This window comes from Crinia signifera, chromosome 1 (assembly GCF_055691185.1).
Source record: "Crinia signifera chromosome 1, ASM5569118v1, whole genome shotgun sequence".
NCBI lineage: Eukaryota > Metazoa > Chordata > Amphibia > Anura > Myobatrachidae > Crinia > Crinia signifera.
The window spans coordinates 177,236,891-177,381,069 of NC_139217.1; the positions used below are offsets into that span (position 1 = coordinate 177,236,891).

At 45.1% G+C, this 144,179-nt stretch overlaps 1 protein-coding gene across 1 annotated transcript; it reads right to left on the reverse strand.

Annotated features, from left to right (window-relative positions):
* Positions 1-10,845: 10,845 nt before the first annotated feature.
* ENPEP (glutamyl aminopeptidase) lies at positions 10,846-76,933 on the reverse strand. The gene is made up of 20 exons (XM_083178062.1): positions 76,078-76,933; positions 57,922-58,063; positions 57,133-57,264; positions 54,778-54,898; positions 47,934-48,088; positions 46,119-46,232; positions 42,785-42,919; positions 38,774-38,839; positions 33,893-33,958; positions 33,643-33,794; positions 32,160-32,239; positions 30,262-30,404; positions 24,116-24,171; positions 20,902-21,052; positions 15,313-15,386; positions 15,113-15,214; positions 14,366-14,536; positions 14,132-14,275; positions 13,962-14,043; positions 10,846-11,096 (listed from the first exon to the last, which is right to left on the reverse strand). The coding sequence occupies exons 1-20, from the start codon at positions 76,833-76,835 to the stop codon at positions 10,947-10,949; spliced, it is 2,994 nt and encodes a 997-aa protein (XP_083034188.1). The 5' UTR covers positions 76,836-76,933; the 3' UTR covers positions 10,846-10,946.
* Positions 76,934-144,179: the final 67,246 nt, after the last annotated feature.

Consider the following 144,179-nt stretch of genomic DNA (forward strand, 5'->3'; position numbering starts at 1 on the left):
AATAATAAAGGAGAAAGTGGACACCCTTGGCGGGTGCCCCTAGACAGTGGGAACAGTTCGGACAAATAACCATTGACCAAGACTCTGGCTTTAGGAGATTGATATAACCTGAATATCCAGTTTATGTATCTAGGGCCTATCCCGTACGCAGATAGGACCAGCCTCAGATACGGCCATTCCACTGAATCGAACGCTTTGTTAGCGTCGAATGATGCAATAGCAACTGGGGTTCCTAGTATATCTGCCATTTGTAAATACATAAATAATCTACGAAGACTTATTGCCGTAGACTTACCGCACATAAACCCGACCTGATCTGGGTGAATTATCTTACCGATCACGGCATTTAGTCTGGTGACCAGAATTTTAGCAAAAATCTTTGCATCTGTCGTGATCAGGGAGATAGGACGGTACGAATCTACTATTGATGGATCTTTATCATTTTTTGGGATGACACTAATAATTGCCTCTGTCATTGAACTCGCAAAGCCCCCCCCCTGGTCCATTTTACAAAAATAAAGCAGTAATTTGGGGGCAAAAATCTCTTCAAATTTCTTATAAAATTCCGCAGGGATTCCATCTACCCCTGGGGCCTTACCAGTCGGAAGGGATTTAATAGCTGCCACTACCTCCTCGATAGAAATCGGGGCATCAAGCATCTCGCTGTCACCCCTAGAAAGGACTGGAAGATCGATGCCCTGAAGATAGTTTTTAATCTCATCATTACCGTACGTATTTTTTGTAGCATAAACCTCTCTAAAGTGTGCACAGAATGCCGCTGCAATATCCGGTGCGTTGGTGGCCACCATTCCTGTGTCTAATCTTATTTTTGTGACTATACATGATGGTCTATCCAATTTTGACATATATGCCATATATTTACTGGCTTTGTCAGTATTCATATAGAACTTGTGAGAGTCTTTCAACATTTTATGGGTCGTCATAATCTGTAAATGTTCTACCCATGCACGCTGGGCATCCACCCATTCCTTTCTAGTGGCCTCGGTATCTTCTGTTCCTTAACTGTCAACTCATCTTCTAATAGCGTGGCAGCTTCACGATACCTCCGCTTGGCTTGTGCAATCTTTTTTACACAGATCCCACGTATGTAGGCCTTTGAGGCATCCCAAACCGTCGAGGGCTCAGCGGACCCAGCATTTGTCCCGAAAAAGCCGTCGACCATTGAGCGCACCTCCTCTATATCATTGAATTGCGACAGCCAAGAGGGGTGAAGTCTCCAGAGTCTAACACCGGTGCTAACCGCTGTATTAATCTGCAGCAGCACTGGGGAGTGGTCCGAAATTCCCCGGGCCAAATACTCAATCGAGGCTATATTCATGAGAGCATTTCTAGACACAAAAATATTATCAATCCTTGAGAACGCATTGTGTGGAGGAGAATAAAATGAATATTGTTTCACATTAGGATGCGTCTCACGCCATGCATCCCACCAGTCGAATTCAGTTGTAAATTGGGCCAGTTTTGTTTGGCTACCATCACTAGGTCCTCTTCTACTCCATCTATCTAAGTTAACGTCCATCACGGCATTGAAATCTCCCAGGCAGATGACAATACTATCTGGACATGCGGCTGCGGAGTTAACCGCCAGCCGTAATACCTCTAATGAAAATGGAGGGGGTATATAGATGGCTAGGATACAATATCTAATTTCCTCAATTCGCCCATCCAAAAAAACAAATCGGCCCCTTGGGTCAATATTAATCGTTAACAATTCAAAAGCTACATTTTTTTTAATTATAACAGTAACACCCCGAGATGATGAGGAGAATTGCGAGTGAAAGGTTCTACCAATCCAGGGTCGCCTTAGTGCTTGTATTTTATCCCCATAAAGATGGGTTTCCTGAAGGCAGATTATATTAGCAGTGGATATCCGGCATTGGTTAAGAACCAAGGATCGCTTGATCTTCTCATTCATTCCTCTAACATTCCATGTCATAAACCCTACCATATCTAATCATATATACATTTTTCCAGCCAGACACACTGGTCCTGCCAAATCTGACTGTACCTGTCTTTGCTTTTCTGAATTCGTTGATCATAAGTAAACATATACGATTTACCAACAGCCTGCACTACATACATAAACCCCACACTATCCCCCCCAACAAAAATAAGACTTACAACACTAAACATTCTCCCACCCACCCGTACCCTCCCTGTATTACCTCCCCGATCAGGTATACCTTTACTCTTACCCCCCCTAGTAGTAGGACTAATTACTTATTAGCCACCTTTCTAACGCGTGCCTGACCCTCTGGTTTATACTTAACCAAACATTATATCCCTCCCCCACCCCCCATCCCCCCCCCCCCCGATCCGCTGCCCGGTACTCTAGTGTTTTACTTTTGCTCTATATCATATACCCAGATTTTCATAACTTTTGTTTCAAAAACCCAAGGAAAGATACACAAAAAATAAAACAATAAAAATAAGTCAATCAGCATTACTATGTCGGCTAAGATATCTTTTCATTCCAAGGACACACAAAGTTCCCCAGGGATGAAGGTAATTTCCCAAGTAACAGAGCCAGTCTACTACGTATGAGAGAGCTGCCTCCGACTCGGGAAAGTCCTGTCAATCCAGGCGGCCACCTCTTCTGGGGAATAAAAGAATTTAGCTTCGTCATTTTGTATCACCCGGAACTTCACAGGGTACAACATAGCGTATTTAACATTCAATTCCCGCAGCCTTGTTTTAATTTCTCGAAACCCGGCCCTTCCCTTCTGAACATCATATGGAAGATCGGGAAATGCTGCAATTTTTTTCCCATTATATTCTAAATCCCCCATATTGCGGGCGAGTCTTAGAATGTCATCCCTGTCCTTGGACTGAAGCACACGAGCGATTAGAGTCCGATGAGGGCCCCCCGGTATTGGTGGCCTTGTTGGAACACGATGCGCCCTTTCAATCGAGAACATGGGTGATAGGGCCTCACTCCCCAAACATTTACGAAGCCAATCCTCAATAAACTTTTCAGGTGAGGTCCCCTCAACCTCCTCCTCAAACCCCACAAAGCGAATGTTATTCCTGCGCATTCGTCCCTCCATGTCCGAGATTTTTGTGCGCATTTCAGATACTTTTTCTGACAACATCTTGACCTGGGTGGTTAGGGGGTCCACCCTATCCTCAATTTGTGACACCCGAGATTCCACCTCTGATACTCTCTGGCGAACTTTTTGCATATCATCTCGTATAAGCATTACGTCTGATTGGACCTTATTCAATTGCTCAGAAAGCCGTGATTCACTGGTACTTATAGCTTCCAGCACTTGTGACAAGGTAACTTCATTTGCACCTGAATCAGTGCCAGTTTTTGTGGGGGTATTTTGGGGGGTAACATTTCGTGAAGCATTCGCTCCCTGTGCCTGCGTTCGGGCATATTTCTCCAGCCTTGCGGCTGCTGCAGACTGGCCCGTCTTCCCCATCTGAACTTGTGGATTTTTTCACCACACGCACCCTATGAGAGGATATGCACTCTGTATAATCAGACCCTATCAAAGCTTTTACCTATACAGTCCCGTACCAGTCACTGTCAATTTATCAGTGCGTGTGGACTTATTAAACACAGCTCAGAGAAAAAGAGAAAAAAAGACGATTATATCCTGTTTCACTGAATACAGGTGCTTAATACAATTGAAAAGTCCTGAGACACAGCCTGTTCTCTACAGGTCAGTTGCAAAACCCTTGTCACAAAAAAGAGAAAAAATGCCAATGATACTTGCTGTTTGTTCTTTTTGAGTAGGCTTCCACTCATCCACCCAGTATCTTCATGGGTAGGCGATCTGCCCTCACAGCTGCGGTAGTACTCTCTATCTCTCCGGCCTCTCTTGCGAGCTTTCACGTAGGGGGTCCCCTGCTGCTGCAGTATACTGCCCACCTGCTACACCATTTGGTATAGCGTAGCACACCCCGTTTAACAGGCACAGAGGGATGCAACCCACTCACTGCACCGCGCGTCCTTGAGTTCTCCACCAACTGGGCACACGTGGCAATCTGCCCGCCAAACGACTGGAGGGGTGAGCAGGTCTCTGCCGGCGTCTCCGCAGCAACTGTTTCACAGGGTCGCGGTAGAAGGGCTCTTTTTATTTTTATTTTGCCGGTGCCTGTATCTCAGGGACGCCGTTTCCACGCGCCCACCGCTGCACGCTGATCTGTGTCCGCCCCAGACGCCGACCTCTGACGTCACCAGCCCAGTCCTTGCTGTATGGGAGCGCGCGGCAACCCGCCGCCTACCCTTGAAGCTCTCCGTGCCACAGCACACACGCACCGGCTTCCGCAGCTCACACTATCGGGCAACAGGTAGGGGAAGGGTGGGAAGAGAGAGCATGAGATTCCCGACTGGTAGTCAAACACACCAGAGGGTCAGAGCAACCTCCCTCACGTGCACGCCGTCGTGGCTCCGCCCCCCGAAAATCCGGGCCTTTTTATTTTTATGTCACTGTGTGGCCTTCAGCCCGCCAACTAAAGTGCGGGAGGACAATGACAATTCCTGCGGTAACCAATGTCGGGACATGCAGGTGAGATGTAAGGTAATTGTTTTCCTGCTAGACCACGCCCTTATATTAAGCCAAAAAATAAACCACGCCCCGTATTTCGCCGCACGCGCAATTTATTCTGCATATTTGGGGGGGGGGGGGGGGGGGGGCGCATTTTTATTTCTTTGCCCTGGGAGCTAAATTGTCTAGAAACGGCCCTGTATAATACTTTAACTTACCCGGCATATACTGGGTCACCTAAGTGTCCATCTCCGTGCTTTTCTCCGCCACTCTGGAAACCCCCTTCTGAAAATCCTGCGTTTGCCCCTGCACCTCACCCCATGATATAACATATTTCCCCTTATTATAACATATCCCCCCTCATCTCACATTGTAACACATTTCCCCTCACCTCACAGTCTGTCTTGAAATACTGCACAATCGTGTTATCCATAGACACACTGACAAATATTAGCAGAATAATGAACAACAAAATTTGAATATATATGAAAAGTTTAAGTATATGAGCAGAGTAAAGAGGATTAGCATATATTGTACTTTATTGTTGCTGATGTGTATGTAGTGTTGTAAAATATTACTAAGATAAAGTGGCATGAAGGTTTGTAAATGGACGAATGAATGAAACATCAGGATTTTGTGAAAGTAGAAAGTGTGGAAATAAATCACATTTCTCATTCACTCGGAGATGCTATAACACAAGCTTCTATAAATATACTTTCAGTACCTTAATGATGTTCTAGTTAGCATGGGTAATCATTTATCTCACCAAGGATCAATCGATATACAAAGATCCAAGATACCTGTATTTATGCTCTCAAAATAATCCCAAGTACTCTTTTATGAAAGCTCACAGATTTTAACTGTTAAGAAATATGTTATATGCTATTTAAAATTTTAGCACATAATGTCACATAATCAAATGGAATACAGATAATTGATAATTGGATTTGAATATGATATTGTCCAGATGGTGGCCTTCATCCGTAATACAAATTTCTTGTTGATTTCTGAAGTTTTGCATCATTTGGCGGGTCGTTTTCAGCATTATTGTGGCAATTCTTGTTACTGGGTGGAAAACAATCCTCATTATCTTCATAAAAGGTGTCTACACTGCCAACTGGGCCATCTGAAAGCTGAGGCAGACAGAGCTGCATATTTTTCAAAACATTTTGGATGCAAACTCACATTGCACTTTTTACTAATAAATGGATCCTGCTCTGACAAACTTTGCACTGTTTAGGCATATTATCTGGAATTCTACCAATGACTAGGGATGGCCATCATTGTGATCTCCATTAATGGTTGCTATTGATGATGATAGTACAAATGGCCATCGATGGCAGCATATTATGTAACGGATGACCATCAATGGTTTTAACTGTCGATGGACGTCCATTTTCTTTGACTGACTGGCCCTTGGGCCGATCAGAACTTGGAGGCGGAGCTTTTGGGGTGTCAGAGGAGGATCTATGCTCTGTATCCCAGCACCTTCAGGAAAAAAAATAAACACAATTTAGGTTATCCTGTGCCATCAATGGAGGGGAACCATCTAGCTCCCTCCTGCTGATGGCGAAAATATTCTAAATCGGGCTTCCATACCAATCCCTACCAATGACACAATGACATGTGGCACACTTATTCTTGGCCTTTCACCTTTTTTTCAGTCTCCCTATCAACCAGATGATCTGTCAATAAAAGTGTTCAAGTGACTACATCTCTGAATTCCAGCTGTGATAAGAGCTGTTTTTTTTTCCTAAATTTTTTCTGCCAAAACATTTAATTTCCAAACATTTACCATCATGTTTGACACAGTATTGGTGAACAGTGGCCACCACCACTTCTTTGAGCAAATACCAACTCAGTAATTGCCTAAATTGCATTATTGTGAAGGACTACGCCTGCCATGTTGGTATTATAATCCTTGATCAGCAATGGAAAATTGATACTGACATGCTTTTTTTTACCCACAATCATAACGTTATGTTGTGTATACAAGCACCTCCATACAATAAGGTTAGTACAAGTAACCATCTGCAGAACACAGACACCATGCCTTGAATCCAAATCTGATAGGCTTCTCACAATTGAACATTTTATACAAATGATGACCGAAATAAGGGTCCCGTGCATCACCATTACCCACAGGATAAGACAGTCAAAACCCCACTGAGCACAGATTGCTTAGATTGCTTAGTACACATTGCGGGTGCACCACACATGCCGCGATGTGTGCTGAGCAATCTTGCTTAAGCAAAGCGATCAGCACAGGATTCCCCCCCCCCCCCCAGCCTTAGGCTGCAAAAGGGGAGGTTAGGGTTATGCTGTGGGAGGGGAGTTTAAGGTTAGGTTGCGGGAGGGATGGGTAAGGGTGCAGGAGGGGAGCTTAGGCTGTGTGAGGGGAGGTTAAGATTAGGCGGAGGAAGGGATGGGTAAGGCTGCGGGGGTGAGGTTAGGGTTAGGCTGTGTGAGGGGAGGTTAGGCAGAGGGATGGATGGGTAAGGCTGTGGGAGGGGAGGTTAGGCTGTGTGAGGGGAGGTTAGGGTTAGATGGAGGGAGGGATGGGTAAGGCTGCGGGAGAAAAAGTTAGGGTTAGGCTGCGTGAGGGTAGGTTACGGTTAGGCTGAGGGAGGGATGGGTAAGGCTGCTGGAGGGGAGGTTAGGGTTAGGCTGTGTGAGGGGAGGTTAGGGTTAAGCAGATGGAGGGATGGGTAAGGCTGTGGGAAGGAAGGTTAGGGAAAGGCTGTGGGAGGGGTGGGTTAGGCTGTGGGAGAGGAAGTTAAAGTTAGGCTGCGTGAGGGTAGGTTAGGCTGAGGCAGGGATTGGTAAGGCTGCAGGATGGGAGGTTAGGGTTAGGCTGTAGGAGGGGAAGGTTAAAATCACACACCTATACACATGCACATATACTTTCACACACATAGTCATACACCTGCACACACTCATTTCATACACATATTGTTACACAGAAACACACACATTTAGTCATACACATACAGTCACAATATTTAGCAGTTACACACACACACACACACACACACACACACACATATACAGTGCTCTGCCATGAGTCACACTCACCATTTAGGTTGGCTTAGGCTGGTGCTGGAGGTCTCCTCCCCTGATCATGCTGCTGGCATGGCACTGACTGCACACTGTAAATAAACTACAGGTCACTGCAGCAAGGGCTGCTGGGAATTTCAATTTATTTTGTGTTTCTTCACTACTGTGCACCAGGCTCATCAAGGGGAAGCTCCACTGGACATAAAAGCCTGCTGCTGCGGTGGGTCATCCTCCCTGGCCGCTCCTCATTCAAAGAGTGCCTCTCTAATGTTTGGGGGGAATCAGCTGCCCCCTTGCCACCCCATTCCGACGCCACTACCGTTTACACTTATGTCAAGTCACAAGTGTTTCATTATTATTATAAATAATAATGTGATGCAACAATATGGGTACTTATATTATTACAAATAATGGCTGAATAATGTGTGTAATTATTGAAAATATTTATTTCAGTGATTTTCATAATTTGAGGGACTATTAATCACAAGGTGATACTGCAGTTTCAGAGTTTTTTCTAGATAAATGCAAATATTAGACATGTCACACACTGTATAACACTATATATACAAAAATGTGATTCTGACGTCAATTTTCAATGATAAACAAATAAAAGAAATAAGTAAGCAGGGCATTAGCTTTGGCTTACACTCATGGCTTAAAAAGAATATACCATTCCATATTCCTTATACCAAAAGGCGTAAAGCTTAGAAAGTTTAAGTCTCAGGCAAAACATACGAGATTTTAAGGCAAACTGGCAGATTAAGTGGATGTAGTATATTAGGTCAACATTCAGAATGTTGAAATTTGGAATGCCAACACGAACATAATATTGACAGTCGACAATGTGATTTAGCACACAACTTTTATTTACACCTAACCTAACCCAGGGATGGGGAATCTTCGGCCCTACAGCTGTTGTTGAACTACACATCCCAGCATGGCTTGCAACAGTTGTAGCATGGCCACATAGCAAAACTGTAACAAGGCATGCTGGGATGTGCAGTTCCAACAGCTGGAGGGTCGAAGGTTCCCCATCCCTGATTTAACCTGTAAACCGAATCCTCTTTTAACTCACAGCAGTTCGTAATGTGACAATCAGTGCTGTAGACACAGTACAAACTCCAGTGAGTCAAAATATTAATTAATATTGGTTGAAGGAGATTTTTCCTGAATGACAGCAGTCTCAGTTATCAGATTCCCGCTGCTCTTGTGGGCCAGATGTACTAAGCTTGAAAAGTGATAACATGGAAAATGATAAACCATCAACCATTCAGCTGTCAACTGTCATTTGTCAAATGCTTTAGCACTCTCCATTTATCACTTCTCAAGCTTAGTGCATCTGGCCCAATATCTGGAAGTGAGTTAGCTCTAATGGATTTATGCACTAAGAAGGGAGTTCTATTACATAGGAGATATTGCTAAGGGCAACCAATTAGAATCTACTTCTTATTTAGCACCTTTTAGAAGATAATAGAATCTGATTTGTTGCCCATAGCAACATCCCATCTGAAATGGAACTCCCATCTTAGTAAATTTACCCCTATGAATGGACATCTTTAAAAGTTACAAAGTACACACACACACACACACACACACAAACACGGGTAAATGTATGAAGGAGGGAGAAGTGGTATCTATCCCCATAAAAAATGTTATGTGCAAGGTGATAATGCTCAAGCCAATCAGCTCCTAACTGCCAATTAACATATATGAGCTGATTGGCTGGATAATTATCACCTTACACATAATGTTCTTCATGGGGATAGATACCCCTTCTCAAAGCATCATACATTTACCCCACAGTGAGTGTCCATCCAACATTCATTCTATCAATACACAAAGAACTAGTGACATCGCTGGGGGGCATTATTCAGTGACATCACAAGTTACTATTAGACAGATGGCTACATTTTCATGAATTTTTTTTAAAATACAAATGGACGTTCATATATAATGGTGCTACAATCCTAAGGCACATTTTTTTGGATCAAAAACAAACGAAAGCTAATAATCATGATTAATATTGGATAATTAAAATACTCCACCTTCAAGATTAAGAATATATACATCTTAATAAAACACTAAGAAATGCGATCTAGGTTTTTTTTTTCTTAAATAAGATTACAACTGAAAGCACCATTTTAGGTGAGCTCTTATAAAGGCTGGGCTATATTTTATCGAAGCCTCTAGCATAATCATTCTGCTGCCTTAGGTGGCAACCCAAATTGTACATTTTTAATCTCTTACATAATTTACTAAACACATTTGGTTATGAGTGGTATACACTATAAAAGACATATATTTACACTTTTAGAGGATTTTATTTTTTTATCAGTCAGTTACATAATTATTGCTGTTACCTTAGATCTGGGGTAGCCAACTCTAGTCCTCGAGAGCTACCAACAGTTAATGTTTTCCAGATCTCCTCACAGATTCACAAGTGAAGTAATTAGATCCACTTGTGGATCTTATAAAATGTTTCTGCTAGTAATGAGTGCACCTTTGCAGCAGCTAGGTTGTCTGGAAAATGTGAATTGTTGGTAGCTCTCGAGGACTGGAGTTGGCTACCACTGCCTTAGATTATGTCTAATTGAACTCTTTGGGGGAATCCAGTTGTGGGAAAATGGTGCACGTTGACATTGAGGCAGCTTTAAAAATATAATCACTCCCAATGTAAGACTTAGGAAGACCAATTAATATTTTATCTGATGGGCTAACAGCAAAATACTTCTGAGACAATGTGATATAGTTGGTGACTTATTAAGAGTGTTATTTTCAGTAAATTTGTTAACCACTTTCCTGGCTTGGTTGCATCAGATGTGACTGCACCAGACTGGGCTTTCACCGACGTGGTCACATTTGATGTGACCAGTCAGAAACACGTAATAGGCAGCTAATGGAGGATAATTTTCTAGCAGCCACCAAACTCAGAGGGACCTTCCGGCCTTTCTGCATCCCTGGGACTTAGATAAATAGCAACACAACTTTACTTTGCCACAAATGTGATGAACAGGAAGACGAAGTCCCAGACAGATTTGACAACATGCTATAAGATTGGGATATTTGCAGCCACCCATTAAAACCTAAAAACTACACCAAGTGAAAAACTTAATCCAAAAGAATGTTTTAAATGACAAAAAATATACTCTCACATGCACTGTGACAGACAGACAAAGTTCTGTCAGGTAAATGGCAGTAATATCCTGCTGGATTTGGTGCATGGGCATATCTAGTTGTTTTGGGAGATTGGTCTCATTGCCTATTTTCACAAATTTTATTTTTTAAATGAGGAGAGCTAAACATCAGGAGTACCAAGGTTGGATGTTCCCACATAAATAAGCAAAACTGTTGATGTTCGGGATGGTGCTAAAATTAGGGGGCAACATTTGCATCCAACCAAGACTTGATGCCATCTTTGTTATTTTTAACCCAGGCAATGTTGTTTCTGACAGTTTCAAGTGCTTGTTTTCTTGGGGTCGCTCCTGCCCCGGCTTCTGGATATCTCTCAAAGAAATTTTCCATCTAGAAGATAAAAAGAACAAATGATGCAAACATTTTAGAGAAATAAAATATACATTTTAAATGTATTTAAGTGATTCTAGATTCCTGTTTAATCAAATGAAAGTAACATATTACAGTTACAGATTGTTCTTTATATTTAATAATATTCTTTAAACTGCACAATTCCATATTTACATTATGGCCAGACGATGGGCCAGATGTTTAGCCTTGAAAAATGATAAAATGAGAGCGACAAGCCACCAACCAATCAGCCCCTAACTGTCATGTTTCAGTGGGGGAAATTTACCAAGATGTGTATTCTACCTCACATGTGATGTAGCTATCGGCAACCAATCAGAATCTACTTATTTATTTAGCACCCTCTAGAAGATAAAAGACAGGATATGATTGGTTGCCCATAGCAACATCACATGAGAAGTAGAATACACATCTTAGTAAATTTCCCCCAGTATGTAACATGGCAATTAGGAGCTGACTGGCTGGAATATTCTAATCAACTTCAAGGGGTGGATACTCTGCATCTGGAGAGGCACTTCTGGTTAAGTGGTTACTTGGAGAGCCTATTCAGATGTACAAAATATCCTATTTGCACATTCTCAGAGTTACAGTATCACTTATCTGATCCCAGCCATCAGATTAATGATGCTCATTTTGTGCTATATATGCACAATATATGCAAGAAAGTGACTTTATATACTCACAATCAAATTAAACTACAAAATCTAGGCCCCCACAGACTAGAACGATTATTTGGCCGATTGTCCGATTTCCGACCAATTGTCCTATATATCTGCCGATTATTGCCGATTATCGATAAATCGGACGAACGGTCGGAAATCGGACAATCGGCCAAAAAATCATTCTAGTCTGTGGGGGCCTTAAACTACAAGAGCGAAATGGAACCAATGAAGTCAGTGTCCTTAACATTCTTATCTCTTGTGACTTTACCGCATTTTTAGCTTAGAGAATCTCACCCTGTTATCAGGGTTTTTACCGCATTTTGGGATGCACTAACCCCCCCCTCACCTGTGTCCGGGCAGCACAGAGCTTTGCTGCCCGGACCTGTGACCTCCTCCTCCCTGCACTGATCCTCTTCCGGTTGCAGGGAGGAGGAGACCCGCTGACTCACCGTAAAGGACAGCTCTTAACGCAAGAGCTGTCCTTTGCCATAATTATCACATATGTTAGTGCATATGCGATAATTATGAAAGAGGTGGGCGGGGATAGGGGGGCGGTAAGGGGGCGCGGATGTTAGAACATCCCCCTTTAATTACCAAGAGCCTGGTGCAGAAATGGATAGAAAGTGCCTGTATATGTTCGTGCATTGCACATATTTGCCAGTATGGAAAAGTGGTACACGTCTTGCAGTGTGCCTGGACACCCTACACACACACATATACACACAGTTATGATATCTTGCAAAGTATTGTCAGAAAGACCATACACGTCTGTCTCTTTAGATGTAAGCGGAGATGCTACTGAAATGCAACATTTGTTCTTTCCTGTAACATAGTGAAATCTTAAATGAAGTTTTACATAGCATAAGAAAATCTGACCTCTGCTACTCAAAGGAGTGTATGTCAATGAAAGTACTGTGTGCAAAGCAATTTTTTTCAGTTTCTCAGCCACCTCATGATGGCGACATACAACATACTTTACCATTTAATAGGCTGTAAGTCAAAAGCAGAAAAAAGTTCTTTATCACAATATTAAGAACAAGATGAACACTTTGATTTAGAACCCATTAAGTTACCAGTGACATACAGATCTCATATATTGTGTCACATCGAATGTATAACTTGACAATAAATAAAGTAAATAGAGAAAAAAATTATAAACAGTATAGCAATATGAGGATTGCAGTGTATCAAGGTTGACCACGATAGTATACTATATTAATTTCCTAAATGAGGATGCTTTTATTTGTTTGCTATTGTTATCAGTAAATTGGCTTGATGTTTGTCAGACCCAATGCAAGCACACCGCTGACAGATGACCAGTACCTGATCTGCCTGCAGTTGCAGTTATCCAACAAAGGGGTTCATTCAGATGTGGTTGGAGTAGCTATCACTGCAGCAATAGTGCTGTATGGTAATGCAGCAGGAGACTCCTGCTGCAGTGGGTGTGGTATGGCGCTCTGACAGGGGGGATCCCGATGGTCAGTATCCCAATTGCTGGTGCTCCGACAGGGGGGCAAGCGCATAGAAGCCCCTTGCCGGCTTGCTGCGCTCACCACGCTGCGGGCTCGGTGGCTTGCTATGCTCGCCACATGTTCTATTCTCCCTCTATGGGGGTCATGGACCTCCACAAGGGAGAATAGCCCCTGTGAGTCGGTATCCCCCCTGTCGGAGCACTGGCAGTCGGGATACTGACTGTTGGAGCGTCATCCCGGAATTCGCTGTAGTAGTGATCTGACCATCATCTTATATGCAGCATTAGATCACTGCTACACCATCGGGTGGACTACAGCACCCATGGTGCCATTGCAGAGGCCAGGAAATCTCCGTCCTGTGGCAGCCATCTCTGGCCTCTACCCCACTGATAAACGGTGCCGACATGCCTGGGTTTTTTCCAAACAGAGCTCATTGCCACCCCTAAACAGCACCAGACTGTCCATAACCGACAGTCTGATGTCAGCCTGCATCCTATTCGGTAGGACTTATTCATGCACGTACAGAAAGGGTCCTGTGTATCCGCATAGTACCTAAATCACTTTGCAATGATGGGTACTGAGGGCACCTAACTGACTCCTCCAAATGCAAAAAGATGAGTCCAAATTTTTCACAAAGTACCTATGCCATACAACAGGGTGAGCCCATACGAGGCAAGAGAATATAATAATTATTGTCTTAAAAGTTAACCTACCTGCCACAGTTGGGTTTCCGTATTAAATGACCCTGATATTCTTAAAACAATACGGCCAAGGTTTCGGTCATTGATAGTATATCTATGAGAAAAAATAACATCGTTTTCTTTTTATGAAATAAGAAAAATAAACCAAAATGTAAGAAACTCACAAAGAAAGCTCAAAGTACCTGTTGACTAAATATTCCCAGTTAATGCGCACCCAGTCCCAAGCCATTTGTTTTCCAAGCTTGCTGTATACAGATATGTAATAAATGACGTTCAGTGTGTCCTGTGACTTAATAAGATTGGTGTCGTAAAGAGTTTTGAGATACCTTAAGGGAAATAAAGAAAATAACATTGTTGTAGTTGGTGGATAAATGCAATTGGAAAACACAAGGCAGTAGGAAAAGTTCGCAGCTGACCTGTCCAGAATTGGGATGCTGTGCACCGATGCTAGTCCTTGTAGTAGTTTTTCTTTTTCTTGTGCTAATGGAGTGTCTAGATACTGTTGGAACATGAACTGCCAAGATTCTTCGTCATTAGACTGCTGCAGCCCATAGCGGTATACCAGCTGCCGGAGATTCACCGGAATTCTATATGTACAAACAATGCATTGATGAGAATGTTTAGAAGACACACTACTGACTTGTGTTTTAAAGTCTAAAATGTTAATACATTTAGAAAAAGTATATTTTGCTGGACTTTCCATAGCTTCTCTTAAGGCATTATTCATTTTTTATTTAGTTTGGCATAGTTCCAAAGTTTCTGTTTCGATTTCTGTCCTAAAACCATCTCCCAAAATGCTTCTGTAAATGGTATTCATACAGTATATGAAAAGAATATCACATAGCCTTTGCACCTGCCCTAGTGTCAGCATGATATCACCGGAAGCAGGGGCACCGAAAGAGGGTGTTCTGGGTGCACCGTACCAGGATCTGAGTCCAGCAAAGAGGTGCCCCAACTAAATCATGGCAATTTATGATACCTAGCTAGCTGCAATTCCATTTTGCAGAAGACCATGAAAACGTTGGAAAGTAGTTATGCTCCGTAAAGTGCCCTGGAAAGTGTTGCATGATTTTTCAGAGGCCTGACAGATATAAAGAGGACAAAATGTGGCAATATAGGAATAAAAAAGTATCATACTAGCGTTTATGTATCCAATATTTTACCTGTTGCCATTTTTCCACTCATTGAAACGCCTTAACGCATTTTGAAGTGCAACAGGCTCTCTCATCCTGCAAGCAAGTCCCAATACCATAGGTCGGATAATCCTGAAAAATGAATCATAGCAAAACAATGATAGGTATCATCCTAAGATACAGTTTACTACTGTAAATGCTACAATATTATTAGGCTAGCATTTACTTACTTCACCACATCGGTGCCGTTATCATCCCATCCAAGCTCATCCACGATTTGTCCAATTTGTCTGCGTAAATATTCCTGAAATATACCATATATAGTATCATGGCCAGTCAGTCTGTAACTTGTCTAAGGGCCCAATTCAGTCCCCAGCAAGGCTGCAAATTCACTTGACACATGATTATCGATGGACTGCGCAGGCGTACGGTTCGCATTACGCCTGTGATGAAAACCTGCAACTATATCTTTATGTATACTGTTCGCAAGGTGAGTGACAGGAAGCCGGTGTTTGTGGGTGGAAACGCCGTTTAGTGGGAGTGTATGGGAAATCCCTAGGCGTGCCCTCAGGCTGGATATGGCTTTTTCCATCGCATCGGCGAATAAGTCCAGGGCTTCATGGTGCCTGAAATGACTTGTGAGCACATAAATTCTCAAGGCTGTATTTCACTCGAGCGGGGCGGCGCTTAACTAAATGCTGGCCATGCAAATTTGCAGCCGTGCAATCAGGTCTGAATCGTGCTCTAATATCTTGTATACAGAACCATATAGATGTTATACGTAAGAACAAGGCATGAATACAATGCACAACAGAGCATAAACGCAAACATTGTGAGTGACAAGGTGAAGGGGTGGAGCAACTCACTGTAGCTAGAGTATGCAGTTTGTGATGAATCGTAAGGGGCACAACAGCTCGGACTTATCTTATACCCATTGGGCCTTATTCTAGTTCACTCTTTCTGACAAAAACCTTCTTAGGTGGACAAAACCATGTGCACTGCAGGTGGGGCAGATGTAAAATGTGCAGAGCGAATTAGATTTGGGTGAGTTATTTTGTTTCTGTGCAGGGTAAATACTGGCTGCTTTATTTTTACACTGCAATATAGAGCTCACTTTGAAGTAAAACCCCACCCAAATCTAATTCTCTCTGCACAAGTTACATCTGCCCCACCTGCAGTGCACATGGTTTTGTCCATCTAAGAAGCATTCTGTCAGAAAGAGTGAACTAAAATAAGGCCCATTGTGCGGGCGAGCAGCAGATAATGCCAGAAACAGAAGGGAGAAGTAGATGAGAAACAAGGAGTATTAGTGGAGTACTGGTGGTAAAGTGCAAATCAATAACAACAGGGCACTGTCCAAAATATTATATTCTATAAGAAAGTGGTAAACATTTGTATGGTGGGCTGGAAAGGAGACAATGTTGGTAGGAGCAAGAAGTGGAAGAGGCATTAAGAGAACGACTGATAAGCTTTAGTGCCAAGGTGTGTCTGAAGGGGGAAGTTAAACTGGAGAGTCTGGAAGAAATATGGACTTGGTGAAGAAGTCAAACTCCAGAGGGGGTAGGGTGCCGAGGGAGGATCTTGGAGGTGGGTGTGGGAGAAAGTGATCAGAGAAGATGTGATGCGGCGGTCAGAGGAAGAGCAGAGAGGGGGAGAGACAATGAAAACATGAGGATGAAGATGTAGGTGGGAAGGAGTGATTAAGAGCTTTATATTTAAATGTAATAAGTTTAACCTGCATTCTGTAAAGAATAGGTAACCAGTGAAGGAGGTTGCAGAGGGGGACTCAAAAGTCATACAGCAAAAGAAGAAAACAAGATAGAAAAATCTTAAGGATAGACAGAAGTGCGGACAGGCGACATAGTGGGATATCAGAAAATCTACAGTAGTCAAGACGGGAGGTGATGGGTGCATGAATGTGGGAGGAAATCCTAGAATCCTAGAGATCTTGGGGCCAGATGTATCAAGCTTCAAAAGTGATAAAATGGAGAGTGATAAACAGCCAGCCAATCAGCTCCTACCTGCCATGTCACAGGCTGGCTTTGAAAAATAACAGGTAGGAGCTGATAGGCTGGCTGTTTATCACTCTCCATTTTATCACTTTTGAAGCTTGATACATCTGGCCCTTAAGGAGGTGGAAGTAGCAGGACTGAGATTAGTTTGAATGCGGAGGGAGAAGGAGAGAGCAGAAGAGAGGGTAATTAACACACAGAGGAAGAGGAGAAGGTGGAGGGATCCTGAAAGCGAGAAAGCAATGAGTGTTTTGTTCACATTGTTTCAGAAAATGGCAGAAAGGGAGTTATTGGTATGAGAAACAATGGAAAGAAAAAGGTCCGGGGGGAACTAAGGTTGGTTTAGGTGTCATCAGCATATAGATGGTACTAGAGGTTGAAGTAACTGAAGAGATTTTCAAGGGAGGAGTGGCTAAGAGGAAGCATGCATAGTACAATTATGAGGATGCTAAAGATTTAGAGTACAACTGTTTGTCATGAGAAAAGGTCAAGCTGTAGAAGAAAGCATAAATCTTAATGAGATATGAATGTGGTTGGAAATGCGGGGGAAGTTGGTTAAGTCAGAGAGCTGAGATCAGTGTATACAAACAATCCGCCAACAGGGCCAGCGCCACCACTAGGCAAGGTTAGGCATTTGCCTAGGGCGCCGGCCACTGGAGGGCGGTAGTGAGCTGGAGCAGCAGGAAGCTACTACGCACGCTACCGCGCAGTCCGCAGAGGAGAGGAACAACTAGAGGAAGCTGCCTGCACTGCAGACTCTTTTTCTTTTCCTTTAAAAATTGCACTGCAGACTCTACAGCAACAAGTGCAGCTATTATGTGAGTAATTATTCCCCCCCCCCCCCCCCGCCCACCCTGCTGCGCTGACAGCCGCTGACAGACAGTAGTCAGTCAGGTGCCCGGTCATCAGGCCTACAGCAGCCAGAGGGAAACTTCGGCGGCGGGCGGCAGCCCCTGCCCCCCCGCTGGGAAGACAGCGTCAATCCTCCGTCTATGGGGGGGGGCTTGCGTAAGGCTGGCAGCCCCGGCTGCCGCTTGTGGGAGCGAGTGGCAGTGTGGGTGCTGGGCTCCAGCCCCCACCCGCAGGCTGACTCACTGCTGCCTCGATTGGAGCAATCGGCAGCGTGCTTCTGCGCATGCAAAGTCCGGTGGTTAGACTGCCAGAGGAACATGTCCCCGGCTCCCGCAGTGAACCATACTCCAGCCACAGCATCAGCTTCCCTTTACTGGGGCTGGCTCCGCCTACCAGGCTCAGCCTCAGCCCAGCATTTACTTCCAGCTCCTCGTCGTCGTCTGTCTGGCAGGGCTGAAATGAATGTGCTCAGCAAGGCAAGCTGCCTCATCTGAGTCATCTTTCACCACAAACTGGCCTGGCAGGCGGTCTCTGCTCTGCAGAGGAAGAAACACAGATGTCAGGTGGGAATTGTTATTACGTGGGGGTGACATGAGGAGGGGGCTTGTGTATAGTAAAATGTGCACTGGGTGGGGTGACAAATGGGGTAGGGGGCCTGTGCATTTTGCAGTGTATTGGAGGTGACATGGGGGAGGGGGCCTGTGTACTAGGTGGAGTGACAAATGGGGGAGGGGGCCTGTGTATAATGAAGTGTGTACTGCGTGGGTGGCATGGGGAAAGGGTGTCTGTGTATAATGTAGTGTACTGGGGGTGACATGGGGAGGGGGCTCGCTTGTGCATAATGCAGTGTCTTGGAGGTGACATGGGGGAGGGGGCCTGTGTACTGAGTGGTGTGACATGGGGGAGGGGGCCTGTGTATAATGAAGTGTGTTCAGGGGGGGGGTGGTATGGGGGGGGTGTGCATAATGCAGTGTCTTGGAGGTGACATGGGGGAGGGGACTTTTGCATAACACAGTGTGTACTGGGGGCTCCGTATGTACCCAAACCCTCCCTTGCAGCAGCCTATAACTCTTGCACCACCCAGCCTAACCCTGTTCCCCCAATAGGGCCAAAACCTACCCCTTCCCTGGCCACACACTAGCCTGCCCTAACTGATTTATCAGTCAGAATGCCGGTCGTCTGTATTCTGGTGTTGGCATCCTGATCACCCCCACAACCAGCTCTTTTCAAGCAAAGCAGGGAAAGATTAGTAGCGACCACTGTGGGGGCTAAAACCTGCAGGGTCATCAGGACCCCTTCCCCCCAGACACACACACAGCCTATAAACCAACCCACACACCCTATAACCCTAACCACACGCACCCTATAACCCTAACCACAGGGAGCAGGGATCCAGCAGCTGCCGGCATAAAGACCCTTCTCTACAGCATCAGCGTCCTGGGACGGATTTCTGGTGAGAACAATGTTACTGCACCACCTCTCATTTCACCCCCTTTCATCTTATCCCACATTACCTTAGCTCACCATGCCCCCTGTCACCTCACCCCCCTCTCTCTCCCTGTCACCTCGCCCCACATCCTCTCACCCCCCTGTCTTCACACCACCTATCATCTCACTCCCTCTCTCCAAGCCCACTGTCACTAATAATAATGTGAATTTTGGTTAATTCTGTGGGAATTATGCAACATTCCTTGTTTATATTGTGGTACATTACACTTAAGGACACCCAACCGTTTGCATGACCACGCTCATTTTACGTGGCCACGCCCTCTTCTCCAGAGCATACCCCCACATTTCCACTTTGACCACTGTATGTATGTATGTATATATATATATATTACATAAATCTCGCACTCTATATGTATGTATATGCATATATATATATATATATATATATATATTGTTCATTCTAGCACCCTCCAGTTCCTCTTCCCTGCCTGGGTTGTCGCTGTCTGCTGTAGTGCTACTAGCACAGTGTGGTCTGTATATCAGCATTGATATGCAAACCAGACCTGTGTATATATAATTTTCCATATATGCAGTGGAGGTGGGGTGTGGGGAGGGGGGCCCCACAAACATTTTGGCAGGGGGGAGCAAAATTTATAGTTACGCCACTGATGGTGGCAGTTATTTTTTTATAAGGTGGTGCTTCCTCCCTCTATGGGGGGGGGGGGGGGGCGGTATCCTGTAGGTTTGCCTAGGGCGCCTAGATGCCTTGCACCGGCCCTGTCCGCCAAATGACCCATTGTACATTTGGGCCTGATATCATTCAAGTGTATGGCCAGCTTAAAAGGTTGGCCTACTTTTGGGGTAAAAACAAATAATCATTGTGCTTGGTGTTTCTATTTATATGTAATTTGGTAAATCTGTATATAAATTCATTTTTATTGTTGAGTGCTTTAAAGCACATGACATCAACAATCCATTTCTTTATAAATCCACTTCAAGATGATGTAATCTTCATGCACATCATGTTCCTGTCAATAGGATCCTTTTTAGGTATGGCCCGGGTCATTGTGACCAGGATTTTTCCTTCTACACTACAGGAGACATGGGTCGGTCCTGGGTATAACCCGGGTCATTTCTGTACACGCAAAGATAAGAGACTGGAAAAAAGCCTGGGTTATAAGCATTTGTGTGAAAGGGGAAATTTACAGTTGTCAGATGGATAATGATGGTTTTTTAAGTAAGGAATATTAACATATCCCAAATTGTCATTTATCTTTCATCCAACAAAGTGAACATACCCCCCATACTAATGCCTATGTAGGGTGTGCTGACATTCTGTGTGGGCATTGCAGAAGAGTTGAAACTATTGCAGAGATACAATTACAATCAGATTTATGTTAGCAGTTTCTCTTTTGATCTTCTGTTCTTAATTTACATTCCAATATATATAACAGCATAGCCCATGGCAAATATTTCTGCTTGGACTATTTAAAGCTGAACATGTACCTGGAACTTCGGATAGATAGTATCATCGTCTTCTAGCATATCATTTATGTAGGCGAGAACGGAGTTCACTCTATTCCAGGGAGCATAATCTTTCTCTTTATGAAGATATTTTGTTACATCAAAAGATTTGTTGTAATCTAATAATTCAGCACTGAGGGTAAGAAAATCACAAACAGGAATTATTATAATGTCAGGATCATAAATACACAATTTGCTTCACCAAGCAGCAGGCCTACATAGGTAACTGTAAAGAACCAGAATGATAGAATCTAACAGCAAAAGACAATAATTGGGCACATGGCAAAGAAGAATTTTGCACGATCATACATTTATTCACGAAGAACAATACAAATATATTACATAGGGCGGGATGTAATAAGCCAAAAATGCGGAAAAACCCCTGTTGTACCGCATTTTCATATGTACTAATACCCTGCCGCCTCGTTACCGCATAGTAGGGTATCGCCACCTATGGGCTTCTTTTGCACTGCCTGCCGCCTCCGCCGCCTCGCCCACCCCCCTATTCTCCCAGCTTACCTTCCTGCAGGTCCTCCAGGACCCCGGAAGATAAACCCTTCCTCCCCCTAGCAACGCAGCCAGACGTCCTTCCAGCTGCAGGGGGGAGGAGGAGGCGCCGGGGACAGCCACGCTGAGCTGTCCCGGCATGAAGGGAGCAGGAGGCGGCTGGGAGGTGACAGAGACCCCCTGCACACCACAGTACAGGTATCGTGGGGGGTCTCCATCACCGCACCGCGATGCCTGCAGCATATGTTAGTACATATGTGCTGGCATTGCGGCGGCCGGGCGGCGAAGTATATTAATACATCCCGCCCCTAGAGTCATACAATCAGAGAATGCCCCATTGGAGCTCAGAATTTAATTCCTCTACCATGCACATATAAACACAAACCAGAGTAAATTCATGCCCCTTTCCCACTGCAGGCTTTACACGGTAAAATGCCGTTTTTTTAGCCTTTTTAAACGGCTAGAGCTGCAGTGGGAAAGCTCCAGGTTCCTTTACACGGGTAACAAATACCGGTATTTGTTAACCGGGTAAAAAGCAGTGTTTTTACCGTGTAAGAGCCGTTTTTTTGGCAATGGGAAAGGGTTTTAAACGGTATTTAGAAATAATAATAAAGGTTAAGAACATGATTGGTGCATGTGATGTTTTTAATGACAGGCAAGGTTTACTAGAGAGTTTAAACGTGTTGCTTTGTGGTTTACACGGGTAAGTGTGAATGGGACAAAAACTGCTTTTAAACGTTATTTTAACGTTTAAAAGCTGCAGTGGGAAAGGGTCTTTGTGGCTATTACCCGGGTAAAGACACGTTTAAAAAAAACGGGACTTTACCCGGGTAGGCAGTGGGAAAGCAGCATTAGAAGCCATTTAAAATACCAGTATAATTTGGACCAAGCTGAAGCAAATCTACATTACCATGGAGCAAACATACAAATAATGCAGAGATGGTACACTGCATTTAACTATAACTGGGTATACAGCTCAATGGGCCAGATTCACAGTTGTGCACTACTGCATTTGCAGCTGCGATCCAGGTAATGCAGGAAAACCTGCTAATGCTGCATGGAAATTAATCTAGATGCCCACTAGTGGCTTTACTAATCTCAGCATCTGTGTTCACATAAGCGGTTTTGGTCAGAGTAACTTTATGGCTACACAGATCGTGGTTGTATGCTGAGATGTGAGAAAGTTTGCTGGCACTCCCTGTTACTTCCAAAAAACAGTACCTATCAATAACATTTTAAATATCATTAAAGTATCTTGACTGGTGTTCAGTGCAGTTTTAAGGCATTTACTGCGTAAATATTGGCATTGTGTACAACTAAGAATCAGGGCCAATTTGCATAGCATATGCACTGAGACAGGACACACACCTCAATATGCATAGTGTATGCTAATACAGGACTCACTCAGAGGATACAGCTCAGTCTGGCTGCACAGTGGTTAATTACTGATATGGTGCAAGCATAGAGCAATTTGCTACAGTCAGTCTTATGAAAGGTAGACAACTACAACAGATATGTGATTACTTCAAGTATCAGATTGCTCATATTCGCCTGGGTTTCAGTGTACCTCTTATCTCATACAATGTAACCTTTGTAGTGCGCCTAGCTTGGCTGCCTTTCCTGGAGCACTTGTGGATTGGATGAAAAATATATGGTTCTGGTGGTATGTTAGTACCCAACTCCTAGAATTAGGTCTTTGTGACAACCCCATTTTGTGTCATCTCTTCTAGGTGCAGCCTATTCCAAGATGGCTGCCTTACCTGGTACCTTTCAATGGTGGAATATATAAGCCATAGAATGTATTACCCAAAATGATGTATGTTATGTTTACTGAACATTCTAGGAATTGTGTTTTTATGTCTTTGTGGTTTGTGGTTTATTTCTATGTTTCTGACTTTGAGTTCTACTGGAGAAAATAATTGTATAAATTAAATTGTTTTTATTAAGCACTCTTGGCACTAACCATGAAGCCACATACCCACAAGCCCAGGCACATGATATTGCGCATACACAGTGAACAATATTGGTAAATATTGTCAGTGACATGTGACATGCAGCATAGATGATGGGGGAGGGGGGGGGGTCTTTACCCCCCCCCCCCCCTCGTCCTGTTATGCCGGACTGACTAACCATCTCTTGGGTGACTGAAATGCTAATCCTTGACAATAGGGATCTAAATATAATCTGTTACAGGGAGCCTGCTTCCTTATTTGTGTCAATAATTATCAAAAGTCTAGAAAGAAATTCCAGGCCACACTCTGTACTTCGTAATGTGTGACATGTCTTTGTAAGGGTAATCTGTCATTCTCTGTCCCTGGGGCCCTTATCCAAATGTTGTATTTGGCAGACAGAAATGGTTTTGCATCAGCCTGTGGTTTGAGACATCACAGAAATGCCTTCTTCTCTTATTTGTTGATTGTCCTTAGAATCTGCCCGGCATCTTAAACATTTATGAAAATACTTGCATAAATAATGTAATTATGTACAACTTGCTTATTTGGTTGTTTCGGTTTAACATAAAAAAGTTTTTATGAATTAAATTTGGGAAAAAAAATAATAAATCGACCACTTTACTCTGAATGTGTATTATAGATGATTCTCTATTTATAATGTGCAAATTTTTTGGCTGGGATCTACAATACAAAAAGCAAACAATAACAGAAATACAACAATGCAACATAATTCTTACTTAGCTAAGGCAAAAACATCATCAATTAATCCAGCTCGATCTGCTGCAGTTAAAGCCTATATATAAAATATAAATAAAGAGTTAGTGGGTTAAAGGGAAAACAAAAGTACAGATAAAAATATATTATTCCAAAGGTTTGGTACTCGTGAATCCGTAATACCTATTGTATTGCAAATTAACCTTGTAAAGTATTGCTGCTTTCAAAATGTGGGCATTCTTATATGGGTATCAAAAGCAGAACTTACAGCGCCATTTTGAGGAGGAATTAAAATACCATGGGATATGGAAAAAAAATATTTATTAAGTGGTTAATACTAATAGAATGTATTACAAAACATAAAATCAATAATATGAATACATATTAAAATCACATATTAGAAAGGTGCAGTCTCTTGCAATGATGTTAAAGATGGAATAATATCCTGTTCCTATGTATGACCTCTGGAACCTTGTAATATTGCCGTCAAAAGCCGTGGTAAATTGTTTTTTCCATATCCCATGTATTTTAATTCCTCCTCAAAATAGCACTGCAAGTTCTGCTTCTGTTTTTATACTTTCTTTAGTGGGACTGACTCCCCCACATAGTACAGCAGCTTGGAAATTTGTCCCATCTCAGTGCCTGTATTCCCCTAGGGGAAATCTGTGTGTTTGTATGGTTTCTTCTATTCACATTATTTTAGGATCACCAAAATGCATTTTTTTGAGAATAACTGCTTCAAACTGCAAAGTAACCAAATCACATTTCCTATATTCATAATGGGAAATGCGATATGGGCAATTTAAAAAAAAACCTGTAGTGAGGCCTATGATAATAAGGCCAGCTTCTGAAAGCTGTGTGGGGACCCGGTCCGTGTGATCAGATGTATGGCTGATGGAAACACAGGCTGATCACCGTATAAAAAATAAATATAAAAATAAAACATACTCGGCTACCCAGCGCCCATTGATTGGTTCTCCTTTAAGGGCTGCCAGTCATCAGGGCTCAATGCAGCTCCGTTAAACCCCAATGCAGTAACATAATGCTGCAAAGTGGCAGCTCACCTTAGAGCACCGGAGGTCACAGCAGCAGGGAGCCCCCAATGACAAGCAGCCCTCCATGAGCTCCAATCACTGCTACTGTAGGTGCATCATCTCATCACATTCAATTTCAGAGTGGAGCAAGGAATCATCAGTCTATGATGGATGGATCCTTCTCTACATAAGAGACTCGATCCTCCTCTATGTAAGAGACTCCCTCCAGTGACAATACACCCAAGTCTGCACTATGGTTGTGTTTTTTTTTAAGTTTTTAGGAAGGACTCCTCAAGTGTTGGACAAGCTGAAATATTGCGTTGCTTTGTAAGGACTTTTTCAGTCTTTTCCCATTGTGGTGTATATATGTATCACCTATATATGGGCGGGATTCTCTTATATTCGAGGCGAATTTGTTTATTTACCGCGGGTTTTTCGGCACATTTACGTGCCGTTAGACTTCCTCACTTCTCCATATTCTCTAACTTTTCAGCTACCGCAATCTGTTTGCGGTAACTGACCCCTCTGCGATCCCCGGCTTCGGTGTCATGCGCCCGCTGTGTGCTGAGCGGACATGCGCACTAGCACCTTCCGGATGCTGAGTAGCACAGTGATTTAAGTGTGCGCGTCTGTCTGCCAGGGCGGGTAGACAGTATATATATATATGTAAGGAGAAGACCGGCAACAAGCACTATAATATGTGTAGATATCTACGCTGGGTGCCCCCACTAGAATAGCATAAACATGTTTTGGAGGAGGTGCGGCACTCTCAGCAATAAATAAGAGACCGTAAAAGCAGGTATTTTAGGCTACATGTATATCTATATATATTTATTCATAAAATAAAAATATACCTCTCACACCTCATGAGACACATCGTTCCCCAAAGATTCAAAAAAAGACCTGAGCAAACAATTAGTACAACACTTAAAAATAAAGAAATAAAACTTTAATAAACCTATATAAGAAATGCCTCATAGAGGATAACAAATAAAAGAAATTACACAGTTCCAGGATTGCACAAAATTCAGCAGCCCTAAAGTAACTCTTCGCCAGTGTGAGGAGGCGAATAAATAAGCAGTGGGGAATACCGCAGCGGGGCACAGAGAATATGATGTGCGCGTCTGCCCTATGCTAATGAATGGGGAGGCGCGCGCACAGAGAAACACTTCAGGATGCATAAATGCAGAGAGCGCTCCCCCACGACGGAGCACACAGAATATGCGGTGCAGTGTTCGGGGAGGAAAAGGACCTCGGACCGCTGCGGTAAGCTTTAGAGAATCTCCCCCTATGTGTGTAGTGTCCGTGAGTCGCTGAAACACTACCATCTGCTGGCAGAGAGTGAAACTACATCTCTTTCTCACACAGAAGGTAGCAAACTAGCTTTTAAAGTTTTTGCTTTGAGCGGGCTTACTAATATATATATATATATATATATATATATATATATATATAAGCGAAGAAACAGGAGACAAGCGCACAATGAGCGGTAAAATTCAATTCACTTTTATAAAATATATCAGCTCACGTACATGTAAGTTTAAAAACTTGAAAGAAGTGATTTACTAAGGACTAGCGCAGCCTGCTTGTTTTCCTATATATATATATATATATATATATATATATATATATATATATATATATATATATATATATTTATATATATATATTCCGTATGAAATCTTGATGGTGGACTGAAATGTTGATTAACCTCTGCCATGCTGACTGATTCAAAAACTTTTCTACATTCAAGACTGACTCCGTTCAATGCACTTTATATTAATACTGGACTGTAAGGCCCCTTTCACACGCTCCGGCTCCTGCCGGGCGGCGAAACCCCGCACAGCCAAAAGCTGTGCCGTACACAGAATTTAATAATGGACATGATTGTGTACATTCACACTGGACCGCCATGGCCCGGGCACAGCCGGATGTCACCACTGGAAGGGACGGCTGCCGGGCTGTGGCCATTCCCACCATTCTAAGCTTCTACGTGCGGCATGGCTTCTTGGCCATGCGGGGTTTCGCCGCCCGGCAGGAGCCGGAGTGTGTGAAAGGGGCCTAAGACTGGTGAGTGACTCCGTTCAATGCACTTTTTTTTGTAATTAGAACAAATAAATACTTGCAGCCATAACAACCAAAAATGGCTTTACTGCAAAACACTATGTACACATTGTTGATGGAAATTGTGACTTTAACTAAGATAGATAAACTGTTCCTCTCTATTTCTTTTTGGTAGGGCAAACCTGGTTGATTTTATAATCAATGTGCATGCTATCATCATGTGCTGATTTCTCATTTGCTAACACTGCTGCACTATCCCCCAGTCCTTTCCTGCCAGGAATTGTCTCAGCTGATAACCTCCCTCCCTGTATTTACCAGGATATGGTGCATTCTTTGGTTTCAGAATGCAAAAGTAAATCTTTGGTTCAAAATTAGCAGGATGGTTTTATTCTAATAATAATTTTTTGGCAGAAAGCCTTCCTAAAAAAAAAAAAAATTATATATATATATACACACACACACACACACACACACACACACATATATATATATATCGATATATATATATATATATATTTTTTTTTAATGCAAATACAACATTATGAGCAAAAGCCACCCCAACTAGAAATAAGTCCTAATATTTCTGAAGGTTTTTTTTTTTTTAATATAAAGGATGTTGGTATCTTTAATTTTCAAACAAAACACCTAGAAGAAGCAATTCTGTATATGATAATAAATACCATATAATTCAAACAAGAAAAAGAGAAGAATGTCTTCTATGTGGTGCACCTAATATGCAAAATTATAGACATAAAATTTAACCTTTATTTGATTTATTAATTAAAAGACAAAGCGGCGAAATATTGACAAACAGTGAAACATATAACACAGACAGTGTTTTTAAAAGAGGATAAAGAATCTATCCTCATTCAGTGTGGCCCAATTCCCTTGGAATCCCCTCAGTAAAGTAAACAGGCAAAGAACAATGCGGTATATGTAGTGTTAATGTTTCACTTTATTGCCTGTTGGTAGTTTGAGATGTGTACACTTGGCTTATGTAGCCTACAATCTAAGGCTCTTTTATATTATGCCCTTAACACAGTGTGGTATATTCCCCACTGAGTAAGCGGCTCTACAGATCTGCCACTATCTGTGTCGCTACCTCTGCCTGGGGAAGAGAAGGCTAGACTGCTGTAGCCCAGGTTGATGGTTAATCAAGGGTTAATAACACCCGTGAGTGTGGTGAATTAGGTGTATATTCTTACAGTCACAATTTAACTGAGGGCTTGTGCCTATACAGTAGGTGGCAACTAGTGAGAACTGCCACTTCTCCTCTAGCTCCACGCTGCTGTCAAAGGCAGAATTGGTCGCGGCTGGATAGTGAAAGGCTAGATGGGTTGCGGCATGTGAATATTTAGTGCTGCTTGTCCCCTATCTGCCTAGGAATATCACACGCTAACTAGACTTGTAATTAGGCTGTGCAGAGTCAGACGAGCGGCGGCGAGTCTCATACAACGCCGTCCGTCTCACCGTCTGCTCTAAATGTAAGTGCACTGTCAGTGACAGTCAAGTCGGGCAGAGCTGGACGGACTGCGGCGTGTTCGATACAGCGCCGTTCGTCCCCTGTCTGCTGAGGAGTTTAGTCCGCTACGGTGTAGACTTCACACACCGTGCGGCTAAGGAGCGTGAGAGCAAGCCCAGTGGAAACTGGCGTTCGCTCTATCCTAACCGCAGCACTGGTACACATTCAAAATACAATAATCATGGGGAAGGGAAGAGGGAGTCACACACTGACATTCGGTCAGTGTACACTTCGCAGAGTCCTGATGAAGCTCACTCTGCGAAGTGTACACTGACCGAATGTCAGTGTGTGACTCCCTCTTCCCTTCCCCATGATTATTGTATTTTGAATGTGTACCAGTGCTGCGGTTAGGATAGAGCGAACGCCAGTTTCCACTGGGCTTGCTCTCACGCTCCTTAGCCGCACGGTGTGTGACGTCTACACCGTAGCGGACTAAACTCCTCAGCAGACAGGGGACGAACGGCGCTGTATCGAACACGCCGCAGTCCGTCCAGCTCTGCCCGACTTGACTGTCACTGACAGTGCGCTTACATTTAGAGCAGACGGTGAGACGGACGGCGTTGTATGAGACTCGCCGCTGCTCGTCTGACTCTGCACAGCCTAATTACAAGTCTAGTTAGCGTGTGATATTCCTAGGCAGATAGGGGACAAGCGGCACTAAATATTCACATGCCGCAACCCATCTAGCCTTTCACTATCCAGCCGCGACCAATTCTGCCTTTGACAGCAGCGTGGAGCTAGAGGAGAAGTGGCAGTTCTCACTAGTTGCCACCTACTGTATAGGCACAAGCCCTCAGTTAAATTGTGACTGTAAGAATATACACCTAATTCACCACACTCACGGGTGTTATTAACCCTTGATTAACCATCAACCTGGGCTACAGCAGTCTAGCCTTCTCTTCCCCAGGCAGAGGTAGCGACACAGATAGTGGCAGATCTGTAGAGTCGCTTACTCAGTGGGGAATATACCACACTGTGTTAAGGGCATAATATAAAAGAGCCTTAGATTGTAGGCTACATAAGCCAAGTGTACACATCTCAAACTACCAACAGGCAATAAAGTGAAACATTAACACTACATATACCGCATTGTTCTTTGCCTGTTTACTTTACTGAGGGGATTCCAAGGGAATTGGGCCACACTGAATGAGGATAGATTCTTTATCCTCTTTTAAAAACACTGTCTGTGTTATATGTTTGACTGTTTGTCAATATTTCGCCGCTTTGTCTTTTAATTAATAAATCAAATAAAGGTTAAATTTTATGTCTATAATTTTGCCTATTAGGTGCACCACATAGAAGACATTTTTCTCTTTTTCTTGTTTGAATTCTCCGCCGTGTCCAGTGGTAGCACACCCTCCCGAAATTATTATTGGAAATCAATAATACCATACTGAGGGTCCTATTAACATTAAAATCTTATTTTCCTGTGCGACTGACTCCTCCCTCCCCCCGTTCCCTGGTATTAAATACCATATAATGTAATAACATAGTGGAGAACCCCACTCTGGTACAGAACGTGCCCTGCTATAGCTGCGTTACTACATACCTCATGATCGTCCTCTAACAATTGGGATAGCTGATCCCAAGCTGACATTTCATAATTTACTCGAAAAAATCCAAACTGTTTGTAGTTGATTTTAAAGAAATCCACAGCAGAGTTATTATATGGAGTCAAAGTCAGCGATGTATCTAAAAGATAGAAATACATTTAGAACTATTTTTGTAGGAATATACATACAGAGAAGTGTCCTCATTGATTCATTAGAAATATAAAATATAGGGTAAAACGGTACTTATATGTTAGTTGGGCGCCCACTATAGTTAGTACGCTCATACCCCCACTATCCATGTCGGCACAGAGTTGATTGTAGTGTGGCAAGCGCAGCGAGCCACCGAGCCCGAAGCGTGGCGAGTTGAGCGAGCCCCGCGAGGGGACGCGGAAAACTAAGCAAATAGCTTAGTGGGCGCCCGACTAACATATAAGTACCCGTAAAACTCACTGTACTCTTCTATAGACTGAAATTGCTACCACTTAAAGTAAATCATAATTTAATCTAAACAATAGTCTGAATTATATTCTTCCAAGTAACAAACAAACAGAGTAATGTATATGGATTCCTGCAGTCCTGGCATGTATGCTAAAGGACAATCAATACTGAATCCCTTTCCTCCTCTTGTAATGACTTACGTGCAGCTCTGAATTAGGTCCACTGCTACTACATGAGGAAGAACAGTCACTTCTGTGTCTAGTTATTTATGAGTAGTGGAGTGAAAGAAGCTGAGGTAAAAGGAGGAGGGATATTTTTTGCATGGCGGATGATTATTGATAGACTGCGCATGCATATTGCCTGTAGTACGCATGCGCGAGGTCATACTGTATTGAAATCCTGCTACTTTTTCTATTCACATGCCACACGCAAGGTGATTGACAGGAAGTAGGCGCAGGGGGTGGAAACCGTCCGTTTAGTGGGAGTGCTAAGAAAAACGCAGGCGTGCCTATGAAATTGCTGGGAGTGCCCAGGAAAACACTCTGCCGTGCCTGAGTGTTTTATGGAAGGGGTGTGACGTCAGCTCCAGGCTGGATATGCCTTTTTCCATCCCACTGCCAAGTAATTCTCTGGCTTCTCTGAGCCTGCTTTGATTTGGGCCCAGTGTAAAAATCATTTTATGATGAGCCTGCTACGGTGGGCTGTGGACATGTTCACATGGCTGCGAATAGATTTGTAGCTGTACACATCCATTTGCAAAGCGAGTACATCGATTCACAAGACGGGTTTTTACTCTAGCCGCGGGACAGTGGCTTAAATAATGGTGGCCATTGTGAATTAGCTCTGAATTGCCCCCGATGTGTCACTATGATACTCTTCATGTGACTGCATGAGCAGTATGGTGACTGAGGTAAACGCTCTACTGCACCTTGCAGTGATCCTTTTTTTCTCTTTTGAAGTATATGATATCACTTATTCGGTTCAGGTAATGTTATATACCCTTTACAGTTATATGACTTTTGTGCAGTCATGTGTATCTTTGTGGTGCTTAATAAATAAACATAAATATTTAAGCTTATAAAAACATAAATATAGAATATATGAATACATACATCTTGTTCCTCTTTCCCACAATAATGAATAGGATAGATTATGGGACTAATTCAGGGATAGATGCAGTACACACACGCAGCGGTCTATACTGTGTGCAAATATGCTAATGCTGCCAGAGGCATCTTGTGTACGCTCCCCATCACTGCCCCCACTCTGCCTCCTAAACTGCAGCAGCATGTCAATAATGCTGTGGGGACAACTGAGGACACATGCAGAAGGGTCCTACACATGCACAGTCCACTCGCCATCAGAGTAGTATGCAAATCATTGGGTTTGAATACTACTATGAATCAGGCTCTAAATGTACTACAGCCACATTACCATGCCCTCGCTTACATTTTACCTGATTTATTGTAGAAAGCAGTATGTATGGTATCGGAACTGGAAGTTGCATAATAAGTTACTGGGATGTTCCATGTGTAACTAAAATGATACAGAGATACCATCTTGTCATCTTCAGAGGAAAATGCAAATACATAAATATGAGATTTTAAACAAATGTAGTGTTTCTACCTATCCCCAGTTCTGCCCAAACATGTGGGTAACAGTCTTGTTATTACTCACCCATCTCACTGCTTCTTATTATTCACTCATCTCAGTGCTTACTATTTCACTCATCTCAGTGCTTACAGTATCTCAGCTACTTTCATATTAAGCATGTCCCTATGCTATATAAACAAGCAGATACCCTGTCTCAGTCACACTAGCCTCTTGTATGGGATGCGGTCATTAGGTCGACAAACACTGGGTCAACATGCATTGGGTCGACACCCTTAGGTCGACATGCAGAAATGTCGACATGGGGTTTTTCACAGTTTTTTAACCGAATGTCGACACAGTCAACATGTATGCTGAAACGTAGCACCATGGCTTGCTGTGCTCGCAATGCTTCGGGCGTGGTGCCTCTCTACACTCGGCACACTATTTTATTCTCCCACCATGCCCTAGTCAATGGTAGGGCATGAAATACCACCCGTCGGCACATGTCGGCTCAAAAAACAGTGAAAATCCCCATGTCGCCCCTTTGACTGTCGACCTTGCCCATGTCGAACTAATGCTTGCATCAACCTAATGACATGTCGATCTACACCCATGTCGACCCAGACCAATGTCAACCTTTCTGCATTTCAACCTAATGGTGTCGACCCAGTGCATGTTGACCCAGTGTTTGTCGACCTAATGCCCATATTCCATACAATGCATGTCGACTTAACTGGTGGAGACCTAATGATCCATACCCTCTTGTATATAACAACAGGTATACTACTATATGTGATATATATGTGACTGTAATATTAATGATAACTATAATTCACAGTCAAAACTGGGGTCATATATGGCAGCTAGGTACAAAGGTTGCAGTCTAGTATCCACAATGAATCCATGGCAAAACAAATGTACCTTTACCAGCCAAAAGTGGTATTTATATACATATTTGGAGACAGTCGCTGTATCAGTATCTATCCAAGCGAATAGAACATACAAGGCACAACGCAAACACAATATGGCAGCTCTGCATCACTGTTTTTTAATAAAACTAAAGGGAAAGGTGACCAGGCAAACTTGGAAGTGTTCCGTTTCCCCATCAGTCTAGGCTACACTCTTAAGGGCCTCATTAGGGCAATATATCGCATGCGATCCCAGCCAAGCATGCCCAGCTCACAAGTAAGCCAAGAGATTGCGCGAGCAGTCAGTGCGACTCGCAGGCTCCGTACTAGTCCTAAACTGCCTTGAACTGTAAGTCATTGTTAACTGGTTTTGCTCGTTTATGTATATGTAGGCGCTGCGGAACCCCTTTCAAATGATATTAACATATTAAAACTTACTTAAATGGAGATGAAAGTCCTGTTAAATTTGCTGCCGAATCCAAAAGAAACCGATGCTGCATAACATTATTCCCTGATTCCACATTAAGTACCGGGTAACCCATCTGTCTAGTCCAGGTATCCATAACGTCCTTGACTGGTTTGCCGCTTGCCTAAAGGAAGATAGAAATAGTCATTTATGTCACAAAATATTAAAGCATTATTTAATCTCAGTGGCACAGAGAAAACAAATGAGTCATATGGCCCTTACCTGTGCCAGCGAACCCCAAAAGTCATCTGTTTTGGCATTCTTGAAGTGGAAGTCCTTTAGGTAATTCTAATGTATAGAAAGAACACGGTTATGCTTTATATTACATTAAAAGCGAGTAGAGATGATACAATACTAGTAAGCCCGCTCGAAGCAAATGCTACCTTGTGATTGCCTCTGTGTTTGTTCATGTGCGAGAGAGAAAGAGATGTAGTTTCACTCGTTGTCAACAGATGGCAGTGTTTCGGAGACACACAAAGGGCCTTATTCTGATCGGAGCGGCCAAACGTGCGTACGTTCGCTATTAACGTACGCTATCCGCACGCGGCCGTTGGGGTTAAGTCCACCCACAACTCAGCCGCATACGTACGGCCAGAAACAACGTCGAAGGGGAGTGGCGTACAAATGTGCGTACGCCAACGTACACGGACGGGCCAGCCCTTACACTCCGACAACTGGCGTACAATTGAGCGTACACCACCGTTTACGGACGTCTCTCGGCCGTCTTCCCACCGACTTCTTGCGGCTATCTGAGCGTACGCCAGCTTGCACGGACGGGTCCCTATTGTTTTCAATAGAAAAGTCAGCTTATGTGAGAGTGAGCGTACGTCCGTGTACGCTGACATACCCTTCACATATATGGACCAGCATATCTTCCCTTTCCACTATAATTATGAAAATTAATTAATTAATTGAATTAATTAATGTGCAAAATAGTGGCCATGGGATTAAAACATTGCTGAAACATCCTTTGTAGGTGTTAGATGTGGTTTATGTTATTGTATCATAAATACAAAACCTATGTTTGTATTAGAGTGAACACGTTGACACATGTCGACTTGTGTCGATTGAGTGTGCTACTGTGTAAAGTCTATGAAAGCACGTAGTGAATGTGTATAACTGTTTAACAAATACCTACCTTAGCATATATAAGCAGGTCTTACAAAGATTCTTACCTTAAATTAAACAAACCTTTAAATGTAGAGAAGTATAGAAAGATAAGCTTCCAATGTGTTAGAGTGCTGTGTGTGGCTTGCAGGTAGTGAAATCATGGTTTGGACTTAATAGACTGCAGCATTGGTTATTACATTCAGGTGTATGTGTTTGGTAGTAATCCGCGTAAATTAGCTAACCCAGGCGCACGCTGGCATGCGGTATCTGTAGGGGTGGTTTGAGATGGCGGTTGGCGGCCGCCTGTTTTGTGTCCGAAATGAACGGTGCTTTAGTCGATCGTGCGGTAGTAGCACCGCTCATTTTTGGTGCACACCCCCGTGTACGCCCATATTTACGCCCATTTTCCCTCATTATTTCGGCCGCTCCCCTCATCACGCCCCTATGCCGCCCCCAATGCCCGTACACTCGCGTACAGGTTTTTTCGCACGTAGAGACCCGTCCGTGAGCGTTGTGGAGTGTTCGCGCCTGCGCATTAGCGAATGTACGCATGCGCAGATCATTAAAAACCCCGGGACGTGCGCGTACGGCCCGGCCGCTCCAACCAGAATAAGGCCCAAACTGACACTAGACATATGTATAGATGATTTACATGCAAAATCAAGCTTAATGTGGAAAGTTCATCTTAGATTTTAGCATGAAAGTAAATGCTTGTACTAAGCATAGCAACCAGTGATTTATCTTATTGTTTGCCATTGTTCAGTACATATTTGTACAAAAATACAATATTAGTACATAACTCTGGGCTGATGGCTGACAGACAGTGTTTACAATGCTGACAGTCATAAGTTCTCCTCAGCTTGCAGAGAATACAGCTTACAGTCAACTGACAGTGAGCAGGCAAAAGGTAGATTTATCAGACTGGGGACGGGATGCTCTAATGCGAAAATGCGGTAACAAAACCCTGTTATCAGGGGTTTTACCGCATTTTCATATGTTCTAAAGTCCCTCCATCGAGGCAGCACTGCGGATGGAATCACCAGCAACCCTATAGAAGCCTATGTGAGGGATTTGTCACAGATCCCTCTCAGCATGCCCCGCAGCTGGGCCGTCACTCTGCATATGCACAGAGGGAATACCGGGTCTCAGACCCGGAAGCCCAGGAACGGCCCAGCATTGCAAAGGACAGCTCTTTTCGCAAGAGCTGTCCTTTGTGTTACTAATCACATATGTTAGTGCATATGTGATTAGTAGAGACAGGATTATATGCAACATAAAAAGCTTGAAATATGCATGCAAATATGCATAAAAAATACTTAAAATATGCATGAAAAGTGTTAAAATATGCTACATTACATAATAATAAAAAGTAATTTTGAACTTATTTATTTAAAAATCAGCATAAAATTAGTTGCAAATAAACCACAAAAATAGGCCCACATCATCTGCAGATGTCTAGCGCTATACACAGGTATTTTTTCTTCCTGGCTGCTACAGCAGACTGCAGCGTCCAAAGCTCTTCTTGCATCAACTACACGGACCCTCATCTCCAGCGCCAATGGATCAAATGTCAGCATAGCATGCGTGGGCAGCACAGTGGAAGACTTCCTCTCTGCGCCGTATACTCACTGTGACACGGCATTTCCTCCGTGCCGCGTGATGCCACAACCCTTCTGCCCGCCTCCTCTGCTGCAGAAGTCTGTCTCTTGGTGTAAAGTCCCAGGCCAGGGCAGGCAAAGGTTCAAGAGCTTCGTAATGGCATCCACCCCGACTGACTTTTATCAACATGGATTGGCAGCCTAGAGCAGTGTCAGACATAGCATACATCCAAGGTTCCCCACACTGTGCACATATTGCCCCAGCCTGCACACTCTACCACTACCTGGCTAGCAGCAGCAGGGCAAAACAGTGCTATGACTCGCGGGTGGAAAGGGGGCAGGGCCTAAAATATGCACCATCACTAGATTTGAGGTAAAATATGCAATAACCAGTGAGAATGGGCAAAATATGCAAATGCATATGCAAATATGCAAATGCATATAATCCTGTCTCTAGTGATTAGCATGAATGCAGTAGCAGGCAGAGAGGGGTGGTGGATGTTAGAACATCCCGCCCATAGAGAGAGATAAAGTACCAATCAAACAGCTGCTGACTTATTTTACAGACTGTTAGAAAAAATGGCAGCTAGAAGCTGATTGGTTGGAACTTTGGGCCTTATTCTAGTTCACTCTTTCTGACAAAATCCTTCTTAGATGGACAAAACCATGTGCACTGCAGGTGGGGCAGATGTTACTTGTGCAGAGAGAATTAGATTTGGGTGGGGTTTTACTTCAAAGTGAGATCTATATTGCAGTGTAAAAATAAAGCAGTCAGTATTTACCCTGCACAGAAACAAAATAACCCAAATCTAATTCTCTCTGCACATTTTACATCTGCCCCCCCTGCAGTGCACATGGGCCCTTATTCTGATCGGTGCGGCCAGATCCGATTATGCGGCCAGGACCGTGCGTGCGAAACCCCGCCTTCCATATGGATCGCCAACTCCGTCCGTACGCGGTAAGAAGCTGGCCGAACGGACCGCACGTGTATTTTTCACGTAATACGCCTCCTCCATCTCAGGGAACCTCCCCCATCATTCGATGGTCACAGGACCGAGTGCTCCACCAGCTCCCGCAACCTCAGACCACACGGACATTTTTCCGTGCAAAAGCAGGGATCTGGGCGGGCAGCTGACATCCGGGGATGTCATATGTCCGCCCCCTACACGTGCGTCACGGCCGCATTACCATGCGTACGCCCAGCGTTTGCATGGGAACGCCCATGAAACGCGGGGCGTATGCATATGGTAATGAGCCCAAATAGCCCTTCACGCCCCTCTCCACCCCCTGTTCGGAGTGTTCACATATCATGCGGGATTTGGCCGTACGCCCCGCTCGCACATACGCAGAGACGCCTCTGCACATGCGCAGACACAAAACATCGGCGGCCCGAACACACGCGGATATATCCGCACCGACCAGAATAAGGGCCATGGTTTTGTCCACCTAAGAAGGATTTTGTCAGAAAGAGTGAACTAGAATAAGGCCCTTTATCTCCAAAATGTGATAGATACCTCCTCCCCCACAATTATGGATTGCAGATGGGGTGTTTCGGTCACAGAAATGTAACAACTTTATATGTGTTTAAAATTAGTTGGTGTGGATTATACTCCCATTTTTTTATATTTAATTAGTAGTTACTGCCATCTTATTTTGCACAGCACCCTCCCATGTCTCTATAGGTGGCTTTGATCAGAGCAACATGGCTACTAACAATTTAATTTACAGTATGGTAAGACCCACATTAAAATTGTAAAGTTTTAGTGTAGCTTCCCTCCTGAACGAGGTCACATTACTGTAGTAAATGGGAATCACAGTTTAATAAATATGTGCAGTAAGAACCTAATGCTTATTCTAAAAGTATTTTTGCAGAGTTCAACAGTTAATCCTATATAATGAAAGGTTAACACCTCCGCACTTCTAGGGGAATTCAAGTGCTGAGCACCCCGGCGGCCATTAGGTTACACCTGACGGTGCAATTCAAGTGTTGCTAAATTCGGGCACATACAGCTGCCGGTTCTGACATTACTGTTATGTTCTTCCATCTTTTTGAGGGGCTGGTAACTAGTTACTATATGATTGTCTTGGTGGCAAAAGTGTGCACCTGAATTTTGCATAATGTCCATCGTCCAGCATGTTTCTGGGCACAGTTGCAGTTGTAGCTATCTCAGACAAAATAAAACCTATTGTCCAGACCAGAGATTTCTTGTGGATACAATTACTTTATGCTTAACATGTTTACTACAGGATAAATATGTTGACGAATAATTCCATTGTACTATGTAGGCTGCACTATATTCAGTTTTATAGTCCGTATAAATAAATGAAGATAGATTTCATTCATTTGCATGTAGAAATATCACAGCATCTATGTCTTTTTTTTTTTTTTTTTTACCTGACATCCTTCTTGGAATTTCTGTGGAGTAATCCAATCTTCCAGCATTCTCAGAATGGAGGCCCCCTAGACAACATAAATCATTTACATTTACAATATGAACTGTTACTTTTCTTGTCGGCACCTACAATTACAGTATCTAGGATAGAATTTATTGCATTCTAGTATATATATATTATACTTTGAGGAATATTCAATTGGCAAAATAAATCATAAACATCATAATCAAATAAAAATCAAAGCAAATTATAAAAAAAAATCTTGCACAGGGTTTGGGTATGTGTTTGGTTATTTTTCATGCAGTTCTCAATTTTTCGACCACCTCCAGAGCATGTTAAATTTTTGTTAAAATCCATGTTAAAGAAAATTGTTAGGACCCCATTAACATTAATGGAGCACTCAACTATACTCCCCTAACCCTGCTACCCCTCCCCACACACAGTATTACTGCATGCTTAATTTAAAGAACAAATCTCCCCTCCTGTGGGATTTTGCCGTGGGTATCAGGAGCGTGCAATCCGTCAACATTTACCACGTGTTTGGAATGTCACAAGTTTTCATTTTGATATACGTCACCAAGTCTAATGTGCCACTTTTTCTGTGAACAAAACTTTTTCTGTGAACAAAACTTTTCCTGCTTAGAACTTTCTCCATGATACATTGCTTTATTCTCTTTTGAGTAGACCTTGTAGAGATCTTAACCAATCCAGAACCCTTTCCAATTGAGGATATTATTGTGGCTACACTGGACTATTATAAAGCGTGTGGAAGGTATTGACTCTATTATATGACTCAAATCTAAGCAACGTTTCTTTTACATTACATTTTTGAGTAGCTTGAGTATTGTTTACAGTTGGATGGTTTTTCAGATGGTCATGTGAAAGTTGGAGCTAAAACCTGTGGTTATGCTGGGCAGGGTAGCCGAAAGGCAATTAGGCCCCGGTAACATTTTGGGGGCGTGGCCTAGTTGCGGGAGGCATGGTCCACTTCCCACGATTAGGCCATGCCCCCAAAACGTTTAGGGGGGGGGGGGTGAAAACACACGAGGGGAAAGTGTTATTGTTGCCCCCCCCCCCCCCTCAGCAGCAGCACATACCTATAGCATGTGCTGTGCTGACAGAAGGCTCTCTGAAAGCATGAGCTCTCACGCTGTCAGTTAGACTCTCATGCTGAGCCTGCTTGTGTACTTGTACTTGTGTGCTGCTGCCTGGGAGAGACAGAGGGGGAAGGGGGGGGGGTCAGACCAGGGCCCTCGTCTGGCCCATCCAGAAAGCCTGAAATCGCTAGAAGTGCTGCCTAGAGTCCTGCTCTACTGCTCTTCCTATGTAGGAAATATGCTTTACACCACACTTTCTCAAACTCGGTCCTCAGGACCCCACACAGCGCATGTTTTGCAGGTCTCCTCACAGAATCCCTAGTGAAATAATTAGCGTTACCTGTGGGTTTTTTTTAAATGCGGCAATGAGTAATGAGTGCACCTGCCGGGTGACCTTGAAAACATGAACTGTGTGGGAACCTGAGGACCGAATTTGAGAACCCCTGCTCCACACGAATGCAGAATTTACTTCCTCCAGCTGCAGCAGTCCCCTGAGAGTAACACAGCAGTCTACAGTATCTCTACATGCTATATTTGTGTGGGTAGAGATCAGTGACGTGCGGTGAGGTTAGTGACAGGTGAGGCAGGTGCTTTTGCACAATGGGAATGCGTACCGCCAGTGCCCTAACTAGACATTTTGGTACCCTGCACCGGAAAGGGAATTGGTGCCCCCCCATAGTGAAAACAATTTAAGTGTGTGGCTTCATGGGGAAGGGATGTAGCCACATAATTGTAATGTAATGCCCCTAACACATTATGCCGCACCCTGTAATGCCCATATCACATTATGCCACACACCATAATGCCCCTATCACATTATGCCACACACCCTAATGCCCCTATCACATTATGCCACACACCGTAATGCCCATATCACATTATGCCACACACCGTAATGCCCGTATCACATTATGATTTACCATTTTTAGGCTTGAATGTGGCTGGACCTGTTCCTCCAGATGTGTGGTTTCCTGGCATCAGCACTCCTCACAAGGTGATGTGTAGAGGTAGGTTAGGTAGTCAGCCGGGGACAGCAATGCAGTATCGCCGGGTCAGCTCCTCACCTGCCTACAACAGCCATGACAGAAGCTGCAGGTGCACTGAGCCCCATCACCCTGGCTTCCAGTGCTTTTGAGTGAGCCAGAGCTTGGTAAGAGTCCCTAAAGCAGGGACCAAAGGAGAAATTGGAAGGACGGGCACTGCAGGGTTACCCAGCGGGGAGGGAGGGGAAGGACGGGCACTGCAGGGTTCTCCAGTGGGGCTAGAGGGGAAGGACAGCAGGGTTCCCCAGCGAGGAGGGAGGGGGAGGATGGCCTCTGCAGGTTTCCTCAGCGCGGAGGGAGTTGAAGGACGGGGACTGCAGGGTTCCCCAGCGGGGGAGGGAGGGGAAGGACGGCCGCTGTCTAGTTCCCCAGCGCCGCTGTCTGTCATAGCTTGACAGAAGCAGCGGCAAGCACCAGCACAGAAACAGGGACAAGCGGGGGAGGGAGGGGAAGGACGGCCGCTGTATAGTTACCCAGCGCCGCTGTCTAGTTCCCCAGCGCCGCTGTCTGTCATAGCTTGACAGAAGCAGCGGCAAGCACCAGCACAGAAACAGGGACAAGCGGGGGAGGGAGGGGAAGGACGGCCGCTGTATAGTTACCCAGCACCGCTGTCTAGTTCCCCAGCGCCGCTGTCTGTCATAGCTTGACAGAAGCAGCGGCAAGCACCAGCACAGAAACAGGGACAAGCGGGGGAGGGAGGGGAAGGACGGCCGCTGTATAGTTACCCAGCGCCGCTGTCTAGTTCCCCAGCGCCGCTGTCTGTCATAGCTTGACAGAAGCAGCGGCAAGCACCAGCACAGAAACAGGGACAAGCGAGGGAGGGGAGTGGCGGCGCTGCAGGGTTCCCATCGCTGCCACCACCAGCATTACATTTATTAAGCAGGGATAACCGTAGAGGGAGGGAGGGCAAGGGCAGGCACTGCAGGGTTCTGCCAGCACCACACGTTCCCACTCAGTGACAGCGGATACAGGCTGTCAGTGTGTGACAGCCTAATCCGCTGTCCTATCACATCTGCCTCAGTGACTTCCCTGTCACTGAGGCAGATGTGTAGATGCCGCTTCCCCATTGATTTTCAATGGGCTTTGTAGCTACTTTTTCTCCCCATGGCTTAGCCTTGCCCCCTGCTGCTGACAGTTTTTAATGGTCAGCGTGAGGCACAGCTCCCGCTGCCTTACAGCCTCCCCACACAGTGTCTCACCTCATAATTTATTGCGAAAAATACAAATAAGATATTTATTACACAGTATATGTGTTATAAATATCTTTTTATGTTTTTTTTATCAATTATTACAGGGGAGGCACTGCCTCCCCTGACTGCACGTCCCTGGTAGAGATCAGCTGCAGCAGGGGAGAGTGAAGATCAGTCCCCACTGTCACCCACACTCAGCTCTGCAAATAGGTGATGGCCTACCACAAAGGGGTTATAATGGGGGGGGGGGGGGGGTGATGCACACAGTTTGTTTGGCTGGTGGGATGAGGGAGATATCAAATATGTGTGTGTGTGTGTGTGTGTGTGTGTGTATGTGTGTAACACGAGGGGGGGGGGGGGGCTAAATAGTGAGAGCTCAATGACGTTGGAAGTAAGGTTAGGAGCTGTGCCCCAGGTATATTTTACAAGTAGGGGGTGGGGATGATGGATACAGGGGTGGGGTGTGGGTTTCAAAACCCTAAGAATGTATTTTTTAATATATATTTTTAAAAACACATTTTAGACTTTTTCAAATAAAAAAACAGCAACAATTTCTTGTCCGCTTTAGAATGTTTGCTATCTCCTCCCCACGCTATAATACAGATCTCTAGGAATGTAGCTTTTATTGGTAACATTTGTTTGTAAAGATAAAGAAAAATAAATGAGATTAATTAAATCCAACCTTATTGTACGAAATGGCATCAAAAACAGATGTGATCTCTGCTGGAGTTGAGACACTGACAATGATTGGGTGGGAGGACAATAACGCATCATCTTTCATTACAGGTAACAGGTCATCAGTTATAATCCGGTCAATCTGCAAAATAAAGTGCTCTCATGATTACAGTTTCCTTTTGTCTGGATATTAATAAATTAGACAATTATAGTAATTGAGTAACATAGTTTATTATAGTCTAAAGGAGAATAAAAGTAGCCATGAGACGAGAGTAAAATACTTTCATGTGACCTAAAAGTGAACTAAATGAGACACAGTGCAGTAAGGGGGTTATTCTGGTTGATTCGCAAGGCTGCGAATCCGCAGTCTTGCGAGTACCCCAAACCCTGACCTTACAAAGGAACCCAAGGTAACCTCAGCAAGGCCTTTCTCACATTAGCTTATGTTAATGTTCATGAGTCCACCATCAGGACGACACTGAACAACAATGGTGTGCATGGCAGGATCGCAAGGAGCAAGTCGCTGCTCTCCATAAATAACATTGCTGCCCATCTGCAGTTTGCTAAAGATCACCTGGACAAGCCAGACGGCTATTGAAACAATGTTTTATGGCATTTCATGGAAGGGTACTTGTTTCCTATCTGGGCGCCCACTAAGTTAATTGCGCACCATGCTATTCTCCGTAGTGAAATCTGATCGCATCGCATCGTACACATACACGATATTGAACGATGCGATGCGATGCGATCCGATTCGATTTCCCATAGGAAACAATGTTAAATGGATCAATTTACCCAAATCAGCATAGGGAAGAATGGTAAATGGGCCAGAAACCCCCAAAAAACCCACAGAGCAGTGGAATGTCCCCCCAAAAGCAGTTTACTCCACCCCGCCATCAACGTGAACCCGAAGCGTGGCGAGCGCAGCGAGCCTGCGAGGGGCGGCGGTACGCGTCCTCCGACCTTTTCATGCCCTACTATCCACTAGGGCGTGGAGTGAGAATAGAATAGTGTGGCGAGCGCAGCGAGCCACCGAGCCCGAAGCGTGGCGAGCGCAGCGAGCCCCGCGAGGGGACGCGGATACCTTCACAGGTAAACGCGTCCCTTCGCGGGCTTCCCAGGTGTCCGCGTCGCCATGGACACCTGTGAAGCCCGCGAGGGGACGCGTATAACTGTGAAGGTATCCGCGTCCCCTCGCGGGGCTCGCTGCGCTCGCCACGCTTCGGGCTCGGTGGCTCGCTGCGCTCGCCACACTATTCTATTCTCACTCCACGCCCTAGTGGATAGTAGGGCATGAAAAGGTCGGAGGACGCGTACCGCCGCCCCTCGCGGGCTCGCTGCGCTCGCCACGCTTCGGGTTCACGTTGATGGCGGGGTGGCGTCAACTACTTTTGGGGGGACATTTCAATGTTCAGGGGTGTTTTTGGCCCATTTACTATTGTTCCTATTATAATTTGGCTAAATTGAGCCATTTCACATTGTTTCCTATGGGAAATCGGATCGCATCGCATCGTTCAATATCGTGTATGTGTACGATGCGATGCGATCCGATTTCAGTACGGTGCCGTACGTAGAAAACCTAGGCGCCCAGATAGGAAACAAGTACCCATGGAAGGAAACCCAATAACATAACAGAGTTGTAAATTCCTCCAAACCGATCACCAATTACCCAGGGGAAAACGCAGGATTTGCAAGGGGGGTTTCCAAAGAGGGGTGGTGAGATGCATGGGGTTGAGAATCAGTATATACCTGGTCCATTAAACAAGTGTAACTAGATACAAAAATTATATACATAATATCTGGGTGTGGTATGACTGGCCGGCAGTCGTGATCTCGGTGGTCAGTAAAATGATATCGGAATCCCGGCCGATGGTACTCCAACAGAAGGGCAATCACAAAAAAGCCACTTGCAGGCTCTGTGGCTCACTGCGCTCGCCACAAGTTCTATTCTGCCTTTAGGGGGTCAGTGTGACAGACACTAGAGGTGCAAGAGTACCTGTAGTGTGTCCTCTCTGTGATTTTATCGGTGTTCTAGTGTTGCAACGTTGATGTGATATTAGCAAATTATTCTGTCCAGCATATATATATATATATATATATATATATATATATAGAAGTACCAACTCACACGACATTCCTATGAATGGGGTGCAAACAGCACCCACTTCCCATGTTGGGGTGCAGTGGCCTGTGACCACACACTCTAGTAAATACAAACACAGGGGGCCCATATAAATATATACATATATATATATAGGATCCGTCGGGACCGGCATTACCCGTTGCTAGATGGGAACAATTGGGCCCTGGTGCCTTCCCAGTTGCATGGGAGCGTACACATCAATCACAAAGAAGGCGGCACTCAGAGACGGTATAAAGGTGAAACCTAAACAGGTTTATTTGTAGTGCGGCAACGTTTCGGGGCTGACCCCCTTTCTCAAGCCAAAAAACAACAAGTCTTGTTGTTTTTTGGCTTGAGAAAGGGGGTCAGCCCCGAAACGTTGTCGCACTACAAATAAACCTGTTTAGGTTTCACCTTTATACCGTCTCTGAGTGCCGCCTTCTTTGTGATTGACATATATATATATATATATATATATATACACACACACACAGACAGACACTGTATTTACATATATACATGAATTAAATAAAGCTCTTACAAGTGCCTCTAGACTGGGCAGCAGCAGCAGTGTCAACTACTTGGAGTGAGGACTGGACAGAGCCATGCAGCCATGTTCTTTTGGCAGGTTATTTGTTTTCTTCAAAAGCCGAGATTTGTGGGTGTTTAAAAAGGGGGTGGGGCTAATCCCATGGGGCAGGGCTTAATTGTGGGTCATGGCAGTGGGTTAAGAACCATTTAAAACATTTTTTCGTCTGTCGGGGGGGGGGGTGGTGTTCTGGGTATTTAGAATCCCCCCCCCCCCCCCCCCTGCGTGCGCCACTGTTACCGGAAATGTTTATATGCTGCACAAGGGGTTCAAACCAGATACTGAAAGCAAGAGGTTGCCAAACATTTGCCACTCCCACATATGTTATACTGGATCATTTTCCTCAATTAAAAAAAAAAAAGAAGCTTGTCTTATTTTATTTTTTTTGGGGGGGGGGGGGGGGGGGGGGGGCTTTCTTTATCTACTCTTAAGACTTCTGTGAAACTAGTTAGTTTTAGGCCAGATTTCAACAGTAATAAAGAATATAAGATTTTTCCTCCTAATCATGTGCAACTGGCATCTGACAGTTGAGTAAATACAGTGAACCAAAAGAAAAAACAAAAACACATAAATATATTATGTTGTGTTTTTATTTTATTCTATATGGTCTACTTCCTAAAACCAACTTACCATTCCCCAACTGGGTTCCGCAGAATTCACTCCAGAAAATTCAAAGAAGCTGGCAAAGCCTTCATTTAGCCACAAGTCATCCCACCAATCCATTGTCACTATGTTTCCAAACCACTGAAATCAACATAACAGAGAACTCCTTAAACTCTTAATTTAAATTAGATGTAGGTGATAAGTACAAACAGAACAAACTTAGGTACTTGATTAGTTTCACGGCGGCAGCGGCCGTGCGTCTGAGTCCCCTTGCGGGGCTCGCTTTGCTCGCCCACGCTGCGGGCTCGGTAGCTCGCTGCGCTCGCCACGCTATCTAAAATTATCTCTATGCCAACGTGGATAGTAAGGGTATGAACTATCTTCATTGGCATAGAGTTCATTTACCTTATTTTTGATAGTTTAGTGAGCGCAGCAGCCGGAAGTTCACGGCGGCCATACTGCCACCGTGAAACTTAACAAGTACCTAAGCTTAATATTGCGTACCTACTCAAGGAAAGTTTTAAAGAAGGATGGTTAGAAAAGGGAAGAGGGAGTATTATAAGGAGGAGATTGTAGAACAATCAAAAATTGTGTAGAACATCTAAGAAGGATGATGAATAGGTTAGGTACCAGGATATAATTAATTGGAAAAACTGAGGTCCAGCATATGCTGGTTTAAGAAATTATATCTGGCCTGTTATTCAGATGTGAATTTCCCTATGCATTCAGTGTGCTAGGTGCAGTTCTTAACTGCTGACGGGGATAGGGATCTATTTGCTTCCCATGATTTGCAATGTTTGACTTAACAGCTGCCAGTATAAGTAAAATCAGTTTTGTAGAGTGCATGGGTAAGGATTAGGGAAGATATGATAAACATGAGTCTTAAGAAGTAGACCTTTCCCTGATGGAATTATGAACACTATGATTCCTATAAAGTACAAGGATATCTTGAGACAATGAGACCCTGGACCAAATGTAATAGGATGTGGGAAACAGAAAGTGAGAGATTTTGGGAGAGTTTTCCCATTTTTTTAAAGCAGCAATCATTTACTCTAAAAAAACAGGTTGATTTTGCCATGTAATGTATTACTGCTTTAAAAAAAAAAAGGGAAAACTCTTCCAAAATCTCTCACTTTCAGATTCTCACACCCTATTACATTTGGGTGACATCTGTGGTAGAAATACATTTGTGTGTGAGAGTCGAACCACTTGGTGATCTGACAACACATGTAATGATTGGTAAGGTTTATGCACAAATGGTCTTGTGTATACACACTTACCAAATGATCTGCACAATATGTTTTGACAGAAGAGCCATTTGGATATTCAATGGAGTCTGTGGCCAATCTATCACATGGCTGGCTGGACACAAAGGCAGATATACCAATATGATATATTTATAATATACAGTATCAGCATTTGCTGTGCTGCAGGGTTGACTTGATATGTCTGTCAACAACGTCGTTCACAGATATTTGTTCACACAAGCCGATGGTCCAGGAAACCGATTGATCGACAGTTGTACGAACGATATATCAGCAAGTGTATACCCAGCCTTAGATACAAGTCTACATAATGTCCTATGTGTGTAGTAGCACAAATGAGGCCTACCCTAGTGTATGGGGAATGCATGTGACAAGACTAACATCATGGTGTGAGAAGCAGAATAGATGTGAGAAAAAAAACAAATGGAAGTGGAAAGCCATTGACTCAAAGTTACATAGTTCTCAGGCTGCTCTCAAACCTATGCAGAAAGCTATATCAAACAAATGGTTCAATATGGAAATATGGAACAAAAGTTACATATCCAATTTGTTTTACATGTTATGCAGTTTTACATACCTGATGTACAAGCTCATGTGCAATTACAGATGCCACTCTCTGCTTATTGGATGTTGCAGATTCATTAATGTCGTAAAGTAGATTAGTCTCTCTGTATGTGATTAATCCCCAGTTCTCCATTGCTCCAGTGCCAAAATCAGGTATTGCTATTTGATCTACATCACAAAAGTAACATAAAATAAATCCAGAGCAAAGAACATACAATGACAAAATAAACAACAAATACAAAAACCAGAAACACAGAAAAAATAGAATGTTCCCCGGGCACTGATAATGGGTGTTCTATAGGATCGTCTCCTTCTTAGGTCCCCCTCTCAACAGTGGATTGACCCCAAAAAGGGGTCAATTTTTTCTGTGTTAATGACAAAATAAAGGCTATACAACACAAAACCAGAGTTATATTATTGGGCAGACTTCCACTGCAGGTAATATCAGAAGAGGAACAAGAAAGAATGTATCCTAACACTAATGTAAATCCAATGCCATAATGTGGGGATCAATATACACACAGCTGCTGCTCACATAAAGCTGAGGTGCTGATTTCCAAAACTTATGAAAACCGAACAAATAAAAAACAAATCAAGCACTGATGTATAAAAATAAGGATTTAATGTAAAACCAAATGCACGTATTAAAATATAATATACAATATATTGCAATCAACAACATAAAACCAGTAAGACTACGGCCCTTATCCTAGTCAAAAAGCCATGCTGCGAATTTTACAGCGCTGCGTGTGGATTAAACGTTGCCTACTGCAAACAGCCATTTGAAACAAATCCGGTGAGGTCAGCTGCCCGCCCCTGGGCAGCCACGTCACTGCCAATTTCCATGGGAACACCCCATCGCCACCACCACACGCCCACCACCCGCACTGGTAGGTGCCCAGCCGCTCGCTCGCACCAAGTGTATACACATGCACAGAAATGCGCATGTGCAGTAGCAAAACATAACTCCCCGTGTGAAAATAAGGCCCTACATCCAATGTCAGAAAAACACAATGGCCCTCATTTTGGTTTGATAACTCCCCTGCTCATTTGCACTGGGGAGCGACGTTTATCTACTGTGCAGGCATATACACTTTTATTCGCATGTGCAGCCGCTTTGTGCGAGCGGGCAAGGTGAATTGATTATCCGCTGGCCCCTTCACATGTAGCAGTGCGGGCGAGGGGCGTGGGGTGGCGGCCACGGGTAGAGTCCATGGAAACGCCTAGCGTTTCATGCCCATTCCCATGGAAATACGGCGGTGATGCGGGTGCCACGGGCGGTGAGCTGACATCAAAGGAAGTCAGCTGCCCGTCCTTTTCCCTTACAGAGGGGCCACAGATCTAAGACACAGAGTTTCTTAGTTCTGCAAGCGCTAGATAAATCATTCGATGGTCGGCGACCATTGTATGAGTTCTGCCCCACAAGCAATCTGCGAATGGATGTTTATGCAAAACATCCATTTGCATGAGTTTAGGGAGATTTGCGGTGTGTGTGGCAGGTAGACCTACGTGCGGGCGGAGTTTAGATGGCCCGCAAAGCTGCAAATTTGCCTATTGTCAGATCCAGGGGTTCTTGTGTTCCTGGCTGAGACTGTAGTGGGCCAGTGGTAGAAGTGGAGAACTGGAACCTAGGAGGTTTAATGTAACGTGGATGCATATACTGGAGAGATAGAGTTTGATTGAGAGAGCATGAACACAGAGGGCACAGCTAGTACAGAGGCGGCTGGCAGATACCCAGAACAGAGATGCGGAGTATAACCTACTGTCATGGCAGTCCTCTCCAGGGAAACCTGGAAATTGTTTGAAGAAAAAATTGTAAAAAAAAAAAAAAAGACAAAATAGCTAAAAACATTTGACCACGTCCACCTGCTTCTGCCAACACATTTCAATCCACTAGGGATCTATCTTAAGGAGTCTTAAGAAAGATCCCTAGTTTTACAAATCTTCAAACAATTGCCATCATCGTGGAGATTGTGCACACAGCATAAAGGGAAGGCAGAGTCTCTGCTAAAAACCGGGACCACAGTATTAGCTGGGAGACAAAGCACTCAATGTGAGTTCAGACAACTGACAGCATGGCTGACACAAATTCAGAAGCATGGCTGGACACAGGAGGTCCCTCCTGATCTTGCGGAGTATTCAGGACAGCAATTGAATTGGAGGGAATAAGTATATCTGCTGGTATGACCAAGGCGTCGACCGTGCGTCCACCTCTGATGCCTGAGGGTCCCTGGTCCTGGTACAGTAAAGCTGCAGCTTCTTTTTGAGCCAGGACACCATCAGATCTATGTCCGGAGAATCCCACCAGTCCATGATCAGCTGGAACACCTGTGGGTGGAGACCCCAATCTCCCAGGTGTAGGTTGTGGCAACTGAGAGAGTCTGCCTCCCAGTTTTCCACGCCTGGAATGAAAATGGGCACTATAGACCTTGTGTGCTTTTCTGCCCAGTGGAGGATCGTGGAGACCTCCTGCATGCAGGCCCTGCTTCTTATCCCTCCTTGACGAATGACGAATGACATACGCTACAGCCGTAGCATTGCCAGACTCCACCTGAATCTACTGATTTAGGAGCAGATGGGAGGCCTGAATCAGAGCCTTTTAAATCGCCTGAAGTTCCAGGAAGTTGATTGGAAGGAGAGACTCGTAGCGTGACCACCTGCCCTGAAACTGTACACCTTGGATTACAGCTCCCCAGTCTCTTAGGCTCGCATCCGTCATTAAAAGGACCCAATTTTGGATCCCAAACTGTCATCCCTCCAACAGGTGAGATGACTGAAGCCACCATGCCAGAGAAACTCTGGTTTGAGGGGATAGCTGTATCAGCCAATGCATGTGCAGGTGGGAGCTTAACCATTTGCACAGGAGATCCAATTGAAAACTCCTGGCATGGAAACACCTGTATTGGATGGCCTCGGAGGATGTCCCCAACTTTCCCAACAGGCAAATACAGAGATGTACTGAGACTTGGTTCGAAGTCTCTAGGTAGGCAGCAGGTGAGACTTCTGATCATTTAGAAGCCACCCGTGTTGGGAGAACAGCTGAGTGGTCCAAGAAATGCTTGCTGACAGCTGTTCCCTAGAGCCCCACCTTTATGAGGAGATTGTCCAGGTAAGGGATTACTTTGATCCCCTGCAGCCATAGCATCAGCATCATCCATTACCTTTGGGAACACCCTTGGTGCTGTGGACAGCCCGAAAGGCAGGGCATAGAACTGGTAATGATCCTCCAGCAGGGCATACCGCAGGTATGCCTGATGGGGCGGCCAGATCGGGATGTGCAGGTACGCATCCCTGATAGCCAGAGAAGCCAGAAACTCCCCCTTTTCCAGGCCAGAGATTATCGCACTCAAGGACTCCATTCTGAACTTGAACACTTTTAGGGCGGGATGTATTAAAATACATCGCCGCCCTTCGCGGCCCCCCCGCCACGATGCCGCCGCATATGTACTAACATATGCGGCTGGCATCGCGATGCGGGGACGGAGGCCCCCCGCGATACCTGGGATGTGGTGTGCGGGGGGTCTCCGTCACCTCTCTGCCCCCTCCTGCATCCCTCACGCCGGGGACAGCTAAGCAAGCTGTCCCCGGCGCCTCCTCCTCCCCCCTGCAGCCGGAAGGACGTCCGGCTGCGTCACTAGGGGGAGGAAGGACCTGGACCAGGTAAGAGAGGGAGGGGGAGAGGGGGGTCGGCGGGTTTTTCGGCGGAGGCGTCGGGCGGCGAATAGAAGCCCATAGGCTTCTATAGGGTATCGCCACCCAAAGGTGGCGATACCCTACACTGCGGTGACGTGGCGGCCGGGTAATAGTACATAGGAAAATGCGGTAAAACAGGGGTTTTACCGCATTTTCCCTTTAGTACATCTCGCCCTTAGATACGGATTCAGTGATTTGGGGTCAGAATTGGGCGTACCGAGCCGTCAGGCTTCGGTACTACGAATAGGTTTGAGTAATAATCCAGACCTCTTTGGAGAGCAGGAAACAGGACAACGACCCTGGTCCAAAGCAAGCTTTGTAACGCCACTAGTACCGTATCCAGAGTAACCTGGGAAACCGGCAGACCTGACATGAAAAATCTGCGAGGCGGGCAAGTGCTTAACTCCAGTTTGTATCCCTGGGAAATGACATACCGTACCCAGGAATCCTGGCAGGAAAGATGCCAGACATCATCGAAGAACAGCAACTGTGCCCCCACCTCTAGTTCCCCCAGGGACTGAGTTATGGCATCAGGCTGAAGATTTGGAGAAGGCAGAGCAAGTACTCTGCTCCTGGAAGTTGGCTGCGGTGGGTCTACGCTGTTTTACCCTACCGCCCCTGGCGGTATTGGAGGCACCCCTGGGCTTGCTCCGAAACCTGCCCCCATAAAAGGACTGCAAGAGGGGTTCGGATTGGCATCCCTAGTACAGATAATGCAGCAGTAACAGCAGCAACTATGAAATGGGGAGAACCCCAGCTACAACCACATGCCTGTCTTTCTCTGGTGGGAGAGCTTTTTTTCAGTGTTACAGTATATTTACCACACAGAATAACTAGGAAAATGACCAGGGCAGCACTATCCAGCTGTTTGTCTGTAATTCCCAACCACTTAATATTTTCAGTAACAATTGGGGGTAAGTTTAATAGAAGCATGAAGCGTACAAGAGGCGAGATTCATCATAAAGCAAAAAGCAACCAAACCTCCAAAAATGCAGTTTTCTAAGGTTTTGCCATGCTCTGCATATGCACCAAGCCCAGAATACAATAGGTTCCAGGGGCTGGATGATGCCATAGTCGAAGGGTAACCAAGGCTGCCCACTGTTCCTGATTAGAATCTCTGCAACTTTACTATTAATAAGTACGAATGTACTGTCAATTTCCAGTGCAATTTGATTAATAAAGTTCTGGATCGCTTCAATCGAATTGGATTTGCAAATATTCTTATTATCCAATAAGATAGCGATGACAAGTAGGGTGTGCAAACATATATATGTATGTATGTATGTATCTTTGTGTATTGTTCCCTGAGGACGAGGGAGACTCCGAAAGCTATTGGCGTGAATACAGAATCTGTTCGATTAGTTTTTACAATAGGAATTTTTTTTAGTGGAGTGGGAATATTTAAATTGGTATCTTATGATCTGGGGATGCATTTCATTTGGACACATCAGGCGCGGACACCTGTGAAGCCTGCGAGGGGACGCGGATACCTGTGAAGGTATCCGCGTCCGCTCGCCACGCTTCGGGCTCGGTGGCTCGCTGCGCTCGCCACACTTTCTATTCTCAACTCCACGCCGACGTGGATAGTGGGGGTATGATAGGGTATGTTAGGGCATTGATGGGTGAAAGTTTAGTGTTCCGGACGGGCAAAGTTACATTGCAGGATAGAGTTAAATGGGGGGGGGGGGGGTTCAGGCTGCAGTAGATTTATGTTTAGGCAGTGGGGGGGGGGGGATAGATAGATAGATCTATGTAAACATTTGTGTAACTAAGGATCATAAAAAGGCCAGATTGCTAACAGGCAATCAAATATTTTTTTAGGGGGTGTAGATGTGAAAGCATCGTGGGCATCGCAAGGTAAAAAATTGCGTCGGTCGCATCGCATGTGACCAAAAAATCGCATGCGATGCGACCAACGCGATTACCGCGATTTCACATAGGGAACAATGTTAAATGGCCCAATTGACCCGATTTTACATAGGGAACAATGTTAAATGGCCCACAGAGGCCAAATAGCCACCCTCAAGTGTGAAATGGCCCCCCCAATTGTTAACGCCAGCCCACGATCAACGTCAACCCGAAGCGTGGCGAGCGCAGCGAGCCCGCGAGGGGCGGCGGCACGCGTCCTACGACCTTTTCATACCCCCACTATCCACGTCGGCGTGGAGTTGAGAATAGAAAGTGTGGCGAGCCCAAAGCGTGGCGAGCGCAGCGAGCCCTGCGAGGGGACGCGGACACCTGTGAAGGTATCCGCGTCCGCTCGCCACGCTTCGGGCTCGGTGGCTCGCTGCGCTCGCCACACTTTCTATTCTCAACTCCACGCCGACAAGGATAGTGGGGGTATGAAAAGGTCGTAGGACGCGTACCGCCGCCGCTCGCCATGCTTCGGGTTGACGTTGATCGTGGGGTGGCGTTAACAATTGGGGGGGCCATTTCACACTTGAGGGTGGCTATTTGGCCTCTGTGGGCCATTTAACATTGTTCCCTATGTAAAATCGGGTCAATTGCGCCATTTAACATTGTACCCTATGTGAAATCGCGGTAATCGCGTCGGTCGCATCGCATTCGATTTTTGGTCGCATGCGATGCGACCGACGCGATTTACATTTTAACATGTATTTCTATGTAAAATCGCGTTCATCGCATCGCATGCCATTATAATGGATTGCGATGTACATGCGATGCCCACAATGGGCGCCCTTCTAGGTAAAGAGTACCCATTTTTTTTTACTGCCAAAGAAAATGTAGGAAAGACAAAAAAAATTGGGACCTGTTACATATTGGGAGAAAATGATCAATAATGAGCACTGCAGCCAAGTTTACTAAATGCATCTGGTGTTTGGTTGCCAAAAGTTGTGCGCTTACAGATCAGGGACAGAACCTCATCCTAAGTGGTATCATCCAATTGACAATGCTCAGACCTCAAGGGGAAGTCCACATCTGCTACACACTCTAGTTATACAGCACTGTGTATGCAGTTAATTATCTAATTGTACATATTATTGCACTATTTGATTATATCATTTCACATTATTTTAAAGATTAATTTAAAATCTGCTGTTTAAAGAAAAAAAAATGGCTACTAATACTCTGATGCTCAATTAAAATAATGTTATACACAATACAGCAGGATGCACTTTGATATTCCTGTATAATATACATACCAAGCTTTGGAAGAGAATAGTTCATATCAAAATACTCTTCAAAAAAGTCAAAAACGACGTTTGTGATATTTGCGGCATACTCTGCTGTATCTCGCTGCAGTGGTTGCACATAAATCCTCAGCTGCAATCAGGAAAAGGGGATTTGTTTGCAAATGCAATGTTTGAGAATTGCTGAGCAATAATGTTAACATTTTACAGAGAAGTATGATTAATAAATCAGCCTTATGACTGAAATGAAGAAAGGAAAGAGTGGTTCGGTGTGCCTGTGTTGCGTTCCAAATTAAACTTTCTCTACTGTCTGTCCAATTTCGAACTGTTTTAATATTGCACAACGTCATATTCACCTTATTGGTGAGTTTTTGCACTAACTTTTTTCTGGAATCCTCCTTTCCATGAGTCTCCTTACCACATTTGGTGACATTATTTACATATTTACATTTTTTTGGGTGGCAGATTTATAACTGAGAAAAAGATTATACATTTGGACACTTTGGAGGTGATGTAATAGTCTGCAAGAAGCAGGAAGAGCGAGACTTTCTGCAAGTTCTGATATGTAATAGTGTCCTAATTCCCCAGAGGTGCGGGGTGTTAGCCAAACCTGGACTTTTTTTTAAAGTCGCAATTATTTACAAGCCAAAACCATGCATTGTAAACGACTGGCGCTCTTAAAAAATGTCTTGTTTTTTTAAAGCGGCAATCATATTCAAGGTAAAACTAGGTTGGCTTTGCATGTAAATGATTGCCACTTTAACAAAAAACCTTGAGAATGCACAATAAGTCTTGCACTTCCTGCTTCTTGCAAGCTACAAAGAGACTATCTACAGCTGCCAATTTACACAATTTAACTACATTTAAAGATAACTCTAGCAACACAATGTGCCCACCAGATACTTTAAACACTATATACAGTACTATTTTAAATGCTATAGAAATTCTATTGTTAAGAGGGGGGGGGGGGGGGCGTATAGCAATTGCAAACTTACAATTGTGCTGTGACCTACAGCAATCAATCATCAATTAACTTTAGTTAGAAGACAGTGAAAACAAAGTTCTTGTTAGTAGTTGTGGGTTATGGTATATTTGTTCCAAACCAATGTGCAACCAGTCCCACTAAGGATTGAATGCTCAAAAGGCAGCACAGCTGATGCCCTGGCAGCATATATGCCCAGCTTGTGGAATGCATTGAGAAGGGCCAGGAACACAAAAGGTGCACACACACTGTACAATTTTTTTGACCAATTTCGTTAATTGTGGTCCTTCTGAACGATATTGGTCAAAATATCTTTTAGTGTTTATGCGCCGAACGACGATGCCCATACCCGCCAGTTGTTCATCAAGATTGTTCGTCAAGTGTGCATGCAGCTCAATTTGGATATCTTTAAAAAAAAACTATAAACTGTAGCTAGATTGTTCGTCTTTCGTCAACATCTTTCTTCCAGGACACTGGTACTAGGTAAATTGGTCATCAATGTCTTTCAATAAAATTGGTCAAAAAGATTGTACAGTGTGACTTAAGGATACACCTGGAGCCCAGATTCCTTCCCCAAGCTTACTCTTGTTTGCAGTGCACGATGTCATGACAACAGAACCATGCTGAAGGTGAAAAGTCAAAAGTATAGTACTGCTAGTAAATAAGTCTCAATATCATAAAGTATTTTTACTTTGTTTTTAACAGTGGGATAGCGACAAAACACAGCAAATTTTTTTTTACAGCAATGGTAATCAGGATGTGACCAATTAACTACACATTCTCTCCGCATAATATGATTGTGATGAGCAATAATAACCAAAAAAAAAAAAAGTGCCAAGACTTCCAATCTTTCTGATCATACCATTTGGGGAAAGGAGCTAGCAACAAATCAACCTCCCTTCCACCCCTTCCTCTCGCTCAAGAGATCCATAGATCAGTACCCTCGGAAACTTTGAATACATACAATGAGCAACACAATTGCATCCAGCGTGTTAATTGTAGAGCAAAGCTTCTGGCTGCGTGATCTTTGTATTCAAACATATGTAATTTGCATTTTTATTTAAAAGCTAGTTACAAGTAGAATCTTGTGTTTTGTTTTGTAACATTTCCTGACACAGATGACACAAACATTTCTTATTTTATGCATAACTGACATACGATATTATAAGCTGTTTTCCTGTAATGACTAAAGAAGTTCACGGAATAGATGCCCATGATTTTTCTGATTATGTTCAAACTTTTTTCCCAAACTAACAGCATGTGACTGAATGACTAATGTCATAACAGAGTTCATCCCAGTACAAGATGGAACAATATAACCAGAGAAAATGCTCTATTCATTTATAATTATATGTAATGAATAATCCATACAGTTTAATACTTACAGGAATCCCCCGTTTTGAAGTTCGTTCTATGTATGTAAATTGATGGACAGCAAAGGCAACCAAATACGTGCTCATGGGAACTGACTTCTGGAATACAGTTTTGGTCCACCCATTTCCTAAGTCAATAGAGTGCTGAGGAGAATGCAAACATTATATTATATGAACTTGAACTAAAATGAGTTCACTGCAAAATATAGAACAGTATATAGAATTTACAGAGTGGCCAAAATAGTATGAACACCAGGTAATTTGACACAAAGGGGGAAATTTACTAAAGGAAATTTGTAAAAAATAGGTGTATTTGTATCCAGAAATACACTTATTTTTGACATTTACTATCCCGAAAATACGGCAATTCGTAGTCGTATTGATGTGCTATCAATACGAATACGAATTTCAGTATTTTCGGGATAGTAAATGTCAAAAATAAGTGTATTTGTAGATACAAATACACCTATTTTTTACAAATTTCCTTTAGTAAATTTCCCCCAAAGTAACTACTGTGCAAAATAATGTTGATAAAGGTTGTCTGAATCTGGCAAAGATATGCAGACAAATAAAGTGTATCGCTCAGGAAAAATCTGATTGACTACATCTCTTCATGTACCCGTCCATTGCTCACATACGGCAGTTGCCTGCAGCATTCCTGATCTCCCTATTGGTTTAATCTCCTGGACTACTGTTGTGCAGCCATGTTGGACGCAGTCATGTGACTGATGTGCAGTGGAAAACCAATTATTTTAATAGTACATAAAAATGAAGACTACACTTTGATTTCAAAATACATACCTCCACTGGCATGTTTGACAGTGCATTAAAAGTGTTCAGGTGGATAATGGTTATTGAATAAGTTGCCTTTTTGTTCGGTTCATCAAAACATGGAAAAGATTTACGTGCATCTGTTGGCTCGTGATCTGTGGCTGCAATACTCCTGGTGTACAGAAAGATAAAACAAACAGTTCAGTTTACCTACACAGATTTATCATAGTTAATATTTATTCAATGATTATTACCCTTTGAGTGCCAACATTATGAAAGAAATTCATGATACAGTATCTGTTAAAAATGCCAGCTTCGCTCATATTTGTTATATAAATGCAAATAAAAAATGTGTAAAAAATAAATAAAATTATATTTCCTATATTATGTAAACATTACAGGTCATTATGATGAATAAAAAAATTTTTGGGCAATTTTCACACTTATTTTGTCAAATGCATTTGGCACTTAAAGAGTTAAGCATTGCATTAAAATAATAGGAATTTGTCCTAAAATATTTTTAAATCATTATCTTGAATTTTTTTTTAGAACTTGTCAATAAAAGCAGTTGCAAAAAAATAGACTTGACCATTCTGTTTGTATGTATATATATATATATATATATATATATATATATATATATATATATATATATATATATATATATATATATATATATATATATATACCGGTATATATATAAAAAATCATACACCCAAATAGAAAGAAATCTGTATGTTTGTCACTCCACACTAAACCAAGAGGTTCATGCAGCGTTGAATATATCCATGCTCAAAAAGTATATATAAACATATAAAAGAATGGCACGCAGAGACTGAAAGTAGGCAGAAAAGGGGGGTATTTAATCCTTGATTTGGTCTGTCGGAACTTTCCGACAGTTGGGATCCTGCCCCTTTGTCACCCAGCTCAACAGTTTATAGGCGGAATTCAATATTCCATGGCCGTTTCCGACAAAATAAATCCACCTTCAATGATGTCAGAAACCACAGCATTGAATAGGTGACCGCCGCTATTTCCGGGGATTGAATACCCCCAAAAACTGGGTGCACACTTACAGATTTCTGTCCAATCTGTCTGGTGGGAGCAAAAAGATGGTAATATATGGGAGCAAATGACAATCAACTATTTGCACCCAAAAACTGGAAAATGGATACACAGTAAACCATTGTTCCGGTACATTTGATAAATCACATGGCTTTAACAAAATTGTCTGAATTACTTTTGTTTGCTTTCTGGCATTTGGGAGTAAATGGTTGATTGTCATTTGCTCCCATATATTGCCAGATTTTTGCTTCCACCAGAGGGATTGGATAGATAAATCTGTAGGTGTGTACCCAGCTTTGCATTGCATTGATAGGTACATAGACCCCATCCTCAGGATCATTGTGTAACTCCATATAAGTAACATACAGGTTGAGTATCTCTTATCCGAAATGCTCGGGACCATCAGCATTCCGGATAAGGTATTTTTCCGGTTTATGGAATACATTTTTTTTAAATATACTTTCCTGTCCCCTGGTGGCGCCCTGATGGTCCCTCTGCGTCCATGGAAGGCCTTCAGCATCATCTCCGGCATCTCCAGTGGTCCCAGGAGTACATTGCGCAAATTCCCAGGCGCACCGGTGACAACGCAATCCTGGGGCCGCTGGGGAAGCCGGAGAGAATGCTGAAGGCCTACAGTGGATGCCGGGGGACTTGGTAAGTATAAAAAAAGGGTCAGGCGGGGGAAAAACAACAACATTTTTTTCGAATTATTCCCAAAAAAAACACGGTTTTTGGAATAATTCGGATAATAGATCTCTGGATATGGGATACTCAACCTGTAGTAGTTGAGGTTGAAAAAAGACAAATGCCCTATCAAATTCAACCTTTTTTGCAGATCTAACTAAGTTTTAGCTGTGATACCCCCTCTAATATAATCTACCTATTGTAGCTTTGGGCTAAATACTGATTATGGGTTGTATCCTTGGATGTTTTTTTTTTCCAGTAAATGTTTGCCCAACCTTATCTCCTATATATTTGGCTACATCTGTCACTCAAAGTGTGTGAGTGTGTGTATAACGCTGGGTGGAGCCTCTGACTCACATGACTGACTCACATGACAGAGAACCAGCCCAGTGAGCCCACAAACAGTGCCAGACACCCTCTGCCTCCCCATGTTGACCAGCACTGCTACTCCACAGCCACCAGGTGAGCGCCCCCCGCCGCACCCCCCCTCCCGCGATTTGCGGCAAAACACCCCCCCCCAGCGACTCGCGGCAAAAACACCCCCCTCCCCCGCGACCCCCCCCCCGCGCGATTCACGGCAAAAACACCCCCCCGCGACCCCACCTCCCGCGATTCGCAGCAAAAAGACCCCCCCCCCGCCGTGACCCCCCCTCCCGCGATTCATGGCAAACACCCCCCCTCGCGATTCACGGCAAAAACACCCCCCTCCCACGATTCGTGGCAAAAACACCCCCGCGACCCCCCCCCCACGATTCACAGCAAAAACAACCCCCCCCGCGACCCCCCCTTGCGCGATTCGCGGCCCCCCCGACCCCCCCTCCCGCGATTCGCGACAATGAAAAAGGTTGACATGAGTTTTTGAAGATTTATTGTTCATTTTTTCATGTTCATTTTCAATCTTTTCATATTCATTGTCATGTGTCGACATGGACACCAATGAAGTGCCACACTTATGTCAACATTTACATGTGTTGACCTTTATGTGTTGATTTTTTCTTGTGGCGATTCGCGTCACACCCCCCCCCCGCAACCCCCACTCCTGCGATTCACGGCGCGCACACACACACACACCCCGCGACCCCCTCCCGCGATTCTCGGCACCCCACCCCGTGACCCCCCCTCCCACGATTCGCCGCAACCCCCGGTCCCACAACCCCCCCTCCTGCGATTTGCGGCAACCCACCCCCCGCCACCCCCCTCCCGCGATTTTCTGCAACCCCTCCCGCGATTCGCAACCACCCCCCGCAACCCCCCTCCCACAATTCGCTGCACCCCCGCGACCCCCCCTCCCGCAATTCGCGGACACCCAAGTTGCAATACAGGGCATCTTTCATACAATTCTAACCATATTTCTCATATACAAACGTTCACAAATTAAGGGGGCGCAGCCCCTTACGACGGTGTGAAGAGCGCCCGTAGGGCGCGATGAATCACCTAGTTTTAAATAATTAATGTGCCTGTCCATACTACCTCCTATGAAAGGGAGTTCTATACCCTTACAGCCCTAACAGTAAAGAAGCCTTTCCTCCTAATAGTACAGGACCTATTTTCCTCCAGTCTACGAGCATGCCCACGTGTCCTAGTCTGTGCCCTCAAAGCAAAGAGGGTACCTGATAGGTCATTATATTGCCCCCCCTGATATATTTGTACATGTTGAGCATGTCTCTTCTTAAACACCTCTTTTTTAGTGTAAACATTCCTACTATGATTCATCTTTCATCTCAGGTTAACAACTCCATTCCTTTATCGGTTTTGTCGCCCTTCTCTGGACTTTTTCGAGCTATATAATATCCTTTCTGTATTGTGGGGCCCAGAATTGCACACAGAGAGAGTCCTCTTGATAAGATTTAGTCCTTGATGCACACTGCACCGTGATCTTCAATGGTTTCTCAACACAGCCGAACTCGTTTTGTCTTTGTAGACTTCATCAGGGGTTATCAATTTCTCTGATTATAGTAGTTACAACATGATTGAGAGGACCAAGCAAGTAAAAAGGGTCCCTGGAACAAACCAATTTGTGTAATAGGTTAAAAACAACCGTCGATGGAGGTACCTCCCAATATAGGACTAATAAATCAGTACAATATACAATATGAAGGTAAACAGAGCTTTATAGAATCAAAAGCTTACCTAAGCTTGAGATGAAATAAGCACCCTGTTTTTGTAGTAAGAATTAGTAGAGCAGTTGTCATTGGTGGTTTAGTGCTAGGTGCTGGTTGGTTGCAGGTCAGGTGGGTTTAGCCAGTAGTGACAGAGTAGGGGGAGGAGTTTGAAAGGTTATATAAGTGTTGGCTGAGGTAAATTATCCCTCTTGCCATTTTTGGATTCCCTGGAGATTGCGGTCCCTCTGGAGTCTGGATAGGCTAAGTATCGCTTTAATTACTATTTTTCTATATTCTATTCGCTCTAAGCTTTCTATTTCTTATTCTGTCTATCTCCGTGTATAAATTCTTCTTTTCGTTTTTGAGTGTTTTATTTTTCTGTCATTCTCCCCTTTTTCAGTGTCTGGCTGCTGGCTGCAGTCATTTGCTGCACCTGCTGGCTTTCAGCGCATAGTGTGGTAAAAGTTTTCTGTAGGTAGTGGGATGTCTCGCCCTCGCCGCAATGCGCCCCCTCCCCGGCGGCTGGTGGAAGCGGCTAGGCCGTTACAGGCCGCCGCGTCCTCCCAGGTCTCCAGGGGAGCAAGCTTGTCAGCGGCGGCGGCGGTGGGGGGTTCGCGCCTGGCCCCTGCTCCCCCAGTTAACATGGCGGGAGTAAGAGGGAGGGCGCGCGGACACAGTGGGTCGGCAGGGCGGGCGGCTGCTCGCTCTGCCGGGGGACAGGACTCTGTAATGGCGGCCGCGGTAGTAGGCACGCCGCGCCCGGCCCCCTCGCCTTCCGGCCTGCAGGCTTGGTTGGCTAGGGGGGCGCAGGGCAGGGGGTCACCCTCGGTGGTCAGCAATGCGCAGAGGGGGGGGCCCAGGTCGGACAGTGGGGGTACAGAGGTGGCGACTAGCCCCGCCCCCTTATCTCAGGCGGACATTTTGTCCACTGAATATTATCATGCAAGGGGCAGTCCTACAGCTTTAGGAGCTGGGGACATGCAGCAGCGGGGGCAGTCAAGTAACTTGTCCCCTGTCAGCAGGCAGCAGGATTTTAGGATAAATGATTGGCAGTCACCTCAGTCAGTGAGAGGTGCGTTTTCACCTATTGTTAGGGTTAGATCCTCTCCTTTGCCAAGCTTCGCCCAGCCCCCACCTGCACCAGTGTTAGTGCAGGGGCCGGTGCCGGTAGTGCAGCCTGCAGGGCTGCAGGCAGTGGGTGGGGTAGTGAACAATGTAGCAGCGGTCCAGGCAGCTCAGTTCAGGAGTTGGTCCCCCTATTTTAACACTGCAGCCCAGCAGCAAGGGATGCAGGGGCAGTGGCCAGTGGGGCCGCAGTGGGGGAGCATGCAGCAGCCATTTTATCAACCACAGGGTCAGGCTTGGCTGAGCATGGTGCCTGGTAACCAGGGCCAGCAGTTTTGGGCAATAAATCAGGGATTTGGGCAAGCTCCAGGTGGGTTTTATGGGGTTAGTGGACAGCAGGGCGTAATCACCTCAGCGCAGCAAAGCAATTTTCAATTGCCACCCCCACCACCACCCCCGCCCCCGCCCATGCCAGAGGCCGCACCCCCCATGGTAACTGCAGCGCTTCAGCAGGTTGGGCAGGGAGGGGGGCCTGTCAGGGAGCATGGTGGCAGTGAAGAGGTTATTACATTAGATGCTGATGAAGAGAAGGTTATGAGCTCTGTTCCTGTTAGTATTCCTTTGCAGGCGGTTTTGGAAGGCGTAGGGCCTGGAAGCGTATCTGAAGTCCTGGAGTCATCGAGTCAAGTCGCGGTGGGCGCACTGCACGGCGTGGGACAGTCGGTTAGAGCTGAAGAGCAGGCGGGGCCGTCAACATCGGGAGCAGGTGAGATCTCGCACACAGCGCAGCAGCAAGCGGAAGGGTCGCATTCAGACAGTTCATCTGATTCATCCAGCTCAGATGGTAGGCCGCGCAAGCTGATGAAGTACTTTGCGCAGAAAATTAGGGGAAAGAAAAAGGGAGCAGGGGGTTCGAGGAGCGTAGCTAGCAGCGCAGCCAGGGTAGGTCCGGATGCATCGGGTGACGCGGTGCATTGTTCTAACACGGCCATATTGAGGGGTGTGAGGTCAAAAATAAGAGACAAAATAAAGAAGGGACGTTTCGTGGACATGTTTGCTATAACACATGAAGCAAAGAAAGAATTGGATGCGGCCAAGGCAAAAGGCCCGGCAGCAGAGGAGGCTAGGAGGTCTTATACCAACTGGCTGGCAGGGGCTTATGTGTTTGCAGCATGATACACGGAAACCAGGCCATCGGAGCATATGAATATGTTTAAGTATTTTCATCTAATACATAACATGTATTCAACAGGCAGGGTTAATGCATGGAGGCAGTACGATGAGCTTTTTAGGAAAAAGCAGGATGGGCAAAAAGTTTTTAGTTTAGGGTTTAAGGACGTGGAAGTGTGGTTGGAAGTTACCCAACAAATGAGGGGGTCAAGTGAAGCAGGGGGGGGGCGAAGGCAGCTTTTTCTTAACAAGCCCGGGTACAGTGTGCCCGGGAGGGGAAAATGCTATGCGTTTAACAACGGGCAGTGCTCAAAAGGAGCAGGGTGTAGGTACAGGCACGTGTGCTTGCAATGCAGCGGGGCCCACCCAGCAAAGGAGTGTGCAAGACCAAGGGGGCAAGCAGCTGGGAGAGGAGAGGCTGGGCCTGGCAATAGGCAAGGCGGAGTCGCCAGTTAGGATTGAGGAGTTAAAGAGGTGGTTAAGGCTCTATCCTCTTAGGGAGGAAGCAGCCTTTTTATTGCAGGGTTTTTCAGAGGGTTTTCGTTTACCGGTTATAGATAGGGTAATTGCATCGGCAAATAGGAACCTGAAGTCGGCTAGGGATTTCCCAGAGGTGGTTCGGAAAAAAGTGCAGAGCGAAGTAAACTTAGGCAGAATGGTAGGACCATACAAGGAGCCCCCAATCGCGGATCTATGTATCTCTCCGCTGGGGGTGGTGCCTAAGAGAGAGCCTGGGAAATATAGGTTGATTCAGCATTTATCTTATCCAGAGGGGGGCTCAGTGAATGAGGCATTGGATCAGGAGGTTTGTAGCGTCAGCTATGAATTGTTTGAGCATGCATTAAGTTTGGTGCAGGGGTATGGTAAGGGAGCCCTGATGGCTAAGGTAGATGTGGAGTCAGCTTTTAGGATTTTGCCTTTGCACCCGGAATCGTTCAAGTATATGGGTTTTAAGTTAGGAGGGGAGTTTTATATAGACAGATGTTTACCGATGGGTTGTTCGGTTTCATGCTCATTCTTTGAGCGTTTTAGCAGCTTCCTGCAGTGGTGTATTAAGGCAGGTTGCAAGCAGCAAGGGGTTACCCACTACCTGGATGACTTTTTGTTAATAGGTCCGGCGGATAGTGAGGTGTGTAGTGAGTTACTTTTTTCAACCAGTGCATTGTTTTGGGTACTGGGGGTGCCAATTGCAAAGGAAAAGACGGAGGGGCCTGTTAGTAGGCTATCTTACTTAGGTATTGAGATAGACACAGGATTGGGTATTTGCAGGCTTCCAGAGGAAAAGGTGTCGAGGTTGAAAGGGCAGTTGGAAGAGTTCTTAGAGGTGAAAAGAGTCACGTTGAAGCAGTTGCAGTCATTGCTGGGGTTGTTAAATTTTGCCTGTAGGGTGATCCCAATGGGCAGAGTTTTTCGTAGAAGGTTGGAGAGAGCTACGGCGGGGGTTAGGAAGCCTCATCATCAAGTAAGAATCTCCGCGGAGTTGAAAGAAGATCTGAAAGTTTGGTTAGTTTTTGTGCAGGATTTTAATGGAGTTAGGATTTGGCAGGAGGCGGTGGCAAATGACGAACTGCAATTATTCACGGATGCATCTGAGGCAGTAGGTTTTGGAGCGTATTTTAAGGGGCAATGGTGTGCAGAGGCGTGGCCGGAGAATTGGAGGGTGAAAGGATTTACTGCTAGTATGTTGCTGTTAGAGCTTTTTCCAATAATCGTGGCAGTGGAACTATGGGCTAGGCAGATTGCTAACAAGAACATTGTTTTTTGGTGTGATAATTTGGGAGTAGTTCATTCAGTTAACAATCAGAGGTCGGATTGTCCAAGGGTAATGCGTTTACTTAGGCATCTCATTCTGCGATGTTTGCAGGAGAATATTTCTTTCTCAGCAAGGCATGTTCCAGGGGTAAAGAATGAAATAGCGGATGCATTATCGAGGTTCCAATGGGATAGGTTCAGGAGGCTGGCGCCAAGAGCAGATATTGACGGTGTGACATGTCCTTCTCAATTATGGCAGATCATCGAGCCGGCATCGAGAGTCTAGCCATGAAGGCTTTGGCCCCAGGTACGCTGAGAAGTTACTCGGCGGCTTGGAATGAATGGTCGGTTTTTTCAGCAAGGTGGGGTGAGGGTAAGTGCCAAGAGGAAGTCATGTTGGAATTCGTGTGGGCTTGCCATCAGGAAGGTAGATCTAGGGCAGCAATGTCCGGGGCTTTGGCGGGAATCGCTTATTTCGCTAAATTGAATGGTCAAAAAGATCCTACCAAGTCATTCCTGTTGTCTAAGGCATTGAAGGGGTGGGCCAGAGAACAGAGGGTGGAAGGAGATTCGAGAAGGCCAATAGATCAGGGTTTGCTGCAGGATTTAGTCACGGCAGTTTCGGGGGTGGCAGTGGATGAGTATGAATCAGCCCTTTTTGGTTTGGCATTTGTGCTTGCGTTTTTTGGGGCGTTTAGGATTGGGGAGCTAGTGGCAAGAAACAAATTGTGTGTGGTCTCTGGGGTTTTGAAAGAGAATGTGGTGATTAAAAAAGATTTAGCGTTGATAAAGATTCAGAGATCAAAAACGGATCAGCTGGGTAAGGGGCGCTGGATTTCTTTGAAGGCAGAGGAGAATAAGGGGATCTGTCCGGTGGAATTAGCAAACAAATTCAATTTGGTTAGGCCAAAGGGGGGGGTTCAGTGGTTAGTGCATAGGGATGGTACGCCGTTAACTAAATTTCAATTTTCTAGTGTGTTTGGTAAATGTTTGGTGGCCTTGGGCATCCCGGAGGAAGAATATGGTACTCATTCCTTTAGAATAGGAGCAGCAACTTGCGCAGCGGTAGCAGGCAGTTCAGAGGAGGCAATAAAGAGGCTGGGTAGGTGGAGATCGTCAGCTTTTAAGGTGTATATAAGAGGGGATAAGTTATAGAGAGCGCGCTCCTGGCGAGTTTGTTTTTTAGGTAACCCAGGGCCATAAGCCGCCTGCCTTTTATGAAGGGGGATTGGATGGCGTTTCACTTTTTTCCTCTTAAAATCTGAGGTTTTGTGTTGTTCACATCCATCTGGGTAGCCTAAACAACTCAGTTTACCTTACCTTGGCTAGTTGCTTTAGATATGTTAAGTAATTTAATTTTCTAATGGTTATTTTGTATAGTTTTATTTTAGGTTCGGCTGATGTGGTGGGTAGGGTGTGGATTGTAGGACACTCATATGTTTATTGGGCAGGAAAGCACGAGAACAGGACCAAAGGGGCTGGTAGGGTAAAGTGGATTGGTGTGAGAGGTCTTTGCTGGTTCAGATTATGGGACTTATTATTGATCTCAGAGAAGAAGTGGGGTGCTCCAGATGTGCTGATCATTCACGCAGGTGGTAACGACTTAGGGTCGTGCAAAGGCGTTGAATTGATTATAGCAATTAAGATTGATCTTCAGGGCATAAAAGAGAGATGGCCCGAAGTGAGGTTGTATTGGTCGGAGATGATTCCGAGGAGGGTATGGAGAGGGACACAAGGAGGAGCTGCATTGGATAAGGTGAGGAGAAAGCTCAATGCAGCAGTGTCCAAGTTTATCTGGAGCATTGGAGGTTTTGTAATTAAGCACCCGGGGATCAGATATGAGCAGGCGGAGCTTTATAGAGCAGATGGAGTGCATCTTAATAGGGAAGGGATGAAGTTATTTGTCACAGCCTTGTTGGGAGCGCTGGGTATGTGAGGATTTCTAGCTGGGTGGCGGACTCTGGCCTGCGGTGGCGGCCTTCGTTTTGGCGGAGAGCATGGCTCCTCGGTTGAAAGAGATTAGCGTGACAGAAATTGGCTAGCATTTTCCCTGGGAGAGAGGCGAGTCGGTCACTACCTTAGGGGAGGACCAGGTCACCATCTTAGGGAGGGACCAGTGCTCTGCCAGTTAAGGGAAAATTGAGCTACTCAGTTAGGTTACGCAGGGCGTGGCTATGGCCACGCCCATTTTTGCATTGATACTTAGGCGATTGCCGAGGACCATGCTTCTTGGGCCACTTTTGATTAATCCTTGATTTTCCAGCCATTCGTTTAAATAAATTTTGGCTGTGACCTTAATTTTCCAATTTACACAGTTGTCTGAGTCATTATTTATTGTCTACGAGTCAAATTATTTGTGTCCGAGTCTTTATTTCATTAGCGTAGAATTCTGAATGAATAAAACATATGGGTGACTTAATAGAATCAAAAGCTTACCTAAGCTTGAGATGAAATAAGCACCCTGTTTTTGTAGTAAGAATTAGTAGAGCAGTTGTCATTGGTGGTTTAGTGCTAGGTGCTGGTTGGTTGCAGGTCAGGTGGGTTTAGCCAGTAGTGACAGAGTAGGGGGAGGAGTTTGAAAGGTTATATAAGTGTTGGCTGAGGTAAATTATCCCTCTTGCCATTTTTGGATTCCCACCCACCCACCCGAAGTAAAAAATTTGGTTGTGTAAGTGCAAAGGTTTAGGACCTTGCAGGAGGAGGAAAAGGAGAAGTTGCAAAGGTTGAGGGCCTTGCAAATTGAAGGGCGAAGGAAAAGTGCAAAGGTTTAGGACCTTGCAAGAGTGATGGAGGGCGGAGAGCATGGCTCCTCGGTTGAAAGAGATTAGCGTGACAGAAATTGGCTAGCATTTTCCCTGGGAGAGAGGCGAGTCGGTCACTACCTTAGGGGAGGACCAGGTCACCATCTTAGGGAGGGACCAGTGCTCTGCCAGTTAAGGGAAAATTGAGCTACTCAGTTAGGTTACGCAGGGCGTGGCTATGGCCACGCCCATTTTTGCATTGATACTTAGGCGATTGCCGAGGACCATGCTTCTTGGGCCACTTTTGATTAATCCTTGATTTTCCAGCCATTCGTTTAAATAAATTTTGGCTGTGACCTTAATTTTCCAATTTACACAGTTGTCTGAGTCATTATTTATTGTCTACGAGTCAAATTATTTGTGTCCGAGTCTTTATTTCATTAGCGTAGAATTCTGAATGAATAAAACATATGGGTGACTTAAGTGTTTTCTGAAGTGCTTAATGTAAATTTGACAACCCACTCAGGTTTTATTCACTGTGTAATTTGAACTATGTTAGCTGATAACTATGTTAGCTGATTTTTGCTGACAATGACAAGACTTGTGTCCTAATTTAACATTGTATCAAGCAAAACACAATAAATCAGAACTAAAGTCTTCTCAAACAACTGGCTTCTATAATAGTGCCATAAAATAGTGCGAAAAATTATGCGAATATAAATTACATTTGTGCTTTTTCATGCAGCTACAGTAATACATATTTCTCTGTCTTCAACTAAATCATGGTTTGCTAGGACTACAGACAAATTGGTAAAATTATATTAAATTAACATGATATTGCAATTGTGTGGTGTTACATAATTTATTTATTTACAGTTTCTAATATAGTGCAGCAGATTTAGTTGCGCTTTACAATAGTAGACTACCCCTTTTCGACTAGCAGAAATAACCTGGTAATTTCCACGGGGACGAGCATCAACCCGGGTTTTCTGCTAGTGGAAATGCTCTCTTGTCAAATAAGCCGGTTTGGATTCCCCGGCAATCATATCCAGGTAATTACCAGGGTTGGACCCAGGACGCTTTCAGGTCGAGGGGTAGTGGAAACACTCCGAACCTGGTATATTTGAAAAACAGAGCTGATTGGAGATTCTGGGGCATTTTTATGTGCATTGTATATGTGCACTTTTTACATGTCTAGGTACCCCAATGGCTCAGGTATACTGCAAACAATTTTTAAACAAAAGGTTTACATATCATGGGGGAGATTCTCTAAGCTAAAAATGCGTTAAAAACCCCGTTATCGGGGTTTTTACCGCATTTTGGGATGCTGTAAGCATCCCCCGCCGGGTTACCGCGGCAGGGGGCATCGCCAGAAAAATCTGGTGATGCCCCATAGAAGCCAATGGGCTTCTATAGCAACCCTCCGCCGCCCCGCGCCGACCCCCCGCCGCCCCGCATCGCCCCCTCCCCCCTCACCTGTGTCCGGGCAGCACAGCGCAGTGCTGCCCGGACCTGTGACCTCCTCCCTGCACTGATCCTCTTCCGGGTGCAGGGAGGAGGAGAGCCCGGCGCAGCAGCAGCAGCGCCGGGTGTGGGAGGGAGGGGAGAGCCGCCGGGACCTGCTGGGACCCGGTAACTCTCACCGCAAAGGACAGCTCTTAACGCAAGAGCTGTCCTTTGCCTTAATTATCGCATATGTTACAGCATATGCGATAATTAAATATGCGATGGGCGGCGAAGGGGGGCGGAGATTCTTAGAGAATCTCCCCCCTTATGTGAAGACACTTTTTGAAAAGGTTTAATATTGAATATTTGTGACTAAAACAAAAGTACAAACTTTTTCAAATACATATTTGAGGTCTCCTGTAATCAGGAATTGTTTCTTTAATGGTGGCTCTTTTGGACAATGCTGGCCCTGTTTTGTGACCTCCCCCTTGGTTAAGCCCTTTAAAAAGGCCTTTTCCTATGTAATCTATAGGGGAAAAAAGGCCTTACCTGTGCTAAGTTTAAACAGGGCTGATTTGGCAATTTACTGGGTGGCAGTAGCACACGCAGGGGGGGTTTCTGAGTACCCAGGAGTCTAAGGGCCCTAGGCTGAAAGCTAAGGGTCCCCTCTTTCTATGGGTATAAGAATTTTAAAAATCGGCCCTTGGAAACCGGAGATATCTGACTTCAAAGCAGTGGTCCCCATCCAAGCCTGTTAATTGCTCTTCCCAGTCAGATGTTTCAGGTACTGTCTGACTTAGAGTTTTTCTGAGGGTATATTCCAAAAGCTGGGACTCTCCCCCTTTGAGTGACACTAGTCGTTTGTCTCTACTGTTCCCAGAACCAGAGATATCAGCCTTCCAGCAGCTGGTTACTGCTCCAGCTCCACACACCTGGTATGTAGTTTTATATTCTCATTGGCATATTGCTCTGCCTCCTGAACTCTGATCCCCTAGTCCCCAATACCATTTGGTAGGTGGAATTCTCTAGTTTTTAATTCCATTAAAATCTAAGAAAGAAGTGGAGATATCTGCAGTCAAGCAAGCTGTCCTCCCACCAGAAAATTATGAATAATAAGCCCAATCCACTATACACTTCTCCACTGCGTATTAAACATACTCTACCACCCTGGAAGTTATGTATCAGGGCCCCTTCATTCAGCCCAATGCCCCCTTCTCCCACCCCATCTCCCACCATCTGTGCAGTAAAGGAGTAATTAGTGGAAATTACTGATCCAGGCCCTACATGCTGAGCTGTTGATATAATACCCCCTACCACCCGCGGGACATCAAAGCTTCCCCCACCCCTACTGCTGGAGGATCAGTAGGGGCCCCAATACATTGCTATGCCCAGGGGTCTACACTGCTGTTGACGCCCCTGTATGTGTATATATATAAATATATATATATATTATTGTTATTACTTATATACATTTGGTCAATCTATAATACTTTAACTGACCCGGCATATACTGGGTCACCTAAGTGTCCATCTCTTTGCTTTGCTCCGCCCCTCTGGAAACCCCCTTCTGAAAATCCTGCATTTGCCCCTGTGTGGCACTGCAGTGGAAATGTGTCATAAACCCACGTCCAACCCGGCATTGGCCTGGGAACAAATTACCGGGTCTGACCCAGGTTGCTAGTGGAAAAGGGGTAGTACTCTACTGGCAGTTAGAATTCTGAAGTTGGCATCCTGGCAATATTTCTAAGGAAAGTGATATGACTGGGAGAATAGACAGATTAGTCCAATATTTTACATCAACCCAATATATTGGGCGAGATTCAGCAATAATACCCGGTGCACATCGCCGGCATTCGCATAGTTAATAATCGCATATGCACTAACTATGCGATTATTAACGCAAAAGCGATGCCTGGCGATGTGCACCGGGTCCCCCCTCCCTGCTGGAACCTTTACACGGCTGTAAGGGCTCCGGTTCCTCCTCCCTGCACTCAGAAGTGGTGCAGGCAGGAGGAAATCACTGGTGCGGGCAGCACAGCAGGAGGCTGCCCGGACACAGGTAAGGGGGGGGGGGGGGGTGCGGCACGGATCGGCGGGGGGGCGCGCGAGGCGGCGGGGGACGCGAAGGGGAGCCCATAGGCTTCCATGGGGTTAAGCCAAATAGAAACTGGTATAACCCCCTGCACCGAAGCCCCAGCAATAGGGCTTTGCTGCATATGAAAATGCGGTAAAAACCCCGAAAACGGGGTTTTTACCGCATTTTCAGCTTGCAGAATCTCGCCCATAGTATTAGGTATTTTGCTGGACATACTGTACTCTGCCACTCCAAATTCTACCTGTAACTTCATATGCATGTTACTCTGGAATATATGGCTGCCACTTTCAAGTGGATGGATCATAGGGTTCTAGATCACAGTCTATAGGTCAAAGCTGGATAAAGGTCTACATGGCCAAAAGATCGACATGGAAAAGTCAACTGTCATTCAAGGCAATACACACTAAGACCCTCATTTAGATCTACTGCCCCCCCCCCCCCGGGCCGATGTTTGTATATGCGCATGTGCAGGGTTGTTGTGCCAACACCTTCGGCGCCTTGCATAGTAGCTGAAGTATTCCCACATGGGGGGGGGGAGGTTGGTTCAAGGCGGGCAGTGGTAGTTCCCATGGAGTAGCCCAGCGTTTCCTGGTGTACCCATTAAAATGCTTAGTATGCCCAGGAAAATGCCGGACGTCCCCATGTAAACACAGGCGGGCAGCTGCTTGCCGAGGACAGACGACTGGCCTCACAGAGCTCACAACTGCCTGCCCTGTTCTCGGTGCACATATAGGTCAGCCAAGACTGACTTATGTTTGCGAACAGGGGTGAAATCATTTGATGGTCGGCGACATTCCTTCACAAAGTGGTGGGGATGTGAGGACCGCGGTGGGGGACAGGCATTTGCTCACCCAGCGAACGGCGTTATATGGCTCGCTAAGTAGCAAATTTTCCCTGCTTAGTGAGTCAACCGGAATCACCCCTTAACTGTAGATATGTACTGTACACAAGGGGATGCAGTCAAAATCCCGACGGTCAAAATCCCGACAGGGTCAAAATCCCGAATGGGTCATAATACTGACAAGGACAAAATCCCGACAGGGTCAAAATACCGACATATAGAATGTACAGGTGAAACAGTCAACTTGACTTTCCGTCGACAGGTCGCATGGTCGACATGGGTTTTTTCACTCTTTTTTGACCCGACATGTGCCGACAGGCGGTATTTCATGCCCTACTATCCACTAGGGCATGGTGGGAGAATAAAATAGTGTGCCGAGCGCAGCGAGGCACCGTGCCCGAAGCATTGCGAGCGAAGCGAGCTATGCGAGGGGCAGCGGTTCACCTCCAACTGTGTCCATGTCGACTGTGTCAGCATTTGGGTAAAAAAACAGTGAAAAAACCCATGTCGACCTCGCGACTTTTCAACGGAAAGTCATGTTGACTGTTTCACCGGTATTTGGACCCTGCCGGGATTTTAAATGTCGGGATTTTGTCTTTGTCGGGATTTTACATTTCGGGATTTTGTCCTTGTCGGGATTTTGTCCTTGTTGGTATTATGACCCATTCGGGATTTCGACCCTCTCGGGATATTAACCGTTGGGATTTCATACCGAATCCATACACAAGAAAACATGAATTGAATTTAGGACTGCAGTGGCATACTGTAGATGTCAGTTATCAGACCTTACCCTAGAAAAAAGGAAAGCACTGAAGTTAACAACAGAAAAAAGTAAATCATTTCAGGAGCCTGTTTATTAAATATTTATTGGGAGAGGATCCGGCTGATTGCACATGTGTGATCTGACAAAGGTTGCACAGTGCGGAGGTGGCAGGGGGAACTCTCTTTGCAACTCCAGACCTCCTTCCCGTAAGAAGGAGTGAGTGGGGATCCAGGGCCCAACGCTATCTGAAGATTGCTTTGATTCTTGCAAGCAAAGATTTTGCATAACACCAGCCAGTCCCTGATAAAGAATGGGCCCATAAGTGTTGATGAATAGATCCCTTAATACCATACTTTATCAATATGGCACTTTAAATGGGTAGATATAAAGAGTGATATTTAGATATCACTCATGGATAATAAATGGTAGTCCAGCCAGTCACCTGCCACATATCATGTGTTTGAAAAGTGACAAGAAGCGGAGTACCATTTCTCATTAGTAACTAGTCATAACATTGATATTATTCATTGAAACATTTGCCCGTAGGACAAAATGATCAAGTCCCATTTTCAGAAAATGCCATCACAGTGACCAATCCCTCGACAGTGTCAGAATATTAGGGGAAGACAGAGAGGTCACAATACCTACAGCAGGAACCCGGCTGCCGGAATGCCAGCAGGTGGGGAGTGAAATGAGGCCCCTTAGGGGATTGTGTGCTCGCCACACTGTGGGCATGGTGGCTTGCTTCACCTGCCACAAGGTTTAATTTCCCCTCTACGGACCGCATAAGGGAAAACAGACCCTGTGTGTCGGGATTGAAGCTGGCGGTAATGTCAGTAGTGGGGATTTTAGCATCTTCACCCTGACCGCCGGGATCCGGACTGTTGGCATATTAACTACATCACTGGGAAATATAGGTTCGATGTTACACGTCATGATATGGACAGAATACAATTGTGATATTTCTGTAATTTTTAATGCATAAGGCTGCTCATTCTTTGAGGTTGATCCAATCAACTACAGGGGAGGCACCACACAGAGGTATTAAACAGCCTTTTCCCTGCGCTGTAAGGAACATCTTAACATGGGCTAATCCACTGATTCAGTGTCATATATGTAATCAATGGATTTCCCTGTCCGTTCATCCCCAGAAGGTGCTTTTTATTGTGGACCTTTGTGTTTTAACACCTTGGGTAAACCCTGCTAACTTGGTCAGCACAGAAAATTAGGCTCTGGGTTTGAATTTTTAAGCAAATCTATAACTGCTCGGTAATACCGCTCTACACTATAAATGCTCGGTAATACCGCTCTACACTATAACTGCTCGGTAATACCGCTCTACACTATAACTGCTCGGTAATACCGCTCTACACCAAACTCATTATTTCACTTCAAATATAATTGGCTTAATGCAGCACAATGGACCTTATTCTGGTTGACTCGCAAGGCTGTGAAGTTCGCAGCCTTGTTAGTCCCCCAGATGTTACCCGCTGCCTGCACATTCTCCCCTGCTCGCACGCCGCAATCCACTGCGCAGCCTTGGATGCGGGTGAGAAACCATTCGATGGTCGGCGACCATCAAATGATTTCTCCAGCGCTCACAGATCTGAGACACCTCTGTGTTGTCTCCGATCTCCGAGCGTCCTGTGCGGGAAGCAGGGGGGCAGCTGACATCAGCTTACTCCCCCCCCCCCCGCATCACCTATCCATTACCATGGGAACGTCCAGCGTTTTCATGGAAAAACGCTGGGTGTTCCCATGAGCTGTGCCCCCTGCTGTGGCCCCCCGCCCACACTGCTACGTGCAAGCAGGATGGCGAACATAAAACAGGGTGCCATGCCCGATCGCACCAAGCGTCTGCGCATGTGCATATGTTATAAATCGGTCCCCCGTGTGATCAAGGGGGGGGGGGGGACGGACGACTGTTTAAATCAGAATTACCCCCAATGTGTGGGGGGATGATCATGTACCACAGGATGTTAGTTCATCCAATTCCACCCTATGGGACACATTAAACAATATTTGTGGCCACATACCTAAAAACTCTGGTTGCAATGTAAGGAGGGATTGCAGCAGGTAACTCCAATACCTGCTGGGATTCCTCCAGTGCTGCGGGCTGGCACATCCCCCATAGGTTTCTATGTTGGTGTGATGATGCCCGATTTAACAATATCGGGTTGCGATAACAGCACATGTGCAATCAGCACATCACAGGGACAGGTCCCTGGTGATACAACATTTACCTGATATCATGGCATTATGCAACGCAATCTGGGTGCGATGTTAGGATTGCTTTCCAAATGCAATCATTTATCTTTAATTTTATTAATAATAATAATAATAATAGTGATATTTATATAGAGCTTTTCTCCCAATAGGACTCAAAGTCAAACTCAAATCTTTAGTAGATTCAGTTCAGACACAACCTGAAAACAGAAGACAGACAGCTGAGTAATACATACTTGGTCACTCCATTTTCCTGGTACGTGGTCCTGTAGAACCCCACCAGAGAGCCATTCAGAAATCCACTAAACTTCAAAGTCAGGCGGTAAGTATCGCTTAAATCATTATCGTTCGCATTTGGCTGTAATTGCTGATGAAACGCCAACACTAGATACTCATGTTCTCTGTACTCGAAGCATTGGTGGAGGGCGATGTGGTCTCCGGCGCTGTTTCTCAGCTCGGGGGAATGTGTGATCTTAGCTTCCCTGATGTGCAGCCACAAGTGCTGTAACCCTGAGCGGGTCACCTTCAGCCATATAGTCACCGTGCCATTATATGTGTCTTCCTCCAGCAAAGGCTGCACCTCCAGGTCGTAGTGCAGGGGGGTGATGTAATTTGGGAGTCGGAACTGATTCCACTCTCCGTTGCTGTCATCTTTAACAGGGCAAGTTTCCCCGGGCGGCTGTGCAGGGGTAGTAGTGCTGGTAGTAGTAGTAGATGTTCCCCTAGTAGTGGTAGTAGTAGTGGTAGATGTTCCCCTAGTAGTAGTAGATCTCTTGCTAGTAGTGGCTGCAGATGCGCTGGAGGAGGATGAAGTCGGTTTCGTGTCTCCATTAGCATTTTTACAAGGCTCTGGGTATGTAAGTCCTACACCCAGCCCCACAGCTAGCCCCACTACCACCACCGCCCCTACAATCATGGCCACATGTTTCCCACTGATGCAGACCTTTTTGGAACCCTCATCATACATGTTCATGGTTTCCATATCCTTTGCCATGGTTTATATAGTCCGATGGAGTAGCGCTGTAGCTACTAGCTAGCACTGCTCCTCTCCCCTCCCTCTGCCGCCCTGGGGAGTGAGTGAGCGAGTGTGTGTGTGTGTACAAGGACAAGTAACGCTTTTCTCTGCCAGCTACTTTTAACTTTTCTCCTCCTCCTCTCCTCACGTGTCCTAGTTGGAAATACTGTTAATCAGCAATAGAGGATAGCAGGAGCCTTATCTCCACAGGGAATTATAGTGATGTGCATGTCAAGAAAGTGGCAGCAGAACCATCCTAATTGGAGACATGCGCATACTGTATCAGTGGACCTTGTCCACATAGATGCAATTAAACTTTTATTAAGCTTGAATGATCTTTTCTAGGATATGTGGATTAGATTATGGGGCAGCAGTCTCTCTCCATTATTCTCAGAGAAAACTGTGGTCTGTCTGTATGGGGCCGATTCAGACCTTTTGCAGCCCTGGGATGAGTTAGCCGCCTCACCACCTGAGATGAGGGCCACCCAAGTGAATTCCACTCATCATCGAATGGATTCTCCCCTCCCCCCCCCCCCCCCCATCAGTTTTCAGTCTGTTCAAGAGAAAGTGAATTTCAGGACACTCTCTAAATGGGGACCTCCTCATCCAACATTCAGTCATTTCATTTCTGAATGTTGGATGAGGAGGTCGCCATTTAGAGAGTGTCCTGAAATTCACTTACTCTTGAACGGACCGAAAACTGATAATTTACCCCAAAAGTTTACCTTCAGTAAACAACCAGAATCATCCTAAACTGGTCGATTATATCCATAATACCATATTGATGTGTTTTTATAATGTGGAATAAAAAACCACAATGATCAGCAAAGATTCTAGGACCGCTGTTCATATAATCTTTTGATTGTTTTACCCCTGATGAAGTCTTAGTGACGAAACGCTTCGGGTTTTTTCTTGCAATAAAAAGACTATTCATCTTGAAATGTACTGTGCATAATTATTGCGAATATATCCAAAATTGAACACAAGGAAACGATCACCAGAATGTATTTCTGATTTTAATGTAACACTAATTGGGAGGTACATTGTACGTATTAGGTTGCGCACCCCAATCATGCTTTTTTGTTGTATTTGTTTACTGTTCCTCACTAACAGGAGGAATTTTGGTGGTGCTGCATATAATATCAAGCGCAATTCAGAGTCAAACCCCCTATTTTGTATATATATATATATATATATATATATATATATATATATATATATATATATATAATAGCATAGTCCAATGGCGAGCACCCACAGATTCTTCAATGGAATAACTTACACCATGAAGATTACAAGCTTTCAGGCTTTATTATGCCCTTCATCAGGCAGCAATTGACAAACAAACAAATACAGTGCTCACCTTTATACACATGCAACTACAAAGACAATGGCCCTTATTCTGATCGGTGCGGATATATCCGCGTGCGTTCGGCCCGCCGATGTTTTGTGTCTGCGCATGTGCAGAGGCGTCTCTGCGCATGTGCGAGCGGGGCGTACGGCCAAATCCCGCATGATATGTGAACACTCCGAACAGGGGGTGGAGAGGGGCGTGAAGGGCTATTTGGGCTCATTACCATATGCATACGCCCCGCGTTTCATGGGAGTTCCCATGAAAACGCTGGGCGTACGTATGGTAATGCGGCCGTGACGCACGTGTAGGGGGCGGACATATGACATCGCCGGATGTCAGCTGCCCGCCCAGATCCCTGCTTTTGCACGGAAAAATGTCCATGTGGTCTGAGGTTGCGGGTGCTGGTGGAGCACACGGTCCTGCATTCGATGGTCTGCGACCATCGAATGATGGGGGAGGTTCCCTTAGATGGAGGAGGCGTATTCCGTGAAAAATACACGTGCGGTCCGTTCGGACAGCTTCTTACCGCATACGGACGGAGTTGGCGATCCGTATGGAAGGCGGGGTTTCGCACGCACGGTCCTGGCCGCATAATCGGCTCCGGCCGCACCGATCAGAATAAGGGCCAATGTGAGGACAGGTGCCGCACGGCGGGAGCTCAGGCGTGCATTCCAGCAAGGACTTCCGGGTATTACCTTCCCAGCATCCTATGTTGCTTAGAGCGCGTCAGCGGCAACACACCAATATACATAAATCAAAAATAAGAAGTACAATGTTGCAGTAAATATCCACAATATCCAATTAAATGCAATACATTATACATTGTATACAATTACATGCATTATCAGGAACAGGAAACATTATGTAGCGGGACAGAACAAATCTATTAGAATCAACATGAGGAGGCAGCATACAGCAAATCTTTCAATTCAAAAATACGTTTAGATTTAAATGATCGTTTAACCCTTTGGGTCTCACCGTATCTAAAATATGGATCCACTTAGACTCCAATCTTAATAAACTTTTATGCCGGTCACCTCTTCTTGGATTCTCAGGGATATGATCTATAATAGTATGTTTAAAGTTTGCTAAGCTATGGTTTTTTTCAGCAAAATGTCTTGCCAGGGGTTGATCTGACTGTTTACCAGCTAATGTCGCACGGATGGACGTGCGGTGCATCGCCATTCGCTCCTTGAAGGGGCGAATGGTTTTGCCAATATAACAGAGCCCGCAAGGGCACTTGACCATGTAGACAACGTAAGGGGTGCTGCATGTAACTGCATGTCTTATTACATATTTCTTTCCAGAGGATGGAAGAATACCTTGGTTGCTAGCATGTGTCGACACGTCTCACACCCGACACATTTAAAGCAACCTGGTTCTCTCTTACATATGCGTGAGTCTACACTAGTGTGTTCACTAATGTCAGTGTGAACAAGCCAGTCATGAATACTCTTACCTCTTTTGAAGCTAGGCATGATTTTTGTATGTTTAAAACATTTGAAGTCCCTGTCATTCTGTACCACAGGTCATAATTTCCTAGAGTAATTTTGGACCCAATGGATGCATTCATTAGACTTGACTCCACTATTTTTAGATGATCTAACAAGTGATTCTTGTCTAGTAACCTTAGAGAGTTTATCCCGTGCTGTATTAAGGGTTACATCAGAGTATCCTCTTTGTTTAAATTTAACTGTCATCTCATCCAAAGTAGAGTCTAACAAATTGGGATTGCTGGTGATGCGTTTGGCACGCAGATACTGCGAATATGGTAAGCCATTGAGGTTGATAAATAAAATGGTGGACCTGGGACTAGGTGCAAATATCTGTAGATGGGTAGGGAACTGGCTGTGTAATAAAGAACAAAGAGTGGTTGTGAAACCTTCAAAACCAGCCAAAGATGGTTGATAACAAGAACATTCTTGACCAATTGGCTTCCTTGTTGAAGACTATTGCATGATGGTCCCATCAAACGTAGTAAAATAGAAAACTGTTGACTGACAGTACATAAACCAACCTAAAAGGATTGTTTTGAATGAGTATTAATGATCGCCATTGTGGGCTTTGCCATCAATGTTGTTACATATCAGTGGTCATTCACTACAGTGCAGTATCAACTATTATACCAGTACTAAGTGGAGTGCCACAGGGTTCGGTACTGGGGCCCATCTTGTTTAACATTTATATTAACGATATCGGGATGGGGATTCTAAGCGATGTATCCATCTTTGCTGATGACACAAAACTGAGTAGAGTTATTGAATCAACAGAGGATGTGAACATACTTCAAAATGATCTTAACAAACTAGATGAGTGGGCTAAAAAGTGGAAGATGAGGTTCAATGTGGATAAATGCAAGGTTATGCATCTCGGGAGACGTAACCAGTGTGCAAGTTACAACCTAAGCGGGGAGGCATTAGGTACTTCAGCACTTGAAAAGGATCTAGGAGTCCATATAGATAATAAGCTGGGGTGCAGTGTTCAATGTCACATTGCAACAAAAAAGGCCAACAGAATTCTAGCATGTATTAAAAGGGGCATGGAAACTAGGGACTCAAAAGTAATTATGCCACTGTACAAGGCATTGGTTAGACCACACCTTGAATATGGAGTACAGTTCTGGGCCCCACACTATAAAAAGGTTATCATGGAATTGGAAAAAACCCAAAGAAGAGCAACAAAGCTTATTAGGGGAAAGGAGAATTTAAGCTATGAGGAGAAATTAAGCAAGCTAGGACTATTTACACTAGAGAAGAGACGTTTAAGGGGGGACATGCTCAACATGTACAAATATATCAGGGGCAAATATAAGGAACTCTCAAGCACTCTTTTTACTGCAAGAAAGGAAACTAGGACACAAGGGCACGAATTTAGATTAAAGGAAAGAAAATTTCGTTCCCTCAAAAGAAAAAATTTCTTTACGGTCAGAGCAGTCAAACTTTGGAACTCTCTTCCTGGAGAGTTGGCAGATACAATAAATACGTTCAAAATAAGGTTGGACAAGCATTTATTGGATAAAAATATCCAGGGGTACTAAAAAGAACCATATTCTGTCTTTTACAAGGGATAAGCTATTAAAACGTAGGTTGAACTAGATGGACGCAAGTCTTTATTCAGCCTTATCTACTATGTAACTATGTAACTATGTGGCAGGAGGGTGGTAGCTTTCAGCACGGAGGACACTATTCCTATCTGTGCTCTTAACAAATAGCCTAGTTTCAATGCGATTCTCATTTAAAGAGATATTCACATCCAGATAAGCAATTTGTTCTAAACTCATTTGAAACGTGAATTTGATAGGGCAATCCTGCTGGTTGACAAAATTCATCAATTCCACAAAGACATCAGCACGTCCATGCCAAAATAGCAGGACGTCATTGATGTATCTCCGATAAAATAACACATTCTCTCTCACCTCCCGGTTGAAGAAAAATTTGCGTTCAATGTCGACCATATAACTGTTGGCGTAAGCGGGGGCCACAGGAGACCCCATGGCACACCCGCTTACCTGTAAATAATATTTCTTTCTACCAGCCAGTGAAGGAGCCTTTGAAAATTGCGACATTGTGGAGATTTTTTGCGAAATCAAGTATTTCCATATATCTGATTTCCCACTGGTGGTGAAATATTAATTCTACGTTGACACGATTGAGTTTTTATCCCTGACAATCGCTGTATTTTATTCATATAAGGCTGGTGGAGCCTGTACCCATCATATCCACCGAATTGGTATGGAGTAATCCCACCATTAAAGGCCATATTTACCGATAATCGACCGAAAAGAATTCTGCACGTTAATGCACCTTATATCGGAACGACCTCCAAACCCATAAAATTCTAAACCATCTACTAAATATATCTTGTATATATATATAGCAGTCACCTACTACGGGTTCACCTCTGGTGCCTTTAGTAACTACAGATTTAATTTATACCGACCTTACGGAATTTTTCCCCTGATCAACCATAATAAGGATCTAACCATCCTTTATTGTTTTTGGATCTACATCCATATCTTGAATATTAAGCCCGTTTCGGCCAAAACCCCACATACGGATTATACCTTGTACGAGTACAAAAAGTGGATCTAACCACTTACTTGAGAATCATTTTGTTTTTTACCCCTGATGAAGTCATTCTGACGAAACGCGTTGGGTTTCGGATTTCAATAAAGAACTTTTATACCTTGAACAGACTGACACGTCTCATTCGGGAAAGGGACAAATATCAACTGTCACTACCAAAAAAATTGTATCAGTGTTGTTTATTGCATTGAAATAACTAAGTGGTACTTCATTCAGCGCTCTCCGATAAAACCCCCCCCTTTTTTTCAAATCTTCTGTCTGACTCCCACTAACAGGGGAGTCTTATCGGAGCAGCAGCAGACTACTGTCAGCGCAATACGAGGTCCATACTGTATTTCTGTGTAAATAATATTTCTTGTTAAAATAGAAATAATTCCGCGTCAACACCGAACGCAAAAGTGTTAAGAAAAATTCCAAATCAGGACCAGTATATAACGGGTTTGCATGCAACAATTTCTTAACTGCAAACAGCCCCCCATCGTGGGGTATGTCTGTGTACAGACTGGTGATGACCATCGTGCACAGCCAAGTGCCGGATGGAACATAACCTAGTCTGTCCAATTCAACAAGCAGATCAGTAGTGTCCTTGAGGTAGGTATCCCCATCCTGTACACACGGCTGTAAAAATGAATCCAAGTATTCAGCAATGTTACTAAATAAAGACCCCCTGGCAGATATGATGGGCCGGCCAGGGGGATCAACCAATCGTTTGTGAATCTTGGGCAGTGTGTACAGGATGGGCACCCTAGGTTGCTGTATTTTCAAGAACTCTCCAACTTCCTTGGTAATCACACTATTACATACAGCTTGATCAATAATACCAAACACTTCCTTTTTGTACATGTCAGTAGGATCATACATAAGCCGCAAGTATATAATAAGATCTGCAAGTTGCATGTCAATCTCCTAAATATATCTATATCTATATATAGATATATATAGATATATATACAGAGGTATAGGAGACGGCACTCCAAAGATTTAGCAATAAGTATATGGTAGCAATATTATATGCCAAAACACAAAGATTGTACCAATGTTTTGGGCAAGACAAGATGTCTTGATAAAGGGTATTGCGCCGAAACGTTGGCACAATCTTTGTGTTTTGGCATTTATTATTGCTACCATATACTTATTGCTAAATCTTTGGTGTGCCGTCTCCTATACCTCTGTATATATATCTATATATATCTATATATAGATATATTTAGGAGATTGACATGCAACTTGCAGATCTTAATATATACTTGCGGCTTATGTATGATCCTACTGACATGTACAAAAAGGAAGTGTTTGGTATTATTGATCAAGCTGTATGTAATAGTGTGATTACCAAGGAAGTTGTTGCACTTTGAAATATCTTCTGGTCCTGATGAAGGGTTAATACCCGAAACGGCGTAGACCGTTAAGAAGAAATAAACTTCACTTTTCTTGCTTCACAAGCCCCGGAGTGACGCCCGTTATTTGGAGGTTATATATATATATATATATATATATATATATATATGCATATATATGTATATATATATATATATATATATATATGTCTAGTGTCCATGAGCCTCAGAGACACTGCCATCTGCTGGTAGAAAGACTGAAGACTTTCTCACACATGCACAAAGACTGAAGGTAGCTGACTAGCTTTCAAAGCTTTTGCTTCGAGCGTGCTTACTAGTACTAAATATAATCTCAGTGTATTAAATCTTCTCTGCTAAATCAGGTAATAAAAAGCACTTTACTTTCTCCGACTTTAAACATTTAAAAAACAATGGAGAAATTTACTAAGCTAAATACAGCTAAAATATTTGTATTCATATTAGTAAATACGAATATTTTAGGCATATTCATATTTTTGGCATTTACTATGACAAAATATATAAATTCTTATTCATGGCACATTTACTAAAACGAATGCATACACCATCGACAGAATATGAATAGGAATCACCATTCAAAAGAATGGTGATTCCTAATTTACTAAGTGGCCGTATTGAAAAGCAGTCAGCCTGGGCAGGGTTAATAAGGAAGTGGGGACCCTCCCACTGAAGGGGGACCCACTCCAGAATTTACCTGCCCAGGCTGAAGCCTGGGGCTGTCCCCGGTACCCCTGGGCTGTGGGTACCGGGCTAATAAATGTGTAAAAATAGAAATACTATTGGGTTCTACTGTGGAACTTTGAGTCCCAGCAAGCCTGGGCCGCATACTGGGACTTGAAGAACCACAAGTCCCAGCATTCGGCCCATTAATGGGTTTGCTGGGACTCTTAATTCCACAGCAGAACCAGTAAATACACACTGACACCAGAAAAATAAAACTTTATCACATTCAGAGCCTAGTCATACAGATACATAGATAGGTCTCCCTCCATCCGTCCGATGGTCCTTAAGACATCCAATTAGGGTAGCTGTGGAAGGAAACCATACTCTCTCGCGTCCTCTTCCTTCCATGTAGCATCCCTGAACTTGGCAAAAAAATAAACAGACACACGCGACACCAGACCGGACTAAATTAGTGAGCCGCAAGATATCTTTCTTTACAAAATACCGCTATTGGCCACCTAGTGGCCTAGTGACTCCTGATCGGCTGCTAGGAGCTGCTAGGTGGCCACTAGCGGTATTCGGGCGGATGAGCCGCCAGATATAAACACACATCCCATGTGTCCACCGGACAGTTCGGTCTGGTGTCGCGTGTGACTTTTTTTTTGTTTTGCCAAGACCTGTGGATGCCTACTGGGAATGAAGAGGACATGATCTATGCTGGAGGACCCCCGTGAGTATGGAATGCTTCCACAGGTATCCATATGGATTACTTCAGGAGCATCGGATGGATGGATGGAGACCTATCTATGGTGTCAAGGCAGGTAAGAATCTGTATGAAAGGGCTCTGATTGTAATAAGTTTTATTTTCTGGTGTCAGTGTGTATTTTTTTTAACTATTGCTTCTGCTGTGGAACTAATGGGCCACATGCTGGGACTTGTGGTTCTCCAAGTCCCTGCATGCCATGCAGGTTTGCTGGGATTCATAGTTCCACAGCAGAACCCAATAGTTTCTTTCTATTTTTACACATTTATCAACCCGGTACCCACAGCCCAGGGGTACCAGGGAAAGCCCCAGGCTTCAGCCTGGGCATATAAATTCTGGAGGGGAGGGGACCCAATTATTGGGGGGTCCCCACTTCCCCAGGAACCCTGCCCAGGCTGACTGGTTTGGGGGTAATGCTTTGGCCCTGGAACCTTATATAATAAGTGTTCCCTGGCTGTGGCATTACCCTGATGGCTGGTTGGCCTGGTGCTTGTTCTTAAAATATAATGCAGATTTTCTTTTAAAGAATTAACTCTTTTTGGTCTATGAATTTCATTTATTTCTACTAAGAGAAAACAATTGGCATTAATCTGATACCCCTTTTACACTGCCGCAAAAACCCGGGTCAGCGGCAGGTCAGACCCGGGTCAGTGGCGGTGTTAATGGGTCAAGCCTTGTCCATTTACCCAGGACTTCTACCCAGGTCCTGACCTGTGTTGAACATGGGCAGGACCTGGGTAGAGGGCAGTGTAAACGGGTATGCCTGGTCATCCGACCCGGCTTCCGTTTACATCAATGGGGGAAGCCCAACCTCCGGACCGCAGCATCTGCAGGTTGGATGGGGGTGCAGACAGCCTCCGCTGCTGTCTGCTGTACTCTGCAGACAGCAGTGGAGGCAGGAAGGAGGTGCCTGTGTGCGGCATCCATTCACCTTGCGGATCGGGGCTGGGGGTTGCAAGGGGGCTGGGGGCAGCCCAGCAGCTTACCTTGGTGCTGGGCTTGCCCCCAGCCGGGCGGTCCAGGGCACGGCAATCGGCGGTCCCGATGCTTGGAGATGATGTCCTCTCCAAGCACCAGCTCCAGAACCACACTGCAGTGTAAAAGGTAAGAAACGATGGGTGGCACCCGGGTTGATGCTGGGTCAAGAAACCCGGGTGCGACCCAGCGTTTTGGTGTAAAAGGGGTATTAATTGTGTTTCTGTTTAGAATGCATTGTACAGTTGTATAGATTCCTATTTATCATCTCCCATGAGTTGTGTTGTTCACGAAAAGGGTGAGTGTTTACAAAAACAACGCAAGAGGACAAGGTAGAGCAGCTAGTGAGAATCACCACAATTAAACAATTAATTGTGAAAATCTGAAATGTATAGGGTTTGTGAAGCCACACAGCGCTACCCTTTCATGTTTACAAAGACATAAGTAAGAAGTAAGATTAAGATGCATTTCGGACTAGATGTCCTTCCTCAGAAGTGTGTTACACACTTCTGAGGAAGGACATCTAGTCTGAAATGCATTAAGGCCCTTATTCTAGTTCACTCGTAGAGGTATATTCCTTCTCAAATGGACAAAGCCATGTGCACTGCAGGGGGGCAGATGTAACTTGTGCAGAGAGAGTTAGATTGGGGTGGGGTTTTACTTCAAAGTGAGATCTATATTGCAGTGTAGAAATAAAGCAGTCAGTATTTCCCCTGCAAAGAAACAAAATAACTCACCAAAATCTAACTCTCTCTGCACAAGGTACATCTGCCCCACCTGCAGTGCAGATAGATGGTTTTGTCCATTTGAGAAGGAAATTGCACTCCCACACCTTCCCTGGACCTGGAGAACGTTTAATACCGGCACTTAGAGTCTCTACTTTAAAACAGAGTCTGGGGTTGTTTGGATGCTGTGGTAGCAGTCTTTGCCGTGGACATGTGATTATATGCTTGTTTATATTTACCATTGTGAGTTTCTTGTATATATAAAATTTCCATTATTACATACCTCCCAACATGACCCTCTCCAGGAGGGACACACTGCTCTGTTCCTGGACTTTTCCTCTGTATGATTGCTATTACCTGTGTTAAAAAACCTTTCTGATCTATTAACCTGTTCAACACAGGTGCTGCCAATCATACATTAAGAGGGAAGTCCAGAAACAGAACATTGTGTCCCTCCTGGAGAGGGTCATGTTGGGAGGTATGTTACTACCAAAATACTTCACACTGATTTTTTTTCTGTTGATACACCCCTTACCATTAATCCCAACATTTGGGAAAGGAGATGTCATTTATATAATTTTAGGTGTATTACCTATCCTTTGAAAACCATCGGACAGTCACTTCATTGAAAGTTATGTATAATCTTACTTATGTCTTTGTAAACATGCAAGTGCATTTCACATGAGTTGTGTTGTGTCAAAATCATTCAAGCATTTTCTATTATATTAAGATTTGGCTGTTTTCTATACAATAGTAACTAAATATTAACTGTTACACTTTTCCTGGTTACTTGGGAACTGTATACTACATGTGTGAACTTGACCTTTAACCTCTATATAATATTGCCATGTTATTGGCTTAGTGTTCATTAATAAATCAGGTAAAACATCAACACAATTATATGACTTTTTATGATTCATTGGTTTTAGTACCTTTGTTGTAAATGGTGGCTATGTCCTAACAACTTTATTTATGTTGCCCTTGAACAATTGAGCAAGACTGAGAACAAACTGAGAAACAAGTGAACCTCACTGACCTACTGTAACTAACTAAGCTCATACATTTTTATAACAGTTCACTGCATATGTATTGAGAGGAGAAATTCTAGATAACAAAGGGCTCTATTCATAAAGAAGTGAAAAGCCTTATTTCACTGATAACAGGGCTTTTCGGGTAAGGTTGACATGCATTCGGTCAACCACTGAAGGTCAACAGGGGCAAATGTCGACACCTGAAAAGGTTGACATGGGCTTAGGTCGACACAAGCATTAGGTCGATATGGACAAGGGCGACAGTCAAAAGGTTGACATGGGGTTTTTCACAGTTTTTTTTTTTGAGCATATGTGCTGACCGGTGATATTTTCTGCCCTACCATCGACAATTGTGTGGTGGAAGAATAAAATAATGCCCGAAGCATGGCGAGTGCACCGGTGCAATGTCCATGTTGACTGTACAATAATATGGAGAGCAATTTAGAGAAGGACAGAAATGTCATGTATCACTTTATCTTTGCCAACTGTATATGGATACGTTTACTGAAATGTAGCTTGCTTGGGGAAGGGAACAGTAAAAATCACTGCTCCTGCTTCTTCTCCATCGCTTTGGCCCTTGTGTACAGCATCCGCGCTGTGAAGTCAGTTAATGTTGGCTCTCAATGCACTGCCAGTACATACTCTGGGGGAAATTTACTAAGAATACGACTATGATATATCGTATGACGCTGATGTTTCATGTTCAGCGCCTGTCCTCCGAATGATTCTATTGGCCGCCTAGCAGCCAATCAGGAACCAAGAATGCCGGCTCCTGATTGGACGCTAGGAAAGAAGAGGATGTGATCTTTGCCGGAGGACCTTGGTGAGTAGGATTTTCTTCCACAGGTACCCCTATGGATTTCTTCGGATCCTGGACACCGGACCATGGAGCCCCAGACCCAGGAGCCCCAGACCCAGGGACCTACCTATGGGCTCAAGATAGGTAAGTATCTGTATGAAAGGGCTTTGATGTATTAAAGTTTTATTTTTCATGTGTCAGTTTGTGTGTTTATTTTACTATTTTTAATACTGTGGAACTACAAGTGCCAGCAGACCCTTTAATGCCACACATGCTGGGACTTGTGGTTCTCCAAGTCCCAGCATGTGGGGAGGCTTGCTGGGACTCATAGTTCCACAGTATTAAACAATAGCTTATTCTATTTTTAACACTTTAATCAGCCCGGTGACCACAGCCCAGGGTCAACGGGGACAGCACCAGGCTTCAGCCTGGTCAGGCAGAGCCGGCCTTAGGCATAGGCAAACCAGGCAATTGCCTAGGGCATTTGGAATGCCTAGGGGCATCAGCAGCTTCTGCTGATTAAAATTATATGCAGCATGCCTATATTCTGTGTGTGAGTGAGGCTGTATCTGCATATGAAATAATGTATTCATGGAAATCACTGTAACATAGCATTCCGTATGCAGGTACAGCCACAGTCGCACACAGAATATAGGCATGCCGCATATCATTTTAATCATTGGAAGCTCCATGTGTGTGCTGGTCATAAAAATGCAAATAAGATGAATTTTCATCAAAAAAGGCACCCATGTTAGCAGAACTGGCCAGGAGCTGCATGGCTTATTGAGTCAAGATATATGAGGAAACATCTGTATCCAAGCAGAGGCAGAGGTCACAGTGTTTAGCGGCTGTGCGAGTGCTATCTGCGGGTGGGTTGCTTGTGCAACAGTGTTCGGCATATGTGTAAGGGGCATTATGTGTGTCATGTATAATAATGTGAGACATATGTGTAACAGGCATTATGTGTATAAGTGCATTAATAATGTGCAACATATGTGTAATGGGCATTATGTGTGTCATGTGTATAAGGGCATTAATAATGCGCAACTTATGTGTAAGGGGCATTATGTGTGTCATTATGTGTATGAAGGGCATTAATAAAGGTTGGCATAATGTGTAAGGGGCATTATGGTTATAAGGACATTAATAATGTGTGTCATGTGTAAGGGGCATTACTGTGTGGTATTATCAGGGGTACAGAGAGAAAGGGGTAGGGGGTACAAATTACCCAGGCCAAAGTCTGATGAAAGGGCCCAGTGTGGAGCCCTGGGCTCCCTCCCCTTAAGTGACAGCCGAAGCTGCAGCTCTTCTCCTCTGCCCAGCACACACTGCTTTGTGCTGGGTTGCAATGTGGCCATGGAGGTGCTTAAAATACAATATTTTCTCAGGATTTTTTTCTAAGGGTATAATGTGAATAATGTGATGAGTAATGTAGATAAGTGGAACTACTGTGTGATGTAACGTGAATAAGGGACACCATCGCAAGATATAATGTGAATAAAGTTGCACTAATGTGTGGCATAATTTGAATTGGGGGTACTATTGTGTGGCCATGCCCCTTCCCAGCAAGAACACACACCTATTTGGGCCACGCACCGAATGTGTGCACTGTTTCTATTTAAAATATTGCGGGTAGGAGCACCAAAATGATGACTGCTATGATGAGGGTTGATGGTGCTGGAAAAGGGGAGCAGGGTCAGAGGTGGAACTAGTGGCGGTGCTAGGGGGCACCAGCCAAAGGGCGGTATTCAATGAGGCTGATTCGACAGGTTTTTATGGCGATTTTGTGCTGTAAGGCGAATTTTTGACAAAAACGGTGAATCACCCTATTCAATGACCAGATGGCGAATACATTTCAAGGTTTTTTTCGCCATGATTCACCGAGTAGCAATCGCTATCTTTTTATGGTGAAGTGGAATGTGAACTTTAAAAAAAAAGTGTTTTGTTTTTTACAATTGGTGTCACAAAATCAGGAATTTTATTCTGAGGAGGGGCATGCTATTTTTATTCATGTGCTGTAAGCACATGAATATATATTTAATTCAAAAAAAAAAAATATTTTTTTACACAGATCAGCCAGCAGGGGGCGCCGGAGCCGAGTCGCTCATTAGATATTCATATATCACTGCACCCGATCATTACATATGCATGATCGGGTGTAGTGAATATACCCGGTCCCCTGCTGGCACCCCCGGGGGGCAGCCTGTGCTGCCTGGCACCCGGGGAGCCCACCTCCCCCCCACAAATGTTCTGGGGCAGGCAGGGAGACTTCCATCTCCCTGCCTGCCACCGTCCTCAGGCTCCCTGCGGCATGCGCCGCAGGGGCTCAAATTCGCTGGTCAGGGGCAGCGAGCCCCTGACTCGTTGAATACCGGAGCCGGCGAGGCTCCGGAACGCAGCGAGCAGTGGCGTATGTGTAGCAAATCCTAAACAGGATTCGCTGCACGTCGCCGGTATTCACATTGAATACCGCCCAAAATCTTGCCTAGGGCATCATTTAGGCTAGGGCCGGCTCTGTGGTCAGGTAAGTCCTGGAGGGGGGGGACCCCTTTATTGGGGGGGGGTCCCCACTCCCCCAGGACCCCTGGTCAGGCTGACTGGTCCATAAATTGAATGTTTTGGCTGCGGGACCTTATTTTCCTGCATGGCTACAAAGTATTACTATACATTGCATTGATATGATGATATCATCAAGTAACAGTGCAGTCTATCAAGGATGTAAATTTGTTGACACATTGGGGGAAATTTACTAAGAATACGAATGGGATATTTCAGTCAGATCCATGCAGGCTGCAATGTGTAACAAAAAATAGAAAAATAAGTAAATTAAAAAAACTTGCGTGGGGTCCCCCCCACAGCCGTGGCCAGCACAAGGCTAAAAGAGCTGGGGCTGGTAATAAAAAATCAGGAAACCAACCAAATAGGGGTTCCCCGATTTTTTAAAACCAGGGCCAGGGCTGGTTCCCAAAATATGGGGGACAAAATGAGTAGGGGTCCCCCGTATTTTAAGAACCAGGCCCAACCAGCTAGCAGGGTAATGCCACAGCCGGGGGAAACTTATTATATAAGGTCCCGCGGCCAAAGCATTAACCCTACCAACCAGTCAGCCTGGCCCGGGGTCCTGGGGGAGTGGGGACCACCCCAATAAAGGGTTCCCCCCCTCCAGATTTGACCTGACCAGGCTGAAGCCTGGTGCTGTCCTCGGTGACCCTGGGCTGTGGTCACCGGGCTTATTAAGTGTAAAAATATAGATGAAATCATTGGGTTTTGCTGTGGAACTATGAGTCCCAGCAAGCCTTGAACACATACTGGGATTGGAGAACCACAAGTCCCAGCATGCGGCCCATTAATGGGCTTGCTGTGACTTTTAGTTCCACAGCAAAATCAATAGTTAAATAAAATCACACTGACACATAAGAAAAATAAAACTTTAATACATACTTAGCCCATACATACTTATCTTGAGCCCGTAGGTAGCCCTCGGTCTTGGTCCGGGGGTCCTGTGTCCTGGTCCTGGGGTCCGGTGTCCGACAAAATCCATAGGGGAACCTGTGGATGGAAATTATACTTACAAGTGTCCTATGGTGAAGATCTGTCCTCTTCAATCCTAAAGTAGTACAGGGCTCTTAGCAAAAAAATAAACCCACAGATCCCGAACCAAAACGGACTGAGCAGGAGCTGCACGTGTCTTTGTTTACATCGCATGGCTCCGCCCCCGAATACCGCTCTTGGCCGGCTTGCGGCGCCTAGCGGCCAATCAGGAGCCGCTGGGCCTCAAGCCGGCCAATAGTGGTATTCGAGGGCAAAAAAAATTTAAATATGCAAAATCTGATTACAGCTTCTAATTGCACACACCAGGGGCACACTGACGCACACATTGTATAGGGACCATGGGCACACTGACACACACATACACATTGTAAAGGGATCAGGGGCACACTGACAAGCACATATTGTATAGATACCAGGTGCACACAGTAACAGTTACCGTCTCTCTCTCTCTCTCTCTCTCTCTCTCTCTCTCTCGCAGCACCTTCCTGGACCAGGGAACTGTATTCAAAGGTTTGAGCACAGCGTTCTGAGTTTCTGGCCCAGGGAGCAGTAATATATAGGGATTCGACAATAGAGTCCAGAAGGTCTTTCATTGGTCAAGGGCTCAGCTTTCACCTCTTCTGATTGGTACAGTAAAGATGCACAGCTGGGTCTTTGTTCTAGGCTCGTCATCATGTCCAGGGGGGCCCCGCTGTGCAAATGAGAGAGCCAGAGCGCTGCGAGTAAGATGCTAATCATACAGATACCAAACATGAAGGGAAAAGAATGTGTTTTATCATTTAAACTATGTGAGGTTCAGTTTTAAGCTAAAATACTATATTTTATTATTTATGAATGTTAGTATAAATCTATGTGTATTATTATGGCTGCAATTAACTTTCGCATATTCTCCTGCTCTCCCCCATACGCCCTTTACATAAATTTGCAAAGGCAAATGGCGGCCATAATACGTTAACATTGTGAAGATGCAATCTGACTTCGACAATAGGGACCAGGGGCGCACTGACACACACACATTGTATAGGGACCAGGGGCACATTGACACATATACATTATATAGGGACCGGGGGCACACCGATACCCCCACACATTGTATAGGGACCAGGGGCACACTGACACACACCTACATATTGTATAGGGACCAGGGGCACATTGACACATACACATTATATAGGGACCAGGGCACACCGATACCCCCACACATTGTATAGGGACCAAGCGCACACTGACACACACACACACACATATTGTATAGGGACCAGGGGCACCTTGAGACATACACATTATATAGGGACCGTGGGCACACTGACACCCCCACACATTGTGTAGGTACCAGGGGCACACTGACACACACACATATTGTATAGGGACCAGGGGCACATTGAGACATGCCCATTATATAGGGACCAGGGGCACATTGAGACATACACATTATATAGGGACCAGGGCACACTGACACCTCCACACATTGTATAGGGACCAGGCGCACACTGACACACACACATTGTTTAGGGACCAGGGACACATTGAGACATAAACATTGTATAGGGACCAGGGGCACACTGACACCCCCCACACATTGTATAGGGACCAGGGCACACTGACACACACACACACACATATATATAATTCCCTCAACAATGGGAGGTAAGTGTTAGTATATATAATATAGGGATCAGTGCAGGGGCACATGACACACACTGTACACATATACTTTAATACAGCATACAAAGATCAGTGGTATGCAATCCCTCCTCCACAATGAATATCTCTGTGCTCTGCTGCCAGGCCTGTGTCTCCTGATGAGGAGCGGAAGTGAGGAGCTGGCAGTGATGGGGGCCCAGGAGCGCTGAATTTAATCCCATCCGATAGCAGGACTTGGAAATATCGTCCTTGGAGTGGGTGGGATACAGCGCAGGGGCTGGGCAGGAGGGGGTCGCTAGTCAGCAAGTGGGAGCTGCGGCTGCTTTCTCCGTGGCACTGACAGCCACAGGAGTTAAGGGGTCTGGAATCAGCTTCAGCAGGTTTTGGGAGCACTGTCTGTGCTACAATACAATCGGATGCTGCAGCTCTGCCTCCCTGAGCTTCTTCCTCACAGCAGCCTTCTCTTCCGCAGTGGTGCGGCCAGTCAGCCACATGTCCTGCTGCTACCTGTATCTATGATGATCTCTTTTCTGTTTTTCACAATGAACTTTCCATTAGTGAAGACTTTGTGGTCTCTCTGTCCTGGGGACCTTATTCTAATTGATTCGGTCCTCCGTGCGTTCGCATGGAGGACTGATGGTGTGCGTCTTTGCATGTGCAGATGCAATTCTGTGCATGTGCAAACACACACATGTGCAGAACATTCTGTTCACTGGTTGCACGCACCCTACACAGTGGGCGGTGGGGTGCCGGGCAGCCCCATCAGCATATAGGAATGCCCAGTGTTTCATGGGTGTTCCCATGAGAACACTGGGCGTTCTCATGCTAATAAGGCCATGACGCGGGGGGGGGGGGGCAACTGACCACCAGATGTCAGCTGCCCGCGATGTCCTCGCTCAGGGCACCCGCAGTTTTCTCCAGCGAGCGCTGGAGAGATCATTTCATGGTCGACGACCATAGAATGATTTTACACCGCCTGTGAATGGATGATTATGTAAATTATCCATTCACAGGCGTGCAGGGGGGGTCATGAGTGCGAGGTGGGCGGCCACTGGATACTGATTGAGATAAGCTTGGTATCCATCTCTGGTATGTAAAGCACATCTTAGATATATGTGACTTTTTGATCTTGCTCCAATTTTTAATAAAGCTTTCATTTCTGTGACTGCTATAGCTGTAAGCATTTGGATGCTGATCCCTTTGATTGTAATTGTGACACAATTGGTTTATATGGTGAACCACTCCTAATTGAAGCTAAAAAGTCTTGTTGTGCTTAAATCAATATACCAACAATCTTTTATGCAGCTATTTCAAGGACTATGGGCCTTATTCTGGTTGATGCGTAAATTTCCGAATACTTTCGGATGGCGTTTTTTAGCCGTCTGCGCATGCGTGGGGAACGCTATGCGCATGTGCCATGCATGGTCTCCGTACTTGTTCTCACTAATACTGTACAGAAATGTGCACCGCAATCACTCGGGAGATGTGGGCGTATTATGGGCGTCATTCGGAAATACACAGGGGCGTAGTTTCAAAGTGGGCTAAACTGGGCGTAAACATGGGCGGACACGAGGGAGTACACCAGGGGTGTCAAACTCAAATTCATCGGGGGGCGCATCAGCAGTTTGGTCACCCTCAATGGGCCGGTTGTATCTGTAGGTCCCCCTGTATAATTATAATGCCATGACACCACAGGCTGCTCCCCCTGTATAATATAAAATGAATGCCATGACACCACAGGCTGCTCCCCCTGTATAATAATAATGCCATGACACCACAGACTGCTCCCCCTGTATAATGTAATAAAAGTAATGCCATGACACATAAATGATTATACAGGAGGAGCAGCCTGTGGTGTCATGGCATTATTATTATTATACACGGGGACACCTCAGGAAACAGCAGATATATATTTTTTTTTATTGTGAGTGTGATCCTCATCCTCACTTACTGTTTCTCCGTCTGTCCTGCAGCTGCTGCGGCTTCCAGCTTTTCTTCACTGCTTGCTGCGGCCACACTGTCCCTGACTCCCGGTCCAGCTTCCCTGCCTGCTCCTACTTCTCTACAGACACATGGGTGGGCGGCGTCATCGTCATGACGTCCCCACCCTGTGTCTGTCACTGCCAGGCATCAAAGGGAACAGGCGGCCGGGCCCTCCTCCACGTAGCCGTGGAGGCCGGCGGCCATGTTTCTGTAGCCGCATACATATGTGCCTACAGGAACATGGCCGTCGACAGTGGAGGAACAGGTAAGGTGGCCGCGGACGTGGACGCATCCCGCAGCACTCCTGTTTTAGACACACGTGGAGTACACTCATTCTGGTAGGCGTGCATTCGGACAGCACACCAAATGCTCGCGAACCAAAAGGCTAGAAATATGCGATGTTCATAAGCAAGTATTGCTTTGCGGACACCACTCGGTCATGCGCTAGGCAATCGGAACGCCTAATCAGTACGGGCGCACCTCAACCAATTAGTTAGAGTATATTAGTTCTCATTGCATACGGCTGTGGCCGGATAGGCTGTGGCCCTGTATTGAAGTGGACCGTTTTAAAGTGGGAAAACAGAGTCATAACTACGAGCGTTATACCTGCGTTGATTCATCTGACCCCTCCTCTATCCTTGTCTCCAACAGGTAAATTCAACTTTGTCACAGGCATACGTGCAGACTATCTCTCTCTGCTGTAACATCCACATGCTTTTGAACTCTATTGGGTACATTTGCAAGCAAGTGTCTTCACTGCAGAACATTGCATCCCTTATGTGTGGGATTGTCTTATAGGTAAATTCAACTTTGTCACAGGCATACGTGCAGACTATCTCTCTCTGCTGTAACATCCACATGCTTTTGAACTCTATTGGGTACATTTGCAAGCAAGTGTCTTCACTGCAGAACATTGCATCCCTTATGTGTGGGATTGTCTTATAGGTAAATTCAACTTTGTCACAGGCATACGTGCAGACTATCTCTCTCTGCTGTAACATCCACATGCTTTTGAACTCTATTGGGTACATTTGCAAGCAAGTGTCTTCACTGCAGAACATTGCATCCCTTATGTGTGGGATTGTCTTATAGGTAAATTCAACTTTGTCACAGGCATACGTGCAGACTATCTCTCTCTGCTGTAACATCCACATGCTTTTGAACTCTATTGGGTACATTTGCAAGCAAGTGTCTTCACTGCAGAACATTGCATCCCTTATGTGTGGGATTGTCTTATAGGTAAATTCAACTTTGTCACAGGCATACGTGCAGACTATCTCTCTCTGCTGTAACATCCACATGCTTTTGAACTCTATTGGGTACATTTGCAAGCAAGTGTCTTCACTGCAGAACATTGCATCCCTTATGTGTGGGATTGTCTTATAGGTAAATTCAACTTTGTCACAGGCATACGTGCAGACTATCTCTCTCTGCTGTAACATCCACATGCTTTTGAACTCTATTGGGTACATTTGCAAGCAAGTGTCTTCACTGCAGAACATTGCATCCCTTATGTGTGGGATTGTCTTATAGGTAAATTCAACTTTGTCACAGGCATACGTGCAGACTATCTCTCTCTGCTGTAACATCCACATGCTTTTGAACTCTATTGGGTACATTTGCAAGCAAGTGTCTTCACTGAAGAACATTGCATCCCTTATGTGTGGGATTGTCTTATAGGTAAATTCAACTTTGTCACAGGCATACGTGCAGACTATCTCTCTCTGCTGTAACATCCACATGCTTTTGAACTCTATTGGGTACATTTGCAAGCAAGTGTCTTCACTGCAGAACATTGCATCCCTTATGTGTGGGATTGTCTTATAGGTAAATTCAACTTTGTCACAGGCATACGTGCAGACTATCTCTCTCTGCTGTAACATCCACATGCTTTTGAACTCTATTGGGTACATTTGCAAGCAAGTGTCTTCACTGCAGAACATTGCATCCCTTATGTGTGGGATTGTCTTATAGGTAAATTCAACTTTGTCACAGGCATACGTGCAGACTATCTCTCTCTGCTGTAACATCCACATGCTTTTGAACTCTATTGGGTACATTTGCAAGCAAGTGTCTTCACTGCAGAACATTGCATCCCTTATGTGTGGGATTGTCTTATAGGTAAATTCAACTTTGTCACAGGCATACGTGCAGACTATCTCTCTCTGCTGTAACATCCACATGCTTTTGAACTCTATTGGGTACATTTGCAAGCAAGTGTCTTCACTGCAGAACATTGCATCCCTTATGTGTGGGATTGTCTTATAGGTAAATTCAACTTTGTCACAGGCATACGTGCAGACTATCTCTCTCTGCTGTAACATCCACATGCTTTTGAACTCTATTGGGTACATTTGCAAGCAAGTGTCTTCACTGCAGAACATTGCATCCCTTATGTGTGGGATTGTCTTATAGGTAAATTCAACTTTGTCACAGGCATACGTGCAGACTATCTCTCTCTGCTGTAACATCCACATGCTTTTGAACTCTATTGGGTACATTTGCAAGCAAGTGTCTTCACTGCAGAACATTGCATCCCTTATGTGTGGGATTGTCTTATAGGTAAATTCAACTTTGTCACAGGCATACGTGCAGACTATCTCTCTCTGCTGTAACATCCACATGCTTTTGAACTCTATTGGGTACATTTGCAAGCAAGTGTCTTCACTGCAGAACATTGCATCCCTTATGTGTGGGATTGTCTTATAGGTAAATTCAACTTTGTCACAGGCATACGTGCAGACTATCTCTCTCTGCTGTAACATCCACATGCTTTTGAACTCTATTGGGTACATTTGCAAGCAAGTGTCTTCACTGCAGAACATTGCATCCCTTATGTGTGGGATTGTCTTATAGGTAAATTCAACTTTGTCACAGGCATACGTGCAGACTATCTCTCTCTGCTGTAACATCCACATGCTTTTGAACTCTATTGGGTACATTTGCAAGCAAGTGTCTTCACTGCAGAACATTGCATCCCTTATGTGTGGGATTGTCTTATAGGTAAATTCAACTTTGTCACAGGCATACGTGCAGACTATCTCTCTCTGCTGTAACATCCACATGCTTTTGAACTCTATTGGGTACATTTGCAAGCAAGTGTCTTCACTGCAGAACATTGCATCCCTTATGTGTGGGATTGTCTTATAGGTAAATTCAACTTTGTCACAGGCATACGTGCAGACTATCTCTCTCTGCTGTAACATCCACATGCTTTTGAACTCTATTGGGTACATTTGCAAGCAAGTGTCTTCACTGCAGAACATTGCATCCCTTATGTGTGGGATTGTCTTATAGGTAAATTCAACTTTGTCACAGGCATACGTGCAGACTATCTCTCTCTGCTGTAACATCCACATGCTTTTGAACTCTATTGGGTACATTTGCAAGCAAGTGTCTTCACTGCAGAACATTGCATCCCTTATGTGTGGGATTGTCTTATAGGTAAATTCAACTTTGTCACAGGCATACGTGCAGACTATCTCTCTCTGCTGTAACATCCACATGCTTTTGAACTCTATTGGGTACATTTGCAAGCAAGTGTCTTCACTGCAGAACATTGCATCCCTTATGTGTGGGATTGTCTTATAGGTAAATTCAACTTTGTCACAGGCATACGTGCAGACTATCTCTCTCTGCTGTAACATCCACATGCTTTTGAACTCTATTGGGTACATTTGCAAGCAAGTGTCTTCACTGCAGAACATTGCATCCCTTATGTGTGGGATTGTCTTATAGGTAAATTCAACCAAATATCTGATCTGTGTAAATAACAACAGTACCTTGCCTGTGTGTAGTGAGGCATGTATTTTTTATTCTAAAAGAGATATAGTATCCTGGAATGCCAGAACTGTTTTTGTAAGCCACTTTTATTGCTCTGTATAGCAGGGGGTGGGGACTGAGGGTGTAGATTCTTCCAATTATTGGAAATTGGGAAGAAGGCATTGTTAGAGTATATTAGTTCTCATTGCATACGGCTGTGGCCCTGTATTGAAGTGGACCGTTTTAAAGTGGGAAAACAGAGTCATAACTACGAGCGTTATACCTGCGTTACACCGAAGGAAAACTGAAGGCAAACTACTCCAAATCAACAAAAACACACATGGACTGCATTGATACCTCAAGAGTATGTAATTCATCTCCAATATGCTCTCTTTATTTCTGTGTTATGCAAACTCTTGTATGATTTGAAAAGTTCTGATTTAATGAATTGTTTGTAATTGTTATTACTTGTTTGGTGAAGTTGTTCAGTGAAGTATAGTTTAGTGTTGCATTCTGCCTGATGTCTACTCAAACACAGTGCAAATTATCTCCTTCACAGTGCAAATTATCTCCTTTGACCATTTGGCCATTAGTGTTCAGGTGTAGCCTGACCTGAACAGACTCACTATATTCTTAGAATTAGTGACCTGCAGCTTTTCTGAACAGTAAAAAAATAAAAACAGACATTGAACAACATCATCAAACAGGTAATTTCAACTTTAGATTTTGATTTTGTACTGTATGAACATGGCTAGGAATAACAGAGGCACAGGCAAAATTTTTAAAACTATGTGTGCAAACGCTAGAAGCCTAGGAGACAAAATTCCTGATCTAATCGCAATAATGACAAGGGATGACCTAGACATTGTGGCTATCACAGAGACATGGTGGAATGAGAACCATGGCTGGGACGTAGCTATACCAGGATACAATTTATTTAGGAAGGACAGAATGGGAAGAATCGGAGGAGGGGTAGCAATGTATGTAAAGAAAAGCATAAATGCTACTTTAATACAAAACATTGAAGAAAAAACTGAGGCCCTTTGGGTGACCATAGAAATGGGGGATAAGGACATTATTCGTACTGGGGTCATCTATAGGCCACCAGGCCAGGGGCAGGATTTGGACAGGAGCCTATTGCTTGATGTCACTAAAATGGCTTTAAAGGGAGAAGTCATAATCATGGGAGACTTTAATCTACCTGATGTGAATTGGGAGGAGTCTTTTGCAAGATCATCTACAAGTGGCAAATTTCTAAATTCCCTACAGGGAGCCTCTCTCAAGCAATTGGTGAGGGAGCCTACTCGCAAAGACTCAATATTAGATTTAATACTCACAAATGGTGACAGGATATCAGACATATATGTGGGTGAGAACCTGGGATCCAGTGATCATCAAGCAGTATGGTTTAGTATCAAGGCAGGGTCCAACTCCAGTCACACAAAAACTAAGGTGTTGGATTTTAGGAAGGCTGACTTTGCAAAAATGGGGAGATGTTTAAGCGACTCATTAGCGGATTGGACGAACTTGAAAGGAGTGCAGGAGAGGTGGAGAAAATTAAAAAGTGCAATACTAAAGGCAACGGACCTTTGTATCAAAAGGGTTAAGAAAAGTACCAGGAAAAGGAAGCCAGTGTGGTTTACAAAAGAGGTATCAACTAGTGTAAAAGCAAAAAAGATGGCCTTTAGGACATACAAGCAGACTCAAAATAATAATGACAAAGAAGTGTATCTTGCAGACGCAAAGAGGCTAAGAAAGTGATCAGGCGTGCCAAGGCACAAGCTGAGGAGAAAATGGCTCAGTCGGTAGATAAAGGAAACAAAACTTTTTTTAAGTATATAAATGAAAGGAGAAAATCAAATGGAGGAATAATAAGACTGCGGACAGACACTGAGAATTTGGTGGAGGGAGACAAGGCAATTGCAGATCATCTAAATAATTACTTTTGCTCTGTATTCACTATAGAAGGAGAAGGGAAGGGACCACAGTTAAGTTGCAAGGACATTCATAAAAATAAGGTAGATGGAGGTACATTTACTAGGGAGAAAGTCCTAACAGAACTTTCAAGACTGAAAGTGGATAAATCAATGGGGCCAGACGGAGTGCATCCAAGGATACTAAAAGAACTAAAAGATGTGTTGGTAGCGCCATTAACAGATTTATTCAATCAGTCACTAGATACAGGTGCAGTTCCAGAGGACTGGAGAAAAGCAAATGTAGTTCCACTGCACAAAAGCGGAAGCAAAGAAGAAGCAAGTAACTACAGACCAGTGAGCCTTACATCAGTAGTAGGGAAAATAATGGAAACACTATTAAAAGAAAGAATAGTGGAATATCTTAAATTAAACAACTTACAGGATCCAAAACAGCATGGTTTTACTGCAGGGAGATCATGCCAAACAAGTCTCATTGACTTTTTTGACTCCGTGACCAAAATACTAGATGAAGGGGGGGCTGTAGATGTGGCATATCTAGACTTTAGTAAGGCATTTGACACTGTCCCACATCGCAGGCTGCTAAATAAACTTGAAAGTGTGGGATTGGATTATAAAACAATTAAATGGATAAGAACCTGGTTGCAGGATAGGAAACAGACAGTTGTCGTAAATGGAGTGCATTCTATGGAGGGACATGTTACCAGTGGAGTACCCCAGGGATCTGTACTTGGACCAGTGCTCTTTAATATCTTTGTTAGTGACATTGCAAATGGTATTGAAGGGAAAGTATGCCTTTTTGCAGATGATACAAAGATATGCAACAGAGTAGACACACCAGGAGGGGTAAATCAAATGACTGATGATCTAAGTAAACTTGAGAATTGGTCAAGAGAATGGCAACTACAGTTTAATGCTAAAAAATGCAAAATTATGCACTTGGGACTCAAAAACCCAAAGGCTCAATATAGTATCAAGGGTACTATAATGGAAACTACTGAGGAGGAAAGAGATCTAGGAGTCACTATTTCAAGTGACTTAAAGGCAGGGAGGCAATGTAACAAAGCAATGAGGAAGGCTAGTCAGATGCTTGGTTGCATAGGGAGAGGAATCAGTAGCAGAAAAAAAGACGTAATAATGCCACTTTATAGGTCATTGGTACGACCTCATCTGGAATACTGTGTCCAGTTCTGGAGGCCATATCTTCAGAAGGATATAAATACATTGGAGAGTGTACAAAGAAGGGCAACTAAAATGGTTCATGGCCTACATCACAAAACTTACCTGGATAGACTAAAAGATCTTAACATGTATAGTTTGGAGCAGAGAAGGGAAAGGGGGGACATGATAGAAATCTTCAAATATATCAAGGGTTTTAACATAGTACAGGTGGGAAATTTTCTTCAAAGGAAAACAAGTAATAAAACACGAGGACATGCACTGAAACTGGAGGGAGGTAGGTTCAGGGGAAATGTTAGAAAGAATTACTTCACAGAAAGGGTAGTGGATAAGTGGAATAGCCTCCCATCAGAGGTGGTAGAGGCTAAGACAGTAGAACAATTTAAACATGCTTGGGATAGGCATATGAATATCCTTACAAAGAAATAAGGATTAAAAAGGGTTGAGTTTACCTGAAGGGTAAAAAAGGGGCAGACTAGATGGGCCAAATGGTTCTTATCTGCCGTCAAATTCTATGTTTCTATGTTTCTAATGTCAGCTGAACACAATACAATCCACTCCTTTACTCATTACTCATTAATTACACGCTTGTCAGTGCTTCAATTGGAACCATTGCAGCTTAAATGGACCATTACTAAACACACAAATATATGCTGCACTTTGGACACACATTTACACTGCACCCAATGGACAGAACTTACTATCACTAATAGAAATAGACATGTCACTTCTACATATTAAACCACACATTTGGGGATCAAAATATACATTTATTACAATAACTTCAAAAATAAAATGGGAAGCATGTTATTTCTCACATGCAACAAATTAAAAGGTACCATGGCAGGAATGTGCAAAAATAAATTACAAAAATAAAAAGAATTTCTGACATACATAGCCACAGCAGAATCATTAGGAACACATCAGGTGGCTTCACAACAAAAGTATAGCACCAACACTTCAAGTACAGCAGACAGTAATGGTAGCTGAAAGAGGCCAACAGGGGAACCAAACAAGACATTCGAAACGAGGGCAAATGTGGGTACCCTCTGCACGGGATTGGACACAGGAAGCTGACACACACAGCTCAATGAAAGATTTGGGAAGACATAAGGGTGGAGATTAATGCGGACACAAGTTCATTTGCGGGCACGTTTGGCCCTGGTAGGCTTCATGCCACGTGCAGCAGCTCTTTAGCCACGGCCACGTTGGGATGGTGGCCCAGGTGGAGCAGATGCTGGTGTGGGGGGGGATGGTGTTCACCCTCTGCAAGCAGGGAGTGCTGCTGGTGGGAATGCACCAGAAACGGATGACAATAGGGCCCTATTGCTGGAAACTAGCTCCACCATAAGCTCATTATGGTGGAGGAGGAGGTCATTTTGGCGCAGGGCTTGATCTGCCAGCACCTGCAGGCTTGCAGCTATTGTCTGCTGGCTGGCAGCCATGGCCTGCTGGGCCTCACCCATAGCCTGCAGGCTCCCAGCTATTGTGTGCTGGGTGCTGACCAAACCCTGCATGACCTCCTCGGTCCTACGCATCCGCTCTGAGTCTCCCTGCTGGTGAATCTGCCCAAGCACCTGCACCCACCTGTCGTAATCCGGGTCGGCCGGTGGCTGCTGCTGCTGCACATGCCTGACACTGGTGGCAGGTGGCACAGACTCCGCCACCTCCTCAAGAGATTCTTGACCAAGCGGTGGGGATGCTGGTGAAAGACAAAATTACAATTACAACACATTCTAAGCAAATTAGGACCAACTACTTATGGCATGCCAAATAATTACCTTCAACAAAAGCAGCAAAGACTTCCGCTGGGGCCTCGCTATCCATGTTGCTCACCCCCCGGACCTCCTCTACTGCAATGCAGCACTCGGCCATCTCCTCCAGGGGGGTGAGCTTCAGGCGGCCTGGCATGGGGCCAGCCCCAGAGGTGTGGCTGTGTTCCCACCGTTTGGTCAATTTCTTCTTGAGGTTGGTTTTGAAGTCGTGCCACCTGCAATCAAAGTTTACATATTACTACATGTCACTACTGATGTTTGCTGTAGCAACCATTGTAATCTGCAACAGATTACAACATGTGCTTCATTACACACAACTTACATTCTATAAAAATATAAAAACAACCCTTAGAAGATACATTCACACACACCCTACACTAACTATCCATTAAATGACATGGCAATCATGTCTGTGGCTCCAAGCAACGTGACCGGCCATTTACCAACTCCATCTAACATCTATTTTAAACATTACTGGTCTTGTACTGGTCAAATGTAACACACATGAACTTGCCTCTTCTTAACGTGCTCCGCCTCACGAACTTGTGGAGCTACCGCATTAATCTCCGCAGTTATGTCCTCCCAAATCTTCCATCTCCTTGTGTGTGTCAACCTGTCCTGTGGACACTCGATCCAATCCTGTGCGCGGGGTACCAGTATGGCAAGCTCCTGCGCTTCGTATGCCATGTTCCTGCAGCTTGGTTCCTCCGTTGGCCTATTTCGGCCACGGCCACCTGTCGCTGTACTTGAAGTGCTGGCCAGGCTACTCTGTTGGGAAGCCACCTGTTGTGTTCCCAATGATTCTGCTGAGGCAGAAGATGGGCCAGCTGCAGATTGGGCTGATGTGGATGGCCCAGCAGACTGCTCTTCTCCCACTGGCTGGTCTGTGCTGAGGGGCACATAGGAGGTGCTGGAGTCCATGTGTTGAAAAAGTTCCTGGCACTCCTGGTCTCCATCAGATTGAGATCCAGCCATGTTTGCAGCAACATTTTGGTTTTCTAGCACACCTTTATATACTATTTCTGTAATTGGCGTACATCAGCGACACCCTGCGTTCCATGCGGCAGCGTTCCGTACGGCAGCGTAGACCGTTTGCGGCGCATAGGCCACGCACATATCAGCGAAAAAAAAAAAAAAGACCAGGCATACTTGCTAAGTCTGATTTAGTAGTTAATGGCAGATTTGAACACCAATAAACACCCCAAACTGTGGCCAGACATGAAATGTATATGTGAAAGTACATTTGTACTGTGCACTTGTTTGGTATGTACTACAAATGACACTAACCCATTCCATATGTAAATCCAGTCCACCACTCAGGCAATAGTAATCAGTGCATGCATCCAAATCACATGTGAAAGGTGTCCAAATACTGGCTTGATGCTAGGTACATTTCATTCCATATCTCTAGTGTGGACCGGTAGAAGGTACCATGGCCTAATATTGGGAAATGGGCTTGCACTATTTGCTATGTTTCTGGTGTATAGCTTTCACTATAATAAAGCTGTCTAGTTTAGTACCTTGTATAGTTAGGTGTAACTGGCTAGTGATGCACACTATTTCACCTGTTGTTTTCACCCATGTTTGGTGAATGTAATAGATTATATATAATGGGTTGCAAACTTCTTTCACCCTGTCTGTTTTGGAGATACTAAGTAATGGCATGGTCTGCTCAACTATGCAAAGGTACAGCAAGTGTTGTTTTGCGATGCAATGGTTTAGCCGTCTGTTGTGGCGCATACACGCTGTTAATGACAAAATGAACAATAAAGTTAATACCAAATATCACTCTGAACAACCAATTACAGGACATGATTGCTTGAATTGTGCCATTGCTAAGATGGCGGCCTATGGGAGAGCAGCCCCATTCTCTGCTGCGGAGCTGAGGGCACTGGTCTCCGTTATGGAGACCAGGCTGGGCCATGCGGGCCCTTTCATCACCAACCGGCAGAAGCGCCATGCGTATGCCGCGGCCCGCAGGCGCATATTCGTGCGCACCCAGGTGCGCAGGACCATCGCACAGCTGGAGCGGCGATGGTCTGATCTGAGGCGCCGCCAGCCCGAATTGCTCCAGCAAATAAGGGCCAGCATTGCACGATGTGAGTGTTTACACATTAAATGGCCAATTGTATATCAATGCTTCCATGACCTTTTTTAGCCAATAAGGTAACATGGCTGATCACGAGTTAAACATGGCATACACTATATGTGTGGTACTTCATGTTTGACATGCTGTAATGTGGGTCTAATATGTCATTGTTTTTGCTGCATGATGAATGAACAAATCATGAGCCTTATTTAACACTCTGCATTTTGAATTTTCTTACAGCACGTGACCGTGCAAGACAGGCCCGTGAGCAGGGCCAGGAGGAGGTGGGCTCGGAGGAGGCGGCCCAGGAGGAGGTGGCCCAGGAGGAGGTGGGCTCGGTGGAGGCGGCCCAGGAGGAGGTGGCCCAGGAGGAGGTGGGCTCGGAGGAGGCGGCCCAGGAGGAGGTGGCCCAGGAGGAGGTGGGCTCGGAGGAGGCGGCCCAGGAGGAGGTGGGCTCGGAGGTGATGGGCCAGGAGGAGGTGGCCTCCGAGGTGATGGGCCAGGAGGAGGTGGCCGAGGAGGTCGTGGACGAGGAGGAGGCGTGTGAGGTGTTGGAGGTTGAAGGAAGTGGTAGGTAAACATAAGGCATCATTAATAATTGGTGGTACTACTATTTGTTAGGTACCACTGTTGAATCTAGTGTGTTTTACTCTATTATTAATTAATAAACAAAAGTGGGTTACAACAGACACACTTAGGGGTTATAGGCCCAAGCTGAAAACGTGGAATCTGGAGGCTCACGTAGGTGATGAGTGTTTATTTATGGAGGGCCTTTCTATACAAGCACAAATAAAACATCAATGGAGTATGGTCAGGCGTGATTTATAATGGAGTCACAAGTGGGCAGTTCCCCTGGGCCCCCCTCTAGCCAGTTGGCCCGTGTTGTTGCTATGTATTTTGCTAAGCTATTTTGTATAATGGATTGCCTTTAGAAATTGTTTGGTGTATGGAAGCGGATTAGTGCTGCACTTTCAACTATCTGGCAATGTGACAATGAATCAGGAAGTAAGGGGTAGAGGGACTAGGCTAGCCTTTAAATGTGGTATCCATCCATCCATCCATGTATCTATGTATCTATCTATCATGCAGTTTAGCTATTAAGCAGTGACATGCAGGTATATATGTATGGCAAAATGTGGCATGTTCTATTGGATGTAGCTTTCTAGTAGATTGGTGAGTGTTAAGGCAGGAGAAGTGTGAGTGAGGCTTAAGTGTTGTTATGATTTTGATACATACATTGGCAATTTTATCACTCACATATTGTGTAGTGTAAGCCACTGTGTGTGTGTGTGGGCCCATCTTTTTTTTTCCATTACAAACAGTATTGCCTATGTAATTGTTTGTATGTATGAATTCTCATGCTGTAGGTACTTAGGATTGACTGTACAAGGTCGACCTGAATAGCATAATTAATGTTGATCCCCCTTTAACATGCCCACAGATGACCAGAGGCAAGAAGGCGAGGGGTTGAGAGGGGCCCTCCTCAGGCTGCGCCAGTACCTTCTGCACATGGCTGAAGAGGTCCAGAATGTGTGCGACCTCCTAGTCTGAAGCCTTTAGTTAATTTATTTTGTTATATGTTAATAAATGTTTGTCTTAAAAGTTAGAAGTGGTCTGTGTGTTATTGTATAATTTTACAGTATAAGTATAAATATAAGTATATAAGTATAAATAGTGGTGTTTATTTATGTAAGGTGCAAAAGGGATATACAGTATATATAGATGGGTTTAGTGCATAAAAGTGGTTGAAAGTGAAGGGTAATGTAAAGATGTACATAGTGTGTTGATGTGTATGTGTGTGTTTGCAGGTGAAGAATAATTGATGATGTTATATGCATACATAACACATGGGCGTAAAGGGGCAAGAAAGAATGTGGTGAACTTAGCATGATGTAAGGGTTAATCTAAAGTGGTATTAAAGTGTTTAATTATCAATTAGATAAATAATAGATGACCATTAAAAACAATCCCTTTTGAATGAGGTAGCCTAATTGCATAAGTGGGTCATGTTACAGATTTGGGTGTTCTGATAATAGTGGTGATTTGTGCGTAAATACAACTCATCGGTGCGTACGGCCAGGTTCCCGTCCGTTCTGACGCGGTAAGACCGTGCCGAATCTGTGCGTGTCCACCGCACACGCAAGGTTTGTATGTCGTCCGTACACACGCCCTCTTCTTAAAGAGTGAGTCTGTCCGAATGCGGAGGCTCGGTGGGCGTTTCTACGGACGATGTCCGCACAGCGTGGCGTGCGGCCCGCTACGTAAGAATTCGGGAAAGTACGCACCGATCAGAATAAGGGCCTATGTCATGGCATTTCTTCTTTTGCATCTTAACTGAATTCTACTCATGAGATCCTTTGATAAAGCTGCCTGGAGCGGCGAAACCAGTCAGGATTCCTGTCTCACCTTTGCCAACCAATATTTACAGAAGAAAAACTCTGTGACTACAGACCAACCCAAACATCACCCGGAACCCCCCCCCCCCTTCTCTGAATGAATGACAGTTCAAGAGTGAAAAGGGTGACAGCCAATGAGTCACTACCATATGAACAAAAGGTTGCCATGTTCAAATGACAATGGGAAACTCAGCAACACAAGTTTTTGGGATTCTTTGCATCTTTTTAAACTTTTTAATACTTCATTACTACACATGGAATACGATTGTGAACAATGATCTGTCCCAAGCTCAGCAAGGCACCTTGCATGAAACATGGCAAAAGAAGCAAGCCACACCATATGCAGGGCTGGCGCTTCCATTAGGCAGCTTTAGGCAGCTTGTGTAACAACGAAAGGAACTAAGTGATCAGGTGCGCATGACACACAAGCAGCTTATAAACAGTTTAAGGTGACATTCAATGATCACCTGGTATAGACAATATGCAAGAAAAGGTTAAACTGTTCAATTAGCGCTGGTGTTGTTCCCATAGAATAGTCTCTGTGTTTTAAAAAACACACCAAAAAGTCACAGAATTGTCACCAATAAGGTTCCACAATAGGTAGGATTTCACAAAGTTTCAGATCCTCCAATAACAACGTCCTCCCAGTTAGGATATGAAATGACACAAAGAAAAATAATAGTGCATAACTTTTTAAAACATGTAGTTTAATAGGGATGTGCACTTACAATTTGGTAGGGGTAATAAAAGCATCAATATAAAATCGCTCAAGGCAAGACTAGGTGCCAGGAAGACAATCCAAGAAGCAGCATACCACCAGGTCCGGAAGCTGGGGTGAGCTGGAATCACGGATGTCAGCACAAAAGTCCGTAAGTACTTAAATAGATTAGGCAACACACGCCAAATGCATTTCGGACACTAGGTCCTTCCTCAGTAGCTTTAGGCAGCTGCCTATGGGCTCTGGAGCCTGAGGAGCGGTCCGCTGCCACTGCCTGATAGAGAAAAAGACAGTGGCAGTTGCCCCAATGCCCGCAACAGGTGCACTCGGCTCCAGCTGCCTGCTTGAGGCTGCTGCATCCGGAGGCGTGGCAGTGGATGGGCGTGGGTACATGGCGGACAGCATTAGGAAGAAACGGGTGCGATTTTTATGGGCAGACATCGAGCAAGCCTGGGAGGAGGACAAGGTGAACATGGTGTATCAGAAGCGGCTGTCCAGCCTGGGAGCTGCCCTGGAGGAGGGTGGGAGCCTTATTAAGAAAGTGGCGGATGAAGTGCTGCTAGTGCTTGGTGGCTGATGGGGACAGGTGGTGGGAGCACATGCAGAGGCCTGTGCTGCTGTTTGACCTGCAGTGTGCATTGCTGCCAGTAAAAGAAAGCCGCATCTTGTGCTGCTGTGTCCTGCGCACACCTGCATCTTTGTATGGTCTGGTTGCCTTCAAGCCTCTCTCTGCACATCACCCGCCCAGCCGCTGCCCTCCCTCTGGCCGCCCTCCTAGCAGCATCTTGTGGATCCATACAGTCGGCCAGACGTATCTGCTGCTCGGATAACCAGAGACTGCCACTGGAAATCTAATCCCCCAATTGCTCTTTTCTGAGTGGAAGGGGGGGGGGGGGTGCCAGGTAAGAGGAGCAGAGCTCAGACTTTGATAAAAAAAAAATTAGAAAGTCATACCCTCTGCTAATTATAAAATTGCAGGTGTATCTATAATACTAATGCTCTCTAGGACAGGACTTAATACATGTAGCACAATGTGAATTTTGGCTTAATCCGTGTCGCAAAATGTGAATTTTGTCACATTTTGTCACCCTCTCTCTTCTCCCCTCCAACATCTCCACTCCCCTCCTTCCCACCCCTGTCCTCATTTTACCCCACCACTGCTGCTGAAGTCCATTCTATCCTTCAATCCGCTTCTCCCTCCACCTGCCCACTCGATCCTATCCCCTCCAATATTATCCGTTGTCTCAGTCCGTCGGTCTGCTCTCACCTGGCTCACCTCTTTAATCTTTCCCTATCCTCTGGGATCTTCCCCTCCTCTTTCAAACATGCTCTTGTCTCTCCAATTCTCAAAAAAAAAACAAATCTGGACCCCAACTCTCCATCCAACTACAGGCCCATCTCCCTCCTCCCTTTTGCCTCCAAGCTTCTAGAACGTCTGGCCTATAATCGTCTCCTAAGCCACCTTACTGCTAACTCCATTCTAGACCCCCTTCAATCCGGATTCCTCCCTTTACATTCCACTGAAACTGCCCTGACCAAAGTCGCTAACGATCTACTATCGGATAAATCCAAAGGCCTCTTCTCTATCCTCATCCAGCTTGATCTGTCCGCTGCCTTTTACACTGTTGACCACCCTCTCCTGCTCAACACCCTCAGCTCCTTTGCCATCACTGGCACGGTCTTCTCCTGGTTCACCTCATACCTCTCTGATCTCTCCTTCTCCGTCTCCACTCAAAGCTCCTCCTCTCCTACTACCCCGCTGCCAGTCGGTGTTCCACAATGGTCAGTCCTTGGCCCTCTCCTCTTCTCCCTCTACACCACCTCTCTGGGCACCCTCATCAGCTCCTACAGCTTCCATTACCACATTTATGCTGATGATACCCAAATCTTAATTCCCTGTTATACATTGCTGCTCCGGTGTGCGCCAAAAGGATTACCTTTGTCTTGTTCTACTATCTCTCCTCCCCCGACCTATCCCCATCACTCCTGTCCAAGGTCTCTGAATGCCTCACGGCCATCTCAGCCTGGATGACCCAACGCTTCCTGAAACTAAACATGGCTAAAACTGAACTTCTAATCTTCCATCCCCCGAACATCCCCTCTTCTCCCACTATCTCCATCAGCATCGGTGAAACCAAGATCACCTCCACCGACCAAACGCGTTGCCTCGGTGTCATCATTGACAGTCTTGCCGCTTTCACCTCCGCAACATCAGACCATTCCTCTCCACTGATGTGACCAAAATTCTCATTCACTCTCTTGTAATCTCCCGCCTTGACTACTGCAACATCCTTCTCTCCGGGCTACCTCTCGCCCGCCTTGCCCCTCTCCAATCCATTCTTAATTCCGCAGCTAGGCTCATCTTCCTCTCCCGCCGCTCTACCTCCGCCTCCCCTCTCTGTCTATCTCTTCACTGGCTCCCCATTCCTTTCAGAGTTCTCTTTAAACTCCTCACCACCACCTACAAGGCTCTCTCCTGACCTCTCACCTAATCACCTCCTCCCACTCCGGTGTCCAAGACTTCTCTCGCGCTGCCCCCCTGCACTGGAACAACCTCCCGCCACCCATCAGGCTTTCTGATTCCCTTACCTCCTTCAAGCGCTCCCTCAAAACTCACTTCTTCCGACTAGCCTATCCCTCCTCCTCCTAACCTCTTTCGCTCCTCCTATCCTGCCTACCCCTCCATCCATTCCCATACTTTCCTACTTATCCTATTATTATTTATTTTTTATTAACAGTTTCTTTTATAGCGCATACATATTACGCAGCGCTTTACAGAGAATATTTGAACATTCACATCCTATTGTTATTCGCTCGTCCACCCACCTCCTTTTAGTCTGTTAACTTTTATGAGTAGGGCCCTCCTTCCTCACGTACTCACCCAACCTCTTTCTCTCACCAGCGCTCCTGCCCTGTTCTTCCCTTCCTCTACTTCATCTTCAGTCTCCTCGACAATTTTGACACCTACTTCAGAACTGATGCTGATTTTAGTTCTACCAGCTATACCCCTATTTATGCTGTATTTTATCAACACACCCTGTACGTTACCTTGTAATTTGTTTTTTGTCTGCTATGTACGGCGCTGCAGACACTTTGTGGCGCTTTTTAAATAAACAAACTACTACTACTACATTCTGTGTGGCGTTATGTGAATTTTGACTCATACCGTGTGAATTTTGACTTAATCCATCTGGCACAATATGAATTTTGGCTCAAACTGTGAGGCATACTGTGAATGTTTGCTCATTCCGTGTGGCATATTGTGAATTTTGGCTCGTTCCGTGTGGCATAATATGGGAAGGTATAAGGTGGTCTAGTATTGTGTTGCATAATGTGTATAAGGGGTATATGGTGGGGTTCACTATACACCCTTTTCTTATTTTACATCCTTAATTTTTTCATACCTCCACTTCAAAATGTCTGCTTTGACCACTGTACACACATATCTGACATACATAGCCCGCACAGTAAGGGGGAAATTTACTAAGCCAAATACGGCTAAAAAAATTGTATTTGTATAGTAAAATACGATTTTTTTAGGCGTATTTGTATTTATTCCATTTACTATGCCATAAATACACCAATTCGTCTTCATATTTATGGCACATTCGTATTTGTATTTACAAATACAAATGTATACGCCGTCGGAAAATACGAATAGGAATCACCATTCAAAAGAATGATTATTCCTAATTTACTAAGTGTCCGTATTAAAAATACGGCCACTAATTAGCGGTAAACAGCCGCTAATTGCTGGCCAAATATGCCAGGACAATACACTTCATTTAACTGGCATATTTGGTAGAAGCCTGCACAGATCAGTCAGATCTGTGCAGGCTTCAGTGTGTAAAAAAGAGATAAATATTTTTTTTAAAAACAGCGTAGGGTCCCCCCCCCCCCCATAGGCATAACCAGCCCAGGCTCACAGAGCCAGTCCTGGTTGTAAAAAATCAAGGAAAATTTTGCATAGGGGTTCCCTGTATTTCTTACAACTAGCACCAGGCCCAAAGGCCGGTCCTGGTTCCCAAAAAATGGGGGACAAAAGGACTAGGGGTTCCCCGTATGTTAAGAACCAGCACCAGGCCAACCAGCCAGATGGCCTGGGGACACTTATTATATAAGGTCCCACGGCCAAAACATTACCCTCTGACCGGTCAGCCTGGGCAGGGGTCCTGGGGGAGTGGGGACTCCCCCAATAAAGGCCCCCCCCCCCTCCAGAATTACCCTACCCAGGTTGAAGCATGGGGCTGTCCCCGGTGGCCCTGGAGCGATGGCCACCGGGCTGATAAAGTGGTCAGGAAAATTCTGGAGGGGGGACCCCTTCATTGGGGGGGGGGGCACTCCCCCAGGACCCCTGCCCAGGCTGACTGGTCAGTAGGGATGAATGCTTTGGCTGGGGGACTTGTATAAAAAGTCTCCCCCCGGCTGTGGCATTACCCTGCTGAGTGGTTGGGCATTTTGTCCCCCGTATTTTGGGAACCAGGACCGGCCCTTGGGCAGACAATTTCCCTAGGGCGGTAAGGAACCTTGCATTGGCTCTGGCCATATGTGGTATATTATTAGTGGTATTTTGTTATGAAACCTAAAAAGCACCCAAAAAGCATAAAAAAACTTCTGACTGCATGTGTCAACCATTTCCACGTCAAACTTTTCATTGCATCAACTTTTTCCACATGTCAGTTTTGTCCATGTCAACTGTTTTTCTGTTGATTTATTTATCTATAACCAATCTGTTCCAGGAACTATTGTAACCTTATATACAATCTTTCACTCTACAACTGCATTTCAAAGCAAACTTCCAGGTTGTATCATTCTCTGTACCTTTTTGCTGTATCATACCTCCCAACTTCTGTGCTGATGAAATAGGGACACTAAAGGAGGCGGGGCGTATGCAAATGAGGACGCGGCTTATGCTAATTAGCCGCAACCTCATTTTCATACGAGAATAGAGGCTGTGCGCATGCACACAGCCTCTATTCTATTAGATTGGGGGGTCTCCCAACTGCCACCCCCCGCAGCGGGACAATGCCTGCCGCGGGTGGGACAGCGGGACAGGACCCGAAAATCGGGACTGTCCCGCTGTAATCGTGACAGTTGGGAGGTATGCTGTATTGATCATATTATGGCTTTAGCTCCTGTATTCATGTTTCTTACAAATATAGTTATGCAGCTTCTGTAAACTAAACAGTCTCTGTATTGACACTCTGTGCTGCAAATATTGTGTGCTGTCTTCACTTTTACAGGCAAACAGAGCTTGAAAGAACACAGGAGCCGACGCCATCGCGGGAAGACACTGGCGGCGCGTTCTGCCCACAGATCTCCCGCTCAGCACCAGCAGAGCCCGCAGAGACCACCCTACACACGGTGAGTGCTTGCAGAGGCCAGGAGGGTGACATCCCCCAGACGCTCCCCCGCCAGACTGTGAAGCCCAGCCGCCATCTTACTACCTGGGATCTGTGGTAGCCTACATATAATTACAAAGCAGCTCCCCCACGAGACTCTTCACACTAAAGACCCCCCCAAAAAAAGCTCCAGGTGAACACCAGACCCCGTGCCATAGCGCACCTGGAACACACAGCAGCGTCCAGCTCACCCTCCTCACTCTATATCCCCCAGGTCACCAGCAGCCACAGAGGTGCACCTGCCCTTCCCTGCATTGAACCTTCCCCTGTTCTAAATTATACTGTATTGCAGAGACTTCAACCCTGCTTGGGAACAGATAGGGGCCACTGATATCCAAGGCCAGCTCTTGTCCCTCATTTACCATCTCAATAGGCTGGACTTTAAGCTGCCTATACTGAACACAAGACCTTATCCACAACCACTGAAGCCTTATCCCTGCAAAACTTGCCAGCCTGCTGCCCTACAGATTATAATCAGTTGAGAAGCATCATACCCCTACACGCTGCTCCCATGTGATTAAGGAGCTCCAACCGCCACAGAGATGGCCGCCTAGCCTCCCACTTATCGGGGGAATGGAGAAAACAACTGCCTCATTACGCATAACACACTCAAGCTGCTCGTGAGCCCAATTAGCTGAGGAGGAATTCTTCTCTCACACCAGGCCTTCCGTCTACTCACACCATAGCATGGGTAGGACCAAAAAGGCAAGCGCTGACAAAGATATGGCTACACCTTCGTCTACACCGTCCAAAACAGATATGAGGCATTTTCTCAAACCTACGGAAACCATGCTTCAGAACGAGGATTCCAACCCCCAAGGCCTCCTTTCCCAGGAACCCGCCCCATCGCATCTACCTCCCCCTCCTACCCATCATACTCAAGGTCATGAGGGAGGTGACCTCTCACAAGTCCTTCACCTCTTAAGATCGATGCCTACCCGTCAAGACTTTGACTCACTTGATCGCAGCCTGAGAGATACCATACGCTCGGAGATAGCGGAAATTAGAACCGACATCTCTCAGTTAGGTGACAGACTGTCCAAATGTGAAGACCAGCAAGACACCATGGCACAGGCCTACAATGACCTCCGAGATACAGCGGCTTACCAGATGGATATGATTAATGCCCTTACACAAAGAGTGGAAGATCTGGATAATCGCGGGAGACGTAATAATCTTAGAATCAGAGGGGTCTCAGAAGACATCCCCGGGAATGGGCTGGTGGACTACCTCACTAGGATTTTCAATGAAATCCTAGGGAATGAGCCTAACTCTACAATCATCTTCGATAGAGCCCACAGGGCCCTCCGGCCACGAAGTTCTCCGACTGAGCAACCCAGAGATATCATTTGCCGTCTCCATTACTTCACCCAAAAAGAAGACATCCTGCGTAAAACCCGCACCCAAGATCTAATTGATATTGATGGGCAAAAAATACAAATTTTTCAGGACCTATCATGGAACACTCTGCAACAAAGACGGGCACTCAGACCTCTTACCGCTGAACTACGACGCCTAGAATTGAAATACAAATGGGGCTTCCCCTTCAGTCTGCAAGTGTCACACAAGGGTAAATCATTTATGCTGAGAGATCCTTCGGACCTACAGCCCTTCTGCAACGCCTTGGGGTTTGAACCCCCCCAGCTCCCTGATTGGCCCGAACACCCTGTAGGCCTGCCCACACCGCTACGCCTCGACAAAGACAACTGGCAAGCTGCCGAACACGCCAGAAGAAATCCCAATCGACGGCGAAATATGACGAGCAGCAAAGTCACATGAATCCCTCCAAGAATCCTCTGACTTCCCACGGAGTACACGAAACCACTCCCATAGGCACATTATGCGGTGTTCTATTCTTCATAGACTCCGCCGGGGACAAGACTGTAATATACACAGGCATAAGAATGTGCACTAGTTAACTTACTTAAAGAACTGTCTTGGTCCCTCAGAAGGGTATTTCACCCTTTCAACAAGTGCCGGTTTCGTGAGTAAATCTCAACCTCCTCTTATATATTGAATGTTCTCTCCCACACGAGGGCTTACTCTATTACTCTGTTATTGTTTAATAGTGTGTTTTCATATAACTGTAGTTTGGGGCCTCAAGTTATTACTATTCTGTAATACCTCAGATGCTTTACAGATGGCCCGATATGTTTCTAGATATGTGTTATACTTATGTTGTTTTCCTAGTTTAGCAGTTGTGGACTCCAACCCCCCGATGCCCCTTACACCGCACATGTTCATCCTTACAACTGGATGTGTTCACCACATCAGTAACAGTAAGGAGCGGTCTGACACTCCCCACATTGTTTATCTAAACTCCATGCAATTGTCCTGTTCATTGTTATGTTTCCTCACTCCCACCAACTACCCCCGTCCCTCCTCACCCCTCCCTCTCTCCACTAGCCCGGTCTCATCTTTAGGTCCTGATGACTAACCTAAAACGCACTACCCTTAGGGTAGTTTCTATTAACGCAAAGGGATTAAACATTCCCGAAAAAAGGTCCAGAGCCCTACGCGAACTATACGCACTCAAATCTGACGTAGCGTTTATTCAGGAGACCCACTTCATCGCAGACAGAGCTCCCTCGTTGAAAAACCGCAACTTTCCTTTTACATTCTGCAGTAATAATGCGAACAGCAAAACATTAGGTGTTGCGATATTATTCTCCCGCCGCCTCCCCTTCAAATCCCTAGAATCCCACTTAATCGAAGAGGGCAGAGCATTACTAGTGAAAGCCATATTACATGGACAGCAATATACGTTTGTCAACCTCTATGCACCCAATAGCAACCAACCCTCTTTCCTACAGAAGGTACTTGAGCGTATTGAGACCTTGAAAGAGGGGATTCTGGTCGTAGGTGGGGACCTCAATTGGTTAATTCAGCCTGACATGGACTCTTCGACAGCATCCCGTAACTACCCCAACAAAATATATCGCAAGGTCAAACAAACCCTTCATGAACACCAGCTGACCGATACGTGGCGACTCCAACATCCCGCTGATCGCGACTACACTTTCTTTTCAACTCCCCATAACTCATACTCCAGAATAGATTACTTCCTGCTCCCACATAGATTTCTCCATCTAATAGAACAGACATCAATCGAACCTATGACCTGGTCCGACCATGCCCCAATTACATTAACATTATATACTGATATTGCCCTATCTAGACCCTGCTCCTGGCGTCTGAACGAAAGCCTTCTCTCTAACGAATATTGTAAACCCCAGATCACTCAAGCCCTTACTGATTACTTTGAGCTCAATGACTCCCCTGAGACCCCCAAAACCACGATCTGGGAGGCACACAAATGTGTACTGAGAGGAAAACTAATGCAGCTAGGCTCGCACATCAAGAAACAGAGAGAAGAACGCAAGTTACATTTGCTCCAGCAGATTAGGTCATTGGAACTAGCACATAAAGCTTCCTTGTCGGATGCAGACAGGAAGTCCTTAATGTCGGCCCGGGCTGAGCTAAACTCTCTCCTAAATGATAGAGTCAAACAGGACCTAAAGCTCTGCAAGAACCGTTACTTTCAGTGGGGTAATAAACCTGGCAAACTCCTAGCACGAGCATTAAGAACCCAGAGGGCAGTCTCCTTTATTGACATAATAAAAGATCATAATGGGAAAGAATGTAAACGAACCCCAGATATTGCATCAGCATTTCAAACATACTACTCCAAACTGTATAATCTCTCCCCCTCAGCTCCGCCAGCGGAGGTCAGGGACATGCAGACGAAAATAGCTAAATACCTAAAAGACATAAATTTCCCCACGTTATCAGAAGCTGACAGAGATTGGCTAGACAGACCTTTCTCGTTAAAGGAATTAGAAGACGCTCTGAAATGCACCCCTTCAGGAAAAAGCCGGGGCCAAGATGGTTTCACCGCCATGTACTACAAGACGTTTAACACGATCCTCCTGCCCCAAATGCTTGCAGCCTTCAATTTGATCTCGGACTCCGTACGGTTCTCTCCACAGTCCCTCGAAGCCCACGTCACGGTCATTCATAAGGAAGGCAAAGACCCATCCCTATGCCCCAGCCATAGACCAATCTCTCTCCTGAACATAGATATCAAACTATACGCCAAACTCATTGCAGACAGACTCAAAACATTCCTTCCGTCACTAATTCACTCCGACCAGGTGGGATTTGTCCCGGGCCGCGAGGCGAGGGACAACACCACCAAAGTGATAGACCTAATCCATCTTGCCTCGGAGGCCCACACCCCAGCCATAATGATTACAACTGATGCGGAGAAGGCGTTTGATAGAATAAATTGGCTATTCATGGAGGGAGTATTGACACACATGGGACTAAGTAAGACTTCTCTTAACAGAATCCTGGCTCTCTATTCTTTCCCCTCGGCTCGCATCAAAATCAACGGCTCCCTCTCTGAACCAGTCAAAATATCAAACGGCACCCGCCAAGGCTGCCCTTTATCTCCCATCATTTTTGTATTATGCATGGAGGCTCTAGCTAGGGCAATCCGTCTAAACTCAGATATTGCGGGCCTGAACGTCGACGGCCGGGAATACAAATTATCATTATTCGCTGACGACTTGTTGATCATACTGACCAACCCCGCCATCTCTATTCCTAATTTAATCTCTGAGTTCCACACCTTCGGGGCCCTATCCCACTTCAAGATAAATTTTTCCAAATCCACCGCTCTCAATTTAACTGCCCCCCCTGCCTTGGTAGACAATTGGAAGTGTGCCTTCCCCTTCTCGTGGCATCCCTCAAAAATTAAATACCTAGGCGTCTGGATAAACCGAGACTTAACGAAGCTATACTCAGATAACTTTTTTCCACTCATTACAAAACTCAGAGGTGAGCTGCGGGAATGGCAGAAAGGTACATTTTCATGGTTGGGAAGGGCAAGTATAATTAAAATGAACGTCCTCCCTAGAATCCTATACTTATTCCAAACAATCCCGATTCAGATCCCTGGAAGCTGGTTCCAGAGAATCCAACGTCTGATTAGAGAATTTGTATGGAAATCCAGAAACCCCCGATTCAGACACGACATACTATTTCGTCGTCGACACTTAGGCGGCATACAATTACCACACCTCCCCTCGTATTTTCAAGCCGTGGTCCTGGGAAGAGTATTAGACTGGACTAGACAAATACCTGACAAACAATGGGTAGCACTAGAAAATCATGGGCTACCAGCCCATCTCGGGCTAGCCGCTTGGCTAAAGATCCTCCCCCGAACGGCCCATCCCACGGTAGGACCAACCTTGTCCACCTGGAGATCACTCCGAAGGAGACCTTGCATTTCCTCCCCGCTCTCCCCATTGACCCCGCTCATAGGCAACCCTGATTTCCCCCCAGGACTTAGCCCACTTACCTTCCACCGTTGGCCACACGCGGAGGGACTACGTATTGGTCGGCTGGTTACACACTCTGGCTTGTTACCTTTCCCTGAAATCAGGGATCTATGGAATCTACCCCCAGCGGAAATCTGGAGATATCTTCCTATGAAAAACACCTCCTTTCTAAACAACCGTATCGAGAGGCGGCCCTCAGACCCCCTACTACCTTCGAGGCCCTATGTCAGGCTATCACTCCCCCTCGACATTTCCTCTCAATAGGATACAAACTTCTCATAGAAGATACTTTTGCCTCACTGCCTCGTTTTACCTCTGAGTGGGAAAGAGACTTAAACATACGACTTGACACCAAAGACTGGGAAAAAATCTTCCAGGTCACACTAACGAGTTCGACGAGTTACTCAGTCATTGAGACCCACTATAAAATCTTAACTAGATGGTATAGATGCCCTTCATTACTAGCAAAGATGTATCCTGGAGTGCCGGCCACTTGCTGGAGGTGCAATAACGCCATAGGCACCCCACTCCATATATGGTGGGAATGTTCGGTCCTCCGCCCATTCTGGAACCTGGTGATTTCCATATCTAAAGAAATCATGGACTCGGAGGTTAGCGAAGACCCCACATTCTGGCTGCTAAACAAAATAGACTGCTCCATAGCATCATATAAAAAATCCCTATTGAAGCACCTAAATAGCGCGGCCAAAGCCGTCATCCCAGTCCATTGGAAATCTACTACCCCACCTACCATAGCAGAATGGTTCAAGCGCATGGAGTTTTATATGTCCATGGATGACTTGGTCATGACTGGCCCTTCTAACTACAAGATATTTCAGACGATCTGATCCCCCTGGCTCACTTTTAAAGACTCCCTCTCCTACCTAAGCTATTCTAAGACATAACGATATCCAAACAATGGATCCAGCTCTGCGATAACAAAACCCCGGGCGACTCCCCCCCTCCTCCTTCCATACCCCGTCTACCCTCCCCTACATTATCCTTTCTCTCTAGGTTACCCATACAAAATAGTATTGCATCCCGCTCAGACATATCTCTGGACTCGTTGCATTCCTAGCCTAAACATGTCTGCCTTATTCATACCATATTGCTTATATTTCTAACTTGTATTAGATCTACATGTTACCAGAAGATCTTGAGCAGAATGTGTACCTTTTGGTCTCATACACTTTTGTCGATGTGTAACCATTGTATTTATGTTATTCCTTCTATTAAAAATAAAAAAACTTTAATGCAAAAAAAAAAAAACAGAGCTTGAAAATTTTGAATTAGGAGCTGGTTGTTTGGTACTTTATCAGTCTCAACTTTTTTCCTTTTAAGGCTTAATACATATTGCCCTCTGTTTTATGCATTTTCTGTGTACTCGTTTCTGTACTGCTACACTGCACTGGTTCTGTGTTCTGTGGCAGACTATGCAGTCTTCACTGCACTGCTAAGTTTATTAATATAAGGTACAGTTATAGGGCGAGATGCACTAAACAAAAAATGCGGTAAAAACCCTGTTTTCATATGCAGTAAAACCCCACCGCCACCAGGGCTTCACAGCGGGGCCAGGCTGGCGTAACCCCATAGAAGCCCATGGGCTTCCCTTCTCATCCCCCGCTGCCCCGCTTGACCTCTGATGATCAATACTGCCGCAACACCCCCACCCCCCCTCTGTCTGGGCAGCCACCCCCTGTGCTGCTCGGACCAGTGTGATGTCCTCATCCCTGCACCTCTTCCGGGTGTAGGGAGGAGGAGATGGAGCCCAGCAGCCCCTGCAGCTGTCTGAGCAGGGAGCTGCAGGGCAGGAGTAGGGGGGAGAGCCACCGAGGACCACTCACACATCACAGGTCATATCGCAAACGGCAACTCTTAATGCAAGAGCTGTCCTATGCAATAATTATTGCATATGTTAGTGCATATGCAATAATTATCTTTGTGGTAGCCGGCGATATGTGGCGGAGAGGGGCCGCAGATATTAGTGCATCCCGCCCATAGTCACTGTTACATACCCTCCAACATCTGGAGGGCAAAAATCGTGGCCACAGGTTAAAGTGGGCATGGCCACACCCCCTTTCCGAGTGTGTACTGTGCCTTTTTTTAAGAGAACCCACACCAGTTGCCAGCCAGTCCGTTATATAGAACAATATGTGAACAATAACAACCCAGCCCCACACAATTAGTACTGCTGCCGCCTACCTTATCTTTCCCCAGCAGGCTATCACAACGTCAGACCCCGCCCTCCCCCCCCTCCCCCCCGGCCATGTGCGGTAGCGGGAGGCCTGCTCATCTCTCGGCTCCCCGGAGCCGGTTAATTTTGTTGGCTCACAGCAAGAGGAAGGGCTGGCATACCCTCACTGTTGAGGCGGCGCTTGTCATTCCCAGCACCTCCGCGTATGTGTTATGCGGAGAACCCCGGGCAGGTGGCAGGACTACAGTCATGTGAGCCGGGGGGGGGCACACTGAGACTGTCAAGGCCTCCCCGCATGGCACCTCGGGAGACGTAGTCTTGGCCAGCCAATCCCCCCTCACTGCTCTTGCTGCCAGAAGAGCAGCCAGCGGCTACTTCCTACGAGTCGGAGGAGCTGGCTATGAAAAATCGGTACATCGGTACACTTTGATTTTTGCTGGTACAGACCGTTAAAAAGCGGTACTGAACGGCAGAATCGGTACAGTTGGAGGGTATGCTGTTACACACTGCTTCAGCTGGGTGGGGTGTCATACAGTTCACCAACTGGTGAGTGTAGGCACTGAGAAGTGATGCAGGGACACTGGAATCACTGTGCATTACAAGTCATTGCAAGTCTTAGTGGAAGATGCGTCTTCCACTGCGATGCTCCAACAATGTATCCAACAGTAAAGAGAAGATGGTCCTTGCTCCTGCTCAGTAGGACAGGAAGATTGGAGTATGCACAGTAGCACACTCTTCTTTCAACATAAGCGAAATCCTCTAAATATTTCTCCCCATTATTGTCCAGGTAACCCAAGAAACATACGGGAGACCATTTATTTCACCAGGAGTTTGTGATGCATTATTTATATTATAGAACTCTTGGAAACAGTAAAGATGAATAGAAGGGGAAATGGAAATGATTCAAGCTAGTAGCAAGTGGATAGTAGACTTTGAGGATTATGGAAAGGCTAAGGAAAAGATGGCTTAAAAATTACAATTAAGGCTACGCCAGATTACGTAGATCTAGTATCTATCAGAAGATATCTTTCAATGAGTGTTGTATTGTCCCCCCCCTGTCTGTTACCTACCCTTTTTTTTCCCCGTCCCCCTCCTCACTTTTTTCATCTTTAATTTTCAAATATGTTATTTACTGTTTTTGCTACATTACTACAGTATGTTGGGAGTCACAAAATGATAGAGTTCTGTTGAGACCCAAAACCTTGAAATATGCTATTGTACCACATCCAGATGTTTTTTCGTGCTACTCACTCTTCCCTTCTCATCCCACCTATGATTGATCTCGGTACTCCGCAACTGGTGAGAAAAGTATACACCTGAGTTCACTCTGTACTCAGGACCAGTGAGTTCATGACAAGTGACACTGTTTATGACAATTGTTTTTCTTTTTCATTGTTTCGGTCTCCCTAGTTATCACTGTTTAGTGGCTATACTCTATACCTATGTGGATGTGTACCTCTGATGCTTTAAATGGTGAAATGTTTCATGGTCCAATCTAAGATTATGTTAAATGACTGCAATGGACTCCTTTCAGTGCGATAATGTACTCTTTATCTGAAATGTTTGTTATATTTCCAAATAAAATGTCTTCTATGTCAGCGCTTCTAATACAAAAAGGTGAGACTTGGAAAATGGCTGCCCCCATACCGCAGACAGTTTTTCGTCTGCAGTATGGGGGCAGACATTTTCCAAGTGTCACTTTTTCATTAGCAGCAGTAAACGGGAGAGCCGCCTGGGACCCGCCGCAGACGGATGCGGCCACGCCGGCCAGAGGTAACACACACAAACACATACACACAAACACGTCACACATACATACAAACACACACACAAACACAACCCCCCCCCCCCTCCCGCCGTACCCCGGCTTCCCTCCGCTCCGTTTTTTCTTACCGTGGGGGCGCCTCCTACATTGTCGGCAGGGGGGCGCAGAAAATCTAGTTACGCCGCTGCCTGCCATGTTTCGGCCAGGTGTCCCGTCATGTTTAGCACACTTTATTATTCAAAGTCCACATTAGGGATGTCAATCCCGGGGCATTTTTTAAATTCTGGGATCCCGGGATTGACATTCCTAATAAAAAAGTCGGAGGGCGGGCAACAGAAGCTGCAGAGAGGAGAGGACATTGTGGCTGGGACTCCGAGGTGCGGTCTGGAGCAGGAATGGGCTGTGTGGCCTACGCAGCGTGATGGTCAGAGGTCACGCTGCTCAGGCTGCACCGCCCATACTCGCTCCAGACTGCACCAGGGGCGGATTTAGGGATGAGGGCGCCCCTAGGCACAACAATAATGTTTACTAAGTAGGACAGTTTATAGGGGCAGTATCTGCATGTCCTATCCATTTACACTCTATTTAAGATGGAATATAGTACAGTACAGTGGATATTTTGCAGTTATTGGTACATTTTGGGCTGACAGTACTATCACAGGCATCCAAGTGCCGCCCCCAAACATGTGCCGCCCCTAGGCCGGTGCCTCACGTGCCTAATGGGAAATTCGGCTCTGGACTGCACTCCGGGGTCGGAAACAGCCATGCAGCACCTGAGCGAGTGCTCAGACGCTTCCCGGCATTAGATATGTGCATGTGCAGTAAATCCCAGGATTTGAAGGTCCAATACCGGGATTAAAATCCCCATGTTGTTAGGGCCAAATCCCAGGATCCCGCCAATCCCAATTCCGGGATTGGCCACCCTAGTCCACATAGGTGGTAAAATATGAAAAAGGTCCCAAATCATAAAAAAATAATGTTGACCTTTTTATGTGACAACCATCATCATGTAGACCTTTTGCGTGTGTCGACCTTTTGACAATGACAATCTTGTGCATGTTGAACTTTTGCTGTTGACCTACAGAATTGACTGTCGACCTAGACATTATTGACCTATTATCCAGATACCAGTTTGGGGTTATGAAGTGGAGCTGATTCTTACGATGAGAGCATAGGCGAATCTAAAATTATGGTAATGGGTGGTCCCAGATCTAGACACAAAAGTAGGGTGACCTTTGCGCGGCGCAGCCGCGCGTCAAAAAGGGGGCGTGGTCTCATGGGGGAAGGAGGCGTGGCATCACAAAAAGGGGTGTGGTATTACACTTTAGACCATACACAGTAATGCCCATTACACATTTTAGCAAACTCCATAATACCCATTACACATAAAGCCACACGCCGTAATGCCAATTACACATAAGGCCACACACCATAATGCCCATTACACATTGTGCCACACATCATGATGCCCATTACATACTATATAACAAACCGTAATGCCCATTACATATTTGCCACAAAGGTGCTGCTTACCTACTTGCTCATTGCTAGGGGGTTCTTGCTTGATGGCACCATAGTACCCATTACACATGATGCTGCACACCATAGTACCCATTACACATGATGCCGCACACCATAGTACCCATTACACATGATGCCGGACACCATAGTACCCATTACACATGATGCCGCACACAATAGTACCCATTACACATGATGCCGTGCACCATAGTAACCATTACACATGATGCTGCACACCATAGTACCCATTACACATGATGCTGCACACATAATGCCGCTTACACATGATGCCGCACACCATAGTACCCATTACACATGATGCCGCACACCATAGTAACCATTACATGATGCTGCACATATAATGCCCCTTACACATGATGCTGCACACCGTAATGCCCCTTACACATTAAGCCACACATTATGCGTAATGCCCCCACATACCGCCACTTGTAGCGTCCCTTAAGCAATGCCCCCAAAAGTGCCACTTACTGTACATTTTTATATGAGCCTTCCCTGCTGCTGCAGGGAGAGATGGAGAGCGGTGCAGCTGCTTCTATGGGGAGAGGAGCAGAGCGTAGCACAAAGCACGCTCCCACTCCCCTCCTGGTGTCCCCTCTAGCCGAGTGGGCTGTTGTTGTACGCGTGACGTCGGGGGAGCACGCCAGGCGCCGGCACCACATGATTAAAGGGGGGGCGGGCTGAGGTGAAAGTGGGGAGAAGAATTGGAGCGGAAGCTGCAGGGGTGACAGTCATTGACAGCTGGGCAGAGAGCAGGGGGCTGCCCGGCTGTATTCAGAGCACTGCAGGTCACGGCTGTTTGAAATAATACCCCTTTCACAACAGAAAATGCAGGGATTTACTGGGAATATGGTCCCAGGATCATGCAGGGACATTCCCAGGCTGACCCCTTATACACCAGCCTAGTCCCTGCATTTTCTGGTGTGAGGGGGAGAGACAACCACTCCCCTCTCCCTACCCCCCTTTAACCAACCAGCTATATCTTCGGAACCAACTGACCCATTTACATGAGACCAGTATCATATTGAAGAACTTTTGAGTTGGCTTCGAATGACTTTGGTCCCGTGAAACTGGGCTGTTTGGTTCCAGAGAAATATGCCCTCAAAGAACATAAACAGTCATGAAATTACATTTAAGAAATGAAATGAATATCCCTGGAACCAATTAACCCATAAGGATCCAGCCTGGTATCAGATTGAAGGCCCAGCGATTTGGGTTAGACTGAGATCAACCTCGAGCTTCAGTGATGCTGAAGGGGGAACTGGCAGCCGTTGAACTGGGTGGGGGTCGGAATTAGCGGGTCCCATGTTATCCTATAGGGAAAACGTTCCAGGTTTGCTTGGCAGTATCTTCGGTTCCCAGGGGGCTAGAGACACGGGGCTGGGCTCGTTGGAAAGCCCCATTCCTCAGCTACAAAATGGGCTAATGGGTGGTCCTGTGCACCCCCGGACCACCCCCTAGATTCGCCTATGGATGAGAGCAATATTTTGCATGTTTGCCACATTTTTGCTTGTAGAAACAGCGCTACAAATGAAACATGAAATGAGTCCTTTTGGTACTTTGGTAGATTTTCTGAAGAAACCGTCAGATTAAGAGGATGGAGAAACCGGTTAAGAGCTATTCCACCACGATGTCAAGTGCCTGAATTTGGACCTCTATATCCTTTCGCTGTCTGTGCAAAATAAGGATTCTGTCCCTGCAACCATCTGGCGTGATTATACTCACATCGCTACAAAGCCAAAGACGGCGAATGCTGTTATACACCCGCCCGGGACAGAGGTAGCTATATCTTCAAAGACTGTGTTGCTTGCTTCCCTGCAGGGTCTGCCCCCAGCTGGGTGTGTGCGGTCGACTCCCTGACGCAGTGAGCTGGTCTCAATACTGCGGTCAGGTTGGAAGGATATAAACAGAGAATATACTACCCAAAGTACTATCCTACAATAATTCTCTGGACTGCTCACTATCCTATAGTGAATAGGGTCACTCACCTTACTGAACTTCTTATTTCTGACCATCATTATTTCCCCACGTGTAGCATTTAATACAGCTGAGCTAACCAAACTACCCCAAAGTGAAGGGGATTTATCTGGACTGAATTTATTCCTACCAACTAAATTCAAAAAATCTGGAATCAGTATATTTCTGTGGAAGTATCAAAATCCGGCTATTGGTGGTTATGCAAAATATGGTCTTTTGAAGTTTACTGTATCGGTTACGATTGGCAAAGTGATACTATTTTATTTTATATGTATTAATTTGATTATTTAAAGATGTATGTATTCACGTTTACCATATGTTTATTTTATTAACATTGTGTGTTATAGATTATAAATAAATAACAATCTTTTTAGAAACATTTAGGGCCTTATTTTGGTTCACTCTTTCTGACAAAATCCTTCTTAGATGGACAAAACCATGTGCACTGCAGGTGGGGCAGATGTTACTTGTGCAGAGAGAATTAGATTTGGGTGGGGTTTTACTTCAAAGTGAGATCTATATTGCAGTGTAAAAATAAAGCAGTCAGTATTTACCCTGCACAGAAACAAAATAACTCACCCAAATCTAATTCTCTCTGCACATTTTACATCTGTCCCCCTGCAGTGCACATGGTTTTGTCCATCTAAGAAGGATTTTGTCAGAAAGAGTGAACCAAAATAAGGACCTTAATTCTGAGTATTTCCTGTGCTCTCTAGATAAGAGTTTCTCTTTCTACTTTTGGTACTTGTGTAGTTTCACGGTGGCAGCTTACGCTACATTTGAAGCTACGCTAATAGCATAGCCCAACGACTGCCTTACTTGTGTAGTTTCACGGCGGCAGCCTAAACTATGTTATCAGCGTAGCCCAATGGCTGCCTTACTTGTGTAGTTTCACGGCGGCAGCCTAAACTATGTTATCAGCGTAGCCCGACGGCTGCCTTACTTGTATAGTTTCACGGCGCCAGCTTTAGCTACTTTATAAGCGTAGGCTGCTGCCGTGAAACCACACAAGTAATTACCGTACTGTTGCCGGGAACTGCATCTGTGTCTCAGGCGTCCCTGGCAAGCCTAGTCAGTGCCTGTCTCACACCGCCAGCGCCAGCATGATCCCCTCTCTTTGGTGGAGAGGGGATCATGCTGGCACCAGTGGAGAGGCGCTCCATCTGTTTGAGATGCAGGAGCATCTCAGACGCTCCAGCAATGAGATGCTCTGAGTAGCTATTGCGGCAGGGTACAGTAACGCTGCCGACAGGGTTAGGGGTTCTGTAGCGTGTGCGCCTCCTGTCCAAAGAGGGGGTGTCACAATGAAGGAGGCATTTGCCAGTGCTAAATGTTACATATTGGCAAATATTATCTATTTCATACCCCCACTATCCACGCCAGCCCGAAACGTGGTGAGCGCAAAGAGCCCTGCGAACCCCCACTATCCACATTGGCACAGAGTAGATTTTATAAAGTGTGGCGAGAACAGCGAGCCACCGAGCCCGAAGCGTGGCTCCCACATAATGGGGGCGATTCTCTAAGACAGAAATGCGGTAAAAACCCCGTTATCTGGGTTTTTACCGCATTTCTTTATGCTCTAACCCCCCTCCGCAGTGGCAGCGCTATGGGCTTCTTACCACAGCGCTGTTTGAGGGATCCGTTAGGGAATCCCTCCCAGCATGCCCTGCGTCCGGCGCGTCACTCTGCGCATGCGCAGATGGACTCCCGGGTCACAGACCCGGAAGTCCAGTTCCGGCGCTGCATCGCAAAGGACAGCTCTTATCGCAAGAGCTGTCCCTTGCTTTAATAACCACATATGTTAGAACATATGCCGTTATTAATAATGCGGTGGCAGCTTAAGCTACGCTGTTAGCGTAGCACAACGGCTGCAGCTGTGGGAACATTACGCTGATTCTGTCAGGTACACTGAGTATGCTGGCCGCGGGAAGACTACGCTTATTCTGACAGGGATGCTACGCTAACTACATAACTGCATCCGTGAATATACACAAGTACTGTCCTTTTCAAGACAATGCTACAGCACATTGTTATATAAGCCATCTTTCAAAACAACACTTGATAAAAAGTTATCAAGAGGTGACCTTTGTTATATGGAAATCATATACAGTCAGATGTACCTATGTCAAGGTTAGAAGCGCATGTGAAGTTTATAAGTTATTGCTAATATATGAATAAACTGCAATGTAATTTAGTATTTCCATACAATAGTTTTAACATTATTTGACAATTAAAAATATTTTTTTAAATATATTGAAGTAGATTAAGAATTGGAATTTTGCTGTATTATTGAGAGTAATAGGAGTTAGTTTACATATGGGCGGTGTAATAGTTAGCATTACTGCCTCACAAGGCAATAGTCTCTGGGTTATGCAATGTTGTATGTTAATGACAGGATTCTGCATACATAGAGACCGCGGGGGGGGGGGGGGGGCCGGGGTCGCGCGATTTGCGGGAGGGGGGGCGCGGGGACCCGCGAATTGCGGGAGGGGGGTCGGGAGGTCGGGGGGGGGGGGTTTGCTGGCAGAGAGGGGGGGTTCCGACGTAATGGTGGACCCCCCCCCCCGACCCCCCTCCAGCGATTCGCGGGTCCGCCGCGCCCCCCCCCTCCCCTCCTGGCTGTGGAGTAATGGTGGATGGTGGGCGTGTACTGTAGCCCTGGCTGGGCGGGGGGAGGTGATGTCAAGGGGGTGGGGTGTGTAGAATAAACATAGAACACTTTTCCTGGGGGGGGGTTTGTGTATCCAGCTGGGTGGGAGCGTTATATACACAGGGGATAAGTGACAGATCTGGCTAAATATATGATATATATATATATATATATATATATATATATATATATATATATATATATATATATATATATATATAATGGTGAGTACCATATAGGAATATCAAACAAAATAAAATCATATAAAAACAAGTTAAATTTACATTTCAGAATGTTTTCCCATCTCTTTGAAAAGAAAGAAAACCTTCTGATGGTGTGCTTCCTTATGAACGTATGTTTGAATTCCTCATACGGAATTGTGCTGTAAGGGCAGATTTTAAATCCTTTTGAATACAGTAAATGTCATTCCAAATGAATTTAAGACCATAGAAATTAAATTGGAAACAATCTACTACCACCTTTATCTCTTCTTCTCTTCTCTAAATAAAAAGGTTTGATACTCTGCCCAGATGGAATACATCTCTGCCCTCCTTAACAGTAATGTAGATAAGGAATCCTTGTGTTATTCACTTTAACAGACAGCTAACTGCTACTACTTACATTTATTTTCCAGAGCTATTAAAAGCTATGCATCGATGGGTCGACAGTGAATAGGTTGACCACTATTGGTCGACGGGCAATGGTTGACACATGAAAAGGGGCAATATGGTCAAAAGGTCAACACAAGCAATAGGTTGACATGGACATTTTCATATTTTTGTTTTCAAAAAAGGCAGTTTTTCCATACTGGATATAGAGGGCGAAAAGTGTAGCCAATCACTGTGCCCAAAGCATAACGAGCATAGCTGGTACGCTGTACACTTATATGGTGTCCATGTCGCCCTCTTCCATGTTGGACTATTGCTTGTGTCGACCTTTTGACCATGTCAACCTTTTTTCATGTGCCGACCTTTTGCTTGTCGACCGATAGTGGTGGACTTATTGAAGGTCAACCTAAATATCCCTATTATGACCCAATCCCCTATTATAATGGCCCATACTCCTATTATAATGCTTTGTGCTCAAAGTTTTTCCCTTTGGTTTCACCTTATACTATGCAATGTTTGTATTTGTTATTGCCTGTCCTTTGTTTTATGTAATGGAGTTCAAATGGGATAATGTGTTGTCCCTTTAAGTCTTATGTCCCATACACACGGTTCGTGTGTCTATTTTTCTATTCGATTTTTCTTATATAAGTCCAAATCGAATGCCGTTGCCTTGCCCTGAACGGGATGAGAAATTGTCCCAAATCATGTCAGTGTGAGGACCCACGTGCATCGGACCTGAGTTGGAGGTTGGAGTGCCGAGCGGGGAACAGGGGTCACATCCGATGGATCACTTGCGACCCTGCCACCCTAGAAGGTCCCAGGTGGCACGCACTTGGGCCCCCTCCTCTGTCAAGGCCCAACTGCAGAAAGCTGTAGTTGCTATGCAGATTTGGACATATGAAGAAATAGTCCAGCTTGGGGCAGTATGTTACACCTAGAATAGATGAGATACAAACGTACACTGCTTATTTCATTTGGTTATTATCAACCTGATTTTATGTTCCATATGTTTGCCCCATGCAGGAGAAGTCTAAACTAAGATACCTATTATGGTGTGTGTCAAACCAATGCCAATCACTGAATAACTAAGCAGATAATGTTTAAACACTTGTCGTCTTAGCTTCTAAAATTCCTCTCCAGGATCACAGTTTATTTATAACATCATTAGAGTTAATTATTTTCTTTCCAGTTATTATATAAGTCATTCTCTATCCGCACAGTTCTCTGTTCGTTTTGCTATGCATTTACTGCTAATTATGATGTAATTCTTTTTTTTTAAAGTCATTATATGAAATATTTTTCTCTATTATTTTCAGCAAGCCCTTGGAGGGATAGTCACCTTCTAGGGGAAAGGGAAGGCACCGGAGTATACTACCCAGCGTGGGGACCAGAGTGCTGGAGATATGACACTTTTGTGTCAATATATTGGTTTTGTTGCCATTATTTAATAGTTGTTCCATGCTTATTTAAATTGCTGCTCATTCTTTGTGCAATTATGATGTTAGAAACTTTTCCAGTCTGCATATTAAGTTATGATGAGGTGCACATGCAACCAGTGCTAGATTAAGGCTTTGGGGGCCATAAACATCAACATTTGAGATACCATTTAAATTCATACCAGGAGAATGCACATTGCTCCCTAGCCTCATGCTTACAGCAGGTGGGAGCATTCCCTCCCTACCTTGTTTTTTATCCCACAGGTGCATGGGAGAGTACCCAAAACATAGGACTGTCCCACCAAATTATTATGATTGGGTATATATGCATGCATGCATAAATATGGTCACACACACACACACACACACACACACACACACACACACAAACACACACATACTCTATAAATACACACACATACATACATACATACATACATACACACATAGACAGTGACAGTACAGGTGAGCACTCCTCAAACAGGTCAACTCACTTGTGGTGCCTTCCCATGGATACTCCTGGCAATGGGGTCCAATAACAGCGTTTTGTAGGGCGGCACTCACTTCAATAAATCAGTCTCACAGGCGGAGGTAATACCAACGTTTCGAAGATATTTATTTCTTTGTCATATATATTATAGAAAGTTTAAGAGGTGCACTAGCTTAAGGCTTAACACTTAAATGTCTACACCTGAACCGGTGTTAGTCTTTTTAATTTCAGTACTCCTGGGTGCACTAGATCTTTATAGTACAAGACCGCAGCTTCAAAACCAATATAGAGAATCCCGGGGTCCAAACAGGATTAGGACAGATCTGTAGAAGAATGTAGAAGGAAGCGCTTCTTAGTGCAATAACGTTTTAATAAAAGGCAAATAAACACTTCAAGATAAAAGGCACAAATGGACTACCACTATTCCTCAGTGTGGGCTTAGTTACCAAATGGTTTACAATCAATATAGACCCCCGGTCACCGTCAGTATCCTTCCCTGTGTGTTTGGGTTCCCACCGCAGCGTCTGTGTCCAGTGCACGTGTCACGCGCTGGCAAGCATATCTTTCCCTCCTGCACTTCTGAGTGGCATTATGCTGGAGTTAGCGTCTGATGAGACACGCCCAAACCTGTTTCGTCAGGGACTTTGTCAGTCCTCACTCCTCACAATGTTGTTTTTAGGCCAAAAGGTAGCTGGATGACTATGCTGAGCGACACAAGTGGGCGGCACAAACACGTAGCTCATCTAGGAGTGTCACTGCAGCGGCAGACAGGATGGCAGTTTGAAAAACTAGGCCCCAAAGAGCACATAATGCCAAAAAAGAGGTGCAAGATAGAATTGTTCTTGGGTCCTCCCACCCACTCTTAAGGTGCCCATACACAGTACAATTATTGTATGAAATTTGGACTAGATTGCATCGCATCTCATTGCAAATAAATTTGTCATGCAATGAGATGCAATCTAGTACAAAAATTATGTGTAGCACATACTGGGCGTGATTTATTGTGTTTTTCCGAAAATGCGATTTTTGCTCAAATCGCCCTGTATCGCCGTTTTTTTTAATCGCATTTTGCAGGTGTGTATTCCGGCATTAAAAGTGCGAGAAAGTGCGATGTAGGGCGATTTTCGGGATGAAAGTGGGATTTTTTTAGTCATGAAAAGGTGCGATTTTGTTAAAATGTGCGATTTTGTGATTAAAAAAAAAAAAAAAATTGGCGTGAGGTCCCCCCTCCTGTACATAACCAGCCCCGGGCTCATTGAGCCGGTCCTGGTTCCAAAAATACGGGGGACAAAAAGCATAGGGGTCCCCCGTATTTCTGAAACCAGCCCCGGACTCTTGGACCGGTCCTGGTTCCAAAAATACGGGGGACAAAAAATCTGGGGGTCCCCCGTATTTTGAAACCAGCACCGGGCTCCAACAGCCCGCAGTGTCATGCCACAGCAGGGGGACACTTTTTACACAAGGTCCCCCGGCCGTACCATGAGCACCATGGCTGGTCAGCCTTGGACGGGTACCTGGAGGAGTGGGGACCCCCCCAATAAAGGGGTCCCCCCCCCAGGCTTCACCCGTCCAGGGCTGAAGCCCGGGCTGTCACCAGCGTCCCTGGCCATTGGACGCCGGCCTGATATGGTTAAATTCTCATTCCTAACATTGCTTAATACAGCAGAACTACAAGTGCCAGCATGCGGGGCATTAATGGGCCCGCTAGGACTTGTAGTCCACCTGTAAAAAGAATGTTAAAAGAAAACACACACACGGGGGGGCGTGACCACGGCAGCGCGGGAGTGAGGTGGTGTGTGGGAGCTCCCTGGAGCTAAAATATCCTGCTCCATATGGGCCTGGGCCTGCTAATGGTGGCTACCCGGCAATAGCATTAGCTTCCCGGCCGCCCCCAGCCCCTGATACCGGCGCCTAAAGACTTTCATCCGGATGCAGACGCATGGCCGATTCAAATCGCTAGCCCAGCCCTATAGCACCGCCTTGGAGTGCACGCCGGGTCGGGCTAAGAAGCCGAGAAACTATCGTGCCTTTCACCTCTTTTGACGGAGCCTTTCGGACCCCTCCCGGCACGTGTGGCGGGGGCTTTCCCCTGTGGTGTTCCTGGGGAGGACGGCGGCACCAGAGCATCCATCTGCTGTGACATCATTCGGGCGCGACGCTCCCCTGACGGCGAGGCTGCAGCCGTGTAGCCGCGGCGGCGAAGACAGGCAGACCCGACGCTACCCTCCAGTGGAGCTGCGACTGACTGTGGAGCAGGAGGTTGGCCACACTAACCGAGTGGCGGGCGGTGGAGCTGACGGAGGGCACGGGAACCTGCCGGCCTTACCTGTTCCTGTGACAGCGGGGATATCCCTGGTGTCTACTCCATACTCCGGCCTGAAGTAGACTGTGCAAAGTCAACGCTTGACAGGAAAGTACATCAGTTATACTATTTTCATAAGCTGTTTGTTCCATAACAGGACAGACTAACATAAAGCTTGAGCCCGGAGCTGACCCCACTGTCTGCCCTCCGCTGTTATACAAGTTTGATCTTCAGTACAGATTAACTCTGTCCCTGCCTTACCCCCTCTTTGCATAATACTAACAACTGCCGAAAGCTCCACTGTACTTTGTGCCACTGCCCCTATGCTCCTTTGTGTTGATTCGGCTGGAATTGACTAACTTCCCTTTTCTGGGGGCCCAAGAATTCTACAAAGTTTCGGAGGCATTAACTATATTGCGGTTTGACTCCTTGATACCACTGGTTTTCTACTGGTGGGGCCTGACAGGCCGGGATTCTCCTTCGTAAGCTTTACAGGGGAAAATTGGGCTTTGCACTTGGTACACAAGGTTCCTTGGGTGGGTGGAGGCCAGAGCGGGTGGCGGCCTTCGCAAGCACCCAGGAATCTTCGGTCCACAGCGGGAGAATTTACTGATGAATATTAATGAATAAGCCCCAAAAGTGAACACGAGGCCCAGTCTCCTTTGCTTACTTTTTCTGCATGCTTCACCACCCTGTGCGTTAAGGTCCTGCTGTTATCCCCTGTATATTACCTGAGATCTAGAGTTTCACAGCAAACTGGCCCGCCAATGTGGTCCTATACTGTTATTTGATTGATAGAAGCCTCCGCTGTTGCAGGCTCCGGCCCTTTATGTGATCTGGACTTGGACTTGGTCTGGGACTTAAGCCTTTGGGCCTTAGCATCGGTCCTGAAACTGTGATTATTATCGCAATCTGTGTGTGTGTGGCTTTAAAACGATGTCTGTTGACTAAATAGGTCAGAAGCCGTTAACAATCGCTGTTTTCAAACCGTCAATGTTATACAGCTCATCATTTTGGGGTCTTTATTAAGTTTGTGGTACTGTTATGTGCTGTTAGCAGGGGCACTAGGGATAAAGACTTTGGGTATCTCTGCGGCTACAGGGTTTAAAGTTAAAAACTTCCTCGTGCTCATCTATAATGGGGAAGACAGGGAATGCTGCGGCGGCAGCAAGACTGGAGAAGTATGCTAGGTCGCAAACTACATCTAAATCACAGACCCCCTCAAATACCCCGGCCACTTCCCCGCTGAAAAGCTCCTCTGGGGACTCACAAGACCTGCCAGAAATAACTCTACAGCAGGTCCTGGAGACCATTAGGGGAAGTGAGCAAAGGTTAACGGATAAGATTACAGAGGTACAGGCCGATGTAACCTGTTTAAGACAAGATCTCAAAATTGTAAAAGATCAAATTCAAGAAGCCGAGTGCCTTATCTCCAAATTAGAGGACAGCAGCAATATGTTGCTGGCCAAGTTTGAAGGCTTCTCCTCACAAATGAAGGAGCTGAGAAGCAAGATATCCGACCTCGAAGGCCGATGTCGTAGAAACAATGTCAGGGTGGTGGGGCTGCCGGAGCGAGAGGAGGGTGACGACCCGGTTAAGTTTATGGAGCGCTGGTTTGGGGAGAAATTCGGGAAGGAGACCTTCTCGGCTTTCTTCTCAATAGAAAGGGCCCACAGAGTCCCCTCAAGACCCCCCCCCCCCCCGGGTGCCCCCCCGCGAACCCTAATTTTGAAAACTCTACATTTCCGGGATCGGGATAACCTCCTGAGGGCGGCACGGGTGAAAGGCCCACTGGAACATAATGGGGCTAGGATTTCGCTCTTCCCCGACTTTGCGCAAGATGTGCAAAAAGACAGGGCCAAGTTCACCGAGATTAAAAGAAGGCTCCGCAATGCGGGATTAAAATATTCAATGATATACCCTTCTAAGTTGAGGGTGGTGGCCGGTGACAATACAGTTTTTTTTACAAGCCCACAGGAGGCCGCAAAATGGGTCGACAAGTGGGTACCGGGGACCCAGCAGCTGGCTGATCTAGGCCAATGATAGATTCCTGATGGAAAGCTCCAGGGTGCTCACCGCTCGATGGTGGTTGGGATATAGAGCCCCAAGGAGAAGAGGGGAAGAGGGTGGAAAGGAAATTAGGTATGCCTGGGGATAGTGGGTATACAGGGTGGGGGGAGGGCTTGCTTGTTATATGTTGTATGTTTTCTTGTATAGTACAAACTGTTATTGGAATTAAGGCATTGCGGTCAATGATGTGTTTGCTCAACTGGCAACCGGCAGAACTTAGCGGCAATCCTGGAGTGACGTGAAGATAAAATGGCGGGTTTAGGTAATAAAAAAGGGACAATTAAATTTTTAACGTGGAACGTCCAGGGCCTTAACGATAAGATCAAACGGTCCCTAGTGTTAAATCAAGTAAGGAAATATGAGGCCGATGTGATAGCCCTAGTTGAAACACATCTTACAGGGGGGAAACAGCTGGCACTTAAAAAATCTTGGTGTGCCCATATTTATAGCGCCTCCTTCACGTCTTCCTCCAGGGGAGTTGCGGTTCTGATTAGAAAATCGCTAGCCTTTACCTGCAATAGGGTGAGCATCGATGGAGCGGGTTGTTTTGTTTTTTTAGACTGTGAGATTGATTCTAGACGACTATTGATATTGAGTGTCTATGTCCCCCCTCCATTTTCCTATCAGATCCTGTTGAAAGCAATAGAGTTTGCGGCACTTTCTCCAGAAGTGCCGATAATATGCATGGGGGACTTTAACAACGTAATAGACCCTGAATTAGATCGGTGGAAGAGGGTTTCCTCTGGAATTGTGGGTCAAAGTAGGGGTTTCGCCAACTTTATAAGGGATGTAGGCTGGGTAGATGTCTGGAGGGAATGTAACCCAATTACACAACAATATACATGCTTTTCTACTTCCTACATTGCCTTCTCTCGAATTGATCTTATTTTAGTCTCTAGAGATTTGACCTCGAGGGTGAAGAAAATCGAACATAAGGCACGAGGCATATCTGACCATTCCACAGTGTATTTAGAATTGACAACTGAAAATGACAAGGGTTGCAGCTTTTGGAGGCTAAACCTCAATTGGCTACACCGCCTCGATGCTGGGCCTAATTTCGGGGCACAATGGCAGGAATTTTGGGTGCTTAACTATGGAACGGGTTCTGCCCCTATAATGTGGGATGCCTTTAAGGCCTATGTACGAGGTACTTTTAAAAAAGCCATTGTAAAAATCAAAAAAACTACTAGAGCTGATATAAGGGATAAGGAATTGAACTCTCTCCTTTTAGAAAAGGAATATATAAGTAATAAATCTGACTCTGCATACCATGCCTGGCAGGAGGCACAGTCGAGATGGCTAGAGGCCGTGGAAAGCGAGAATCAAGATATTATGGTCCATACATCCCAGATTAAATACCAGAATTCAGATAAATCTGGGAAATACCTAGCCCTACTGGCCAAAGTCGAACATGCCACCAGTATAATAGCTAAAATAAAGAGCGCCACAGGCGAGCTGGTTAGCTCCACACCGGAGATCGGGGAGGCATTTAGGGATTATTTTTCTCGCTTTTACAGGACCCGGCTTGTGGCCAACTCGACTGACATAGCAGACTATATTAATCAAGTCGAGTTACCAAGGCTAGGCTTAGAGGCTAAATTAGAACTAGATGCCCCTATTACCATCGAGGAGATAAAAACTGCTATCAACGACCTCCCGAGAGGTAAGGCCTCAGGAATAGATGGCATTCCCCCAGAGGTATATAAAAAATATAAAGATACCTTAGCACCTATGCTGTGGGAAACATTGGTGAATTGTTTTGAGTTGGGCTCTCTGCCAGACACAATGAAGGAGGCAAAAGTGGTCCTAATATTAAAGGAAGGCAAAGACCCGCAATTGATGGAGTCATATAGACCCATCTCTTTGATTAATATAGAGGCCAAAGTACTAGCCAAAATCTTAGTGAGGAGGCTCAATCGCCATATATCTTTCCTAGTCCACTCGGACCAGACAGGCTTTATGCCGGGAAAGTCTACAACGAGCAATCTTAGGAAGCTGTTTAGCCACCTCCAAATGCAAACGGGAGAAGACAACCCGGCGGCTATAGCGTCATTGGACGCAACCAAGGCGTTCGATGCAGTGGAGTGGCCCTATCTATGGACAGTACTTCAAACATTTGGGCTGGGTCCCAGCTACATCAAGTGGATACAAATGTTATACCATGAGCCACGTGCTAGAATTGCGGTGAATGGGTGGACATCCCCAGCCTTCCCACTGGAAAGAGGGACTAGGCAGGGATGTCCTCTATCTCCAGCCCTATTTGCTTTGGCGATTGAGCCTCTAGCCTGTGTACTGAGACAGTATCCTTTACCAATTGGTCTTGTATACGGTGGGGTGCGGGAGACGGTCTCACTATATGCCGATGATCTTCTGATCTATATGTCTGACCATAAGTCCATGCTCCCCATAGTATTGGACCTAATTGAGAGATTTGGCTACTACTCCGGATTTAGAGTAAATCGCTCTAAATCTATAATCCTCCCACTAGGAAAACGGGGTGATGATACACAGATGGGAACGCTTCCACTACAATGGGTTGCAACATTTAAATACCTTGGGGTTATCATCTCCAGATTTCCTGATGAGTTCATGCGGTTGAATATTTCTCCCTTGTTGGTATGGCTAAAATCTAAAATAAAATCATGGAAGAAGCTTCCATTGATTGTGTCTGGTAGGATTAACCTAATCAAAATGGTGGTCCTCCCCAAAATTCTTTATGTAATTCAACATTCGCCTATTTATTTACCTAAATCCATATTTAGGAAGTTCAACAGCATGATTTCATCATTTATCTGGAGGGAGGCCCGGCCCAAAATACGGCTAAACAATCTTATGAGGCCTAGAGGGAAAGGGGGACTCGGTCTCCCCGATCTCAGAAGGTATTATGTTGCGGCTCAATTGACGCAATTAAGGCCGTGGATATCCCAGGAAGTTGAAGGAAATAGCATCGCGACTTCTCTGGTCTCCATGTCTACACCAGGCAAAACACCACTGGGTAGGCTCCTAAAGGGGTCAATAATGCCCCGAGATGTCCCCCTTACGGCCCAAGCCATTAAAATTTGGAAGGAGGCCCATCAAGGGCTGGAACTAGGCTTAACGGATAGTGAATACTCATTAGAAACGCTTTTCTCGGAAACCGAATTCAGAGATCTACAGATTAGGGAGGTATGGTATTCGCATTCCATTCGGACATTGGCGCAGCTATACAACTCAACCAGCCTTAAAACCTTTGAGCAACTGAGGGTACAGTATGGCGTGCCAAATTCATATTTCTTTCGATATTTACAGCTTAGGGATGTACTACGTCAGTATTATCCCGGTCAAATCCCCCTCTTTGGGGACTCTCCCCTGAAATCGATATTGAAATCAATAAACAGTAAGAATTTAATCTCCTGTACTTATAAACTATTAGGGGAAAGTAGGCAAGAAGAGGGGTTAAAGGCTATAAGAGAGAAATGGGAAGTGGATGTGGGATCCCTATGTGCCGAGGAGTGGAAAGAGGCGATGAGCTCGGTAAGCAAAGCCACAAATGCCCTCAATATCCAGCAGATTCAACTTTTTATACTCTACAGAGCCTATCTGTCTAAAACAGTAATCTCTAAGTTTAGGGGCCAAGTGTCAAATAACTGTCCTAAATGTGGACTCGGCCCAGGCACGTTTATACATCTACTATGGGAGTGTGGGGAGATTGCTTGTTACTGGGGCCGAATTAAACAAGAAATGATAGACACTGGATGTATGACTGAAGAGCTTACCATCAAGAGTTGTTTACTAGGAATGGTTGGGGGGAGAACGGGGGCGGACAAAAAAAGCTATATAATTAATCTATGTGCACTAGCAAAGGTGATTATTAGCAGGGCCTGGATGTCAAGCGATGGCCCGGATTTTAATAAGTGGGTTGCCTTAGTGAACTATACCTATAGACAGGAAAAGACACTATATAGGGCAAGGAAAAGTGAAGCCAGATTTGAAAAAATATGGGGGCATTGGGCTAAAAGTAAACACTTTCACTAACACAATTGCACTTTTGCATACGTAACCTTATATTTCTTGGCTCTCTCTTGAAGCCTCTGAGTTATTGTCATTTGTTTTTACGTTAAACACAGAGGAACTTAATGAGAAGTTGATTACCACTGTGAATCATTGCAGTCTGCACCGGGGTTTCTCTTTTTCTTTCTTCTTCACCACTTGAACACATTAACTAAATAATACGATCACTCAACAATTAGATGATATGTATAGGAATCTAATGATAAATTGTCTATCACAGAGAATCATTGCAGTTTTCACAGGGTTTCTTTTTTCCCCCTTTTTTTTTTTTCTCTTTTCTTCTCTCCTTCTTTTTCCTTTCCCTCTCGTAATTAAGATCCAGTTAGTTAATATTACAACATGCTAATTAGTTAAGTGATGTCCAATACCCCTCCCCTCCCCTCTAAGTTGAATGGCTGCTACCCCACACCATCCTCTGATATAGGCGAGTGCGGCCAGATGGACCCTATGGTTTCTATTCATTGGATCTCTAATTTCCGGAGTGCCAGTTGAGCAACACAGTATGGCGTAATACGAGTATTATTGACTGGAAAGGTAGATCGCGATGCATGCTTTTATTGAATATTTGTATTTCTCACTGAACCGTAATGTTTGTACTACGTAAATGTCTTTTTTTTTATGATGTATGTCTTTTTGCAAAACTGAAATAAAGAAAAAAAGTAAAAAAAAAAAAAAAGAAAACACACACACAGAAAAGTAAAACTTTATTCCACACACACCTCACTTTTACACCGCTATACATACCGATCCAGGATCCAGCGCTGGTCTCTCTGCAGCAGAGTTGGACAGCCCGCACTGACAGCGGCCTGAACCGGCTTCCTCCGATGCAGCTAACAGCTTCTGTCGCGCTGTCCCAGCGCAACAGAGGCTGAGAGCGTCTCCGGCTTATGTGTCTCCATGGAGACGCATAGCTCAGCCAATCAGGGCTGAGCTATGTGTCTCCATGGAAAGCATCGCCCAATCACGCTCTCAGCCTGTGTCGTGCTGGGACAGCGCGACAGAAGCTGTTAGCTGCATTGGAGGAAGCCGGTTCAGGCCGCTGTCAGTGCGGGCTGTCCGGCTCTGCTGCAGAGAGACCAGCGCTGGATCCTGGATCGGTATGTATAGCGGTGTAAAAGTGAGGTGTGTGTGGATGTGTGTGTAATAAAGTTTTACTTTTCTGTGTGTGTTTTTTTTTAACATTCTTTTTACAGGTGGACTACAAGTCCCAGCGGGCCCATTAATGCCCCGCATGCTGGGACTTGTGGTTCTCCAAGTCCCAGCCTGCGGGGGAGGTCTGCTGGCACTTGTAGTTCTCCTGTATTAAGCAATGTTAGGAATGAGAATTTAACCATATCAGGCCGGCGTCCAATGGCCAGGGACGCCGGTGACAGCCCCGGGCTTCAGCCCTGGACGGGTGAAGCCTGGGGGGGGACCCCTTTATTGGGGGGGGTCCCCACTCCTCCAGGTACCCCGTCCAAGGCTGACCAGCCACGGTGCTCATGGTACGGCCAGGGGACCTTGTGTAAAAAGTGTCCCCCGGCTGTGGCATGACACTGCGGGCTGTTGGAGCCCGGTGCTGGTTTCAAAATACGGGGGACCCCCAGATTTTTTGTCCCCCGTATATTTGGAACCAGGAGCGGTCCAAGAGTCCGGGGCTGGTTTCAGAAATGTGGGGGACCCCTATGCTTTTTGTCCCCCGTATTTTTGGAACCAGGACCGGCTCAATGAGCCCGGGGCTGGTTATGTACAGGAGGGGGAACCTCACGGCAATTTTTTTAATTACTTTTACACATATTTAACCAAAGAACCGTACACAGATCTGTGCATGGTTCTGACAAAATCGCCATGTTTATGACAAAATCGCCAGTCAGGATCAGGTCTATTTTTTTTTGGAACTTTAGACCATTTTTTGGGGCGATTTCCAAATTCGCGTCTCATTAAAAATGCGAATTGTATCTTTTTCAATGGGGAAAACATCTGGATGCGAATTCCGGAGTTAAAAAAATCGCAGTTTCAGAAAGTGCGATTTTGCGGCAAAAAGCGCGATTTTGCGGCAAAAAGTGCGATTTATGCCGCAAATCGCCACCCATTAAGTAGTCGATTTGGGAAAAAAATAAAAAAGCGGCCGTTTTTGCGATAAAAATCGCCAAAAGCCCAACATCGATCTCTAATAAATGTCACCCACTGTTTGAGCTGTGCGATGGGATGTGCGCGGGAGCAGGCATCTCATCACACCCGGCAATTATAGCATGTATGGGCACCTTTATGTTTTGTAAATAGGACATGCACACTGTCAACAAACCAATCATTTCACACGACTGTGGCGGAAATTATTGGTTTGTTTGGGCCCCCACAAAAAAAAAGCAATTCAGCTCTCTTCCTGTACAAACCAGCTCTATGGAGGCAAGATGTCATCCGATTCCTCACCCCCCTTCAGTGTGCACTTTCTCATCCCCACAGATTATCAATTCGTCCCCGCAGGACTCCATAATCACAGGTCCCTCTGTAGTCTCTGGAGGCAATCGCTCTTCTTTATTGAAGAATTGATAATTCATTTTGATGAACATCATCTTTTCCACATTTTGCGGAAGCAACCTCCTACGCCGCTTGCTGACCAGTGTGCACTCTGTCAGAGTATACACTGGAGGAAGGACAACTCAGGTAAAATAGAGCCAGTTTGTACAGGGGCCTCCAAAATGCCTTTTTTTCC

Coding starts and splice junctions, on each gene's coding strand:
- ENPEP (XM_083178062.1), bottom strand. CDS start 76,835: ATGGCAAAGGATATGGAAACCATGAACATGTATGATGAGGGTTCCAAA. Junction 42,920..46,118: donor CGGAACCCAGTTGGGGAATG/GTAAGTTGGTTT, acceptor TTTATTTTGCAG/ATTGACCGGATTATAACTGA. Junction 21,053..24,115: donor GATGTTTTTGCCTTAGCTAA/GTAAGAATTATG, acceptor TCTTACCCTCAG/TGCTGAATTATTAGATTACA.